The sequence below is a fragment of the Platalea leucorodia genome, assembly GCF_965183815.1.
Source record: "Platalea leucorodia genome assembly, contig: HAP1_HAP1_SCAFFOLD_42, whole genome shotgun sequence".
Taxonomy (NCBI): Eukaryota; Metazoa; Chordata; class Aves; order Pelecaniformes; family Threskiornithidae; genus Platalea; species Platalea leucorodia.
In genome coordinates this window covers 660967-803184 of record NW_028121455.1, presented here as the reverse complement: position 1 = coordinate 803184, position 142218 = coordinate 660967, and the positions used below count along the sequence as shown (strand labels likewise).

At 48.7% G+C, this 142218-nt stretch overlaps 3 protein-coding genes across 3 annotated transcripts; all 3 read right to left on the bottom strand.

The window, feature by feature from the left end:
- Positions 1-41524: 41524 nt before the first annotated feature.
- LOC309603264 (E3 ubiquitin-protein ligase RBBP6-like) lies at positions 41525-64284 on the bottom strand (the record flags this gene model as incomplete). Its single annotated transcript, XM_082338150.1, has 18 exons — positions 41525-43088; positions 44176-45909; positions 46608-46709; positions 47070-47432; positions 48635-48692; positions 48786-48864; positions 48945-49041; positions 50768-51033; positions 51481-51584; positions 52929-53101; positions 54015-54154; positions 54938-55034; positions 55151-55239; positions 57577-57621; positions 59076-59112; positions 59777-59815; positions 61501-61600; positions 64119-64284. 18 exons carry the CDS (start codon positions 64282-64284, stop codon positions 41525-41527), a joined length of 5253 nt encoding a protein of 1750 aa, XP_082194276.1.
- Positions 64285-79375: 15091 nt separating this feature from the next.
- LOC309603266 (E3 ubiquitin-protein ligase RBBP6-like) lies at positions 79376-102136 on the bottom strand (the record flags this gene model as incomplete). The annotated part of the gene is made up of 18 exons (XM_082338152.1): positions 79376-80939; positions 82027-83760; positions 84459-84560; positions 84921-85283; positions 86486-86543; positions 86637-86715; positions 86796-86892; positions 88619-88884; positions 89332-89435; positions 90780-90952; positions 91866-92005; positions 92789-92885; positions 93002-93090; positions 95428-95472; positions 96927-96963; positions 97628-97666; positions 99352-99451; positions 101971-102136. 18 exons carry the CDS (start codon positions 102134-102136, stop codon positions 79376-79378), a joined length of 5253 nt encoding a protein of 1750 aa, XP_082194278.1.
- A 15092-nt stretch (positions 102137-117228) lies between these two features.
- On the bottom strand, positions 117229-139986 carry LOC309603262 (E3 ubiquitin-protein ligase RBBP6-like; the record flags this gene model as incomplete). Its single annotated transcript, XM_082338148.1, has 18 exons — positions 117229-118792; positions 119880-121613; positions 122312-122413; positions 122774-123136; positions 124339-124396; positions 124490-124568; positions 124649-124745; positions 126472-126737; positions 127185-127288; positions 128633-128805; positions 129719-129858; positions 130642-130738; positions 130855-130943; positions 133281-133325; positions 134780-134816; positions 135481-135519; positions 137203-137302; positions 139821-139986. 18 exons carry the CDS (start codon positions 139984-139986, stop codon positions 117229-117231), a joined length of 5253 nt encoding a protein of 1750 aa, XP_082194274.1.
- Positions 139987-142218: the final 2232 nt, after the last annotated feature.

The window sequence follows — 142218 nt, the reverse complement described above, 5'->3', positions numbered from 1 at the left end:
CTCTGTTTCCTCATGCCCTTGGGGCCAGCACCAGCCCTGGGGCTGATGCAGAGCCTTAACCCCCTCCGCTCTGCCCCCCAGGAGCTGCTGTGCCCTTCAGAGGGGATGCGGCTGTGGGGTGAGTGCCCAGAGCTCTGCAGCACCCTGCAGTGGGCACTGCCATGGGGCCAGCCCAGGCTGGGCTGCTCTGCTGGGCTGGGCTGGGGAGAGGTCAGGGGAGGTGAGGAGAGCTGGGGAGGGGCTGGGCTGGGCTGGGAAGTGCCCGGGAGAGGAAAGCACCAGTGTAGAGCTAAGCTGTGTGAGTGTGCAGGGTGGGGGCCCCCAGCAGGGTGCTGACAGTGCAGTGTCAGGCATCATGGTGAAGGAAGCAAGGCCCCAAAGGTGCAGAAGAGAGGGGCCAGGTCTGTGCCATGTTCCCTGGACATCCTGGGGAAGCTGCCCTGGGAGAACTGTCCCAGATCAGTCCCACACACCAGCCATTTCTATGTCTGGCCATACACCCCAGCCCTGAGCAGGGACCTTTGCTGCATGGTCACCCCCATCCTCTTCTGGGCTTCTGAGATAAGACCCTCTGTCAGGGTCATTCTTGTGCTGGGAAGCCCCATACCAGATGCAGCAGTCCTGATGTGGTCCTGTGGTGGGTTAACCTTGGCCAGAAGCCAGACACCACCCAGCTGCTCACTCCCTCACTCCCCTGACTCAACAGGAGAAAGGGAGAAAATCAACCAGCAATCTCATGGGTCAAGATAAAGAAAAGGAGATCAGTTACCAAGTACTGTCCCAGACAAAGACCCGTTCACTTCCTGAGGATCATTTTGATTTATTGCCAGTTAAAAAAGATTTGGATTATGAGGAACAATGACAAAAATATTAAAGATCATTCCCCTCACACTTTCTCCCAGGCTCAAATTACTCTGTTGTTCCCAGTTCTTCTACACAGCCCAGCCCCAAGAGGAGCAGAGGGGATGGTGAAAAGGGGGTTAACAGTCAGTGAAGAACATCTCTGTTGCTCCTTCCTCCTCACACTTCCCCCCTGCCCCACCATGGGTCCTCTCCATGGGATCCCACCATATTTGCAGTCAAGGCTAGGTATTGTTCCTTTCTGTTTTAGTTTTCTCCTTCATACTCACACGATCATGGAAATGTTTAGATTGGAAGGGACCTCTGGAAATCATCTAGCTCAACCCTCCAAGTGAGGCAGGGTCAGCTAGAGCAGGTTGCTTAGGACCTTATCTAGGTGGGTTTGGAATATCTCCCTCGATGGAGATTCCACAACCTCTCTGGGAAACCTATTACAGTGTTTGACCACCCTCACAGTCAAAAAGTGCTTTCTTGGGTTCAGATGGAATTTTATATACATTAGTAAGATCTCTCCATTCATTATCCTCCAGACTGAACAGTCCCACATCTCTCAGCCTTTCCCCCTATGAAACATGCTGCAGTCCTTTAAACCACCTTTCTGGTCCTTTGCTTAAATTCTTGTAGTAAGTCAACAGGTTTCCTTTACTGCAAAGCCCAGCACTGGACACAGCACTCCAGATGGGGCCTCGCCAGTGCTGAGTGGAGGGAAGGGTCACCTCCCTCCATCTGCCAGCAATGCTTTTCCTAATGCAGCCCAGGAGGCTGTTGGCCTTTACTGCAAGGGTGCATTGCTGGCTCATCCTCTGGGATGCCAAGGTCCTTCTCTGCAGAGCTGCTATCATCTGGCCAGTTGGCCCCCAACATGTTGTCCACAGTGTGGCTGGAACACAGGCTGCCCTCCCGCAGCGACTTTCTCAGCAGCACCTTGTCCTTCTTGCAGATCAGCTCCACCTCTGGCACAGGCCCCACAGTGCTGCAGAATCACCTGGGACAGCAAAGCCCTCTCCTGCCAGGCCTGCACAGCCCAGGCCTCTTTCTCGCTGCCCTTGGGGACTGCAGCTTTTGCTCTCCGTGGGGGAACCTCATCCATCATTATGGCACCACCTGCCACCCACTCCAGCATGCCTCTGCTGGGAAGCAAAGCCTTGCCACACATGGGGTCCCATCTCTGGGGACCAGGTTTCCATGTGACAAGTCTGCCCTGGGCCCTGGTGCCACATCTGAGGTGCTGCAGCCCAAATGGGCACCAAAGCCCACAGCCTGGGGCACAGAGAGCAGGAGCCCCGTGTGCTATCACAGAGCTGTGACATCAGTGGAATAAGAGCTGAGGTGGGGAAGGACAGCTTCCACAGCTTTTGTGGTGATGGAGATACAACATCTTTAGGAGAGACGGACAGGGAAGATGAGAAGTGGGGGATGCCTTGTGTGATGTGAGGGCAGCTCAGATATATGGAGGGTCTCTATGGGACATGTTACAGGTTAGATGGTGCCTTGTGTGTTGGTCAGCTTCTAAATGGGCCACCCAGTCTTCTACTCTCCTGAGTCTGGTACTCCCAAAAGAGGAAGAGCTGGTCAGGCATGTGAAGATCTGAAGGCTGTAGAGGCCATGAAATTGTGGTCTCCAGATCCCCAGGGACATGGGGAAGGAGAATAGAAGAGAGCAGACCCTGTACATCAGGGAACGAGAATTTGGCCTGCTGTGGGCACTGGCAGGTGGGATCCCAAGGGGGCATTGTCAGGGCCCTGAGAGCACCCATAGACCTTCGCAGCCCTGACCAGCATTACCTGCACCTTCCCACCCAACCCCTGTCCATTGGCCCTGGAGACCATTTATGCCCAGTTTCACCCAACTTGATCTGTACTGCAGGTGTACGGGTCTCCAGACACAGCCATAGACACAGCCTTGCCTGTCTATGCACCTTGTTGAGTCAGACTTGCAGACTCACTTCCCAGCTTGATTCTTTATGGGCGAACAAGGGAATGACACCATGGCCCTCCAAGTGCCAGACCCCAGCTGATTCACAGAGGCCTACACTCTTTTTGCTGCCTTTCCTCCCATCGCTTGGTCAGGCTTTGGGAGGAGAGGTGGGGAAAGCAGGTGAGGTTTTTGGGTGCCAATGATTGAAATGGGGGAGCAGATTTCTCACATGTGGAATGATCTAAAGGCTATGCTAGTTGAAAACTGCTATCTTCAGCTCCTTTCCTGGAGGTCTTAAATCCTCTACAGGAACCTGGAAGCTCTGAGATCCCTCCATCTCCCTCTCTTTTAGCAATGAAGTTGATAGTAGCCAAGTCTCCTGTTTTCAGCTGCAATAGAGTTAATTTTCTTCCTAGTAGCTGGCACAGTGCCGTGTTTTGGATTTAGGATGAGAATAGTGTTGAGAACACACTGACGTTTTAGCTGTGGCTAAGTAGTCCTTACATTAGTCAAGGACATTCAGTCACCTCTGCCAGGTGCACAAGAAGCTGGGAGGGAGCACAGCCAGGACAGCTGACCCAGCCTGGCCAAAAGCCTGTTCCATACCATATGACATCATGCTCAGTAAATAAACTGGAGGGAGTCTGCTGGGGGGCAGAGATCGCTGCTCAGGGACAGGCTGGGCATCAGTCAGCAGGTGGTGAGCAATTGCATTGTGCATAATTTGTTTTGTATATTATTGTATTATTATTATTATTATTATTATTATTATTATTATTATCATATCTTCCTCTGCTGTCTTATTAAACTGTCTTTGTCTCAACCCATGGTTTTTATTTTTTTTCCCCAATTCTCTCCCCTATCCCGCTGTGGGGTTGGGGAGTGAGCAAACGGCTGCATGGTTTTTAGCTGCCTGCCCAGTTAAACCACAACAGCCCTTCTTCTGAACCGCTTTAGGTATGTACTTTTGGATTGGGTATCATGCCGTGTATTGCAAATACTGATTCAATTGGCATTGCCCAAAGTGGCTACCACAGATGCAGACTGCTCCACTGCAGGTATTTATATTCAGGCAGATCAGTGCTTTTGTTGTTGTTACTGTTATTGTTGTTGCAGATACTGGTATTGTTGGGGAAATCACACAAACACTTGAAGGGTAATGGAAGGATTGCCATCTTAGTGGCCCTCCAGTGAAGTGGCTCCTCTTTGCCCATGTCTCACTGTCATTGCACAGGCTCTAACCTTCACCTTGCTGGTGAAGACAAAGGCCAAGAGTGCCTCGCACCTATCTACACCTACCTAACTAAATTCAGCAGTGGCCACACGTTATCTTCATTTCTTCTTTAACTGTGCCTGAAGTACTAACATTGTGCCCTTGAACTCCCTTGCAAGTGTCAACTCTACAGGAGCTCTGGCTTTCCTAAAACCAACCATATTTCTGATTTCCTCCTTTGTTTCAATCCTTGCATCTACCTCGTGTATGCTGCCTTTTTCCTATGGAGCTTCCCCCATGAGTCTGCTGGTTCCCCACGCTTCTCTCCTGAGATCTCTGCTTGTTTTCCTGACTCTTGGTCTGCACACTCTTGGACTTGAAAGACACTGTCCTTGCAGACCAGCTGTACTGAGCTCTGCTGCTCTTCTGTGCCGCTCTTAGGGGACCCCCCGCTTAAAGTCGCAAGACTAGGCCAAAGTCTGCTGATCTGAGGGCTAGCATCTGCACTCTTCTGTTCTCCTTCCCCTTGGGAGGTGACACCCCACTGTTTCATGGTCACGACAGCCAAGGCTGACACTGGTTTTCACATCCATGGCCAGCTCTGCCTTCTGTGAGACTAACAGATGCAGGTGAGTGTCACCATTTTTGGCCAATCTAGCAGCTGCGCTATGAAGACCTGTGTCCCAAGCTGTGTCCCAAACCCCTCCAGAAGCCTCCAGGACTGTTTGCATGCTGTTGTGGTCTTCTTCCAGTGAATGTCAGGGTAATGAAAGTCCACAGGAAGACCTCAATGAGTTCTTTGTCTCCCACCACAATGTCACCCTTACCAGTCTCCTCTGACCCTCACCCACAAGGGCTCACCCAGTTTGTTCATCCCATAGAGGAGCTTCACACATCTAAGCAGCTCCTTCACACTGGGGACACCTCCCTCCTCATCCTTCTGGCCTGTCTCTCCTGATGATCCTCTACCCACCCATCACAGCACCCCAATCATATCAGCTGTCCCAACACACCTCAGCTGTTATTCCCTCCAAGTGGGATGAAGAGATTGCATGCAGAGCTCCAGCTCCTCCTGCCTGTGCCCCAGGCTGAGGGCATGGGTGCATGGCTGGGCTGCAGCACCTCAGCTGTGGCACCTTTGGGCTGAGAGCAGACTTGCAAGAGGGAAACCTGCTACCAAGTGCCCAAGACCTCAAGTGTGCAAAGGCTTTGCTTCAGAGCAGAGACATGCCGGAGTGGAGAGCAGATGGCAATGTAAAGAAGAAATGAGGTGCCCACAAAGGTGGCAAACCCTGCTCTCTCCAAGGCCAAAGAGAAAGAGAGCTGGGCTGTGCAGTCTGAGCAGGAGAGAGGTTTGCTGTCTGTGGTGTCTCTGCAGCCTCTGAGAGCTTGTGGTTAAGGTGAATCACAGGAAGGAAGAGATGATGTTGAGAGTGCCCTTGGGTGTGGACATGCTGTGATGATGGAGAGAAGAACCAGCAGAGATTGAGAGGGAATGCACACGAGTGGGGACCCTGGTGTGATGTGCTTGGTATTCATGCACTGCCCAGCATCTGCTGGAGAGAGAAGGGACAGACCTCACGTCAGTGCAGTGGTGGGATTCAGTCATGGGCCCAAAGGCACGGAATCTGTCTGAGATGCCCTGGGTGGTGCCTGTCACACAATGAGTCTGAATGGGGAGGGGGTTCCTGTACAGGCCCTGTGCTGTCCATGTCAGCTGCATGCAGTTGGGCTGGAGCATCCTGGCATCTCACATAGCACTACAGGCCTGTATTTGGCTATTAAATTAAGATTCAGCTGCCCTCAATTAGGTCAGACAATTAGAGTGCAAGGGATGCACTTGACAAAACTGCCATTCTACTTGAAGGACATGTAGAAAATACAGCTGATGGAGAACAGGGAGACTTAGCTCTCCCTATGGCACATGGCTCCATTTGGTCAGCTGAAGACTTCTGTAGGCTGCCCAGGACATAAGGAATATCTACAGGTTCAGTTGTCCTACATGTGGGGATCTGCTGTCATTCCACCTGGCACATTTAATTTCCCACCAGCCTCTAAGAAGTGTCCCCCAGATGCTGCCCTGTCTCTCTGCATTGCTCCATTAGAGCTTGCAGTTACCTGCACATATCCTGGACCACCTCCTGAACCTCAAATGTCACCAGGTGTTTGTATCTGAACAGCTCACTCCTGGTCTCCATCTCCAGTAATTAGCATGGGAGCTGAGACAAGAAGCTCACATGCAGGTGCCCGTTTTGCGCACACCTGAACTATGCAAGAGGAATCCCAGCTCCTGGGGGTTGTGGTCTGCAAGGGAGGGAGCTGAGACCCCTTCCAGCCCCAGGACCACAGACCCAGGATGAGATGCCTCAGTTGACTCTGCTGAATCCCTTCCCTCAGCAGGGGTAAAAGAGATCCCTCCCTGTCGCTGTCTGGGTGTCCTGCCTAATGATGGGACAAGAAAACGTGATTATAGGACCTAACTTTGTCTCTGGTAAGAGAAATTACACTGCTGGGAGTAAGCCTCTCTCCCCAGCTGAGGGAGGGAACATCAGTGATTCCTTCAATTGGTTTCACAGCAGGTTCCCCTGGAGCCCCAGGGACACCTGGAGGGAGCCCAGAGGGGCAGAGAAAGTGCTGCCTTGGGCTGGGCCTCTGCTGCTGAGCTGGACCGGGCTCTTGGGATGGAGGGAGCTGCTGGCAAGCGGGCAGCCCTGCAGAGAGACAGCTCTGCCCAGGAGCAGCTCCTCTGCAAAGCGCAGCAGTTCTGGGGGCACTGCCTGCAAGTGCAAGGGGAGCAGAGAGAAGTGTGAGAGATGTTACAGGCACTGTGTAGTGGGAGAATGCTGAGAGTTCACTGGTGGAGAAATCTACAGAGTCCTTGACACAGTAAGTCTCTGGTTTTAGGGTGATACACAAGTGTCCTGGAGGGGTCTTCTAGAGCTGGCACATCCTGCTGCAGCTAGGATCTGGCAGGATGGTGCTCAGGGTTTCTTTATTGTAGAGAAGGACATTCTCCAGAGAAGGGCTTCCCTGCAGCACCGTCAGAGGGACAGGGCATGAAAGCTCCCTTCTCCCAGGGATGTCTGCAAGGGTGGGAAGGTGGGTGTGCAGCCAGGGGTGCCCAGGGCCGTCCTTCAGAGCGGGGTCCCTGCACCCCAGGGGCTGTGTGCTGGGGCAGGGACTCTGTCACCTGCCAGGGTCAGCATTCAGCCTGCCCAGGGAGCTGCCCATGGCGCTGTGGGGAGAAGCTGTGGGTGGAAGGTGTGATAGCTGGCAGGGCAGGGTCCTTCTGCAGTGGAGAGGGTGCTGCATAGGTCAGAGCTGCTCACAGCTCCCGATCACCCCAGGGCATTTGCAGAGGGTCCTTTTGAAGAAGGACATCGAGGCAGCATTTACTTGAAAGGGAAGGAGTCTGTGCTTTGAGTTTTCCACTCTTTGTTGGTTGGGGGGCAGTGGGAGATGGGAATTTATTTCTCCGCTCTGGTGAAGGCGCAAAGACTCCAGTTCTCATGAAGACTTCTCTGAGCTGCTCCTGAGCCTCTGCGCACACAGAGATGCCCCTGGGCAGTGCCCTGCTGCCAGGAGGGGTCTGCAGGGCAGAGCTGAGCATGCAGTGGGCAGGATGGGGTCTGTGAGCACCAAAAGGGAGGAGATGTGGGGACAGAGAAACATCTGCTGGCAGGGACAGCTCCAGGCAGCAGATACGGGCAGGGAGTGAGAGGGAGCTGCTGCCAGAAATGCCGTGGGAGGGGGGGATTAATACACCTCCATGCCATCACCTGCACTGCAGATGCCTTCCCCGGAGCAAGCCCCTGACCTCCTCTGCCACCCAGCAGAGCCTTCACCGTGAAGTCCATGTGGTCCACGGCATGAGTTACCTCTTTGGCAGATGGACCCCTGATGAAACTCCCGAGTATCCATCTGTTTGTCCCTGGACTGCCTCCATGAACAGGAGGATTGGGGAATTTCTCCATTTTTCCTCTCCTCTTCATGTTGCCGCTGTTCCCAGCTAAGGTGGGGGCTCCGGGCAATGCTGGTTGCAGGGCTGAGTGAGCCAACTCTCCATTCAGGTCATAGGATCCTTAGGACATTCAATTATTTCCCGGGGGGGTCCTGCTGGGCTGCAGGCTGCCTTCCAGAACTGCACAGCTCTCCCATTCCATCTCTGTGTTACCTGGCAGCCCCTCAGTACTAAGGCCATAGAAGTGCTGCTGGAAGGCTGTATGCAAGCAGCTGTAATGAGCCCTCTGTGGCCCTGGCTGCAAGGGGAGAGCTGAGAGATTCCTCAGGTAGGATGAGACAGTATGAGGAGTTTGGAGACCTGCACTTGGGAGCTGGATTCACCTGCTCTCACCATTGTCCAGTTTCTTCTCAGGGGAACATCTGGGTACAATCGTCCTCCAGCTCAAAGAATTGACAGCCTAGGGCAGCTGAGACCAGGCTGATGGACAGACTGGCTGTCCTCACTCTGCATGAAGGGATAGACCTTTGGCTTCACAGAACCCACAAGGTTTCTCTTGGAGACAAGCAGAAATGCCAACGATTTCCACCTTAAAAACACCACTCACTGTGATGGGGCAACTAGAAGCAGATAACCAAAACAAAATCCCCACAGCTCTTCTCTGCAGTTCAGTGAATTGGGAGTGACAATGCTGAAAAGCTCTTTAAGACCACGAGTGGATTAAAATCATTCCCAGCTCCTATTTATCTCTTGTTGTAGGGCAAAACTGACTCCTCCAGAGCCCACAGCAGAGCCCCCTGCAACGTGGGGCATCCTCAGCCAGCACCCACCAGAGTTGACAAAAGGGACCAGCCAAAGGTTTTCTGAAAGGGGAGAGGCAATTTGGGAGTTTTCCATGAGAACTGGAATAAGTTTTGCTGTGAGATGTCTACCCTAACTTGTCACTGCCTTTTCCTCCTTGGACAGGTCCCAGTGCCCAGAGGAAGCAAATGTCCAATGGCAGCTCCATCACCCAGTTCCTCCTCCTGGCATTCACAGACATGTGAGAGCTGCAGCTCCTGACCTTCTGCCTCTTCCTGGCCATCTATCTGGCTGCCCTCCTGGGCAACGGCCTCATCATCACTGCCGTAGCCTGCAACCACCGCCTCCACACCCCCGTGTACTTCCTCCTCCTCAACCTCTCCCTCCTCGACCTGGCCTCCATCTCCACCACTCTCCCAAATACATGGCCAGTTCCCTGTGGGACACCAAGGCCATCTCCTACTTGGGATGTGCTGCACAGGTCTTTTTTTTCTTTTTCTGTGTTACAGCAGAATATTCTCTCCTAACCATCATGGCCTACGACCGCTACGTGGCCATCTGCAAACCCCTGCACTACGGGACCCTCCTCGGTAGCAGAGCTTGTGTCCACATGGCAGCAGCTGCCTGGGGCACTGGGTTTCTCAGTGCTGTGCTGCACACTGCCAATACATTTTCCCTACCCCTCTGCCAAGGCAATGTCCTGGACCAGTTCTTCTGTGAAATCCCCCAGATCCTCAAGCTCTCCTGCTCAGATGCCTACCTCAGGGAAGTGGGGCTTCTTGTGGTTAGTGCCTGTTTAACATTTGGGTGTTTTGTTTTCCTTGTGGTGTCCTATGTGCAGATCTTCAGGGCCGTGCTGAGGATCCCGACTGAGCAGGGACGGCACAAAGCCTTTTCCACGTGCCTCCCTCACCTGGCCATGGTCTCCCTGTTTGTCAGCACTGCCTTGTTTGCCTACCTGAAGCCCTGTGCCACCTCCTCCCCATTCCTAGATGTGGTGGTGTCAGTTCTGTACGCGGTGATGCCTCCAGCAGTGAATCCCCTCATCTACAGCATGAGGAACCAGGACCTCAAGGATGCAGTGTGGAAACGGATGACTGGATTATTTTCAAAAGCATTAAACTGTTTGTCTTCTTCTGCAAGTCACTCATAATGTAACTCGTTACAGGCCCAGTCTGCCTTCTGTAATTTTTTTCGGTTTTGGTTTTGAGTTTTGTTTTTTTTTTTTTTGCTTTGTTTTACATTTGATAATCTTGTCCACAAAGAAATGTCATGATTTTTGTTATTTCTAATTATGTATATCTATCCAGATTCTGTGTGACCCACAGACTGTGTACATGAGGAGCCGTGCTCTCTGTTTGTTTAAAGAAAACAAAGGACCTTCCAGTGACTTGTTAGTCTGAGATCCTGCCTCCAAGACTTCTCTGGAGCTGCAGGGGCAGTGCCTTTGTGCAGAGGTGGAGGCAAAAAGAGTCCCGGCACAGCAGCACTGCTAGGGAGCACCAGCGCTTGGTCTTCCCAGAGCTGCTCACTTTCCACTGCAGCGCTCTTCTTCTTAGCTCTTGTGTTGGTGTAAGGCCTGAGTGCTCGTGTAGCTTGCTCACAGTCCTGCTGGGTGGCCGTCCTGTGACTGCAGGCAGGGACAGGCAATGGGCACCTCTGTGACAGAGCTGGCCTCCATAACAGCATTTCCATCATACAGGGTGATCTCCTCAGGGCAGTGCCTGAAGCTTCGGACTTCTTTCCAAGTGTCTCTCAAGAACATGCCCAGGAAAATGCCCAGGAGAGAAAACACCAGTGAACAGCTAAAATGTCTGAGTGTGCGGGGTGGGGGCAAACAGCAGTGTCCTCGCACTGCTGGGCTCCTGGGAGAGACATGAAGAAGCAGCAGAGCAGGGTCTGATCTATTCCCATGTGCGCTGGACACCCCAGGGAAGCTGCCCCAGGACAATCATCACAGCCCTGGCAATAAAAACCACCGCTTCCAGCACTGGCCTCTCCCCCCACCTCCAAGAGGTCCTTTATCCCTCTATGGAGGGACACCAAATGACTCGTTCAGAAGTCCATGTTTGCATTGTAAAGAGGAGACCCAAGCATACACATCGTATGCATGTGGTGAGATGAACCCGAGTGAGCACAAACACAATCATCTGTTCCTGGGGGTGCTGCGAAGGCCTGTGGCACAGCCAGTGTCTTGAGGTCGCTTCACGTTGGGAGTAACATTCCCTGGGAAACCACCTGAATGCAGCACTGGGATGTCCTTCCTTGAACCAAGGTCCCTGTGTCCGTTCCTCATGCTGTGGGGCTTCTCAGATGAGTGCAGAGCCGCGCAACACACCGCAGGTCTGAGGTGCCTGCCAGCCTCTGGGAGTGGCAACAGGAGGCCAGAAAGACACTGTGACCACTGCAATGCACTGCCTCTGCGTGTGCAAGGGAAGGACTCGTGTCTGAACACCCCTGTGAGCATGCAGAGTGCATGAGTCAAGCTCGAATATGGACACGTCAGAGCCCTGACACTTCTGTGTGTGGCTCCAGGAACAGCCCCCACTGTCCCCATGAGATTTCTCTCACCTGCCTTGGAAAGGCTCATTGCAAATGCCTCTGTCTGCTCTATCACTCTTCCTTGGCTTGCTGGCTTGTGCCTTCAAATGCACAGTACAAAAGAAGCACACCTGTGGAGCATCTCAACCGTGCAGTCAGAAGGGGTTCTGCAAGCACGAGCGACTCTGCCCTTTGGAAGGCGGCATTTCTCACCTTTCAGAAGGCACAGAGCCCATCTAGAGAGTACGAATGCACTCAGAGGCACCTTCCTGTTTCACTACTCTGGACTTCCTTCACAATTTCTTTAAGCAATTAATAAAGAAACAAATGTTTCTCCATGTAGGTATGACCTCTGCTCACAGCAGTGTTCTTGCTATTTTTGGCACCTTTTGCACGTACTGAGTGTTTCCTGCTGGTGACCACATCCTACAATCAGTACTGGGCTCTGTGCCACTGGCTTCTCTCTGCAAGACTCCTGAACTGGAAGGTCTGTCTCGAGCAGGCAGCTGCACCTTGGCTCGGGGTATTTATGCCATCTACAGGAATCATTTCATTCTTGTCCCAGATACAGGTCTGTGGTCCCAGTGGAGTGGACCACCTCTTCTGTGATTTCACTGGAGCTCTCCTGCAGTGCCACCGTGACATTCATGCTGTTTGCTTTCATAACCTGCTTTTTAGAGCCAGTCCTCCCCTTCCTGTTCACACGGGCATCCTGTGTGTGCATCAGAGCTGCCAACCTGGAGCAGCTCTCCCACCCAGCGTGGGCAGACAGAAGGTCTTCTCCACCTGCTCCTCTCACCTCACTAGTACCACTTTTTCCTATCACACTGTAGAGAACCGGTACCAAATGAGGTTTTGTCTCGACATTGCCGCTGTAGCGCCATCCAGCGTCGTGCTTCGAAAAGACCATCTTCTCCCCAGTTTTGAGAATAAACAACCTCGTGTGCCTGCGCAGGGACTGAAGGCGCGAAAAGAGCCGAGGCAGGGACAAAAAGGCGCAAGGAGAGCCGAGGTGGGGGCAGCACGTCCGTGGTGAACTGCACGTACACATTTGTGATCCGCGCATGTGTGGGAGCCCCTATATAAGGAGCACACACGCCCCGCGGCGGGGGCGGCGGCGGCACGCGCGAGACCACTCCTTCCATTCCTGCACCCTCAAGGCTGCCCCCCCACTTCGGTCCCCGACGAAGCCTGAGGCCATCGAACACCCTGCGGAAGATCACCGGACTCGAAGTGGTGGTGATAAACTCCTCCTTCTCTTTCTCTCTCTCTCTCCCCTATTCTTTTCCTCTCCTCCCTTGCCCTCCCTCCTCCCTCCATTCTCTTCTCCCCTCAAATAAAAGTGAAAGGTTGTACGACATCTGACTGATTCCAGCGTCTTAATCTTGTCCTTTGGATCGTATCGAAACCTTCCCCAACATTGGATCGGGACATCTAATTGGCGTCACGGACAGGATCCCTTGAGACGAGAGTGTCATACAACCTTACGGTGTGCTCAGCGAGTGTGCGTGAACGAGACGTACAAATAAGTACGAAGCGAGTGTGGAGTTCCAATCCGCGGTTCTGCTCTCCTGCAAGGGAAGCAGCCGGAGACGAACGAAGCGCAAGGAAGGAGTGGGTGTTGAGAGCTTTGCACTGAAACACGTGTAGTAGTTTGTGATTTGAGCTCCTGAGGGCGTATAGGGGAGACTTGAATCTTATAGTGTGACCCCCTCAGGACGATATCCCCTTTGTAGGCTCTCCTCTGTCCCGTAGTTTGTGATTTGAGCTCCTGAGGCTGTATAGGGGAGACTTGAATTTTATAGTGTGACCCCCTCAGGATGATATCCCCTTTGTAGGCTCTGCTCTGTCTCATACTAGTTTATGGTCTGGCCTCCTGGGGGAGTATAGAGGTAGTTTGGATTGTACGGTGTGACCCCCTCAGGACGGTATCCCCTTTGTAGGCTCGTCTTTGTCTTGTAGTAGTGTGCGGATTGGCCTCCTGGGAGCGTACAGGGGAAACTTGTTTTTTCTAAGGTTTGACCCTCCCGGGACGAACTCCCCTTTGTAGGATATGGCCGCCCAAAAGGCAGGCGATTTTTGTGAAGAGACAGAGAAATTATATGAGTTTTTAGAAACTTACCGCTCTCGCCCCTCACCCCCGGGACGAGATTGGGCACGGGACCACTGGTTCCAACTGCAAAGTGTTATGGACCGAATAGTGGTTTTGCATAAAGAAGCTAGAGCGAAGAAGGGAAAAGGGAAGGCTATTGTTTGTGCTGTGTTAGGAGGGTGTCTGGCAGCGGCGGTGGAGGACAAGAAACGAGCACCCTGCCAATCAGAGGCTGTGGCCGCTTCGTTGCAAGCGGCGATAGCGCCGCTGCGAGAGCAACTACTAGAGACCAAACGGGCGCTAGAGGAGGAGAAGCGCCAAAATATGATTTTGAAGGAGGAGCTGAGGGTTCAGCTCCTGAGGGAGGCAGACACCCTCGCTGAGGCGGAGGTAATGCTGGAGGAGAAAGGGGTATGCCAAATCTACCCCCAGAAAGATTTAAAGCGATTAAGGGAGACTGTGGATAACCCCCCCCATATGTGCCCGCTGGTAAAGACGGAATACATATATGAGGACGATAGCGACAACCGTCCCCAAGTTGTAACCAAAGAAATCCCTTTTACCGCCACCGAACTGGCTAAACTCCGAAAGGATTTTGCTAGGAAAGCAAGGGATTCCGAAACCGAATATGTGTGGAGGATATCCCTGTCGCGGGGGGATGGGATCATGCTATCGGAAAAAGAAGCAGAGGGGTATTGGGGCCCCGGCGTCTTCCTCACCACGGGCGATCGCCGGGCCCCATGGTCTCTGACCCAGAGGGCAGCATATTGGGTGGGGGGGCTGAACCCATTAGAAAGGGGGGATCCCCTAGCTATAACTGGTTCAGTTGAGCAACTACTAGAAAACGTACAAAAGGCAGCATGCCTGCAAATGATGTATGACCGGGAACTTAAACCAAATTTAAGCTCTCCAATGTTGTTACCGGTAGACCCCGAGCGGCTGACACCACTAATAAGAGGGCTCCCCGACTCGTTAAAACCTATCGGGATCCAATTACAGGGGAGAATCCAAAATGTGCCTCGCGAAGAGCGAATTGCAGCTGCCCTGGAGGGAACAGTAACCCCCGAACAGCAGCAGCGGGGGAGGAAGGTGTAGACCTGGGGGGAGATAGGTCTGGAATTAATAAACTACAGGAGGAAATATGGGCCAGTAGACAGGACTTACCAAAAGGTAGAAACTAGGGCCGTGCAGGCAGCGAGGCCAGCAAATAAATTGCTGGCTTTTTCGGGGGGAAGCCCCGACCTAACACAAAGGGAGAAACCCCCATTCCGACAAGGATTGTGGCAAATGGGACTGCAAAAGGGGGTGCCCCGAGACTTGATGGATGGGCTCCCCACCAAAAAGTTGAAGCTCTTGGCGCGGAGGTGGTCCGGGCAAGGACCCCCTCCCAAACCGAACCCACCTTCTGCGCCAGCATTGGACAGGGAGGAAGTGTTTAAGAAGGATGAAAAGAGTGGTGGGAAACTAAAACCTCCGCCCCCTCAGGGTGAGGAGGGAGGCAGAGGGCGGATGTTTATTAGACAACTCACCTGCAACAATAAGGGGACCTCCTCATTACCGTCGCAGTAGGGCCGAGGAAGAGGCCCATGACCTTTTTAATTGATACGGGGGCCCAAATTACAGCAATAAAACAAAGCGAGGCAGAACGGTGCGGCATTTCAACTCCTTCTAAGCACCTGATAGTATTAAACGCCCTAGGGAAAACCCAATCTGTGCCCATGACCCCGGTAACCTTATGGCTACCAGGAGATGAGAGTCTGGTGAACACCATGGCGGCCGTAGGACCTTTTCAAATGAACCTCCTGGGGATAGATGTTTTAAAAGGGAAACAGTGGCGGGACACCCAGGGGAACTCGTGGTCCTTCGGTGTCCCCCAGGTCAGAAGATTAGCCAGGAGCCCTAGTGCAGAGGTGCGCCTGCTGCAAGCAGCGCCTCCCCTTCCTCCTTCCCGGTTGACGAATGTGAAACCCTACCCGCTACCCTTGGGAGCAAGGGAAGGCATCATCCCCATACTAGAGGACCTGAAACGGCAAGGAGTTGTAGTTCCCATACAATCCCCTTTTAACTCTCCTGTGTGGCCTGTTAGAAAACCCAATGGTAAATGGAGATTAACCGTAGATTACCGGCGCCTCAATAGCAATACCGGCCCTTTAACAGCTGCCGTGCCAAATATTGCCAAATTAATTGCAACCATTCAGGAGCAAGCCCATCCAGTGATGGCAACCATTGATGTAAAAGACATGTTTTTTATGGTCCCGCTGCAGCCTGGGGACCAGGAGCGCTTTGCCTTCACATGGGAGGGACAGCAATATACGTTCACTCGACTGCCCCAAGGATATAAACACTCCCCTACGTTGGCCCACCATGCACTGGCACAAGAACTTGAAACTATCCCCATACAAGCAGGAGTCAAAATTTATCAATATATAGATGATGTGCTCATAGGAGGGACGAAGGTAGAGTCCGAGGATCTTCCGCAGGGTGTTCGGTGGCCTCAGGCTTTGTCGGGGACCAAAGCGGGGGAGGGAGCCTCGAGGGTGCAGGAACGGAAGGAGTGGTCTCGCGCGTGCCGCCGCCGCCCCTGCTGAGGGGCACGTGTGCTCCTTATATAGGGGCTCCCACGCATGCGCAGATCACAAATGTGTACGTGCAGTTCGCCACGGACGTGCTGCCCCCGCCTCTGCTCTTTTCGCGCCTTTAGTCCCTGCGCAGGCGCATGAGGTTGTTTATTCTCAAAACTGGGGAGAAGATGGTCTTTTCGAAGCACGACGCTGGATGGCGCTACAGCGGCAATGTCGAGACAAAACCGCATTTTTCTATCGGTCCTTTACACCACCCCGTGGCTCGACATTGCAGCTTGGTGGCATAAGACAGAGAGAGAAAGAGAAAACAAAGGAGAAAGAAAGAAAACGCAGAGTTGAAAGGGTTGGGGATAAGGGTGGAGGAAAGTTGTGGGAAGGAAAAAGGGAATAACATTGTCTCAGGTGAAGGAATGTCTTAACACAGATTAACTGAGGTATTGCTCAATGCAAGCTCATTCTTGAACGACTTTAACAATTCTTCAACTTTGAAGGGTAAACATTAGAAATAGGGTTGACAATAACTGGCAACAGTAAACATTAGAAATAGGGTTAACAGTAACTGGCAATACGCAGTTTCTTCCTTTAGAAGGAATTGGGGATGGGTTTAAATGATGGGTACTGAGGTTGGTTGTGGCTGACGGATGGTACAGATTTTCGTTACACCATCAGGTGGGGTGTTAGGAACAAATCGCATATTTGACACAACGTGTCGAATTAATTGAATAAAACATGGAATTATACAGGGTAGGAACAGTAAGGTGGCAGTTGCACATAGCAAATACAATATTAATTGTTTGACCCACGGTGCCCCTGGTAACCAGGACCACAAATTGCCGTTCCAACCACTCCAGGTTTGAACAGGGACATGGGCTATTTTCCTGATGTCTTGGGTCAGTTGGAGAACCACTTCTCCCACATCATCTATTTCTAGGCAGCAGTTAGAGATATTTAATTTTCCACACACTCCTCCCTCCTCAGCCAATAAATAATCTAAAACCATGTGGTGTTGAAGGATTGCCGTGCGCATTTGTTGAGATTGTCGAGTTAATAGGTCTATGGCGTCAGTGGTTTTGTTGGTGATAATTTCTAGGGCCGCTTGTAGTCTGATTATTCGGTTTAGATTATAGATTGGTTCTCTTGCCCCTGCAATGGGCTCGTTCGGATTCCAGGTTGCTGGTCCATAATGTTCAATTATTCGCTCAGGGGGCCATTTGTCATTCCCCCATTTTTGTGTCCCACCTAAATTTACCTTGGTAGATCGCGTCTTACGGGCAATACTTCTATCCCCGAGGTTATCATACACCTTTACACCTAATTGGGGTCCACCAGTTTCTGGCAGGAGGAAGAATAGGGGCCTTATGATCCCTATATAACAAACTCCCGACCACCCCGCGGGTAAGAATTTGTATGCCATGTTTCCACAAATCCAATAATGCCCTTTTTTGGCTTTATTTCCCTGAGCAAATGGCCCATCTTTCCCTGGTGGAAACTGAAAATAAGTTGTGTCTTTGTCACCCAGAGGGCTGAAAAAGGTGGTTGCCCCATCCCTTACTCGGCCGGTACAATACCAAGCCCCATAAGTACTAAACATTCAATATTTACTTTTTGCAAAGAAAACTAAACAATTACATTTTCTAAGCAAGTACAAGATTTCGTGTTACTTGGCTATTAAGTTTTCCCATATACAAGACTATTTAATGATGAAAATAGAGGAAGATCAAAAAAAGTAAGAATTATATATGTAGTAAATCATGGGTTGAAATCCTTGAGATGTCTAACATAAATAGGTATCATTGGAAAGTTATTGGGTATTTTTTCTTAAATAAGCACACACACATATATGTGCTTAAACATGCACCAGACAATTAGATGTCTTTGTACTATTGCATAAAGACTGTAGTGCACTGAAATATCTAACATTTAGCCTGTTTGCCATAAATATTAAATCTTGATTTATTCATAGAGCTGCAATGAAGTACAAACATGTATGCACACATATGTACCACCAGTTATAAAACTGATATACACAGTGGAATATTCTAATGGGTTAGTGTCCCTGAGTTAAAATGATCCAAAGTAGCAGGTGCATCGTGGTCATATCACCGCCCTTAAAAAACAAATAGGAACAAACTCGCTCCTTGGGTTAGAAGGAGGGAATAATCCATTTGGTGTGGATTTTGTAGGTTCTCCCACTGGTATCTTTCGCTTTCCATGTATATTTGTTTAGCGGGGGTATCTAATATGAGAGGCACATCTCCCACGGTGGGAAGCTTGACCAGAACCATCTGGCTGGGGGAGTAAGATAATGCACCAGGGCAATTGGGGTTTCAAGAGACATGTACCACGGTTGGCACCTGTGGACAAAATGCCGCAATTTTCAGACACCTGTTTGTACCCCAGTGACTACTGACATTGGCCACTGCCTCCCCCACCCGCTCGGCCCATGCCGGTTGGTGGGGTTTAGTAGATCTCCCTTATTATTACAGGTGAGTTGTCTGATAAACATGCGCCCTCTGCCTCCCTCCTCACCCTGAGGGGGCGGAGGTTTTAGTTTCCCACCACTCTTTTCATCCTTCTTAAACACTTCCTCCCTGTCCAATGCTGGCGCAGAAGGTGGGTTCGGTTTGGGAGGGGGTCCTTGCCCGGACCACCTCCGCGCCAAGAGCTTCAACTTTTTGGTGGGGAGCCCATCCATCAAGTCTCGGGGCACCCCCTTTTGCAGTCCCATTTGCCACAATCCTTGTCGGAATGGGGGTTTCTCCCTTTGTGTTAGGTCGGGGCTTCCCCCCGAAAAAGCCAGCAATTTATTTGCTGGCCTCGCTGCCTGCACGGCCCTAGTTTCTACCTTTTGGTAAGTCCTGTCTACTGGCCCATATTTCCTCCTGTAGTTTATTAATTCCAGACCTATCTCCCCCCAGGTCTACACCTTCCTCCCCCGCTGCTGCTGTTCGGGGGTTACTGTTCCCTCCAGGGCAGCTGCAATTCGCTCTTCGCGAGGCACATTTTGGATTCTCCCCTGTAATTGGATCCCGATAGGTTTTAACGAGTCGGGGAGCCCTCTTATTAGTGGTGTCAGCCGCTCGGGGTCTACCGGTAACAACATTGGAGAGCTTAAATTTGGTTTAAGTTCCCGGTCATACATCATTTGCAGGCATGCTGCCTTTTGTACGTTTTCTAGTAGTTGCTCAACTGAACCAGTTATAGCTAGGGGATCCCCCCTTTCTAATGGGTTCAGCCCCCCCACCCAATATGCTGCCCTCTGGGTCAGAGACCATGGGGCCCGGCGATCGCCCGTGGTGAGGAAGACGCCGGGGCCCCAATACCCCTCTGCTTCTTTTTCCGATAGCATGATCCCATCCCCCCGCGACAGGGATATCCTCCACACATATTCGGTTTCGGAATCCCTTGCTTTCCTAGCAAAATCCTTTCGGAGTTTAGCCAGTTCGGTGGCGGTAAAAGGGATTTCTTTGGTTACAACTTGGGGACGGTTGTCGCTATCGTCCTCATATATGTATTCCGTCTTTACCAGCGGGCACATATGGGGGGGGTTATCCACAGTCTCCCTTAATCGCTTTAAATCTTTCTGGGGGTAGATTTGGCATACCCCTTTCTCCTCCAGCATTACCTCCGCCTCAGCGAGGGTGTCTGCCTCCCTCAGGAGCTGAACCCTCAGCTCCTCCTTCAAAATCATATTTTGGCGCTTCTCCTCCTCTAGCGCCCGTTTGGTCTCTAGTAGTTGCTCTCGCAGCGGCGCTATCGCCGCTTGCAACGAAGCGGCCACAGCCTCTGATTGGCAGGGTGCTCGTTTCTTGTCCTCCACCGCCGCTGCCAGACACCCTCCTAACACAGCACAAACAATAGCCTTCCCTTTTCCCTTCTTCGCTCTAGCTTCTTTATGCAAAACCACTATTCGGTCCATAACACTTTGCAGTTGGAACCAGTGGTCCCGTGCCCAATCTCGTCCCGGGGGTGAGGGGCGAGAGCGGTAAGTTTCTAAAAACTCATATAATTTCTCTGTCTCTTCACAAAAATCGCCTGCCTTTTGGGCGGCCATATCCTACAAAGGGGAGTTCGTCCCGGGAGGGTCAAACCTTAGAAAAAACAAGTTTCCCCTGTACGCTCCCAGGAGGCCAATCCGCACACTACTACAAGACAAAGACGAGCCTACAAAGGGGATACCGTCCTGAGGGGGTCACACCGTACAATCCAAACTACCTCTATACTCCCCCAGGAGGCCAGACCATAAACTAGTATGAGACAGAGCAGAGCCTACAAAGGGGATATCATCCTGAGGGGGTCACACTATAAAATTCAAGTCTCCCCTATACGCCCTCAGGAGCTCAAATCACAAACTGCTACGCGCGTTTCAGTGCAAAGCTCTCAACACCCACTCCTTCCTTGCGCTTCATTCGTCTCTGGCTGCTTCCCTCGTGGGAGAGCAGAACCGCGGATCGGAACTCCGCACTCGCTTTGTACTTGCTCGTACGTCACGTACACGCACACTTGCTCAGCACACTGTAAGGTTGTATGACACTCTCGTCTCAAGGGATCCTGTCCGTGACGCCAATTAAATGTCCCGATCCAATGTCGGGGGAGGTTTCGATACGATCCCAAGGACGAGATTAAGACGCTGGAATCAGTCAGATGTCGTACAACCTTTCACTTTTATTTGAGGGGAGAAGAGAACGGAGGGAGGAGGGAGGGCAAGGGAGGAGAGGAAAAGAATAGGGGAGAGAGAGAGAGAAAGAGAAGGAGGAGTTTATCACCACCACTTTGAGTCCGGTGATCTTCCACAGGGTCTTCGGTGGCCTCAGGCTTCGTCGGGGACCGAAGCCGGGGGGGAGCCTTGAGGGTGCAGGAATGGAAGGAGTGGTCTCGCGCGTGCCGCCGCCGCCCCCGCCGCGGGGCGTGTGTGCTCCTTATATAGGGGCTCCCACGCATGCGCAGATCACAAATGTGTACGTGCAGTTCGCCACGGACGTGCTGCCCCCGCCTCTGCTCTTTTCACGCCTTTTGTCCCTGCCTCGGCTCTTTTCGCGCCTTTAGTCCCTGCGCAGGCGCACGAGGTTGTTTTTTCTCAAAACTGGGGAGAAGATGGTCTTTTCGAAGCACGACGCTGGATGGCGCTACAGCGGCAATGTCGAGACAAAACCACATTTTTCTATCGGTCCTTTACATGCCATTACATGGATTACCAACTCCATGATGTACAGTGGTCTTCTGGTCAGGATCCCTGAACTGCCTGAGGAAGGCTGGGAAGAGGACGAGGTGTCTTCTAGGCAGCTGGGGGAAGGGACACAATTTTAGGCCCTGGTAGCCACTGGGGATTTTGAAGACCATGGACCTCTGCTAGAAGGCCTTCCTTAGAGGGAAGGTGATCCCTGACCCAACATGGGGGGATGCTCTCCTGGACTTGTTTTTCACAAAAAGATGAGGCAGGTCTGGTGGAAGATGTGGAGGGCAGCTTTGGCTGCAGTGCGAGTGAGGTGGTAGGGTAGAAAACCCTGAGGGAAGTCAGCAAGACAAATTGTAGCAGTGCTGAGTAGAGAGGAAGGATCACCTCCACCAACCCTTTGGCAGTGCTCTTCCCAACGCAGCCCAGGATGCCACTGTCAGCCTTTGCTGCAAAGGTGCAAAGCCAGGAGAAGAGAAGAGAAAGCTTTGGGGAGACCTAATAACAGCCTTCCCACATCTTCTTGGGTACCAGCAAGAAAATGGAGCCAGGCTCTTCACTGTTGTGCATGATGGGAGGATGAGGGCCAATGAGCATCAGCTGAAACAAGGGAGGAAAATCCTTCTCCCCATCAAGACACTCAAGCACTGAAGCAGATTTCCCAGAGAGCTTGTGTCATCTCCATCCTTGCAGCTTTTCAAGCCCCAAATGAATAAGCTCCTGAGCAACCTGCTCTGAGCCCATCGCTGACCCTGCTGAGAGCAGGAGGTTGGCCTAGAGATCTCTTGAGGTCCCTTCCAGCAGGAATGATTCTGTGGTTCCATCCACAACAGGTCTTTCCTTTATGATGGGAGGGAAAGCACTCAGGTTCCCAGTGACCATTGAAGTCAGCAATAAAGAGGCTTGGTCAGATGATCTGTGGCTTTCTTGTCCCACTCCAGGCACTATTGCCCAGATGCGGGGCTGCTTGGCAGGTACCGCTCAAAGACCCTGCTTATTTCCTGTGCTTCAACTTTTCTTTCCTTTTCCCCTCTTTTCCCACTCACAATTTCTTCCCCTTGACTATCCCAGTACCCTCCCATGCAAACAGCACATCTCTCTTTACCTTTTCCTCCCTGGCCCTACTTTGGCTTCCTGTGTACCCTCGCTTGGTGATTCTGAGCTTGTCATCATGGGAATTCCTGCCTTGGTCAGCAATTCCATTAAACTAGTACCTCCTTCTATTAGCTGTGGTGTCCTGCAATTCCTCATGCTGTTATCTTGTCAGAGGCACCACTAAGCTGGTGGGCCATCTGTACGTACACATTAACAGCTGTGCCAACAGAGCTTCACTCCAGAGGCACCTTGAGAAACTCTGGAATACGGCAACAGAAACCTCAGGAAGTTTTACAAGGAGAAGTTGCGCGTGTTTTTTTTGGGGGGTTAGAATAAGCCCAAACATGAGGGCAGGCTGGGACCTGAGCAGCTCCGGAGTGACCCTGAGAAGAAGGGCCTGGGCACTAAGAGGAATGCCATAGGAGGCAGTGGTACCTGCTCACCATGAAGAAAGCCAGCTGCATAGAGGGCTGCATTAGTTGGAGCATGGGCACCCAGAGAAGGGAGTTATCATCCCCCTTCACTCAGCACTGGTGTGGCCACAACTGGACTAGTGTGTCTGGGTGTGGGGCTCCCCGGTCTGGAGGAATGGGGAGGAACTGGAGGGGTTCTAGAGGAGATCTGACAGGATGGGGTTTGGGGCCTGTGTGGAGAGGCTGAGGGACCTGGGCTTTTTTAGCCTGGTGAAGTGGAGGCTCAGGGCACTACAGTAGTAGCCTGTAACTGCTGGAAGGATGTTTTCAGAGATGATGGAGCTTTTGCTTGGTAGTGGGAAGAGAAGGAAACCTCCACAAAGAGCAGCTTGGAAGGTTCAGACTGGATGTGAGAGAAAAGAAATCTCACTCAAAGTATAACCTTGTGGTACAAGAGGATACCTAGAGGGAGTCTGGATCAGCCCATGGCTTTGTGTTTCAAGGAATGGCCTGTGAAAGAGCCATCAGTGAAGGTATAGAAATATCAGGGTGAGAGGTAGGTGGGAAAGCAAGATGGATGTCAGCAGCCTGAAGGGAAAGAGTTGCAGGCATGGGACAGTGTAGGACAGCCTGCAGCAGAGATGGCCAAGGGCTCTAGCAAGGCTGAAAGGCCCAACAGGACTGCGGTCTTTGTCGTCTTGCCTATAGCAGTTGCCTCTGCCATGAAGGCTGGTGAGATGGAACTTTAACTTGAGGGTCTTGGGATCTGCCTTCCCAGGGCCTGGGGGTCAGGGTTTGGCCTTTCTGCTTCATAAAACAAACCAAAGGGTTTGCTCAGCGTTACAGGCACCTGCACAGTGCCTTTGCCTACCTGCAATCATGGCCTCCAATTATCTGCTCTAACAAGTCCGTGGGAAGGCTTTGTCAGTAATGGTCCTCAGTGGGGCCCATTAATACTTCAAGGTACTTTGGGTTTAGTTTCTGACTTTGACTTCTTGAGCAGTTTGTTCAGTCTTCTCTCAGTATCTGAGGTTCATGGAATGAGCCCCAAATGCTCTAACGAGCTATTTATCTTTCTATATTTTTCTTCAAGTCTTCAAGACTTGTATCGCTAATCGGAGCTGTTTCATAGTGTAGTTAAGGAGGAAGATTTCGAAGTGCACCTAATAAGAATTATTTTTTCTTTTAAAAGGAATACTGTATTACCTTTTAGTTTAGAGAAGAGGTTATAGCAGCATTCTCCAGGTGATAATGATCCTGAGTGTCTCCTCAGGAGGTTTGGACAGGTAGCAGAATCAGTTCCTTGAGGTCTGACACTGTATGGACAGCCTTGCTCCTTCCCTCCCAAACCTCACCATTTCTGACATTGGCCACCTGGGACTTGCATCACTGTTCCTTACATCAGACTTCTGCCCTGAAGTCTGCAGCTGGATGCTGCAGGTCCTTTGCACCATCTCCCACCTGCTCTCCTTAGAGAACTGGCTGCACACAGGCACAGAAGAATTTTTCCTATTTGCAAGCAAAGAAAAGAAAAGCATGATTAGGTTTCATAAACAATAAAACACACTCTGCAACCATATGCTCAGTTCAAGTTACCTCTAATGAGGTTGCCTTTCTACCAGGGATAATCTTATGAGAAATGTTTTAGATAGGTAGATACAAAAAGAGATATAACTAAAAAGTTGGCTAAAGAGACAATTAGACTACTGAAAGACAGGCCAAATTTACTCCCTGAAGCTCAAAGCAGCAGCATAAGGTATGTAGGTAGATACAAAAAGATAGACATAAACACAATTAAAGAGCTGGCTAAGGAGACAATTAGACTGTTGAAAGAGAAGTAAGCTTTTACTCCCTGAAGCTCAAAGCAGCTGCATAGGTGAGAGGTATCTGAATGAATAAAGAACAAGGGGAGGAGAAAACTGAAGAAAAATGGCAAGGGCCTATGCCTAGGCAGTCTGCATCTGCAAAGGTGACTTCAGAAATGGCCATTGTATCAGGACAGGTGCAAATATATGAAAGATTAGAGACACTGAACAGAGTGTGTAACAGGCAAAATGGTGGTAATGAAGTTACAGGGGAAGAGCGATATTCCTTTTGAATCTCCCTTTTGACTTGGGATGGGCAGAGGTCTCTTGTGAGTGAGGACAAGGCAATGTTGCACCCATCTTTGAAAGGGGCCCAAGGTGCGACCCTAGGAACCCCAGGCTGTACAAGCTCACTGTGGTGAGGAGTCTGCCATCAATTAGAGTCCTCTTGGGTGACTTCTCTGGGCACCTAAAAGAGATGAGGGTGCCCAAAAGCAGTCAGCATGGACTTACCAACGGTAAATCCTACTTCAGTAAGGCAGTGGTGACGGTAAGGAAAGCTCTCAGGTTTCCTGTGACCATGGAAGAAAGTCACATGTCAGTACAGTCAGAGCAGCTGTAGCTTTCTTGTCCTGCTCCAGGCTGTGTGGCTCAGATGCAGGGCTACTTGACAGGTATCCCCAAACAGCCCTGGTCAGTTCCTTTGCTTCACCATTCATTTCCTTTTCATTAATTTCCCACGTCTCAAGTGCTACTCTTGAACCAGCCTTAGCCCCTCCCCTGCAAAAAGTCAACCCCTTTTCACCATTTCCCCACTGGCGCTGCCTTTCCTCACTTTGTACCCACCTTTGCTGTTTCTGAGATGGTTATCACAATGCTTTCTACCTTGATTAGCAACTCCATTACACTAGTACTCTTTTCTTATCAGTAGTGTCCTGCAGCTGCTTAAGTTATGGTCTTGTTAAAGGCACCATGACTCAGGATGGACATCAGCACATGTACTTTCAGTGCTTGACTACTGGAGGTTCAGTCCAGAGGGATCTCAACACATCTGGGGATCTGGCCGACAGAAACCTGAAGGTTTGGAAGGAAAAGCTGGAGAACAACTCCGTGCAGCAGCATGGGCAGTGACCATACCAGCTAAGGAGTGCCCTGAGGAGAAGGCCCTGCGAGTCATCATGGCTGCCATAGGAGCCCATGGGCTTTACATTTCAAAAGGAAAGTGGAGAGACTGGAGGGGGTCCAGAGGAGGTCTGCCAAGATGGAGTGAGGAGCCTAAAGCAGGAGGTGTGAGGAGAGTCTGAGGGAGCTGGGCCTCTCTAGCCTGCTGAAGTGGAGGCATGGGGCAACCTAGTAAGAGGCTAAACCTACCTGGAGAGGTGATAGATCCAAGCTCTCTTTTTGCAGTAGCCAGTGAAAGAGGCAACGGCCACAAACTGCCTCTTGGCAGGAAAATAGAAAAAATAAAATGGACTAGGATGAGCGTTTCTGTGATCTCCACCTTTGGAACTCTCCTTTGCTCCACAAAGTCACAGCCAGCCTGGAGGCTGGACTAGAGTTGCCCTGCAGTCTCTTTCCCACCAACTCTTCCAGGAGCCTGGGCCTTGACCATGTGCCCCAGGAGAAAAGCTTAAGGTGGAGGTGAGGGTCTCTATATCATATGCTCACAGGACAATTCAGGGTGGAAGGGCGCTCAGGTGATCTGTAGTCCAATGCCCAGCTCCAAGCAGGGCCAGCTCTGAGGTCAGACCAAGTTCCTCAGTAAATGTCAGCATCCAGAGAGAGAGTTTAGACATGAAGCAGGCATCTAGGCCACCATTACAGAAATGGAGACGATGTGTTTGACCAGCTCCCTGAACACAGCTATGGGTATGCCATGCCTCCTGAGATTCCTGGGAACATCCACCTTCTTGTCCAGAGGAGAGGGTTCCTTAGGCAAGTGTCCTGGCATATCTCCAGACCTTGGGGTGCTTTAGGCTGGAAACAGAATTGAAAGCCTCTGACATGGGTACTATCAACTACGTTGCTAAAGGAGAGGGAGATGGAGGGATCTCAGAGCTTCCAAATTCCTGCTGAAGATTTAAGGCCTCTGAGAAAGGAGGTGAAGACAACAGTTTTGAACTAGCATAGCCATTAGATCATCTAACTTGTGCAGGCTCTGTTGAATCATTGGCACCCAGAAATCTCACCTGCTTTGCCTTTCTCTCCTCCCAAAACCTGACCAAACGACAGGAGGAAAGGCAGCAGAAAGGCCCTTAGGCCTCTGTGAATCAGCTGGCATCTGGCACTTGGAGGGCCATGGTGTCATTCCATTGCACACCCCATAAAGAATCAAACTGGGAAGTCAGTCTGCAATTCTGTATCAGTAAGGTCCATGGACAGGCAAGGCTGTGTCTATGGCTGTAGCTGGAGACCCGTACACCTCCAGCATAGATCCAGCTGGGGCTGAAACTCAGGCCTGGATTCAATGGTCTCCTGGGCCCATGGACAGAGATGCAGGTGGTGGCCCCAGGTGAGGCTGGTCATGGCCATGAAGGCCTATGGATGCTCTCAGGGCCCTGACATGGGATCCCATGGGATCCCACCTGCCAGTGCCCTCAACAGAGCAACTTCTCACTCTCTGATATGCAAGGTCTGCTCTCTGCTCCTCTCCTTCCCCATGTCCCTGGGGATGTGGGAGACAACCTTTTCTTCATCACTACAGCCAAGGCTGGCACTGCTCTTCACATTCCTGATAAGCCCTTCCTCTTTTGGGAGTATCAGGTCCAGGTTAGCAGAAGACTGGGTGGCTCAGTTAGAAGCTGACCCACACACAAGCTGCCGTCTAACCTGTTGCCTGTCCCATAGAGAACCTCCATTTATCTTAGCTACCTTGAAATCACACAGGGCATCTTCCACTTCTTATCATCCCTGTAGGTCTCTCCTGAAGATGCTGTATCTCCATCCACTACAAAAGCCATGGGAGTTGTCCTTCCCCACCTCAGCTCTTATTCCACTGATGTCACAGCTCTGTGATAGCACACGGGGCTCCTGTTCTCTGTGCCCCAGGCTGTGGGCTTTGGTGCCCATTTGGGCTGCAGCACCTCAGATGTGGCACCAGGGCCCAGGGCAGACTTGTCACATGGAAACCTGGTCCCCAGAGATGGGACCCCATGTGTGGCAAGGCTTTGCTTCCCAGCAGAGGCATGCTGGAGTGGGTGGCAGGTGGTGCCATAATGATGGATGAGGTTCCCCCACGGAGAGCAAAAGCTGCAGTCCCCAAGGGCAGCGAGAAAGAGGCCTGGGCTGTGCAGGCCTGGCAGGAGAGGGCTTTGCTGTCCCAGGTGACTCTGCAGCACCGTGGGGCCTGTGCCAGAGATGGAGCTGATCTGCAAGGAGGACAAGGTGCTGCTGAGAAAGTCACTGTGGGAGGGCAGCCTGTGATCAAACCACACTGTGGACATCATGCTGAGGGCCGACTGGACAGAAAGCAGCTCTGCAGAGAAGGACCTTGGCATCCCAGAGGAGAAGCAGCTGTGTAGGATCTGAATTGCACCCTTACGGCAAAGGCCACCAGCTTCCTGGGCTGCATTAGGAAAAGCATTGCTGGCAGATGGAGGGAGGTGACCCTTGCCCTCCACTCAGTATTGGTGAGGCCCCATCGGGAGTGCTGTGTCCAGTGCTGGGCTCCTCACTACAATAAAGTTGTTGACCTACGAAAGCAAGTCCAGCAAAGGCCATAAAGCTGTTTTAAGGGACTGCAGCATCTTTCATAGGAGGAAATTCTGAGAGATGTGCAACTGTTCAGTCTGGAGAAGAAAAGGCTTGGAGGGATCTTGTTAATGTGCATAAACACCTGATGGGAGGGCATGAAGAACAGGGAGCCAAGCTCTTCTCAGTAGTTCCCAGTGACAAGACAAGGGGCAATGGACACAGCTAAAAACACATGAAATGCCATCTGAACCCAAGAAAGCACTTTTTGACTGTGAGGGTGGTCAAACACTGTAATAGGTTTCCCAGAGAGGTTGTGGAGTCTCCATCCATGGAGATATTCCAAACCCAGCCAGACAAGGTGCTCAGCAACCTGCTCTAGCTGAACCTGCCTCAGCTGAGGGGGTTGACCAGATGATTTTCAGAGGTCCCTTCCAATCTCAGCATTTTTCATGATTCTGTGAGTATGAAGGAGAAAAGTAAGAGAGAGAGAAAGGAACAACACCTAGCCTCGACAACAAAAACAGTGGGATCCCATGGAGAGGACCCAAGCTGGAGCATGGGAGAAGTGTGAGGAGGAAGGAGCAGCAGAGATGTTCTGTAGTGACTGTTAACCCCCTCTTCACCATCCCCCCTGCTCCTGGTGGTGTTGAGGTAGGTAGAAGAACTGGGAACAATGGAGTAATTTGAGCCTGGGAGAAAGTGTGAGGGGAATGATCTTTAATATTTCTGTCATTGCTTCTCACAGTCTGAATCTTTTTATAATTGGCAACAAATGAATTTGATCTTCCCCAAGTCAACGGGTCTTTACCCATGATGGTATTTGGTAACTGATCTCCTTTACTTTATCTTGACCCATGAGTTATTCCATCTTATTTTCTCCCCTTGTCCTGTTGAGGCAGGGGAGTGAGTGAGCAGCTGGGTGGGTGTCTGGCTGCTGGCCAAGGCTAACCCACTACAGGACCACCACATCAGGACTGCTGAGTCCAGTATGCAGCTTCCTAGTACAAGAAAGACTTTGACAGACTGGAGCAAGTCCTGCAGAGGCCAGAAGGGTGGCTGGGACCTGGAGCACATTATGGACAAGGAGAGGCTGAGAGAGCTGAATTCTTGAAAAATCATTCAGAGCGAAACACTGGAGCAACAATCCAGGCCACCTGATGGGAAGTCACTCAATGGAGATATTCAGTATTTGTTGAGACAAGGCCACGAGCACCTGTTAAAGGTGGAGCTGACTGAGAACAGGCTTGGCTGAGAGAGGCCAGCTGTGACAAGAGCTATGGGGCTTGTGTGCAGTAAATGTCAGTAGGAAACTGATTCCCTTTCTGTTAATAATGGCAGTGGAATTGGGTATCACCGTGCCCTGGAGGAGGACAGAGTTTACCATGCAGCAAAGGTCCCTTCTCAGAGCTGGGATATACAAACAGAGATGGAAATGACCACCATGCGGGACTGATCTGGGACAGTTTTCCCAGGAAAGCTTCCTCAGGATGTCCAGGGAACATGGCACAGACTGACCACTCTCTTCTGCACCTTTGGTGCCTTTCTTCCTTCACCATGACACCTGACTCTGCACTGTGAGCACCCTAATGGGTGCCCCCGCCCTGCGCACTCACACAGCTTAGCTCTACACTGGTGCTTTCCTCTCCCAGGCACTTCCCAGCCCAGCCCCTCCCCATCTCTCCCCACCTCCCCTGCCCTCTCCCAATCCCAGCAGATCAGCCCAGTTTGGGCTGGCCCCATGGCAGTGCCCACCACAGGGTGCTGCAGAGCTCTGGGCACTCACCCCACAGCCCCAGCCCCTCTGAAGAGCACAGCAGCTCCTGGAGGGCAGAGAGGGGGTTCAGGCTCTGCATCAGCGCCATGGCTGGTGCTGGCCCCAAGGGCACGAGGAAACAGAGGTGAGGCATGTCTCATGATGGGCCAAGGAAGGGTGACTGTGTCTCTGAGAGGAGAAAGGGACTGCTGCAAAGAAACATCTCTGCAGAGGTGAGACAGGCAACATCGGTGATTCCTTCAGTCTCTTCCCAAGCAGGTTCCTGGAGGGCCCCAGGGACACCTGGAGGGAGCACAGAGTGGGGCGGGGGGCAGAGAAAGTGACGTCTTGGGCAGGTCCCCTCCTCCGGGGCTGAGACAGGCTCCTGGGATGGAGGGAGCTCCTGGTAAGCAGGCAGCAGGGCAGAGAGACAGCTCTGCCAAGGAGCAACTCCTCTGCCAAGCGCGGCAGGGCTCTGGGCAAAGGAGTAGGGCAGAGCGAGATTAAAGGCAGCCTGGAGTGGGAGGAGAGAGGAGAGCTGCAAGGGAAGAAACCTTTGCAGCCCTTGACACGGTAAGTCTCTTGGTGCAGGGCAATGCAGCTGCCGTTGCGGGAAGGGTCTCCGAAAGCGTTCATAGGCTCCAGCCTGCAGGGTCTGTCAGGAGGCCTCCCAGCCCAGGGGCTCATGTTAGACCAGGGGGAAGAGGTGAAGGCAGGGTGTGCAGCCAGAGCTGCCCAGGGCATTTCAGAGGGGACTTTTGCAGAGGAAGAGCAAGGCAGGGGATACCTTACAGCTAAAGAGCTTTCCTGAGGCTGTACTTTCAGTTTCCTGCTGTTTCAGGAAAAGGGGAAAAGGCGCTGCTGCGTTTGGAGAGGGAGCCTGAGAGTCCTGAGCTGCCACCCTGAGAGATCAGTAGGTCTGGTAGGAGCCAAGGCAACTGCTTGCATCCACTCCTCTACCTCCAGAGAGCACCAGCATCTCCTTTGCTGGCCTCAGCAGGGTTTGTCTGACCTGCTCCTTCCTGCCTGCAAACGGGGAGTACCTCTAGAGAGTGCCTGGAACTGGGAGGTTTCTTCAGGTCAGAGCTGAGCAGACAGGAGTGGGTGATGGGGTCTGTGATCCCTGACAGGGAAAAACTGGAGGGCAGAGAAACAGCTCCCGGCAGCAGAGACATGGGCCGAGAGCTCTAGGAACCTCCAACCCCAAATGGCATGGGAGGGAGAAGCTGGGAAGCTCCCTGTCATCCCCTCCAATGCAGACACCTTCCTCTGTGCAAGACCCCTGCTCTCGTCTCCGACCCAGCACAGCCTCTGCCCTCAAGGCTGTGTGGTCCAGGGCAGGAGTTGCCTCCTCTGCAGCCAGAGCTCTGGCACAGCAGAGGGGCATCTCTCCTGACACGTGGCCGCTTCCCTCTGCAGGGCAAAGGGGCTGAGAGCGACTGCCCTGGGCTTTTGCTGACTGGGAGGTGCTGTGCTCTGCTGGGTAAGGAGAAGGCTTTCCTGAGTGCCCGGCCGCCTCTCCTCTCCTTGCTTCCCTTAGGAGGAGAGTCACAGAGTTCTTCTTTGTTCCTCCACCTGCTTGTGCTGCTCTTCTTCCTGCTCCTGGGGTCCCTGGCAGTAACGGTGGTGGTGTGGGGCAAGGGGTGGGGGTGTGGAGTGCCTGCTCTGGCCCTGACCTGGAGGGCGTTGCCCTGGAGGGCGTTGCCCTGGAGGTGTTTCCATGGGACCAAAGTGCCCAAGGACTCTCTTCATTTTCCAGGCTCGAGACACTGCACTCAGTGCTTGGGCAATGAGACACTGCTTCCCTTAGCAGACCTCACCTTAAGACACCAGATTCTGCTGGACACGGAGTCCTGCGGGGCTGTCAGCATCCCTCCAGAAGGGCACAGCTCTCCTGTAGGACCTTGGAGATGTCTGAGAGCACCCGATCTGCCCATGCCAATCAGCATCCTTGCCCTGTCCCCTTCCTCATACTCTGCAGAGCTGTGCTGGAAAGGAGAGGTGTTTTGAACTCTGCACCTGGAACAGGACTCCTCTGCTCCCAGGACAGTCCAGTGTCTTTTCCAGAGCAACCTGTGGGGAAGAAAGCGTCCTTCTGGGCTTTTTGCCCTCCGCTCCAGTGCAGCACAAGGAACTCCTCCCCAGGAAGCCTCCCTCCAAACACACTGGGCTGTTGCTGCCTCCATGAGTCATTGCTGGAAAGCAGGGCTGACCCTTCAGGAGCCCCTGGGGAGAGGGCACGGCTCTGCACAGCACACTCAGCCAGCACAAACCAGAGCTGAAGCCTCCGAGCTGCATAACAGTCCCCCGGGAAAGACCTTTAGATAGTTCACAGTGAATGAATCAAATTTGGCTAAGAGAAGCTTCTCTGAATGTTTCTGTTTTATCTCCTTTGGCAGTTTCCATGCCCAGAAGCAGCAGATGTCCAATGGCAGCTCCATGACTGAGTTCCTCCCCCTGGCATTCGCAGACACGTGGGAGCTGCAGCTCTTGCACTTCTGGCTCTTCCTGGCCATCTACCTGGCTGCCCTCCTGGGCAACGGCCTCATCATCACTGCCGTAGCCTGCGACCACCGCCTCCAAACCCCCATGTACTTCTTCCTCCTCAACCTCTCCCTCCTCGACCTGGCCTCCATCTCCACCACTCTCCCCAAGGCCATGGCCAATGTCCCGTGTGACACCAAGGCCATCTCCTACTTGGGATGTGCTGCACAGCTCTTTTTCTTTCTCTTCTTCATCACAGTGGAGTATTTTCTTCTCACTGTGATGGCCTACGACCGCTACGTGGCCATCTGCAAACCCCTGCACTACGGGACCCTCCTGGGCAGCAGAGCTTGTGTCCACATGGCAGCACCAGCCTCGGGCAGTGGGTTTCTCAATGCTGTGCTGCACACTGCCAATACATTTTCCCTACCCCTCTGCCAAGGCAATGTCCTGGACCAGTTCTTCTGTGAAATCCCCCAGATCCTCAAGCTCTCCTGCTCAGATGCCTACCTCAGGGAAATTGAGGTCCTTGTGTTTACTGCTTGTTTAGCCTTTGGGTGTTTTGTTTTCCTTGTGGTGTCCTATGTGCAGATCTTCAGGGCCGTGCTGAGGATCCCCTCTGAGCAGGGACGGCACAAAGCCTTTTCCACGTGCCTCCCTCACCTGGCCGTGGTCTCCCTTTTCCTCAGCACTGGTATGTTTGCCTCCCTCAAGCCCCCCTCCATCTCCTCCCCAGTTCTATATCTGGTGGTATCATTTCTGTACTCAGTGTTTCCTCCAGCAGTGAACCCCATCATCTACAGCATGAGGAACAGGGAGCTGAAGCGTTCCGTGAAGAAACTTGTGATGGGATGCTGTTAAACTGCAAGAAACTGCCCATCTTCTTCTGCAAATCTCATTGCACTCATAATGGAACTCCTTACAGGCTGAGACTTTCTTTGGTACTTTGTTTTTAGCTTTTCTTAGTTGTAATAATGCTGTCCACAAAAAAGTGCCTTTCTTCCTCGTGCTTCTGTTTCAATATCCACCTGGTTTTTGTGATCCACGGACTGTGTAAATGAGGAACCATGCTCTCTGTGTCTTTAAACAAAATAAACGACCCTGCAGCGACTTGTTTTCTAAGATCCTTCTCCTCAGACCTTTGTAAAGCTGCAGGTGGAGTACCTTGGTGCAGAGGTGGAGAGGAAAAACAGCCCTGGCACAGCAGCACTGCCAGGGAGTACCAGTTCTTGGTCTTTTCCAAGCTGCTCTCTTTCCACTTCCACACTCTCCTTCTTAGCCCTTGTGTTGGTGCACGGTTGGAGTGCTCTGGCAGCTTGGTCACAGTCCTGTGGTGCGGCAGTCCTGTGCCCGCAGGCAGGGAGGGGCAATGGGCACCTCTGTGACAGAGCTGGCCTCCATAATAGCATTTTAGATTAGCTATTAGTAAAAACGTCTTCACGGACAGAGTGGGTAGGCATTGGAACAGACTGCCCAGGGAAATGGTACAATCACAATCCCTCAAAATATTCAGAAAATGTGTGGATATGGATATGGTGCCTAGGGACATGGTTTAGAGGCGGACCAGGCAGTTAGGTTAAGATGTTGGACTCAAGGATCTCAGTGTTCCTTTCCAACCTTAACAATTCTATGATTCTATGATTCTGTGAGAAAGGATCTTCTCAGGGCAGTGCCTGAAGGCTTAGGTCTTCTTTCAAAGTGGCTCTAGAGAACATGCCCAGAGAAGTGCCCAGGAGAGGAAAACCCTTGTGAGCAGCTCAAGTGTGTGAGTGTGCAGGTCTGGGGCACACAGCAGTGTCATGGACGCTCATGGGAGAATTCAGTCCTTGGCACCCAAGAACGTCTCCTCGCACAGCCAGGCCTCCTGGGAGAGACGTGAAGGACCAGCACAGCAGGGTCTGGTTTGTTTCCCTTAGACGTAAACCGTTGTGCAAGTCTGAGACTAAAATTGCACCTAGCCGCACCTGGGCTCCATCGGGAGTTTAGAAAGGAAGGGGGTCTACTCTCAACCTTGTGACTCATTGGGAGGGTCTTCCTGACTCTTTGCATCTCTGGTCTCTCTGTGAATCAGTTTAACTCGCGTGTAACTCAATTTCCCTTTGTATGGTTCTTCCATGCAGTAATTAATGGAGCGAACCTTGCCATCACACTTTTTTAAGTCGCACTTTTCTATATTTTATCCTGAGTCTAATTCAAGCATTTCAGAAATGTGATGATGGTGAAATGAAAGAGCGTCCTCTGAGTACTCCGGCGCCATTGCACGCTCCAAGACAGAGCGATAACCCTTTCCTCCCCCTTAGGGATGAACAGCAAAACATGAGGTCAAAAACCAGGTAATGCCAGGACAGCAACTGGGCCTCCTGTCTGGCAAGTGGAATCCTTTCAATGGATAAATAATAATAATGGGCCATATATTTTGATTCCAGTTGGTCCTCGATGACGACTGGTGAAATTTCTAATAGATACAGGAGCACAAATTTCAATGTTAACACAACCGGATGCCGAGATGCTGGGTGTACAACCTGGACGGCAAAGAGATAAAATTACTGGAGGTAACGGAGCAAGTCCTATTTGCCAAACCGTGAAAGTGAATTTAAGGCTCCCAGGCGAGAAGCGCATGCTACCTACTCACTTTGCAATCAAAGATCACAATGAAAATATTTTGGGTTTCGATGTTTTGAATGGCCGAACCTGGCGCCTGCGGGATGGCAGCGTGTGGTCCTTCGGTTCAAATATTAACCCTAACCCTGATAAAAATGGGGAGACTACAGTGTGTGTACTCCACGCTGCCCCTGCACTCCCTGATGCGTAGGTTACTAATGTACTGCTACACCCGATTGCTGCTGTGGCACAAAACCGGATTTCTGAAGTAATAGCAGACTTAGAAAAATGGCACATTATTTCCAGAACCCATACAATTCACCAGTCTGGCCAGTCCGAATGGGAGATGGCGCCTGACAATTGATTATCGGTGCCTAAATGCTAACACAGCTCTGCTAACGGCTGCAGTACCTAATACTGCAACTTTAACAGCCACGCTACAAGCAGCTGCACACCCATGGATGGCAGTGCTAGATGTGAAAGATATGTTCTTTATGGTCCCCTTGCAGGAGGGAGATAAAGAAAAATTTGCTTTTACTGGGGAAGGTATGCAATAAACCTTTAACAGACTCCCACAGGGGTATAGACATTCACCCACAATTGCTCATGCTGCACTTGCTGAACTGTTACAAACAGTCTCACTCCCTCAAGATGTGAAACTGTACCACTATATAGATGATATTCTGACTGAAGGAACTTTCCCTGAAAAAGTGGGGGAAGTGGCAGCAGCAGTGTGGCAAGCACTAGATAAAGCAGAAGTTGACATTCCCCTTGAAAAATGTCAGGGTCCAAGGAGAGAAGTAAAATTTTTAGGTACTTGGTGGATTGCAGAAAAATTGCAGATACCCCAGTCTAGTAAAGAATTGCAACAACTTATGGGTACGTTAGCATACTGGAGGAAACATGTACTTGGATTTTCTGTCATTGCTCACCCCCTGTACTCACTTTTATGAAAGGGAAACTCAATATCCCTTTGTATGATTCTTCCACACGGTGATTTATAGAGTGAACCTTGCCATCAAACTTTCTTAAGTCGCACTTTTACAACATCATATTAAAACCACTTTTGCTGACACCGTGGATGGTGATTCCTTATGTGTTCTAGGTTATCCATTTGCGACACATTCTGAGGGACATCAGCAGGCTGGAGGAATGGGTAGAGAGGAACCTCATGAAACTTCAACAAAGGGAAATGCCCAGGCAGGGAAAACACTGTCCACCAGGACATGCTGAGGGCCAACCGGCTAGAAATCAGCTTTTCAGAGAAGGACCCTGGTTTTCCGGTGGACAACAAGCTGAACAGGAGCCCTCCATGTGCCCCTGCAGCAAAGGCGGCCACCAGTATCCTGGGCTGAGATAGACTGATACATAGGTGGAGAGATAGATTTTTTTTTCTTTTCTTTCTTTGTCTTAATCTGAAATTTCCCCTCCTGCTTCTTGTCCTTCTTGTCCCTTGTCCCTTCTTTCCCTTCATGGTGCCCACCCAGATCATCACAACTACCCAGACCAAGGACAGTCACAACCTCCTGTCTAAGCTCAGCCTCACTGGGACCCTTTGGGACCATGCAGGCAGGCTGTGGTGTCCAGCTCCAAGCAGAGAGATGGAACTGCAGAAGGACCGTGGTCGTGATTGTGAGCTATTGCTGGGACAGAGCCATGGGACATGGGGGTCAGCAGAGAAGACCTCCAGCAGGTCCCCTTCACACCCAGGCAGGCAGTAATGCAGCTGGTGGTGCTCTTGAGAGAGGACAGTGGCACAGGAAGGGAGGCACGGCGAGCTGCAGCGCAGGGAACCAACACTCACCGTGTGCCTTGGGGCTCCTGACAGGTGGTGCCAGTGGCTGCAGCCTCCAAGACACCCCTGAGCCCATGAGCAGCAGCGAGTCCTGTCGCGGCTGTGGGGAGCTGCTCTGTCTTCAGAGGGGCTGCTGGCAGAGCTGGCGCTGGAAGTGTCCACCCCAGACCTCCCACCCTTGTTGTCTCCTGGGTTCCCAGAGTCATCGCAGTGACCGAGGCAACAGCCCTGCCTGGCTGTGGGTTGGCAGTCATTTTTATGTCCTAGCAGTGCAGGAGCTTCAAGGAGCATCATGTCTCCTGTTTGCATTCCCATCCTTGCACCAGCCCCACTGCCCCACGTGCAGCCGCACAGCCCAACTGTGCAGGCACCACACAGGGCAAGGTGCATTCAGGGTGGGGAATCATTTCCCTGGCGTGGTCTGCACAACAGACCTCAATGCCCCATCTCCCTGCCCCCCTCCTGCTTTGGCAGCCCTCCCCAGCACCCAGCCCCTACCCAGGCTCGACTGTGTCCCACACAGAGGTTCACAGACAGCTCTGCTCTGGGGTCTGCCAGGCGCTGGGCATGTGTGAGCCTGGGAAGGGCTTGGTGGTTCCCCCATGTAGTTGGATTTCAAATATGAGCCCAAACCTGTCCAGGTCCAGACTGCCCTCTGTAAAGACACCATCGACCAGTTCACGTGCAGGACAGCCTTGGGTATGTACCATTCGCCAGCTTTGGAAGAAGAGCCCAGCTTTCAGGCAGTGGACCAGAGAAATCGGATTTTATTACAGAGATGATATGAGAGAGTCAGCTCTGACGAGATCATGCTAATCATGCTCACGATAATTAAAAAAAAAACAACACAAAGTACAGGCCTGGAACAAGACAGCCTGGGATTCATGTGTGGGGAGTGTTGGGAAGTTTCTCGCTATTGAAAAACAGCCATGAAATCACTTTCCTAACGGACTCCTTGAGCTCCTGGTTCCTCAGGCTGTAGATGAGGGGGTTCACTGCTGGAGGCACCACAGAGTACAGGACTGCCACCACTAGATTCAGGGATGGAGAGGAGATGGAGAGGGGCTTCAGGTAGGCAAACATGGCAGTGATGATAAACAGGGAGGCACGTGGAAAAGGCTTTGTGGCATCCCTGCTCAGAGGGGAGCATTAGCACAGCCCTGAAGATCTGCACATAGGAGAAAAGAATGAAAACAAAACACCCAAATGCAAAACAGACACAAAACACAAGAGGCCCCACTTCCCTGAGGTAGGCATCTGAGAAGCTCAGACTTCTAAACTTCTCCCTCTTTTTCTGAGGGTGGCCTCCACACTTCCCTTCTAGGCAAGGACACACTGGGCATCTTTCACCTGCCCACATAGAGCTGCTCGACACCATTTCCATAGCCTTAGCACCTCTCAGCCCCTGTGCTCTGCAGAGGGAAATGGGTGCGTGGCTGGAGAGAGGCACCTCTCCTCTGCTGGAGCTCTGGCTGCAGAGGGGGTGGCCGATGCCTTGTGCCCCACAGCCACGAGGGCAGAGACTTTGCTGGGTCAGAGAGGATGCAAGGGGGCTTGCTCAGAGGAAGGTGTCTGCGCTGGAAGGGGTGAGAGGGAGTTTTCCCAATTCTCCTTCCCCTGAAATTGCCATTTTTAGTTTGTTCTTCTTCCCTGCCCACCCCTCTGCTTCCCGGACCTTTTCCACCTGCTTCCCTGCCCCACATTGTTTTCCTCACAGCAAATTCTGAGAGACCCCATCCCAGCATTTGTGTGCTCGGTTCTGCCTCACACAAAACTCCTCGTGGGAGGGCACTGTCTAGGCACATCTCCCTGGTTGCAGGTGATAAAGAGCAGGTCAGACAAACCGTGATGTTGCCAGCAAAGGTGATGGTGGTGCTGCCTGTAGGCTGAGGGGTAGGTGAAGGCAGTTTATGAGGTTCCTAGCAGACCTTCTGATCATGCCATGTAACGGGTCAAGAATCCCAGCTGCTTCTCAAAAGTGGCAGCTCCTTTTCCCTGTACACCCCCACAGCATGAAATTGAAGACTAAGGGAAGCACCTTCCTTTCCAGGTAGCCCCTGCCTGCACCTTCCTCTTGAAACATCCCCTTGGAAATGCCCTGGGGGTGTTCTGGACCTGTGAGGAGCCTCTGAGCCACACAGCACCCTCTTGAGAGCAGAAGGACCCTGCTCTGCCCTGCCAGGGGTCACTCCTTCCACCCACAGCTTCTCCCCACAGCACCATGGGGAGATCCCCAGGCAGGCTGAGTGCTGACCCTGGCAGGCAGCAGAGTCCTTGTCATGGCACACAACCCCCTGGCGTGCAGGGACCCTGCTCGGAGCCCAGGACACCCCTGCATGCACACCCAGCTTGGCACCCCTGCAGCCATCCCTGGGAGGAGGGAGCCATCATGCCCTGTCCCTCTGATGGTGCAGCAGGCAGTCCCTGCTCTGGAGCACGTCCTCCTCCTCCACACCAGAAAAGCCAGGAGAGCCACCCCGACAGGTCCTGTCAGCTGTGGCATGTGCCAGATCTAGGAGACACTTCCAGGAGCTCATCTGCATTGCCCTGCAGCCTAACACTTACCATGTCAAAGGCTGTGAAGATTTCTCCCTTAGCGAGCTCTCACTTGTCCTCTCACCCCAGACTGCCTTTAACCTCTCACTCCTCTTGTCTGTCCTCAGTGCCTGCAGGCAGTGCCCTCAGCCCTGCTGCCCTTTGCAGAGGAGCTGCTCCTGCGCAGAGCTGTCTCTCTGCAGTGCTGCCCACTTGCCAGCAGCTCCCTCCATCCCAGGAGCCCGGCCCAGCTCAGCAGCAGAGGCCCAGCCCAAGGCAGCACTTTCTCTGCCCCTCTGGGCTCCCTCCAGGTGTCCCTGGGGCTCCAGAGGAACCTGCTGTGAAACAGGCTGAAGCAACCACTGATGTTCCATCCCTCGGCTGGGGAGAAACACTTCTTTCCAGAAGTGTAATTTCTCCTCTCAGAGTCAGTGTTACATCTAAATGTCACCTTTTTTGGTGTTATTATTACACAGGATACCCAGGCAGGGACAGGCAGGGATCTCCTTTACCCCTGCTGAGGGAAGGGATTCAGCTGAGTCAACTGAGGCATCTTATCCTGCATTTCTGCATCAAAGGTAATAGCAAAAGTGGTTTTCATATGATGTTGTAAAACTTTGACTTAACAAAGTTCGATGGTGAGGTTCACTCTATTAATTACTGCGTGGAAGAATCCTACAAAGGAAAACTGAGTTACACTCGAGTTAGACTGATTCACAGAGAGACCGGGGACACAAAAGGGTAAGGAGGACCCTCCTGTAGAGTCACGAGGTTCAGAGTGGACCCCCTTGCTTTCTAAACTCCTTCCTCAGAGAGGAGACTAGGTGCAGATGGGTCCAAACCTAGTCTCAGACTTGGTCAACAGTTTGTGTCTAAAGGATTGTACATGCAAAGTTTATGTAATGTTTGATTAGCATCAATTCAGCCTGCAATTAAAGTTACCAAGACAAAATCAAAGTTACCGTACTACAAGGTTATGCACGATATCAGTCACTTACCAAAGATCTGTCGTTGGTAAAAGTGGTTGAGTCTCCATCCCTGGAGGTATTTAAAAGACGGGTAGACGTGGTGCTCGAGGGCATGGTTTAGTGGTGGACTTGGCAGTGACAGGTTAATGGTTGGACTCGATGATCAGATTGAAACGAGAGGAGTTCACAGCCTGGCCATGGCTCAGGCCCTTCCCTCTTCCAGAGCCTGCCCCAAACCACGGGCAGTCTGGTCAAGGGGCTGAGCACACCCATCACGGACGGGCAGGATTTGCCTGGGCTGCAGGCCGCATCGATCCCCTTGCCAGGATCGGAGCAGCCCAGGCTTCACAGCCTGGTCCAGCCCCATTGCTCTCCTTGAGGTCTGCAGACTCTTGGTGACACCTCGGGGTCAGGGGTGGGTTGGAGCTGGACACCCAGCTTGAAGCTGGACCCCTAACTTGAAGGCACCCTTGAGTGGTTCATTCGGTTAATTCAGTCTTGGCTGGTTTAGCTCTCTGTTTCTGGTTGCATTTCAGAAAACTTGGCTGGGGTTTTCCTCTTGGAAGGAAAGTGTTTTGCATACAAATATGTAAATACCTTCCAATTCTTTTCCCCTTTGCTGGCTTTCCTCTCGGCAGCGCCTCCCCACATGGCATCCGTTCAGAAAACTGAAAGTCCTACCGCTCTTTGCAAAATTAAACCTGTGGACGTTATTTTTCATACATGTCAGCTACCAGCAAGCTTTTACTGGCGGCTTTTTTCTGTCACTAGGCTTTGCTCTGCTGATGTTCAGCTATCACTGAAAAGCTCATCACACCGGGTAGTTTACTGAAAACGTTTTATTGTAATCAAGAAGTGACATAACAAGGCTGCAATGTATTCTGCAAATCATTCTGCTGCTATTTTATAACAGATACCAGCTGCTTCTGCCAGGCAATTAAAAGAAAATTCAACTGTGAAAATTTTCAGGACAGAAAACTCCAGCCAGACTAATTAACGGTGGTTAAAAATAAGAGGCCCCAGCAACGCCTTTCATGTTGCGTGGTCACAACTCACAATTCTGTACAAAATGTTCGCTTTTTAAAGCTCCGATGTAAAAATCAAACAATCCAGCGGCAATTTTTTAAGTGCAACGCAGGGTCTTTCATGTCATCATTTGCAATGCTTGAACTCGTTCACATTTCAACAAAGTTTAATACAGATGACTTGGGAATTAAGTCTTTTTTCATTATCTGTCATTCTATGTAGGGACAGATTTCACTTTTTGGTCATCTTGCTCCTTGTCTTTGCTCTTCTTCCATTTGTTCTTCTTGTGCTTGTGTTTGTGGCTCTTTTCCAATTCCATTTCATTTCCAATGTGTTTCTTCTGCTGCTTCTGTTTCTTCTGCTTCTTGTCCTTCTTCTTCTTTTTTTTCTTGTTCTTTTTCTTGCTGTCTTGCCTCTCTCCTGAGCTGGCACTGCTCCTGTGGCCTCCAGTCTGACTCTCAGAAGGGCTTTGGCTACGGCTGCGCCTAACACTGGGACTGCTTTGCCTTTGACTTCGCCTTGCTTCAGGCCGGTCACCTGCAGCAGGTGCTGCTGTATCCTCTTTCACCTTATCAACAGCCTTTTCCTTTGGGTCGTCATGAGTTTTCCCTGCCGCTTCCTCACCTTTTGCAGATACCTTACTGTCACTTTCATTGCAGTCTGGTACAAATGCAGCCTCATCAGTGTCTCGCGTTCGATCAGAAGAGAGCGGCGAGGAGCTGCTTACCTGAGGCTTAGGCTGGGCAACACTTTTATTGTTTTGTCCAGTCACGTTCTCTTTCTCATGTTTTACATCTGGCGATTCCTCTCTCCAAGGTGCTTTATTACCACCTGGCTCTTTCTCTTCATTGCTCTTTACTTCTGGTACGTGCTTCTCTTTCTCTTCTCCTGCGTTTATATCTAGAGGTTTGGGTTCCTCCAATGTGCGCTTGGAATCGTGAGCAGCTTTGTGATCAGACTGCTGCTGCTCAGGCGGAGGGCTGCAGCTGCTCCTGTTGGCGTCTCCAGTGCACTTTTCGGACAGCTCTGCTTGTTCGTCTCTCGGCTTACTCTCCTGGACTGACGTAGATTCTCTGTTTTGAGAAGGGGACTCTCTTCCCCTTGCTAATTCACTCTTTTCATCTCTACGCTTGGAACTAGAATAATCTCTGTTGCCATCACGGTCAGAATTTTTGTCTTGCTTAGGAGTAAAGTCTTTAGCAGCGGATCCATGGCCAGTATCAGGCTTCTCTGAAAATCTGCGGTCTTTGGAAGATTGGGAAATACTTTTTCCATCTCCTTGCTCGGTTGCACGTTCTGAGGGGTCGTCTTCTTGCTGAACACTGCTCTTTCTCTTCTCAGAGGTGTCTTTGTCTGACAAAGAATGATCCCGGTCTTTGGTTTTTCCTTTTTCATTTGACATCGAACTTTTTGAACTTTTTGCGTCATGCTGGGAGCTTTCATAACTCACCTCTTTTGTAGTTTTCTGTCTTTCCTTCAAAGGCTCCGTCTCTTTCTCACTCTGTTTTACAGGGTTTGGTGGCTTAGCACTCGCATTTTGTATAACATTAGCAGGTTTTCCTACGGTTGCGGGCACCTGGGTAGATCGAATGTCTTCCTCTTCAGACTCAAAGTCATCCTTCTCCCACTTTGACTGAGGGACCTGGATCATAATAAGGATGTCTTTCTCAGGGGCTGTGATATCATTATTATACTCCTCCATGGTCTTAATGACAGTTTGTTTTGTGTCTGGCTTTTCTTCAGTCTTTCTAATGGGGCTTCCTCCAGTAGAACTAGTGCTAAGAGGGAAAAAGCTGACATTAATCATGGGTGAGATATACGCACCGCCATCTTTCGTAACAGTTTAGAAAACGGCTTGTGTTTCCATTCTAAATCTTGCGTATTTGTTCAAAAGATGTTCAATTAAGGGAACAGACGAGAGAAAGGATGAGTCCACTAGCTAAGACTACGAGCAATCAATTAATTTAGTACCTTCCTACTCTACATTTAATTAACAAAGACACGAGATTATCAGATTGGGGACTGTCTGACCTGGTAATTCCTTCATGTCCTGCTTCTACCAATGGTAGATAAATTAGCTATACATTCTTGTTTCGACATCTAAGCAAGCAATTAGGGAGAGGTATACACAACCACAGTTTTATTCTCATGTCCCAGTGTTCTTCTTCAGAAAAAATGTACGTTTTAAAAACTGTTTAGAATATCAAGACACTATCTTAAGTCTCCAGTGACGTCTTAAATGGTTTGAGTTTGCGCTGTCCTGCTTCTTTAGATGCTGAAATGTACGTAATAACAGCTTCACACTAGATTCACTCTTTCAAAGAAGTTGGCACTGAGCTGGAAGCAGTGTAGCTGTGTCAACACGGCACTGTGCTCAAAGCTCAAATCAGTACAAGATATTGGCAACCAAGCTGCTATTTCTGCAAGGTATCGTTTCATCTCATACTGACAAAAGTAGATCATTACAGCACCTTGCAATTTTTCAAAGGCAACATATTGCATGGTAGAGACATGTCTGTTATCCTTGCCTTTAGCAGTAAGCTGGATCTGAAGGAAAACCTCGAGGGGACTCCTCAGAGAGTCAACATATAATGAATAAGAAGGGGGGAAAAAAGTCCCAGAAGTAAGGGTGAAAGACGTCATCAATGAATTAACCTTATGAGCTGTCTGGGCAGTACAGACTGCTTGTTTTCTTTCACAAAATTTGATTCTGACCCAAGTACAGCTTAGCAGGAAAGATCACAGATTATTCACTCATTTAGCACAGATTTAGCTGTTCCTTTCATTAGTCACCATAAAGACTTTTACATTTGTTTGCAGGGGGGAGGGAGGAAAGAAAGAATAGGAAAAGAAAAGATGAGGTACCTGGTGCAATGTACCAGAGTTGCACTAGATCCATCAGCTGCCGTTCCTTTGCTTCTTACTTTTCCCTTTGCTTTTTCTTGCTTAACTTTGCTGCTGTTCGGCTCAGCTTTCTCACCAGGTTCTTCTGCAGGTAGCACATTTTCTCCACTCACAACCTTTTTGCCAGTTTCTTGGTTAAGTTTAATCTTTTTGGCGGGGTTGTTAAGAAAAGCAGGTTTATCCTCTTCTGGAGTTTGCTCTCCTTTTTCACCATCAGGCTCAGTCTTCCCCTTTGGTGGTCTTTTCGAGTCAGCAGCTTCTGGTTTAGAGGCCTTTAGGGAAGTCGCTTCATGTTCTTCAGCAACCTTTTCATCTACTTTTCGTTTTCTTTGTTCAGGTTTTGCATCAGAGGGGTTGCTTTTTTCAGCAGGTGTTTTTGACTTGCCCTCTTTGTTGGAGGGCTTCTCCGACTTGGTTTCTTTTCGATGGTCTTTCTTTGCCGTTTCCTCGTTGGCTGCTCTGGTTTCTGGGTGATCTTTTGTAACTTTGGGGTGAGCTTTCCGTGGGGAACCAAGAGCCTTCTCAGCCTTTTGAGAGGAAGAGGTTTTAACACTGTCTGTCTTTGGCAACTCTTCCTTCACTTTTTTCACAGCAGGTTCCATTCGAGGAGATTCTTCACGATCGCTGTCCACCTCCTCTTGGGAAGCTTTAGCTGGTTTTATTATGCTGTCGTTCTTAGGCAGAACAGCCACTTCTGCTTTCCGCTTTGTCTTGTCAATTTTTGCTTTTGGCTTCTCCTTCTCTTTTTTCACCTTTGCAGATACTGGTTTGAAAGCAAGAGAATCTGCTTCCATAGGCTCATCTCTCACAGGGGTGGCATCGTCTCTTCTTGGGAGCATGAACAGAGAGTCCATTTTAACATCTGCTGCTGGAACTGGCTCTTTGGCTTTCCTCGCACCTTCTAACAACTCAGCTTTGGGAAAGCCTTCATTCTCATCCCCTTTTCTTCTCTTCTGGGGGTTTTTATCTTTATTTCCTTTGCCATCTCCCAGTGGATGTTCCACCTCCTTCTCTTTGGATTTTGTAGCATCTCGGATGTCATGGCTCTCTCTTCCAGAAGGTTTTTCAGGGTAATTTCCAGCTGTATTACGATTTCTGTGGCTCTGCCCACCAGGATAATCCTCCCTACGTCCCCAAGCCTGTGGCAAATTCTCTCGTCTGGTCCCAGGCGGACCAAACCTATCTGGAGAAAAGTTGCCCCTGTTTACTGGAGGCGGAGGTTGAGGGCCAACAGCAAAGCTCTTGTGAAACTTTTTGTACCATTCTCTAGAGTTCCTTTCCCATTCTCTGTATCTTTCCTTTTCAAATGGATCTCTCAAGTCAACAGATCTGCCATAGCACGCTTTCATATCATGTGGAGGAACTTCTCTGTATCTGTTAAAATACTCCCTTCCTCCTTCCCCTCGAGGTACGGTCCGTGTAGTGGGAGAGTGGCCTCTAAACACTGGAGACCTTGATCGTGAACGGTATCTTCTTAGCCTTGAATGGTGATAACCCCGTGACCTTGACCTAGAACGATATTTATGACTCTTCCCTTTGCCTCTTCTTGAATACCGTGGGGATCGTGAGCAGGAACGAGAATGGGAACGACTAAAGGATCGAGAGTAGGAGCGAGAGCGGGAAGAACCTGATCTTGACTTGGAGTAGGTGTATGAACTTCTCGAGTAAGATGAAGCACTATAGGGAGACTTGGACCTTAAAAAAAACACAAAACACAAAAAAAGTGAAGTTAACTCAAAACAGTCGCTCTCCCCAGTTTTTTTCCTCCCACATTTGGTTTGGGTTTCTTTTCCTCTCCACAGGCTAATGCCAAAGCTTCTTTCAGCTGCTGACATACTGCTACTGCAAACTGAAGAACTTGATCGTATGTAAAAGTTTCTGCTTAGGAGACAGAACAGCTGCTGCATTGTTAGTGTACCAACATACAGGAAGGGGAAGCGTATTTCCACCCACTTCTATGACATTAACTACCATAGCTATTGATTGATCTAAGGCGGGGTATACTGGCCTCTACTGGTACATGAACGCACACATTTTTCACTACTCAACAACTACCTGCAGTGCAAATCATTTTTGTTGCAGTAAGATGCAAAAAGTGCAAGTCTTAATGGCTAGAGTGCAGTATCAAACACCAAGAAAACACGATTTAGCCTGAAGACGGCAAAGCTCCATTTTAAAATGCCAGCTGAGTCTCTTCATCTTCACTACTGGTTTGGCAATTTGTACAGGATGCAAAAGACTTGTACTGCAATCTTACACCCAGGACTATTTACTCCTGTCGCTGCTGATCCCTTGACTCATCCAATCCATCTGACGATGGAGAGGTGGAGGCGAACTCCTCCTGATTCTTCTAGACAACCCGCTTCTCCATTACGGACGTGTAAAGCAGTTACCTGGAAAACAAACGCCTACGCTCCTTTTGAATCTTTTTATATTCCATCGGTTCTTTACCAAAATCCTTTGTAAACTCATCACATTTGGACTTTTTCTTCTCCCTGTTAAAAGAAGTTTGACCTTTCTTACAAGGATAGTTTGACCTTTCTTACAAAAAGACATCAAGAAACAAACCCTGGCCGATAGGAGAAAATGTCTACGGCACGCAAATGCAAAAGGTGAACATCCTAGTTAAGCAAAGCCAGTTTAGAATGCCTAGAAGTTTCAGGGAAAGCTTTAGAATGACATTTGTCTGGGTTTACTTTTGCATGGTTTCACCTGCAATGAAAAAGAATATTGCAAAAACCACTAGGTCATCTTTGCTTATGTCAGACGCACTTTAGTGTAACTGCAGTCCGATATACTATCGCAAGAGATACAAAAATGAAAACCAACGCAACTTCATTGAGCCAAATACTTACTCCTCTTTAGGTCTCTGTTGTTCTCTGTAAAACTCCTCCCTAGGTAAAGGAGGTGCTTGTGTCGTTGGGATGGTATTTGAAGGAGCCGTTGGTCCTGCTGTTGGTACCCAAGCTGGCGACCTGTTGGCAGGAGCTGGGGGATATCCTGGAGGGGGGGCAGTGCACCCAGCAGCTGGAGGCTGACCAGGGGGAAACTGAGGAGGCAACTGGGGCGGTGGTACCCGCGGTGGGAGAGGAAGGGCATGGGGTGGTGGAGGATGCAAGGGAGGTGGAGGCACAGGCACAAAGATGGCTATTGATGGTGGCAGTGCTGGGGCCTGAGTCCTTTGGGTACGTTCACTAGGCGGGCGTCCTCGATTTGAACTTCTAAAGAAACCCAAAAACATGTGTCACTGTTTGTTACGCTCTGCCCCAATTTTAAAGAGGAAGGCGAAGGAAGCGGGAGCACGGTGGCGAGCACTTCTTGTTCTCAACTTAAGCATTTCTCTCCCTGCTGTCTGTTCATTAGAGACTGCCCTCATTTCTTGATCCTCAGACTCGCCTTCCACATCCCCAGCCCCAGCGGTTCCCTCAGTCTTCTCTCCTTATACTCAGCTTTGCGCCTGTGGATGGAGGCTGCCCGTGCTTGAAAGACACTCCCATCTCCCCTGTGCCAAGTGCCCACCGCTCCTCTGCCACTCCTTGATATGGTCAATACTTCACACTTCTGATCTTCAAAGCACTGCACAAATACTAACTCATCTTCTCTCAAACTTCTTTTAACTTCTTCCACATAAGCCTCCTATGTTGTTGCCTCATGAGGATGTGTTTGGCCTGGTTTTGTCCCCAAATTGTTATTTTCGGGCTTACTGAATTTGAGATTTTAGACAATCTGTGGGATGGATCCTGGGGTTTGTTTTTATTTATCTTTAGCATAGTATGAACACAATGCCCCCTTACAATCTATCTATAACAAATATGTACCAAAAGGAAGGACTAACTTGACACTGCAATAATAGAGAAAACAGACTCCTCTCTCTCTCTCCAACTGAGAGAAAGCAGCTTGGCTATTTCAGAGGACTGAATTGAAGACATTCAAAATTTTTATAAAATAACACAACACAGTGTTGACTATCCAATGCTTTGCTCAATCAGTATCAACTAAGTTGGTAAAAAAGAATGTTGGAGGCTGATTTCTATGGGGAAATCAATTTCTCCAGCCCTATTCAGCCAGTGATCAGAAGGGTGGCTTTCCACCTCACCCTTTAATGATATTTCATTTTTGTATGTAATTATGCTTTCTTCAAACAGTGTTCATTTTTCAGAGTCCTCTTCTCAATCATGTGCTGCAGTTTTCTTTTAAATACTCTTACTGCAAGCATAGATCCCCTTCGTTAAAGCCAATTCAAACGAAGCCATTTAAAAACGAATTACCACTTGTATTCTCCACAACTATCTGTGCACACTTATTTCATTCTAAATCAGCTTTAAGTTATTACATTATTATTTACTGTATAAGCTACGTGTTATGGTCTCGTTTAACAGGTTACAAGTAGGAATATATTGAATTTCTGTAGCATACTTACAGCTCCCAGCCTGGTCTGCCAGCTGCTGAGCGAACTGCGCTGGCTCTCCTGGGATGGCCTTTTGGCGTGGAGAGAGGAAAAAGAAAAAAATCCCATTCAGTTGATCTGAAGATAAGTTTTGAAAAGAACTTCTCAAGTTATAGTTGCTTACCAGTTGTGTGTATTGAGTGTCCTTGGGGGCCCAGAAGACTTGGTAACGCTGGTTGTCTTACTACAGGAACCCGACAGCCCTTGTGAATAAATGCAAACAGTTGGAAAAGAAGCTCTGCTAAAATACAAGCAGCACTGCATATGTTGAAATAAAATTTACCTTCTCTTCCACCAAACTGCCGATTGACTGAAAGGAAGATTTAGAAAGCCCAGCAGCACTCACCAGCGCAGCAGGAGGCAGAACAGTACCGGCATCACTACAAAAAAACCCAAATTTTTATTATTCAAACAGTGTTTTGAAGTGCTACTTGAAATACAAAGTCCCAAGTGAGAAAAGGCTGACTATAGTAAATGGGGAAAAAAATGAAAAAATAATCTTCTCCAGATGTACAAATGGGAAGTTGGCCGATTCCAAATGAAGCACTGACGAGAAGTCTGTTTGGACTAGTGGCATTTAACGAGAAATAGAACAGAATAGACTAGACTATTTCAGTTGGAAGGGACCCACAACGATCATCTGCTCTGACTGCCTGACCAATTCAGGGCTGACCAAGTTAAAGCATGGGATTAAGGGCATTGTCCAAATCCCTCTCCAACACTGACAGGCTTGGGGCATCGACCACCTCTCCAGGAAGCCCGTTCCAGGGTTTGAACAACCTCTCGGTAAAGAAATGCTTCCTCATGTCCAGTCTAAGCCTCCCCTGGCACAGCTTGGAACCATTCCCACGTGTCCTATCACTGCATCCCACCGAGAAGAGATCAGCACCTCCCTCTCCACGTCCCCTCCGCAGGAAGCTGCAGAGGGCAATGAGGTGGCCCCTCCGCCTCCTCTTCTCCAAACTGGACAAAGGCAGAGTCCTCAGCCGCTCCTCAGAGGACATTCCTCCCAGCCCTTTCACCAGCTCTGTTGCCCTCCTCTCGACGCACTCAAGGACCTTCACCTCCTTCTTCAATTGTGGGGCCCAGAACTGCACACCGTGTTCAAGGGGAGGCCGCAGCAACGCTGAATACAGCAGGATAATGACCTCTTTTCACTGGCTGCTTCCCCTGCCTTTGATGCATCCCAGGATGCAGTTTGCCCTCTTGGCTGCCAGGGCTCACCGGAAAAATATTTTAGTAAGCTGGCTGCACATAAAAGGATTGGAGTACGTATAGCCCAGACACTGACTCTCAGTTGTGGAAGATGCAAGAACTGAAATTCTCTTGGGAAACGTTTATGTGCTGGCTCAGTGGCTGCCTTAGAGGTTCTTTTGACTTGTGACCTTTGTAGTCAACGGTACAGCTGCGCCTGACAGTCTTCTGGACAGAGTGGCTCTTTGCATTCCAGGCATAAAATCGAAAGGACAGAAGCCCTCAACAACAGTACAGATTTTCCATGTATTTTCATACCGCTTCACTGGGTTGCCAACTAGGACTTTGTTGGTAAATGTTTGTAAAGACTTCAAATTTACAGTGTTTCAATGTTTATTATCCAAATCTGCGTGCGGCGCTGACTACACGGCATTACTGAGAATGACTCTGACTTATAATACTGATGATAGAAATACTGTAGAAAAAAGTGATGTGAAACACCTGGTCAGTTTTACCTCTCATTGGGCTTTTTCACTTTTCAGGAAACGATTATTTCCTCAGTACTAAAGAGAAATGAATGCACTCCAGAAGCTCTGACATAACCAAATGCTTACTTTAGGAATTGCTAGCCACTTAAACTCAAAGGGCTCCTGGGGGAAAAAAGTTCCTCTTTCAGGGTCAACGCGTACTGAATGACTTGTAAGAGAAGCAAACCAAAATACTTTGGAGAAAATTCTTGCATGAGGCACGCTTCCAAATTATTAAAGTGTCCTCATTCAAAGTAAAACCCAAACCCAGAACGGCCACAGTTCTCTGGAACTGTCACTAATGCTATAGAAATCGCTAGCTGAGAAGCTCAGGAGAAACAATCTAACTTCTTTTATATTCGTGTTGATCTACAGATTTCCTTACCAAAAAGGTCCACCTGGCTTTTCAGCAGGGGCCAACGATGACAGAGCAGCAACAGAAGGAGAAGCCAGACAAGCCAGTGGACTCATGAGTGGATCCCGCTGGCTGGAAATTGTTGGCCAGAGCAGAGGCTGCAGGTTGCGGGCTGTTGTTTGCCTCAGGAGTGGTGGTGGAGGTGGTGGCGGTGGCGGCTGCTGCTGCTGTTGCTGCTGAACCTGCTTATGGAGCCCTTTTGCGTAGCCAGTCCCATTTCTGAAGTTGTTCACAGCCTAGAGGCAGGAAAGCATTTACAAAAAGTTAATACGAAACTTCAGTAGACAGACGAAGAAAAGCCTGCACGGAGTAAAACTCCTTGTGTATCCTGTAAATGCTATCAGTCCTAAAATGAATCAACATACAGATGTATGGATACATCACACTGAACACTGATATTCATGACTTGCAACTCAGAGTAGCTGTATTTAAAGTACTCCAGCGTTAGCACTGAGTTTGAAAGTGAGACAAGCCTGTTAAACAAAAGGGTGACCTGAATTTGCCAGATTGTCTCTAAAGAGTTGTAAGCTTCTGTAACAACAGATAACGTATTTGAAAAGTAAATTGAGCCTTACTCCATTTAGCCTTGCTTAAGGAGAGGTAAATGAATATCTTCTTCCCTTTCAGCTTTTGAAAAATAGACTTTTCCTTGCCAACAGTTTACGTGAAAGTCATCGTGTTACCTGGCGTAGGGACTTGTTGGCGACTAAAGCGTCAGGAGAAACGTCTGTTTGATGACATGTGGGGCATCTGTGTTCCTCAGAGTCCAGTAACGCTGTTCTAATACCTGTGAATCATCAGAATCATCAAAACAGCTTTTAGCCAAACTAAGGAGTATTTTTGGGCTCTAATCAATTCTAAACACAAGTGTGTGGTTAATGGGTGAATATGGTCTTGAATTGAGAGCACGGAGCGATCAATGTTCAACAGTGTAAAAAATTTCCAGTCTGCAGCAAATAACTATACGGTTTGATATTGCACTCATGCAACACCTGAAGATGTAGAGGAGGCTGTGCCTTGATGTTCCGACTGATCTTCTTTCCGCTGGCTAGTACAGTGAGAAGTCACTAACCTCAAGGTTAATGAAGAAAACACATTTCAACACATTAGGAGGTTTGAGTTCTGAAGGTTTTAACCAACCCTCCGGTGGAGAAGAAGGCGGATTAAATGCCTGACTATCCGTTTGTTGCAGACCACACCAAATCACCAGAGCTGGCTATATAATTTTGTATGAGAGAAAGGGCTGTGGACAAATAAATGCAGTCACTATCTAATTCTGGAATCTCCTGCACAATTACGCACTCTTCTCATACTCGTCCTTCCGTATTGTGCTGGTCTGGGCGGGGACAGAGTTAATTTTCTTCATAGTAGCTAGTGGGGGGCTATGGTTTGGATTTGTGCTGGAAACAGGGTTGGTAACACGGGGATGGTTTCCTTATGGCTGAGCAGTGCTTACACAGAGTCAAGGCCTTTTCTGCTTCTCACACCGCCCCACCAGCAAGGAGGCCGGGGGGGCAGAAGAAGTGTGAAGGAGACACAGCCGGGACAGCTGACCCCAGCTGAGCCAAGGGCTATCCCACACCGTATGGCGTCATGCGCAGCATATAGAGCTGGGGGAAGAAGAAGGAAGGGGGGGATGTTGGGAGTGATGGCGTTTGTCTTCCCAGGTAACGGTTACGCGTGATGGAGCCCTGCTGTCCTGGGGATGGCTGAACTCCTCCCTGCCCATGGGAAGGACGGAATGAATTCCTTGTGTTGCTTTGCTTGTGCGCGCGGCTTTTGCTTCACCTGTTAAACTGTCTTTATCTCAACCCACCAGCTTTCTCGCTTTTACCCTTCCGATTCTCTCCCCATCCCACTGCGGGGGAGCGAGCGAGCGGCTGGGTGGTGCTTAGTTGCCGGCTGGAGTTAAACCACGACACGCGTGTAAAGAGATTTAACGAGATACATAAAAAGGGGAAAAAGCTTTCTGCCTTTTTTTTTTCCTTTCTACAAGGAGAGTCCTTTCCTAGTCAGGCTATACTTCAGTCTTAAATCGAACTGGTGACAAAGTAATGCCGTTATCTCCTATGTCTGCTTTCAGAAGATCAGTTTGATGTTGGGGATTAACAAACCTGGGAGTAACACTTACATTCGTCACAGTAACTGTTTCTACAGCAGGGAATAACCACGGCATCAGTCATTGTATCTTTACAAAGGAGACACAGCAGCTCCTCTGGAACGGGATCATGGGAGGAGGAGGGGGAGGACGGCTCCTCGGGTAAAAAGGGTGGCTTTTCCTTCTTGCCTCTGGCATAAGCTTCCCTGGAGGGGGGGGAGGGGAGGAAAAAGAAAAAAGTGAAAGACGAGGAAAGGAAAACTTTTCCAAGCGTAGGATTTTATCAAAGGAAGACAAGAGATGGAATTCTCCTCGCTCCACACTAGCCTTCGAAGACGCAGGCATCTCGTTTAAACTGCTTTTCTATAGCCACAAGACCAGAAGAGGGAGGGGGGAACAATTTTCCTTCTGCAGAACTCTCCCATTCATTGGATCAACTAAGAAATTGGCTCCAACTACAACAATAATGTTTTGACAGCTAGAAATTGGGTGCAAGGAATCCCACCTCTCCTTTGCCAGGGGGTAAAGGTAAATTGCAGGCTCAGGATGAAGTGAGTCTCCGAGTAATTCCATTTTATAAATAAGGGCAGTCTATGTTCCAGCTTCTACAAAAGGAGATCCACGACAGAAAAGCAGAAGTGCTACCAAGTGCATTTCGTAACAGCCCCTCTTGTCAGCCCACTGCTGGATTTTCTGAGTTTAGAGCAACAGGGAAACTTCAGCCTGTTTCACACGTGAGCTTGGATAAAAGTCAGAGGGGGAGGAAATCTCAGTCCAACGGCGATGGGTTACATTTTGCAAGAAGCCTTTGAAACATAAACCAGCAGCAAAACGAGCTTTCAGAGAGAACAACTCCCACTGTCAACACTACTGAAATATTTTGCAGAAATACAGATTCTTAGCACAGCACTAGTTTAACCAGCTTCCAGGGCCATGAGCAGTAGGGCCACCCTATTTTAATCTTAGAAAGTATCACAGATTTTAAGGTTCAGATACAACGACAATGCTTCCTCCCCTGCAATTACAGAGGCTGGCCGATTTGGTCGCCTGGCCACTCAGACATTTACGCACAGTTTCTCTCATTCGCTTTTGGGTCGGTCCAATGAATTCCCTACTTACGCATTAATAGCTGGTATGGCATACTTCCCAGTGTTGGTTAGCATAGCACCCTTTGTATTGGGATCTTTCACCTCTATCAGGAAACTCCGTGGAATTCCCGTGCTCCTTTTAATTCTGGGAACAGACTCAACATTTTTGCCCTGTTAAGAGAAGAAAGGCAAACATAGCTCATCTTAAGACCCACACTTAAAATGACATGTCCATGATTATTCTAAGCAGCAAAAGCCTTTAATCCTCTCCTTTTCCTTAACAGAAGGGTTGCTTGACTAAAATACTTATTTTCCTAAATGAATATAGCCAGGGTGTTCCAAGGCTTGAGCAGTGTTTTGAACGCCGTCGACACTCTTGGGCTTAACTTCAGGTTCCTTAAGGGTGAAATATCCCTTAGCCTGCCCTCCGCTCAGAAAAGACACCAACCCGCTCCTCCTCCAAAGCGCAATTCCCAGGGCAAGCTCAGTTCAGTGCTCTGAACCAGGCACTGAGGAACTGTATATGAAGGTTCAGTTCATACCTCACGCATATACAACGGTAAATGGCATGCATACTCACCCAGAGGCTTGTGTCATTAAAACAGGCAAATATTCAGCGGGTGGGGTCAACAGAAAGGAGCTTGGGTTTATACGAAATACTAAAAACTGTGAACTGTTGTTAAAAAGAGTTAAAACCAGAAACATTTCCAATGATATTGGAATATCTAAAAATATGCATGAAAGTTCACAGAGAAAGATCTATGGACATATTGAATGTCTATGACCTGGAAAAAATAAAAGTTTACATTTACAACTCCAGGTTTCCCTTGAATTTTGAAGGGCTTCACCCCCAGAGAAACAATTCCAAAGATGAGCAGTCATGTAGTTGTTAGGTAACTGCCAAGGTAAAAAAATGAACCCCCAAGTAACACCAGAAGTCCCCCTCAATCTTACCCCATTTGTTGGGCAGTTCTTTATATAGTGGCCAGGTTGTCCGCAACGGAAGCAGGTATATGATGGTGGAAGCAGACCCAAGGGTTTCTTCATGTAACTAAAAGGTTTTTGGGAAAAAGAAAAAGCTATGCGTGCGTCTCTCTTGTTAAAACAAACATCTCTACGATTTTTCCATCATCTTCAAAGAACAGATTGGACGTTATCAACACTTACTTGATTGGATGATACTCATGGCAGGACTGTGTCATCATAGCCTTGATTTTATCTTCTTCAGAAGCATTGGCCTCAGCCAGATTGGCAGTCTGTTCAACAGGCAATACACACATTAGAAACACATTTCAGCCCACACGGCCAAAGACACCACCACTCCCCCGATCCTGCAAAGAGCAGCACAACGCGGGCTGAGGTTGCATGAAAACAGCCGCTGACAGAAAACAGAGCCGTGCTGAAGATGCGCTGGGGAGTCCTTAGGCCACTGCAGGGGGTTTATGGGCCTGGGAACCTACTTGAAAAGAGCCTTCTTGGGCACTCCAAACCTTGGGCTCTCTTTGTACCTCACACAAAGACTCCTGTAACCAATCCAATGTGCTTCCAAGTGGACTGAAGCTCTGTGTAGGAAAAATTATACTATCCAGCACTTTTAAACGGATTTTTAAGCCCCAGACTATTTGAAGCAGAAGATAGCCCCTGGACATTTAATTGAAAAAGATGCAGGCAAGTACCATTATTTACATTTCGCAGCAGTAAAAGGACACACAAGAGTCGGGGAAGTGGGTCTTGCTGGCTGAAATTCAGCTTCAGACACAGAAGCATTAAAAGGAATCAAGCTTTTTATAATCCCTCAGCAAGACAAAAGATTCTTGTCAGTGGACCACGATGTGCTGTAGGCAGTCCCAGCTGCACGTTCCCCCCCGCTACCCTCTTCATATTCAGCGATTTAACTGCAGCAAGCAAAACCTGCCGGTTTTTCCAGTTTACTGTGTCCTTTTAACATACAAATCGTAATAGAAACCTTATCCAGAATTACTGAAGGTAGCTGATTTTTCTTTTAAGTCGTGTTTGTTCCAATGTTTTTATTACACACCAGCCCAGATACAAGCAGGGCCTGAGGGAGTGACTGTAAATGATCTGGACCTTCAGGCACTGATCATGCAGGTCAACCACTCCTGCTTTTGTTTTTAGATGCATTCACTCCCAAAAGCAACCAACCAGGTTCAACATTCTCTGAAATGGTTGTTTCATATACACAGTTTTTTCTCCACAGTCACATAATGCAGATCGACATCTATGAAATCATTAATGTTTATAGAAAACTTTACAGATACTTGACTCGTTTGTTTGAACCCAAACGGTTTACAAAACACACCCAAAACCCACAAAACCTTACTAGGAATAGACCAAAATTCAAACATAGCGTTTCATACATAGGAATAATAAAACAGAAACCTGCTAACACATTGCCTCCATGCTAAGCCAGTCTGCACTGAAGAGGTCAGAGCAAGTAACAGTTTTGAGCTGCTTTATGCTATGTTCCTGTATTTTTCTGAAATACTTAAATTTTCTCAAAAGCTTCAATGTGTGCCCTACTTGGACAGGTTTTCACATTTCAGAGTAAAACTTCACAGGAGTTTACAGAACCAAGGACACGTTCAGAGACAGCACCAATGGAGACCAATTTCTTTTGGTGGCTGCCTTCCAAACAAATTTATGTTTCCTTCCCCCCAGTGTACACAATTTAATTTCTGCAGGAAGAGAGGGAAGAAGTTACCCGTGGGGAGAGATTTCTCTTTCTCGGCAATGAACTCCAGCCTTTATTTTCAGAAGAAAGAACCAGCTCCTCTGCATTAAGCCCTGCCTTCTCTAATCTTTGTAACTTTGCAGACTAGGAATTCAGTTGGCTAGCACTACGCCTGTCACAAAGGGCCATCACTAGTGCTTTCCCCGACAAAGTGACACCTGGCTGAGCAAAACCAGCAAGCAGCTCCATAGCAAAACAGGGCATTACAACCGTTTCAGAAGGGCACATCTGCTAAAATGCCACACATGCGCATCGGCATGTTCCTCTCGACAGTTAGGTACACTGACACAATTTACACAGTCTGCATTCAAACAAATTAGATCGTGGTGTCCACTGTAGATACGCTACAATTGATGAAATTGTGCAGCATCCGCAGAATGCATCTAGAACTATAAGGACTAGAAATTCAAAAATAGCCATGCAATTGTCCGTGTTCCAGAAGCGCTTCTATTTTGGCTGTTGCAAACCCCCTTGAAATGGCCATAACTTACAGCCAATTAAATTCTTCTGTAAAAAGTGTGTTAGTTTCCAACGCAAAATTAACAAAACATAGGAAAAACGGTAAACGGCTTCCGAAGTGCTGCTGCTTTGTGTCTTGCAGATGAGTAATACTGCAACATTATGTTGAGGCTGAGTTCCCATACTGGTAACTCCTCTTTACAGGATAGTACCAAAATATACACACGTTTTAAAGTTAAAATAAAAACTTTAAATTGCTAAGAATTAAATTAAAGTTGTGTTCACATTACAACAGTCATCCAGCTACAGATCACGGTATAGGACTTAAAAATATGAAGCTAACACAGTTTTTTTAAAGTATTTGACAAGAATACGTACATACCTTAGCAAGCTGGCCCAGAGAAATAGATGCAGAAGAGTCATCAATCTGTTCACAAAAAATGAAACACAGATTCAAGTTCTACAATCAAAACACAGCAATAGTTAACCTCTGCTGTAGCCTGAGAGCCTGCGCTATGTCCTCTGAGTGTCACTCAAAGAGGCATTTCTAACCTAGTGCAATCTGTATCTGCTCAAAACAAAGTCCAAGCCTATGACAGCTTAAGAGTGCCTATGTGGTTCATGAGAAGAAACTAAAAGAACCAAACCCGCTTGCGATCAACTCACTGCTCCAGAATATCGCAGAGAAGGACCCCTGTCCAATGTTCACAACTGCTTAAAAGCTGAAAGGGTAAGGAAGCTGTCAATTTTCAGCTCAAAAGGACTTAAAAAAATACTTGAGTTTGTTTGAGAAGGAAGCATCACGACAGGAGACTTCTTTTCAGTGTAGTTTGTAAATTAAGCAGTTAACGTCTCATCATTTAGAAATGCACACGGTTTGGGTTTATGAACGCAGTACAGTTGCCCGTCAAAATAAAGCACAGGCGTATATGCCCTGAAACATGAACTCTGCCCCTCCTGTCCACCAGTTTAAGAATATTCACCGTCCCCCACCAAACCCAAATAAGAACACCAATCCATCACCAACACATCAGCCATACAAGTAACCACCACTTTGTCTAGACAAAAATCAACTGCTCAAATTATTGAAATAAAGGTGACCGAGAGTTTGGCCAAACTAAAAATTCAGCCAGGAAGGACCACAGTTGTGCCTGACGGTGCTAAAACAACGGCCATGACTCTCTGCATTTCTGCAGCCTCGAAGGACAAACACCAACTAGAGATCCTTGCTGTTACTGAAATAGTAATCGAAGTCAAAAAGGATCCACTTTCCTGCTTTGGGCGTAGTAACATTAGGGCAAGAGCGCAAATGTGGAAGTGGAGAATGATAGCTAACACAAGACAAGACAACGAAGAAATATTCAAAGTGTAAGCTTTTGTGCATGCTTTTTAAAAAACTCTTAACTCATTTCAATTTTGCTGCTTTACTCTTCAACAACAATTGGCAAGCTTTCCAGTGCTTTATTCCTGAAAGAAACAAAAAGCACACGACAAGCTGTACAAACATACATCTTGCCAGCTCTAGGCAGCCAGATGGAGAACACGGCACCACGTTCAGCTGTGCAAACCCTGAACCTACATGATCTAAAACCGATCACGCGTCCTCTGTACAACACAAAGTCATTCAGGACATGTTCTAGCAGACTCAGTACGAAATACAACGCATTACTGGGCACAAATACCAACGTTCACATCAGAGCTGTGCAAATAATGGCATTACTCAGTTTTTACTATGCCCAATCAAAGACATTGTATTTACAACATATGCTATGTTTCACTGGAAAAGATATTAAGTTAATGTTTGGAAAACTACTACAAAGCTGCATTGTTTAGAATTAAGGGCAGTGTGTAGAAAAAAGTGTGAGATTGTGTTTTACATACTGCTCTTGATGTGCCACTCGCTGGCTCAGTTCGACTTCTTCTAGAAGAAGAAATAAAGGTGATCAGAACTTCAAATAAAGCACTTGTACCCAACGTAAAGTAGTGAAAACCGATTATAAAACCTGAATATCAAAACATTATGTCCCGATAGTCTCGTACATGTGGAAATTTATTCATATACACAAACTGTTCTCCCTTGGTACATGCAGTGCAACTAAAAAAAAATCCCCAAATCACGTTTCTACTTTGTCACAAATTACTCTAAGGCTTACAGCTATAGAACACAGCAGTGCAAGAGCAAGCCCTCAGGTATTTTGTCTCTGCTATGGAAGTATCAAAAATACAAAGTCTGTACTACAGGTCTGTGTTCTTCCATAATCAGCCACCAAAACACGAAGGTCACTTTAGCCAATGTGGGTGCCCCCAGCGTTACAAATAGGCACCAGATACAGCACTTTAGTTTCTAAGAAAGAACAGGGACAGTCTAGACACTTTGAAGTGCAAGTGCACTTATGTTAAAAAAATCAGCCGTCGGACAAAGAAATACCAAACCCGTCAGCAGCAGAGTCTTTAGAACAGGGTTGCTTTGTGGAAGCCCAAGCCCTGTGCTCAGGTATCTGCCATATTTAGCTATGAAAGTGCCAAAATATTAAATGTGTTACGTATGCTATATTGACTCAAAATAGTAATAGAAAGGTCACCTGAAAGCAGTTCCTGGGGCTTTGTGCGATTTAGGAGTCCTGCGACAAAAGAAAAAGGTCTTGATTGCCAGAATTTGCATTAAGATAATCTTGAAAATGTTACAATAGTTTAGGAAATATTTATTACATTTGAACACTCGCTGAGATTCCACACACTCATGGATCTGTACCTGCATGCTACTCATCATGGATCAGACATGCAACCGCTGATAGCGTTAGCAAACAATTCATACATCCTCCAAAGTGTGCCATGAGCAGAGGCAATTCAAAGGCTGCAGTGGAATTTAGGTACAAATAGAGAGAGTGCCATTCTTTCCTCATCCCCACATGCAGGCATTTATTTGGTCTTTGATGCTAGCAGCATCTCTCCTCTCCTTTCAGGGCAGCATTACAATACCAGGAGAGGGTGCCATCCAACCCGAAACGGAGGATGCATTGACAAGACGGCGCTAAGCATACGCGTTGAAATTAACCCCCAACACAAGGCCCTGTTTATAAGCACAACGCTGTGGCGTCCAGAATTACCAGGCAGCGCCTGAAAGCACTGTAACAACCACGGCAGTAATACGCCCAAAGTTTACATGCAGAGCCACATTAATCCAGGGGTTTTTGCTTGCAAAGGCTTCCTGGGTCCCAGGATGCTCCTGTACTGTTGGTTCAAGACACGCTGTAACTCATCAGTTTATTTACTGAGAACCAACATTAGAAAGACGTGGCAGAACCCCAAGCTAATAATATCAACTAATTGTGGTGGAGAGGTGTATCTTTAAGTAGGCTGGCAAACAGGACCCTCCAAACAATGCCAGTGGAGCTAATATAGAACTGGACTGCATGAATACATAAATGACAGCAATAATCCTGTAGTCGGGATTGCATTTGAAGGGCTGTCATTTTAATCAATATGCCCGGTTCTCTGTCCTCCGTGAATCTTAGGAATACAGAACTAAAACCTGGGGCACCGGTATCACCTCAGGGTAAAAACAGACTTAGAAGGATAACTAGTAACATTTGGTACCGTGCTAAACGGCTTACTGAGTTTCAAGTTTGGAAAGGATTAACCATTCCTTCATCGTACTTGCACAAAAGGCAATATACTTTAGGATATTGTTGTTTTTCTCTTGCCTGAAACGGACATTGTCTTTAGGAAACTACTAAGAATCACTTCTGAATGGAACTTCTTGTTTGCATGGTTCGCCAGCCGGCAACTCTTGGTCTGTCCTCTAGAGCTAGCGTGCAAAAGCCCCAGATTTGGGGGGTAAGAAGAGCTGCCATATCCCTCCCCCCCCCTCCCCCAAATGCAAGGAAGAGTCAAACCCCGAGAAGCAGACTCTTCGGAGATGGGAACAAATTACAAGTTTACACTACAATGCCTATCTGTCTGTACTATAAAAGCCATCAAAGCAAACACATATAATAAGGAATCTCTCCATGTAGAGGAAACAGGATCCACAACTTGGCTCTCAGAAGAATCAACCCCAAGAACAAACCCAATGAAACCATCTTAAAAGTTACCACTGTTGGAGGTTGAACCCCATGGCCCAGCAGGTCTGAAAAGGTAAGTCTGCTTTGGGACAGATACATTAAAATTTACCCCATTACAACAAAAACTAACAGCAGCTTTCACAAGAAAGATCCAATCGGAATGCCTCTGTAAACTAAGAGCAATAAAAAAGTTAACACACTGAAACCCCCAACAAAGAATGCAATGCTTTACGGATACTTACATCACGTAGGGTTTGCTGGCAGCTTTAACTCCTGCAACAGGGATTCTTCGAACGATGACCGAGGAGTTCTTAGGAATGAGGGCGTTATCATCGGTGTATTCTGCAAACAACACAAATACAGACAAAAACATTAGTCGCTTCCGAAGAATGTGTATTAATAGCTAATTACACAGCACTTCAGAGAACCCCCTCACAGATGTCAAAGCAAAATTTGATGTGTAACATCGCGCTTTTATCATCTCAACACACTAACAGTACAGTTCAAGAAATCTTCAGGTCTGATAATCAAACACAAGCAGCACCATCTTGTTCTTTTTTTTAAAATAGTTGGAATGCCAACAGCAAAATGGTCCCAAGGGTCACTAAAGGAGGCTCTGCTAATGCATGAGGTTCTTTCCTGACCTAGCTGAAGTGGCTTTTGCTGCTGTTGGGCTCCAAACCCAGGAGGTCTTTGAAGAAAAACAAACAGCAGCAAAGTCTCACCTGCATAAACCAGATTCTGAAGCCTGACCAGCTTGCCCTGCAGCAAAACAGGCACTGCGCTAAAGCCTGGAAACTCTGCGCCATTGCTTCAGTAGCCGTTCACTAAAAACGCTTCAGCTACGCTGCTGGTGCTCAGGACGGACAGAACACGGAAGAGAGCCTGCCCTCGCTGCCTATTTCTTGGAGCTTCATCCATCAACAGCCACACTTCTCAGCTGCTCGTTACACTGAAATGGAAACGGGGCTGGCAGTTCTAGAATTTGGATCACAGAAATGTTGGGCGGTTTTTGAGCTTGCTTTCACAAGCAGGGCAGAATGGGCTCCAACGCGGTATCTCCCCTCTTCAGCTGCTCATCTCGTTTGAACGAACCAAAGGAACGTGAATACTTTCCATTCACTTTTTGCAGAGCAGAGAGACTCAAAGGAAATTCCTTAGGAAGGCAGCCTCGGAAAGCCTCTCGAAAACAGCGTGTGCCTGAAGCTACCCATGCTCTGCCTTGGCTCACACCATGTCAGTCTGCTGAAGAGGAGGAAAGCCGCCTGACCTTTACACAAGGCCCCAACAAAAAACCACCTGCCTGAGACACTTGGACTGAGACAGCTTAAAATGCAAAGATCTCTCCATGAGAATGGTTTTGATATTGCACTTCCACAAGCTGGATATGACTAAATATGTTAAAGCACTCTCAGCAGCCATTCCCTGTAATCTGCCTACAGTTTGCAATATCGAAAGCCCTTACCTTCACAGACTAAATCAGAACGATGGTCTGAAAACCAAAGATGCTGCATACCCAGCCAAGCTCTGTCAGGGTGGTTTTGCTCAGTGATCACATACAAAATAGCAATATTTCACAATTTACGCTCCATTTTTCAGTGTCTTAGTCCTAGAAAGGACTACCATTGACAAAACCAGAAGCTTTTCCAGAAGGCCCATATCCTGAAACCAACCCCTAGAGCTCTTCTCAAAAGGAAAATCTAACCATTGCACAGCCCCCTGTCAAGAAAGGCCTGCCCTGGGACGTTTTGATGGAGCAGGAGCTCCGACAGTACTGAGGCCCAGACAAAGAACGGGGAGCTCATGCCAGCTGCACTTCTCGAAGCCCCAAGCTTCAAGGTTTTGAGCTGCTGAACGAAGCCGTGCAGAATATTCTTCCTGCTCCAGATCACAAACCACCGGATTTCGATTTCAGAGATACGCGATAAGCAACAGTGGCTCCACAAAAAGGCAGGGGTTTGCTACGCCTGTGCCCAACTGAGGATTGCGGGGGTTCTGCAGAAGATTGCAAGCGGCAGCACCTCTCCTAGAAAGAGACTGTATATATGAGGACAGCAACCAATGCTTTGATTCACAAATCATGCAAGCCTGCAGCGGTCAATTTGAACACGCACAGCGGGTGTACGACGCAGAAAGAGGAATAAGACCTCTTTTAGTGTCTTGTGACAATTCATTGACCGTTAGAGGAGAAGCATTGACATCTGCCTTCTGAAGCGACTATCCGTGCATGTATCTGGAGAGAGACAGGTACGTGCTTGTTTTCAATCCACTTGTTAAGTGCACACTGAAGAGAGCTCCAGCCATCTAATGACAGACTGCTATAAAAATGAATTCACCTTCCAAGTCAATCAGTCCACATTTAAATGGATCACCTGAGGAGTGACAATAGCTTGGTGAAGTAACGGCTTTATTTGTGTAGGACACTCATCATGGCCCATATTGGTATTTGGTGCTTGAAGGATCCTACTGGCTCAGCCAGCAGTCAGAGAATTTGTGGAAGAGTGTTTGCATACAGCAGAGGACATTGCTGAGCTCGTTGTGGGAAGGGACCTGGGGCCAGTTGGCTTTCATACATTTATTTTTCCTTTGCCTCAATTAATTGAATGCATTTTGGTGAGGAAATTTTGTTAAAGGTGAAGTCAAACCATGTAGACTAAAAAGTTAATTTTTTTTTTTTTTTTTTTTTTAATCGGAAAGGACTAAAGCTAAAAAACGTGTCTAAAACACAGCCCTGAAGGTAGCTGTCAGGACAGCGACGACAAAACAACAGCTCTGTCGGGCCCCCAGCACAAGTCACAGCTACCGACTGTGGCCGAATCCCGTTATCGCGTCCCACCCCGTGCCCACCACCCCCACCCACCTTCTTGGGTCTGGGCGTTGGAGATCTGCAGGTCACAGTTGGCCGCCTTCAGCTTCTCGCGGCCCATGATCTGGCGCTTCAGGTCGCACAGGGAGATGTGGAGCCCATTGAAGGTGACTGTATCGTAGTTCAGCTTGGAAAAGAACTTATAGTGGATGCACGACATGGTCGGTGCCTGCTCCGCGACGACGTCTACCGCAGCAGACGGCGTCGCAGCCTCCGCGCCAGGACAGGGCCTGCGGCAGCTCGGGGAAGGGCCCACGGAGGGGGCCAGGCAAGCAGCACGGGCTGGGCTCAAGGCCGCTCAGAGGCCACAGCGCTCCACCACGGCCAGGCCCCCTGGCCTCAGGCAGACTCGGCTGATGGAGGCCGAGTGGTGGACTCCATCCCGGCGGTGCTGCAAGGCCCCGGCCCTCGCCCCTGCAACGCCCCTGCCCACAGCCCTCGGCGATGGAGCTGGGCCGCGGCGGCAGCTCCTGCCCGCTCCTCCTCGCAGTCCAAGCGGGCGAGTGGACGACGGGGAGAGGCCCCCACGGCCCCGGCTCAGCCTCCGCTCCCTCTCCGCACGCAGCGCACCTCGGCCCAACCGCTCACTATGGCAACTCGGGTGCCCCTGCCCCAACGTTCCGCCGAGGGGTTTCCTGGCCAACAACCGCAGGGGCTGCCGTCAGCGTGTCACCGCGCACACATAATGGCGCACGCACAACGGCACACCGCACCCACCGCCCTGCGCCTCACGTGGCCGCTGGTGTCCCTGCTGTCCCCCCAGCCTGTCACCGCCCGCTGTCCTGCCCCACTTTGGGCCTGCGGTGTCCCCCTGTCACCCCCTGGGCCTTCACCACCCAGCGTCACCTCCCGCCAGCCCCTGGCCTGTGGTGCCTCTCCCAACAGCCCTGGGCCTGCGGTGTCCCTCCTGTCACCCCCAGGCTGTCACCACCCGCTGTCCCCTCCTGTCAGCAGCCAGCCAGGGCAAGACAGCTGGGGGGAGATGCAGCGGCCTTTGCCGGCTGGCGCTCGGCTGCCCGCGCCGCAGGGCCAGCGAAGGGAGGGGACATCTCAGGGTGTCGGAGTGTATTTGGGTGCATTTATGGGAAGTTCAGTCAAAGAAGCCCACGACCATTTCTATTTCTTGCCATCAACCAAGGTACTTCCCCACTGTGGCACGTCCACGGCTGCCTGAACTCTGGGGAGGAGGACTAAAAAGCAAAGAAGGAACCATGAGCGATAGGAGCTGCCCCAGGACAATATTTCTTGCTTTCTCAGTCCTCACCGCTGCTGCTGCAACAGCCCTAGCGCATGACATCATGCCTTGCCTTACCAGGTCTCGTTCTGCTGACTAATATGCTACAGCTTGCAGACGGTTCTGGCCCAACTGGCTATTCCTTTCTCTTCATGTAAATATAATATAAAAGACCTGTTAGAGTCTGGCGGGGCTAACGAGGGAGCTTCCACCACGGCTTGGTTTAGATCTCTAAATGCCTTTTGGTTTTCTGGAGTCAGGAAACCCTTTTGATTTCAGTGCTGTCCTCTATAGCCAAGGGATGCTTAGTTTTGCTACTTGTGTCTCTTTGTTTTTCCTGTCACTAGTGATTTGGAAGCCTAGGCTTTAATATGGTAGCCTTGCTTATAAGCCTGGGGTGGAATATGGATTATACGCATTCATTCCATAATTGGGCCATCGCCACACTCCAAACGACAGCAGCAGAGGCAAATAAGCCCGACTGTTGGATAGGCACTAAAAGCCTATCCTCTACCCCAAATCTACTCTCCTGGGTACCCGTCCCATTGAATTCTCAGTGGTACAAGGACAGGCCCCTACGTTACGAATTTTCACTGAAGAAAGGAAGCACAGCACCCTTCCGCCAAGAAGGGTTTGTCACCGGTCTGAAAGGAGACCCCTGGGTATGCTTGGAGAGCAAACCTATGGACAAGCTTACTCACTCTGTAGGGGCTGGGAACTGGGAATGCCAATAAGCCGTAAAATTCATAGAATGGAGGGACATGGACAATTCAGATCTTATGACCATACAGACAAAAAGGGGAGGCTTATGCCTGGAGTGTTCCGTAGATCTGTTCCTAGGCCTAAAGGGAATTGGTATCACTCCACAAATCCTTCCAAAACCTTGTTGTATACCACATCCACCGAGCATGGGAGGCAGATTCTCCAGAAGCCCTTACATAAAACCTATTGCAATAAGCCTTCACGCTGCAGATTTCTTCCTGGATGGAGCTTATCAGGCCCTGCAGACTCCAAGACAATGTGGATATTTGCAGATAGATTAACTCGCTATTCTGCAGGAAGCCATAACCAGATTGAAGATAATCAATCACCATCGAGCTCCTGGGGAATATCAAGAACACTTGTCAGGCAGCAGCTGCATCCTCTTGCGCAGGCTTTGAACTAGCCCTGGCGAAAAAGCTGACCAGCAGACTGGGGTACGTAAGAAAAAGCTCCTATGTAAAGATGGCTTCGAAGGATGCGCAAGAGAGCTTGACTGGCAGTGACCTCGCCTATACAAGTGGGTCTATTGTTAGAAGAAACCAGACAGAAACCAGCTGAAAGCAGCAAAGTTGCAACAAAATATGCAAACTCAGCTAATAAATGTGCATTAAGCGAGCTTGCACGGGGTTTGTGCGTACAAATCCTCAAAAGTGAATGGTAACAGGCGATCTCACGGCCAAAGCCAACAGGTTTTTTAGACTGTAAAAAAGCACATGTGAGTAGCCTTAAGATTGCCTGTAAGGAATCAAGAATTGTACCACGGGGTCCTTCTCAGGCTCCCAGCCAAGAGGCACCTTTATGGCCGGCAATAAAAAGGGGTTTCAGCTAGAGTGCACCTCTGCTGCCTTCTTTCCTGTACCCATGCGAGAACTAGAAGAGAAGTGCAAGCAAATCCATTTCAGTAAAAGTTCAGGCCAACATTTAAACAGCCCAAACTCTCAGTACTTACACTGACCCTTACTTAGAGATTTATTTTATCTTCCTTTGGTATGGAACTAAGCACATTCCCTCCTACCCACAGTCTTTCCTCCCAGCCTCACAGCTCTCCTACATAAGAAACGTAAAGCTACATAAGCGACAAAAGACAAAAAACCTGCTTTGGTGAACACCAAAACACCCATGACTTGCTCAAACTCTTCATCGCCCCACCTGAGAGTCAAGGGACAGGATCTCCTAAAGGCTCTTTCGCAGGCACTGCCCTGAAACCCCCTCGCTGCTTCTCTGCTAGTGCACAGCGATCAGGAAGAGTTTCATTTTTAACTCTCTGTAGACAATTTCTGAAATTAGACAAGTAATTGTTAACGAGGATAAGCCCTTTGCCTTGCATCTGGCAACCAACGCGGATGCGGACCCAGCAGCACAGACCACTGCCACGCACAAACCACCACCCCACGCCCAGGGAAAGCACGACCCGTCAGAGGTGGTACCCGATCCCGCTCCTCACATCAGGTCTCTGTATGAGCAGGTTAGTTCTTTTAGTCAGACACAGAAATCAGAAGTGATTTCTCCTGCTGCTGCTGCCGAAGCAGACTTTTAAGTAGATATTGCCAAAGAATGCAAAAACAGCCACAAAAAGTTAAAGCAGGTACTTTCATCCTCACTAGATGCACACCATTGAAGTGTTGCTCACATTCTCTTCTCTAAAGGGTCCCCACTTCAGATGCATTTGAGTGACATTGCCATTGAGCATACTCCCCTACAAGACATTTCTCCGGACTGAAGGCTGGCAGCAGTGGACAAGGACAGTCCTTTGTGGTCACCTCACTCCGGCGTAGAAATACCTGAGACTTCCTTTAAGGACAGAAATCTGAAGAGCTACAAGCAGCTTTTTAAATCAAGCACGGCAAATAAAAAGCAAACAAACAAGCAATGACAGGTAAACGTCTGAGGCACTAAAGAGGAACAAAAGGTCTCCCGTTAAGCCCGCTGCCCCTCACAAAACAGACAAGAGGCTTAAAGAGATGCCCGCAAAGAAACCGCGGATGGAAGATAACCCTGATAACTCCAGTACAAGTGACCAACGTTGAAACAGGAGTGCTGACCCTTCTGCTCCTCCTACGAGCTCTTCACCAGCCACGTGAAGAGGCAAAACCAAGGTTGATCGACCCAGGTCTGACAAGAAATTGGCCCCCCCCAAATCCAAAATGATCAAGAAATCTATCTGAAATACAGATTCACATCCACTACCATGGATGATGAACCTCGTCCTAAGCACACGTTGTGCCTTCAGACAGGAGCTAAGGACTGCATGAAGTCACCGCCACGAGCAGATGTTCAAACCCAATGCCTCCAGAACACGCAGGCAAACACCCACCATTTTTTTCAGCAACGTTTCAAGTCACACGATACTCAGTCCACGACTTTACAAAATGTCACAAAATGATAGCAGCCTCTCTGCAGTTTTCTTACTCAAAAGCAAAAACCAAAAAGCCACATACCCTCGGGGAAACCATTGTCCTTCCGTGTGGCTGGTGTCTTCCCATGGGTCATTTTTTCTTGCAGGTTGAATTTAGAGCTTCAATAGTATTTTTTTAAAAGCAAAATCAACAAGCAAACAAACAAAAAAACCGCTGGGCGATATTTTTCCTTCCAGCTGGGCTCTTCTCCCCCAGCCCTGGCCACCCTGCAAGGTGATGACTGTCACCAATATGAGGGCGCAGGACTGGGCCCAGGTCAGGGCTGTTGCAGGCAGCACGTGTCTTGCGGCTCCCGGGAATGCAGGTCCTGGGGAGTGCGCAAGAAATGGGGCAGCTGCCCATCACTCCTATTTTTGCTCTCTCCCCATGGCTCTCTCTCTGGCTCCCGCTCCCCCTTTTTTAATTCCTCCCTGTCTGTCTTTAGCCCGTCACCATTTTTTCCTTTCTCTTACTCCCTGTCTGTCTTGTCTAATTCCTCCCTCTCTCTCCTATAGCCTGCTGCTATTTTTTCCTTTCTCTACATCTCTCTCTCCCACTCCCTCTCCCTCTCTTCTTTCTGTCACCAGCTCCTGCTTCCTGCCCTTAATTGCTCCTCCCTGTCCTGCAGCCTGTGCCCTCTTTCCTGACTGCATCCCCTGCTCCACTGCCTCTGCTTCTCTCTGGCCTCCGTCCCGCTCCCCATCCCCTTTTGCTCTTCCTCCCTCTCCACCCTGGAGGCCATCGCTGTTCTCTCCTCCTCCGCCTCCTTCTCCCCATCCGCCTCCCTCTGTGTCTCGTCCCTCTGGATTGTGTCCCGCCCTCCCCTCGCTCTGTGTCCCACTCTCCGTCCCTGCCTCTCCCTTTCTCCCTCCCCTTCCTTTCCCCTCTCACCCTTTCCCCTCGCTCCCTCTCTCCCGCTCCCTCTCCCATTTCTCTCTCACTCCGCTCTCCTGCTGCCTTTCCTGTCCCTCTGCCCCCCTCTCCCGCTCCCTCACCCTGACTCTGTCTCTCTGTCCCTCTGTCCTCCTCCCTGCCCTGCTGCTTCTCTCCCTGGCCCTCTGTCCTGCTGCTTAGCGCTACTTTTCTTCCTGCACCCCACTCTCCCCTTCCCCTCCACCTCTTTCCCGCTCTATCCCTAGGCCAGCTCCTCACCAGGATTCTTCCTTCCTCTACTCCCTGCCCACCTCCCCCCGTTCTCGTCCCTCTGTCCGTCTCCCGTCCCTCTCCTGCCGCCCCACCGCCCTGTCCCACCCCTCTCTCCCGCTCTGTCCCTCTCTCCTCCTCCTCCTCCCTCCTCCACCGGGGCTCCGGGGCCTGGGCCTGGGCCAGCGCAGCCCCGGGGAGGCGGCCATGGGGCTGCAGGGGGGTGAGGCCCAGCCGGGGCGGGGGACGGTGGCCGCGCAGGGTCAGGCAGCAGGAGGGGGCGCCCCGCGGCATGCCGGGAGCTGTAGTGCTGGGCACGGGGCTGCAGGGCGGCCATGTTGGTTCCCGGGGCATGCCGGGAGCTGTAGTGCTGGGCACGGGGCTGCCGGGCGGCCATGTTGGTTCCCGGGGCATGCCGGGAGCTGTAGTGCTGGGCACGGGGCTGCCGGGCGGCCATGTCGCTCTTGCGAGGCGCCGACTCTGCTCCGGCTGCGGCCCAGCTGAGGTGAGGGCCGGGCCCTCTCGCACTGGCTCTGCCTCTGGCTCTCTGGCCTTGCTCTCCTGGCGACGTGGGCGACAAGGGGCAGGTGGACGCTTACTGGCCTTGGAGAGGGGCCGGTGCAGCTGGAGCTGAAGAGACCAGAAGAAGGTGAAGCAGCTGGAGGATGAAAGGAAGGGGATGCAGCCAGCTGCTGCCTCCAGCTGCAGCCAAGAGACAGCCAGCCTCTCCGGGTGAGGAGGGACCCCTCTGAGCAGGCCTCAGCAGACCAGATTGCCCACGGGCACCGCAGGGCCTGTGGAAGTAAGGAAAATTGCAGCATGGCCCTGTAGTGTGTGCGTGTGCGTGTGCGTGTGCATGGCTGTGTACCTGGGAAGCCTCATGTTGTAAGAGCTGTAAGACACCCAGGCGTTCTCTTCCCTGGAGGACAGTCAAGTACCTGGAGCTAGAGAAGAGGAAGGGAGGCAAGGACAGACAGACAGAGAGAGAAGTGCCTGAACTCTCAAATTTGCCTGGCAGTGCAGAGAGCAGGAACTGCAGGGAGTCCTGGGCCCCTGGGGTCATGTCACCCCTCTTCTGCGTCCCGGTCCCTCCCTGCCCCCTCCCCTTTCCCTCGGTGTCATTTTTTTCGCTTCCCCCTGCCTCCCTTCATCTCTGTTATTGTGCTCTGCTCCCTGTCCCCCCATCTCTTCAAGTCTCTCTTTCTCTGCCATCCTCCTTCTCCCTTTACTTTCCTTGTCGCCCCTCTTTCCTTCTCCCCGAGCCTCTTTCTTTCGGTCTCTCTCTGTCCTGCAGGCCATCGCGGTTTTTCCCTTCTCCATCTCTTTGTCTTGATCTGCATCCCTCTCTTTTGCCCCATCATCTCTCTGGCCTGTTCCCTGTCTTTCGTCTCTTTCTGCCTGTAGCTTCTGCTCCCTGTCCTTGTCTTCCCCTCTCCCTCATTCCTTCTGCTTCTCTTTCTTTCTCTCTCTCTCTTGCTCTCTCCTGTTCACTGTCACTGTGTTTTTGCAGTCTGGATCCCACTGTCCCTCTCCTTCTTCCTGTTCATCTCCTCTCTCTGTCCCTCTCTGCTGCTCCCTGACCATCTCTCCCCACCACCCCCACCTCTCTGCAGGGCTCCTGATAACCTCCCTCTCTTTCTCCACCCCTCTGTGCTGCTCACCAGCCCTGGTTTTCTCTTTCTCTTTGCCGTTATTCTTGTCTGTCGCTCTGTCCTGCTCCCTGTCCCGTCATTTCTCACTACATCCCTCTGGCCTGCTCCCTGCCCCTGTCCCTGCCCCTGTTCTTTTCTACTTCCTCTCCGTCTTGCTGCCCACCCTAGGCTTTTTTTGCAATCTCTCTCCTGCCCCCAGCCCTTCTTTTTCTTTCTCTCTCCTGCTCCCTCTCCCTCTTTCTGCCTCCCTTCCTCTCTCCCTGCTGCTTCTTTCTCCATCTCTGTCAAGATCCCCGTCCCTTTTTTCCTCTTGCTGTCCTTCTGTCCTTTTCCTCTTGCTGCCTTTCTCTCTCTGTCCCGTTCCCTGTCCCCTCCTTTCTCACTGTATCCCCCTGTCCAGCTGGCTGCCCCTTCTGTCCACTTTCTCTCGCTCTGTTTTGTTCTCTCTCCATCTCTCTGTCCTGCTGCCCTTCGCAGGTGGTTTTTGCCTCCAGTGCTGCCCTGCCCCCTCTTCCTTTTCTCTTTCTCCGTCACTCTCTCCTGCTCCCTGTGTCTTTTTTTAAATTCTTCTCAGTCCTGCAGCCCGTCACTATTTTGTTCTTCTTCCATCCCTTTGTCCTGATCCCTGCCCCCATCCTTGTCTCTCCATCCCTTTGTTCTGCTGCCCATCTCTTTTCCCTCCTTGCTCCCTCTCTCTGTCCTGCTCCCTGCCCCTCTCATTCCCTCTCTGTTTCTCTGCCCTGCTCCCTGTCTCTCCCCCACCCTCTTTTTCTTTCCTGCTCCCTCTTCACTTTCTCCGCTCTGTCACTCTGTCCTGCTCCCTGTCGCTGTTATTTCTCACTCATCTTCCTCCTGCAGTCCAATGCTGGTTTTTTGGTCTTCATCTCTCTGTCCTGCTGCCCAACCCAGGCTTTTTTACCTCCATCTGTGCCCTGCTCTCTCTGTCTTATTTTTGCCTGTCTTTCCCTTTGTCCTGCCTCCCTCACCCTTTTTTCTCTCTCTGTATCGCCCTGTCCTTCTCCCTCTCCTTGTGTTTCTCTGACAATCTGTGTCCTGCTCCCTTTCCTTGTCTTTCTCTCTCTGTCCCATGTCCTTCTTCCCGTCTTTCTGTTCTCTCTATCCCTTTGTTCCTGCTGCTTCTTTCTCCACTTCTGTCACACTCCCTGACCTTTTTCTCCTCTCGCTCTCCCTCTGTCCTGCTTCCTATCCCCGTTTTTTCTGTCTTTAGTTCTCTGTCCTGCTGCCTGTCCCACTCTTTCTTGCTATCCACCCCTGTCCAGCTGGCTCTCCCTTTTATTTGTCCTCTCTTCCTCTTTCCTGCTTCTCAGCTCTCTTTTCCTCTTCTTCTAGCTCATTGCTGGGTTTTTTTCCCATTCTCGGTCTCTTCATCCAGATCTTACCCTCTCTTTATTTCTCAGTCTCTTTCTTCTGTTCCCTGTCCTCCTCCTTCTCCCTCCATCTCTACATCCTGCTCCCTGTCTTTCTTCATCCCCCCTTCTTTCTTCTCCTCCCTCCCGCCCGTCCCTCTGCCCTGCTCCTCAAGGCTCCTTTTTCTTCCTCCATGTCTCACCAGGGCTCCCCATCCCGATCTGTCTTCATTTCTCCACCTCTTTAGCATTTTCCCTGGGAGTTTCTTCCTCTCTCGGCTCCTCTGTCTTCTGTCTTGTTTGATTGGTCTCTTTCTAGTCCTCTGTCCTTTTCCCCATCAGCTTAAACTGAATGCGCAGGGGCGCCTGTGCTCTGCTGTTTCCTTTAGCATTGCCCTAGGGAAGATCGGTGGGTTTAGGGCTAGGGGTCATTTAGGAGCTGGTCTCCTTACGGAGACGGCAGAGCTGGGTTCTTCTCAGCGGCTGCTCTCTGCATCTTGTGGAAAGAGCAGGCTGTGGGCCTCATTTTGAAGGAAGGTTTCTTGTTCTGTGCTTATTGCTCCTCGGGAGGCTGCCCAAGAGCGGTGTTGGGGACTGGAGGGACAGATGGGACCTGCTGTGGTTCCTCGGAAATGTGAACTGAACCTGTCCTAATGTACTCGGATGAGAGCAGACTGACTTCATAGGGTTTTCTTCCCAGCTCCAGTTCCAGCCCACGTGCTCAGCACTAGTGACCAAGAGACCATGTGCTCTCTTCCAGACGGCCGTGGCTGCGGATTAGCTGAGAACATCACTTACTTGGGTAACGGGGCGGTGGCCTGTGATAAGGGATATGCACTCGCATGATGGTGCTTTCATGAATGTCTTCTGATCTTGCCACTCCAAAGCCCTTCCTTTTCGTGGAGATTTTAGGAAGGCATTTCTTATTCTGGGGTTCAGACTGGAGTTGGACTTTATGTTGAACAGCCGATACAATGGACTGCATAAAAGGCGAATAAGAACCCCGCGCTTTTGTTGTTGTTTTCAAACACTGCCTGAACTTTGGTAAGCCAGAGTGGCTGAAAGTCTGTTTGTTGAGAGTAACGTATTCCCATAGCGTGCCCATCTCTGTGTGGTGAAGGTTTCCTACCTGCAGTGGGATTTTGCTGGGCTATGAGGCTGTATTGGAGCAGCAGAGGTAAGAAGTGGTGTCTTTAAAGGTAATGAAGCTGTAGCAAAACTAGTGGGAAAAGCTAGTTTCTTGCTAGAACGCTGCCTGACAAAAATAGGAGCAAGTTAAGGCACTTGAAATTGGCTTTTTTATGCAGTCTTCGTACGGAGCTTTTGATCTTGATTGGTTTCTGGGAAGCAAGTGCTGAGTGCCTGTGCACTCCCATAAGCCATGTTGCCTCCCAAAATGGGTCCACCCTTCTCCACTCCTGCTCCTTCCACACTCGTGTAGAAGAGGGAAATGCAGCAGTGTGCAGGTTCAGTAATTCCCTGGCAACGGGTGCACGCTGGGAAGGCCTGGCGGAGGGCATGGCCCGATGGGGCTGTGAGGTTATAGAGCAGCAGCGTGGTGCGAGCGTGGGGGGCCGTGGTTCTCCCCTGCCTCCTCCTCCTCCTGGTGGCCCTGCAAGCCCAGAACACCCAGGCTGCTCACAGACGAGCGCAGGGAGCAGGTAGGCGGGCGGGGGCAGCACCCAGCCCCGAGCAGCGTGTCATGGCATCCACCGCACCTCAGCGGGGCGGCAGCGGGGCCAGGGCTGGGGCTGGCTGCAGGAGAGCAGCTGGGCTGGGCTGGGCCGGGCGAGCCAGGCAGGCACCATGGTGCGGGCAGGGGGCAGACGCCCTGCGGGGAGGCATAGAGGGGCTGCAGCTGCTTCGGGGGCATTTTCTGGGTGAGCAGGGGAGCTCAGAGCGGCGACATGGGGTAGGAAGCCCGACGCTGAGTCCCCGTGGGGCTCTCCCTGCTGCCTGGCCCCGTGCCACACTGCCCTGCCCCGGAGCAGCCTGTCCCCAGTGTGCACGTCGGGCCGGGGGTGGTGAGCGAGCAGCGCCGCAGGAGCCAGGCAGCAGCCCACGGCAGCATTTCTCCCCAGGCTGGTTGCAGCCGTGCCCAGGGCCATGACTCTGCTGCTGCCCAGCTGGATCCTGGCTTCCAGCCTCAGGGAGGTCCCGGAGCGGCACGCTCGGGAGGTGTCCGCTCGGGAAAACAGGAGCGTTTCTGCTCTCACCCTGCTTCCCTTGAATGAACTGCAGGTCCCCAGCCCGCAGGAACACGCAGGGGTAGCGCTGGTGCAGCCTTTCCCAGGCTCTTGTCCACAAGCAGCACAGACAACCGCTTTTTCCTCCAGTTTCCTCCTTCCTCTGTGTGCATGGAAACTCCTCTGCTCTGTGCTTGATTCCAGGGGATGGCATTGGCAGTGCTCATCGAGCTTCTCAGCTGGGTCCTGGTTATGAGCCTTGGGGGGGTGGCAGAGGTAAGTTGTCCATGTCTGTCTGCTTGAGGGAACACTTCTGTTTGAATAGGTTATTCATGGGCAGCTTTACCTAAGATCCTCTTGAGGCCTTCCAGGAGCTGTTTGTGCCTCGGGGGCGTTGCACAGATGAGTCCTGAATATTTATTTCCCTGAAGAGCTGCTAGGTCTCGGCAAACAAGTCACCCGTGTTCCTTTTCAGCTGTGGAACCTACACCTCTGTCTGTGTCCCGTGTCATTACCTCACCCCCTTCCAGCCCCTGCAGGTGACTAAGGAAGCAGTAGATCACAACATGCAATGGAAACTCTCCTCACCTGTGTTCGATTACCTGTTTGGTTCCTGCAGTCCATGTTGATCACGACCCTCGGTGGAATCCTGTTCCTGGGCCTGGGGGGAATCCCAGAGGTAAGGATTCAGTCTTCCTTTGTTATTGGCGTTTTGTGTTTGTTAATCGTTGGTTTGTTATTTGTTAATATCTTGTCGTGATAGTTCAGCCTCCCAGTGGCCAGCAGGCTCTTCTCTACAAGAATTGTGAATGATCGTTTTTTCCTGTGGTGCTACCTGCTCCCACTTTTGCCTGGGCTTCCTTTTGTGTGTGTGAGAGGTCTCCTGGTAAGAGGGCCCTGAGAGGCCCTATGTTTGTCCGTCTGGTCCTTGCGGGGTGTCGCACGTGGCCTGGAGACAGTAGTTTGAAAGCCGCCGGGCCCCAGCCAAGAGGTCACCAGGCCCCTCTGCAGCTTTGGGAATCTCAGCCTGCGCCTGCGTCCCATGTTGTTGCCTGGCTCCCTTCCGGCCACTGCACGTCACCAAGGAAGAGGCAGATCACAACGTGCAACGGAAACATTTTTCATCTCAGCTTGATTACAGCTGTCCCTGTAGGCAGCGGCTACTTGAATTCCCGACTTGAGCCTGTCCGTGAGCCTCAGGGCGATCCCACAGGTGAGGCCCTTGAACGAATGAGCGTTTACATTTTAATTTTCTGTTCATGTGAAAATTAGCTTACTGCTTTCTTGGCTGCTGCTTGGGCATGCAGAAGAGCAGAGAGGGAATGGGTGCGGCTCAGTGATGTACCCCGGGGCGCTCTGCCTTGCAAAGCTGTCTTTGCCAGCTGCTCCGCCCCTGCACTGGTTCCAGTGCCCGCTGCAAAGCCAGCAGGTGCCTTGGGGTTGAGTTGAGAGCTGGCGTGAGCTCCAGGGAGTCCTTTCTCCGACAGCTCCATGCCTGGTTAGTGGCCACTGCAGGCACCCAGGAAATGTTTGCAAGATGCTCCCGAGTGGAAGGGAGAGAGGATTGCTCTCGAGTAGCCCTGTGTTTGAATTGCATTCACTGTCATTCCAATCTGAAGAAGTATATTGAAATATTTCAGGGGCGCTGCTCTGTCCTGTGCTCGTTTCCAGACGTGGCTGCAGGCAGTGGTTATCCAGCTTCCCGGCTGGGTGCCAGGGCTGACCCGCAGGCAGGTCGCGTGGGTACGTCGTGGCTTTTTACTGCCTTTGAGAGCTGCCAGCTGGAAGTCCAAAGTCAGCCAGGCGCCTCTGCAGGTGTGAGAATACAGAGCTGCGCGTGTGTGCCGTGTCATTCCGTGATCCCCTTGTATGTTCTGCTATTCAGTTATGACGGTACAGATCAGGGCATGTGATGGTAACTTCTCGTGGGTGTTTGGTTGTAGACATGGCCACAGGATGGGCTTTTCCAGCTCCTCGGATGGATCCAGGGCTGGATCCCAGCTGGCATCCCAAGGGTGAGTAGTCCGTCTTTATTGATTTTACCGAGTAAGCACTCCTTTTCAATAGTTTATTAATGTGAAATTGACCTTCATACTTTCTGTTAACGTCCTCAAAGAGGAAAGCCTAAAGCTCAAATAGGGAAGTATTCCCAAAAGATACCGGAAGGTGCAAAGGAAATCCTGAAAGACTTGGAGCAAGCAGCACCTGGTTGGTGTATTTCCCTCTGACCTTATGACTTGGGCAGCTGAGGTTTTAGATTCGTGTATGGACGTGCTGTAGCCTGCACAGCAGGAAGGGATCAATCAGAGCCTCACCGCAGTGACGCTCGATTTCACGCCTTGCGTGGGGTGGTGAGCCACAGAGATGGTCCAGCACAGCATCTGCTACCAGCTGTGGTTCAAGCTGAGTCCCAGGGGCAGCTGCTGCCCCCGTTGTACCATTACTGGTCAGAGCTGCTTTGTGCAGACGCTGGTATGCAGGTGTCAGGAACCGGCGTGTGCTGAATTTGTGTTCAAGGCAGGCATGATGTCCCAAGAGATCTTGGCTGCCCTTTCCTCATGTTGGAAGTCAGGTGCAGATGCTGATTCTGCTTGTGATTGACTTTCAGCCTGCAGACTGATAGTGGTGGTAGGACGAGCGTGAGTGGTGGTGGTGCTCCTGGAGCGCGTGCGGGACTTGCGGAGGAGCGCATTGCTCATGAGCCGTGAGAGGGCCAGCACCCTGGCAGTCGCTGGAGGGGAGAGGGCCCTTGGGCAGCGGGGAGGATGGGTAGGCAGATTTGGGTGGCTGGGACCGTGTCGCGAATCCTGATTTAGGATCCTGCCAACTACGCCAGTTTGTCGCAAAAGAGTGATTTAGATCGCTTAAGGAATCACCATCAAAGGTAATAGCAAAAGTGGTTTTCATATGATGTTGTAAAACTTTGACTTAACAAAGTTCGATGGCGAGGTTCACTCTTAATTACTGCATGGAAGAATCCTACAAAGGAAAACTGAGTTACACTCGAGTTAGACTGATTCACAGAGAGACCGGGGACACAAAAGGGTAAGGAGGACCCTCCCGTAGAGTCACGAGGTTCAGAGTGGACCCCCTTGCTTTCTAAACTCCTTCCTCAGAGAGGAGACTAGGTGCAGATGGGTCCAAACCTAGTCTCAGACTTGGTCAACAGTTTGTGTCTAAAGGATTGTACATGCCAAGTTTATGTAATGTTTGATTAGCATCAATTCAGCCTGCAATTAAAGTTACCAAGACAAAATCAAAGTTACCGTACTACAAGGTTATGCACGATATCAGTCACTTACCAAAGATCTGTCGTTGGTAAAAGTGGTTGAGTCCCCACCCCTGGAGGTATTTAAAAGACGGGTAGATGTGGTGCTCAGGGCATGGTTTAGTGGTGGACTTGGCAGTGACAGGTTAATGGTTGGACTCGATGATCAGATTGAAACGAGAGGAGTTCACAGCCTGGCCATGGCTCAGGCCTTTCCCTCTTCCAGAGCCTGCCCCAAACCACGGGCAGTCTGGTCAAGGGGCTGAGCACACCCATCACGGACGGGCAGGATTTGCCTGGGCTGCAGGCCGCATCGATCCCCTTGCCAGGATCGGAGCAGCCCAGGCTTCACAGCCTGGTCCAGCCCCATTGCTCTCCTTGAGGTCTGCAGACTCTTGGTGACACCTCGGGGTCAGGGGTGGGTTGGAGCTGGACACCCAGCTTGAAGCTGGACCCCTAACTTGAAGGCACCCTTGAGTGGTTCATTCGGTTAATTCAGTCTTGGCTGGTTTAGCTCTCCGTTTCTGGTTGCATTTCAGAAAACTTGGCTGGGGTTTTCCTCTTGGAAGGAAAGTGTTTTGCATACAAATATGTAAATACCTTCCAATTCTTTTCCCCTTTGCTGGCTTTCCTCTCGGCAGCGCCTCCCCACATGGCATCCGTTCAGAAGACTGAAAGTCCTACCGCTCTTTGCAAAATTAAACCCGTGGACGTTATTTTTCATACATGTCAGCTACCAGCAAGCTTTTACTGGCGGCTTTTTTCTGTCACTAGGCTTTGCTCTGCTGATGTTCAGCTATCACTGAAAAGCTCATCACACCGGGTAGTTTACTGAAAACATTTTATTGTAATCAAGAAGTGACATAACAAGGCTGCAATGTGTTCTGCAAATCATTCTGCTGCTATTTTATAACTGATACCAGCTGCTTCTGCCAGGCAATTAAAAGAAAATTCAACTGTGAAAATTTTCAGGACAGAAAACTCCAGCCAGACTAATTAACGGTGGTTAAAAGTAAGAGGCCCCAGCAACGCCTTTCATGTTGCGTGGTCACAACTCACAATTCTGTACAAAATGTTCGCTTTTTAAAGCTCCGATGTAAAAATCAAACAATCCAGCGGCAATTTTTTAAGTGCAACACAGGGTCTTTCATGTCATCATTTGCAATGCTTGAACTCGTTCACATTTCAACAAAGTTTAATACAGATGACTTGGGAATTAAGTCTTTTTTCATTATCTGTCATTCTATGTAGGGACAGATTTCACTTTTTGGTCATCTTGCTCCTTGTCTTTGCTCTTCTTCCATTTGTTCTTCTTGTGCTTGTGTTTGTGGCTCTTTTCCAATTCCATTTCATTTCCAATGTGTTTCTTCTGCTGCTTCTGTTTCTTCTGCTTCTTGTCCTTCTTCTTCTTTTTTTTCTTGTTCTTTTTCTTGCTGTCTTGCCTCTCTCCTGAGCTGGCTCTGCTCCTGTGGCCTCCAGTCTGACTCTCAGAAGGGCTTTGGCTACGGCTGCGCCTAACACTGGGACTGCTTTGCCTTTGACTTCGCCTTGCTTCAGGCCGGTCACCTGCAGCAGGTGCTGCTGTATCCTCTTTCACCTTATCAACAGCCTTTTCCTTTGGGTCGTCATGAGTTTTCCCTGCCGCTTCCTCACCTTTTGCAGATACCTTACTGTCACTTTCATTGCAGTCTGGTACAAATGCAGCCTCATCAGTGTCTCGCGTTCGATCAGAAGAGAGCGGCGAGGAGCTGCTTACCTGAGGCTTAGGCTGGGCAACACTTTTATTGTTTTGTCCAGTCACGTTCTCTTTCTCATGTTTTACATCTGGCGATTCCTCTCTCCAAGGTGCTTTATTACCACCTGGCTCTTTCTCTTCATTGCTCTTTACTTCTGGTACGTGCTTCTCTTTCTCTTCTCCTGCGTTTATATCTAGAGGTTTGGGTTCCTCCAATGTGCGCTTGGAATCGTGAGCAGCTTTGTGATCAGACTGCTGCTGCTCAGGCGGAGGGCTGCAGCTGCTCCTGTTGGCGTCTCCAGTGCACTTTTCGGACAGCTCTGCTTGTTCGTCTCTCGGCTTACTCTCCTGGACTGACGTAGATTCTCTGTTTTGAGAAGGGGACTCTCTTCCCCTTGCTAATTCACTCTTTTCATCTCTACGCTTGGAACTAGAATAATCTCTGTTGCCATCACGGTCAGAATTTTTGTCTTGCTTAGGAGTAAAGTCTTTAGCAGCGGATCCATGGCCAGTATCAGGCTTCTCTGAAAATCTGCGGTCTTTGGAAGATTGGGAAATACTTTTTCCATCTCCTTGCTCGGTTGCACGTTCTGAGGGGTCGTCTTCTTGCTGAACACTGCTCTTTCTCTTCTCAGAGGTGTCTTTGTCTGACAAAGAATGATCCCGGTCTTTGGTTTTTCCTTTTTCATTTGACATCGAACTTTTTGAACTTTTTGCGTCATGCTGGGAGCTTTCATAACTCACCTCTTTTGTAGTTTTCTGTCTTTCCTTCAAAGGCTCCGTCTCTTTCTCACTCTGTTTTACAGGGTTTGGTGGCTTAGCACTCGCATTTTGTATAACATTAGCAGGTTTTCCTACGGTTGCGGGCACCTGGGTAGATCGAATGTCTTCCTCTTCAGACTCAAAGTCATCCTTCTCCCACTTTGACTGAGGGACCTGGATCATAATAAGGATGTCTTTCTCAGGGGCTGTGATATCATTATTATACTCCTCCATGGTCTTAATGACAGTTTGTTTTGTGTCTGGCTTTTCTTCAGTCTTTCTAATGGGGCTTCCTCCAGTAGAACTAGTGCTAAGAGGGAAAAAGCTGACATTAATCATGGGTGAGATATACGCACCGCCATCTTTCGTAACAGTTTAGAAAACGGCTTGTGTTTCCATTCTAAATCTTGCGTATTTGTTCAAAAGATGTTCAATTAAGGGAACAGACGAGAGAAAGGATGAGTCCACTAGCTAAGACTACGAGCAATCAATTAATTTAGTACCTTCCTACTCTACATTTAATTAACAAAGACACGAGATTATCAGATTGGGGACTGTCTGACCTGGTAATTCCTTCATGTCCTGCTTCTACCAATGGTAGATAAATTAGCTATACATTCTTGTTTCGACATCTAAGCAAGCAATTAGGGAGAGGTATACACAACCACAGTTTTATTCTCATGTCCCAGTGTTCTTCTTCAGAAAAAATGTACGTTTTAAAAACTGTTTAGAATATCAAGACACTATCTTAAGTCTCCAGTGACGTCTTAAATGGTTTGAGTTTGCGCTGTCCTGCTTCTTTAGATGCTGAAATGTACGTAATAACAGCTTCACACTAGATTCACTCTTTCAAAGAAGTTGGCACTGAGCTGGAAGCAGTGTAGCTGTGTCAACACGGCACTGTGCTCAAAGCTCAAATCAGTACAAGATATTGGCAACCAAGCTGCTATTTCTGCAAGGTATCGTTTCATCTCATACTGACAAAAGTAGATCATTACAGCACCTTGCAATTTTTCAAAGGCAACATATTGCATGGTAGAGACATGTCTGTTATCCTTGCCTTTAGCAGTAAGCTGGATCTGAAGGAAAACCTCGAGGGGACTCCTCAGAGAGTCAACATATAATGAATAAGAAGGGGGGAAAAAAGTCCCAGAAGTAAGGGTGAAAGACGTCATCAATGAATTAACCTTATGAGCTGTCTGGGCAGTACAGACTGCTTGTTTTCTTTCACAAAATTTGATTCTGACCCAAGTACAGCTTAGCAGGAAAGATCACAGATTATTCACTCATTTAGCACAGATTTAGCTGTTCCTTTCATTAGTCACCATAAAGACTTTTACATTTGTTTGCAGGGGGGAGGGAGGAAAGAAAGAATAGGAAAAGAAAAGATGAGGTACCTGGTGCAATGTACCAGAGTTGCACTAGATCCATCAGCTGCCGTTCCTTTGCTTCTTACTTTTCCCTTTGCTTTTTCTTGCTTAACTTTGCTGCTGTTCGGCTCAGCTTTCTCACCAGGTTCTTCTGCAGGTAGCACATTTTCTCCACTCACAACCTTTTTGCCAGTTTCTTGGTTAAGTTTAATCTTTTTGGCGGGGTTGTTAAGAAAAGCAGGTTTATCCTCTTCTGGAGTTTGCTCTCCTTTTTCACCATCAGGCTCAGTCTTCCCCTTTGGTGGTCTTTTCGAGTCAGCAGCTTCTGGTTTAGAGGCCTTTAGGGAAGTCGCTTCATGTTCTTCAGCAACCTTTTCATCTACTTTTCGTTTTCTTTGTTCAGGTTTTGCATCAGAGGGGTTGCTTTTTTCAGCAGGTGTTTTTGACTTGCCCTCTTTGTTGGAGGGCTTCTCCGACTTGGTTTCTTTTCGATGGTCTTTCTTTGCCGTTTCCTCGTTGGCTGCTCTGGTTTCTGGGTGATCTTTTGTAACTTTGGGGTGAGCTTTCCGTGGGGAACCAAGAGCCTTCTCAGCCTTTTGAGAGGAAGAGGTTTTAACACTGTCTGTCTTTGGCAACTCTTCCTTCACTTTTTTCACAGCAGGTTCCATTCGAGGAGATTCTTCACGATCGCTGTCCACCTCCTCTTGGGAAGCTTTAGCTGGTTTTATTATGCTGTCGTTCTTAGGCAGAACAGCCACTTCTGCTTTCCGCTTTGTCTTGTCAATTTTTGCTTTTGGCTTCTCCTTCTCTTTTTTCACCTTTGCAGATACTGGTTTGAAAGCAAGAGAATCTGCTTCCATAGGCTCATCTCTCACAGGGGTGGCATCGTCTCTTCTTGGGAGCATGAACAGAGAGTCCATTTTAACATCTGCTGCTGGAACTGGCTCTTTGGCTTTCCTCGCACCTTCTAACAACTCAGCTTTGGGAAAGCCTTCATTCTCATCCCCTTTTCTTCTCTTCTGGGGGTTTTTATCTTTATTTCCTTTGCCATCTCCCAGTGGATGTTCCACCTCCTTCTCTTTGGATTTTGTAGCATCTCGGATGTCATGGCTCTCTCTTCCAGAAGGTTTTTCAGGGTAATTTCCAGCTGTATTACGATTTCTGTGGCTCTGCCCACCAGGATAATCCTCCCTACGTCCCCAAGCCTGTGGCAAATTCTCTCGTCTGGTCCCAGGCGGACCAAACCTATCTGGAGAAAAGTTGCCCCTGTTTACTGGAGGCGGAGGTTGAGGGCCAACAGCAAAGCTCTTGTGAAACTTTTTGTACCATTCTCTAGAGTTCCTTTCCCATTCTCTGTATCTTTCCTTTTCAAATGGATCTCTCAAGTCAACAGATCTGCCATAGCACGCTTTCATATCATGTGGAGGAACTTCTCTGTATCTGTTAAAATACTCCCTTCCTCCTTCCCCTCGAGGTACGGTCCGTGTAGTGGGAGAGTGGCCTCTAAACACTGGAGACCTTGATCGTGAACGGTATCTTCTTAGCCTTGAATGGTGATAACCCCGTGACCTTGACCTAGAACGATATTTATGACTCTTCCCTTTGCCTCTTCTTGAATACCGTGGGGATCGTGAGCAGGAACGAGAATGGGAACGACTAAAGGATCGAGAGTAGGAGCGAGAGCGGGAAGAACCTGATCTTGACTTGGAGTAGGTGTATGAACTTCTCGAGTAAGATGAAGCACTATAGGGAGACTTGGACCTTAAAAAAAACACAAAACACAAAAAAAGTGAAGTTAACTCAAAACAGTCGCTCTCCCCAGTTTTTTTCCTCCCACATTTGGTTTGGGTTTCTTTTCCTCTCCACAGGCTAATGCCAAAGCTTCTTTCAGCTGCTGACATACTGCTACTGCAAACTGAAGAACTTGATCGTATGTAAAAGTTTCTGCTTAGGAGACAGAACAGCTGCTGCATTGTTAGTGTACCAACATACAGGAAGGGGAAGCGTATTTCCACCCACTTCTATGACATTAACTACCATAGCTATTGATTGATCTAAGGCGGGGTATACTGGCCTCTACTGGTACATGAACGCACACATTTTTCACTACTCAACAACTACCTGCAGTGCAAATCATTTTTGTTGCAGTAAGATGCAAAAAGTGCAAGTCTTAATGGCTAGAGTGCAGTATCAAACACCAAGAAAACACGATTTAGCCTGAAGACGGCAAAGCTCCATTTTAAAATGCCAGCTGAGTCTCTTCATCTTCACTACTGGTTTGGCAATTTGTACAGGATGCAAAAGACTTGTACTGCAATCTTACACCCAGGACTATTTACTCCTGTCGCTGCTGATCCCTTGACTCATCCAATCCATCTGACGATGGAGAGGTGGAGGCGAACTCCTCCTGATTCTTCTAGACAACCCGCTTCTCCATTACGGACGTGTAAAGCAGTTACCTGGAAAACAAACGCCTACGCTCCTTTTGAATCTTTTTATATTCCATCGGTTCTTTACCAAAATCCTTTGTAAACTCATCACATTTGGACTTTTTCTTCTCCCTGTTAAAAGAAGTTTGACCTTTCTTACAAGGATAGTTTGACCTTTCTTACAAAAAGACATCAAGAAACAAACCCTGGCCGATAGGAGAAAATGTCTACGGCACGCAAATGCAAAAGGTGAACATCCTAGTTAAGCAAAGCCAGTTTAGAATGCCTAGAAGTTTCAGGGAAAGCTTTAGAATGACATTTGTCTGGGTTTACTTTTGCATGGTTTCACCTGCAATGAAAAAGAATATTGCAAAAACCACTAGGTCATCTTTGCTTATGTCAGACGCACTTTAGTGTAACTGCAGTCCGATATACTATCGCAAGAGATACAAAAATGAAAACCAACGCAACTTCATTGAGCCAAATACTTACTCCTCTTTAGGTCTCTGTTGTTCTCTGTAAAACTCCTCCCTAGGTAAAGGAGGTGCTTGTGTCGTTGGGATGGTATTTGAAGGAGCCGTTGGTCCTGCTGTTGGTACCCAAGCTGGCGACCTGTTGGCAGGAGCTGGGGGATATCCTGGAGGGGGGGCAGTGCACCCAGCAGCTGGAGGCTGACCAGGGGGAAACTGAGGAGGCAACTGGGGCGGTGGTACCCGCGGTGGGAGAGGAAGGGCATGGGGTGGTGGAGGATGCAAGGGAGGTGGAGGCACAGGCACAAAGATGGCTATTGATGGTGGCAGTGCTGGGGCCTGAGTCCTTTGGGTACGTTCACTAGGCGGGCGTCCTCGATTTGAACTTCTAAAGAAACCCAAAAACATGTGTCACTGTTTGTTACGCTCTGCCCCAATTTTAAAGAGGAAGGCGAAGGAAGCGGGAGCACGGTGGCGAGCACTTCTTGTTCTCAACTTAAGCATTTCTCTCCCTGCTGTCTGTTCATTAGAGACTGCCCTCATTTCTTGATCCTCAGACTCGCCTTCCACATCCCCAGCCCCAGCGGTTCCCTCAGTCTTCTCTCCTTATACTCAGCTTTGCGCCTGTGGATGGAGGCTGCCCGTGCTTGAAAGACACTCCCATCTCCCCTGTGCCAAGTGCCCACCGCTCCTCTGCCACTCCTTGATATGGTCAATACTTCACACTTCTGATCTTCAAAGCACTGCACAAATACTAACTCATCTTCTCTCAAACTTCTTTTAACTTCTTCCACATAAGCCTCCTATGTTGTTGCCTCATGAGGATGTGTTTGGCCTGGTTTTGTCCCCAAATTGTTATTTTCGGGCTTACTGAATTTGAGATTTTAGACAATCTGTGGGATGGATCCTGGGGTTTGTTTTTATTTATCTTTAGCATAGTATGAACACAATGCCCCCTTACAATCTATCTATAACAAATATGTACCAAAAGGAAGGACTAACTTGACACTGCAATAATAGAGAAAACAGACTCCTCTCTCTCTCTCCAACTGAGAGAAAGCAGCTTGGCTATTTCAGAGGACTGAATTGAAGACATTCAAAATTTTTATAAAATAACACAACACAGTGTTGACTATCCAATGCTTTGCTCAATCAGTATCAACTAAGTTGGTAAAAAAGAATGTTGGAGGCTGATTTCTATGGGGAAATCAATTTCTCCAGCCCTATTCAGCCAGTGATCAGAAGGGTGGCTTTCCACCTCACCCTTTAATGATATTTCATTTTTGTATGTAATTATGCTTTCTTCAAACAGTGTTCATTTTTCAGAGTCCTCTTCTCAATCATGTGCTGCAGTTTTCTTTTAAATACTCTTACTGCAAGCATAGATCCCCTTCGTTAAAGCCAATTCAAACGAAGCCATTTAAAAACGAATTACCACTTGTATTCTCCACAACTATCTGTGCACACTTATTTCATTCTAAATCAGCTTTAAGTTATTACATTATTATTTACTGTATAAGCTACGTGTTATGGTCTCGTTTAACAGGTTACAAGTAGGAATATATTGAATTTCTGTAGCATACTTACAGCTCCCAGCCTGGTCTGCCAGCTGCTGAGCGAACTGCGCTGGCTCTCCTGGGATGGCCTTTTGGCGTGGAGAGAGGAAAAAGAAAAAAATCCCATTCAGTTGATCTGAAGATAAGTTTTGAAAAGAACTTCTCAAGTTATAGTTGCTTACCAGTTGTGTGTATTGAGTGTCCTTGGGGGCCCAGAAGACTTGGTAACGCTGGTTGTCTTACTACAGGAACCCGACAGCCCTTGTGAATAAATGCAAACAGTTGGAAAAGAAGCTCTGCTAAAATACAAGCAGCACTGCATATGTTGAAATAAAATTTACCTTCTCTTCCACCAAACTGCCGATTGACTGAAAGGAAGATTTAGAAAGCCCAGCAGCACTCACCAGCGCAGCAGGAGGCAGAACAGTACCGGCATCACTACAAAAAAACCCAAATTTTTATTATTCAAACAGTGTTTTGAAGTGCTACTTGAAATACAAAGTCCCAAGTGAGAAAAGGCTGACTATAGTAAATGGGGAAAAAAATGAAAAAATAATCTTCTCCAGATGTACAAATGGGAAGTTGGCCGATTCCAAATGAAGCACTGACGAGAAGTCTGTTTGGACTAGTGGCATTTAACGAGAAATAGAACAGAATAGACTAGACTATTTCAGTTGGAAGGGACCCACAACGATCATCTGCTCTGACTGCCTGACCAATTCAGGGCTGACCAAGTTAAAGCATGGGATTAAGGGCATTGTCCAAATCCCTCTCCAACACTGACAGGCTTGGGGCATCGACCACCTCTCCAGGAAGCCCGTTCCAGGGTTTGAACAACCTCTCGGTAAAGAAATGCTTCCTCATGTCCAGTCTAAGCCTCCCCTGGCACAGCTTGGAACCATTCCCACGTGTCCTATCACTGCATCCCACCGAGAAGAGATCAGCACCTCCCTCTCCACGTCCCCTCCGCAGGAAGCTGCAGAGGGCAATGAGGTGGCCCCTCCGCCTCCTCTTCTCCAAACTGGACAAAGGCAGAGTCCTCAGCCGCTCCTCAGAGGACATTCCTCCCAGCCCTTTCACCAGCTCTGTTGCCCTCCTCTCGACGCACTCAAGGACCTTCACCTCCTTCTTCAATTGTGGGGCCCAGAACTGCACACCGTGTTCAAGGGGAGGCCGCAGCAACGCTGAATACAGCAGGATAATGACCTCTTTTCACTGGCTGCTTCCCCTGCCTTTGATGCATCCCAGGATGCAGTTTGCCCTCTTGGCTGCCAGGGCTCACCGGAAAAATATTTTAGTAAGCTGGCTGCACATAAAAGGATTGGAGTACGTATAGCCCAGACACTGACTCTCAGTTGTGGAAGATGCAAGAACTGAAATTCTCTTGGGAAACGTTTATGTGCTGGCTCAGTGGCTGCCTTAGAGGTTCTTTTGACTTGTGACCTTTGTAGTCAACGGTACAGCTGCGCCTGACAGTCTTCTGGACAGAGTGGCTCTTTGCATTCCAGGCATAAAAGTGAAAGGACAGAAGCCCTCAACAACAGTACAGATTTTCCATGTATTTTCATACCGCTTCACTGGGTTGCCAACTAGGACTTTGTTGGTAAATGTTTGTAAAGACTTCAAATTTACAGTGTTTCAATGTTTATTATCCAAATCTGCGTGCGGCGCTGACTACACGGCATTACTGAGAATGACTCTGACTTATAATACTGATGATAGAAATACTGTAGAAAAAAGTGATGTGAAACACCTGGTCAGTTTTACCTCTCATTGGGCTTTTTCACTTTTCAGGAAACGATTATTTCCTCAGTACTAAAGAGAAATGAATGCACTCCAGAAGCTCTGACATAACCAAATGCTTACTTTAGGAATTGCTAGCCACTTAAACTCAAAGGGCTCCTGGGGGAAAAAAGTTCCTCTTTCAGGGTCAACGCGTACTGAATGACTTGTAAGAGAAGCAAACCAAAATACTTTGGAGAAAATTCTTGCATGAGGCACGCTTCCAAATTATTAAAGTGTCCTCATTCAAAGTAAAACCCAAACCCAGAACGGCCACAGTTCTCTGGAACTGTCACTAATGCTATAGAAATCGCTAGCTGAGAAGCTCAGGAGAAACAATCTAACTTCTTTTATATTCGTGTTGATCTACAGATTTCCTTACCAAAAAGGTCCACCTGGCTTTTCAGCAGGGGCCAACGATGACAGAGCAGCAACAGAAGAAGAAGCCAGACAAGCCAGTGGACTCATGAGTGGATCCCGCTGGCTGGAAATTGTTGGCCAGAGCAGAGGCTGCAGGTTGCGGACTGTTGTTTGCCTCAGGAGTGGTGGTGGAGGTGGTGGCGGTGGCGGCTGCTGCTGCTGTTGCTGCTGAACCTGCTTATGGAGCCCTTTTGCGTAGCCAGTCCCATTTCTGAAGTTGTTCACAGCCTAGAGGCAGGAAAGCATTTACAAAAAGTTAATACGAAACTTCAGTAGACAGACGAAGAAAAGCCTGCACGGAGTAAAACTCCTTGTGTATCCTGTAAATGCTATCAGTCCTAAAATGAATCAACATACAGATGTATGGATACATCACACTGAACACTGATATTCATGACTTGCAACTCAGAGTAGCTGTATTTAAAGTACTCCAGCGTTAGCACTGAGTTTGAAAGTGAGACAAGCCTGTTAAACAAAAGGGTGACCTGAATTTGCCAGATTGTCTCTAAAGAGTTGTAAGCTTCTGTAACAACAGATAACGTATTTGAAAAGTAAATTGAGCCTTACTCCATTTAGCCTTGCTTAAGGAGAGGTAAATGAATATCTTCTTCCCTTTCAGCTTTTGAAAAATAGACTTTTCCTTGCCAACAGTTTACGTGAAAGTCATCGTGTTACCTGGCGTAGGGACTTGTTGGCGACTAAAGCGTCAGGAGAAACGTCTGTTTGATGACATGTGGGGCATCTGTGTTCCTCAGAGTCCAGTAACGCTGTTCTAATACCTGTGAATCATCAGAATCATCAAAACAGCTTTTAGCCAAACTAAGGAGTATTTTTGGGGTCTAATCAATTCTAAACACAAGTGTGTGGTTAATGGGTGAATATGGTCTTGAATTGAGAGCACGGAGCGATCAATGTTCAACAGTGTAAAAAATTTCCAGTCTGCAGCAAATAACTATACGGTTTGATATTGCACTCATGCAACACCTGAAGATGTAGAGGAGGCTGTGCCTTGATGTTCCGACTGATCTTCTTTCCGCTGGCTAGTACAGTGAGAAGTCACTAACCTCAAGGTTAATGAAGAAAACACATTTCAACACATTAGGAGGTTTGAGTTCTGAAGGTTTTAACCAACCCTCCGGTGGAGAAGGCGGCGGATTAAATGCCTGACTATCCGTTTGTTGCAGACCACACCAAATCACCAGAGCTGGCTATATAATTTTGTATGAGAGAAAGGGCTGTGGACAAATAAATGCAGTCACTATCTAATTCTGGAATCTCCTGCACAATTACGCACTCTTCTCATACTCGTCCTTCCGTATTGTGCTGGTCTGGGCGGGGACAGAGTTAATCTTCTTCATAGTAGCTAGTGGGGGGCTATGGTTTGGATTTGTGCTGGAAACAGGGTTGGTAACACGGGGATGGTTTCCTTATGGCTGAGCAGTGCTTACACAGAGTCAAGGCCTTTTCTGCTTCTCACACCGCCCCACCAGCAAGGAGGCCGGGGGGGCAGAAGAAGTGTGAAGGAGACACAGCCGGGACAGCTGACCCCAGCTGAGCCAAGGGCTATCCCACACCGTATGGCGTCATGCGCAGCATATAGAGCTGGGGGAAGAAGAAGGAAGGGGGGGATGTTGGGAGTGATGGCGTTTGTCTTCCCAGGTAACGGTTACGCGTGATGGAGCCCTGCTGTCCTGGGGATGGCTGAACTCCTCCCTGCCCATGGGAAGGACGGAATGAATTCCTTGTGTTGCTTTGCTTGTGCGCGCGGCTTTTGCTTCACCTGTTAAACTGTCTTTATCTCAACCCACCAGCTTTCTCGCTTTTACCCTTCCGATTCTCTCCCCATCCCACTGCGGGGGAGCGAGCGAGCGGCTGGGTGGTGCTTAGTTGCCGGCTGGAGTTAAACCACGACACGCGTGTAAAGAGATTTAACGAGATACATAAAAAGGGGAAAAAGCTTTCTGCCTTTTTTTTTTCCTTTCTACAAGGAGAGTCCTTTCCTAGTCAGGCTATACTTCAGTCTTAAATCGAACTGGTGACAAAGTAATGCCGTTATCTCCTATGTCTGCTTTCAGAAGATCAGTTTGATGTTGGGGATTAACAAACCTGGGAGTAACACTTACATTCGTCACAGTAACTGTTTCTACAGCAGGGAATAACCACGGCATCAGTCATTGTATCTTTACAAAGGAGACACAGCAGCTCCTCTGGAACGGGATCATGGGAGGAGGAGGGGGAGGACGGCTCCTCGGGTAAAAAGGGTGGCTTTTCCTTCTTGCCTCTGGCATAAGCTTCCCTGGAGGGGGGGGAGGGGAGGAAAAAGAAAAAAGTGAAAGACGAGGAAAGGAAAACTTTTCCAAGCGTAGGATTTTATCAAAGGAAGACAAGAGATGGAATTCTCCTCGCTCCACACTAGCCTTCGAAGACGCAGGCATCTCGTTTAAACTGCTTTTCTATAGCCACAAGACCAGAAGAGGGAGGGGGGAACAATTTTCCTTCTGCAGAACTCTCCCATTCATTGGATCAACTAAGAAATTGGCTCCAACTACAACAATAATGTTTTGACAGCTAGAAATTGGGTGCAAGGAATCCCACCTCTCCTTTGCCAGGGGGTAAAGGTAAATTGCAGGCTCAGGATGAAGTGAGTCTCCGAGTAATTCCATTTTATAAATAAGGGCAGTCTATGTTCCAGCTTCTACAAAAGGAGATCCACGACAGAAAAGCAGAAGTGCTACCAAGTGCATTTCGTAACAGCCCCTCTTGTCAGCCCACTGCTGGATTTTCTGAGTTTAGAGCAACAGGGAAACTTCAGCCTGTTTCACACGTGAGCTTGGATAAAAGTCAGAGGGGGAGGAAATCTCAGTCCAACGGCGATGGGTTACATTTTGCAAGAAGCCTTTGAAACATAAACCAGCAGCAAAACGAGCTTTCAGAGAGAACAACTCCCACTGTCAACACTACTGAAATATTTTGCAGAAATACAGATTCTTAGCACAGCACTAGTTTAACCAGCTTCCAGGGCCATGAGCAGTAGGGCCACCCTATTTTAATCTTAGAAAGTATCACAGATTTTAAGGTTCAGATACAACGACAATGCTTCCTCCCCTGCAATTACAGAGGCTGGCCGATTTGGTCGCCTGGCCACTCAGACATTTACGCACAGTTTCTCTCATTCGCTTTTGGGTCGGTCCAATGAATTCCCTACTTACGCATTAATAGCTGGTATGGCATACTTCCCAGTGTTGGTTAGCATAGCACCCTTTGTATTGGGATCTTTCACCTCTATCAGGAAACTCCGTGGAATTCCCGTGCTCCTTTTAATTCTGGGAACAGACTCAACATTTTTGCCCTGTTAAGAGAAGAAAGGCAAACATAGCTCATCTTAAGACCCACACTTAAAATGACATGTCCATGATTATTCTAAGCAGCAAAAGCCTTTAATCCTCTCCTTTTCCTTAACAGAAGGGTTGCTTGACTAAAATACTTATTTTCCTAAATGAATATAGCCAGGGTGTTCCAAGGCTTGAGCAGTGTTTTGAACGCCGTCGACACTCTTGGGCTTAACTTCAGGTTCCTTAAGGGTGAAATATCCCTTAGCCTGCCCTCCGCTCAGAAAAGACACCAACCCGCTCCTCCTCCAAAGCGCAATTCCCAGGGCAAGCTCAGTTCAGTGCTCTGAACCAGGCACTGAGGAACTGTATATGAAGGTTCAGTTCATACCTCACGCATATACAACGGTAAATGGCATGCATGCTCACCCAGAGGCTTGTGTCATTAAAACAGGCAAATATTCAGCGGGTGGGGTCAACAGAAAGGAGCTTGGGTTTATACGAAATACTAAAAACTGTGAACTGTTGTTAAAAAGAGTTAAAACCAGAAACATTTCCAATGATATTGGAATATCTAAAAATATGCATGAAAGTTCACAGAGAAAGATCTATGGACATATTGAATGTCTATGACCTGGAAAAAATAAAAGTTTACATTTACAACTCCAGGTTTCCCTTGAATTTTGAAGGGCTTCACCCCCAGAGAAACAATTCCAAAGATGAGCAGTCATGTAGTTGTTAGGTAACTGCCAAGGTAAAAAAATGAACCCCCAAGTAACACCAGAAGTCCCCCTCAACCTTACCCCATTTGTTGGGCAGTTCTTTATATAGTGGCCAGGTTGTCCGCAACGGAAGCAGGTATATGATGGTGGAAGCAGACCCAAGGGTTTCTTCGTGTAACTAAAAGGTTTTTGGGAAAAAGAAAAAGCTATGCGTGCGTCTCTCTTGTTAAAACAAACATCTCTACGATTTTTCCATCATCTTCAAAGAACAGATTGGACGTTATCAACACTTACTTGATTGGATGATACTCATGGCAGGACTGTGTCATCATAGCCTTGATTTTATCTTCTTCAGAAGCATTGGCCTCAGCCAGATTGGCAGTCTGTTCAACAGGCAATACACACATTAGAAACACATTTCAGCCCACACGGCCAAAGACACCACCACTCCCCCGATCCTGCAAAGAGCAGCACAACGCGGGCTGAGGTTGCATGAAAACAGCCGCTGACAGAAAACAGAGCCGTGCTGAAGATGCGCTGGGGAGTCCTTAGGCCACTGCAGGGGGTTTATGGGCCTGGGAACCTACTTGAAAAGAGCCTTCTTGGGCACTCCAAACCTTGGGCTCTCTTTGTACCTCACACAAAGACTCCTGTAACCAATCCAATGTGCTTCCAAGTGGACTGAAGCTCTGTGTAGGAAAAATTATACTATCCAGCACTTTTAAACGGATTTTTAAGCCCCAGACTATTTGAAGCAGAAGATAGCCCCTGGACATTTAATTGAAAAAGATGCAGGCAAGTACCATTATTTACATTTCGCAGCAGTAAAAGGACACACAAGAGTCGGGGAAGTGGGTCTTGCTGGCTGAAATTCAGCTTCAGACACAGAAGCATTAAAAGGAATCAAGCTTTTTATAATCCCTCAGCAAGACAAAAGATTCTTGTCAGTGGACCACGATGTGCTGTAGGCAGTCCCAGCTGCACGTTCCCCCCCGCTACCCTCTTCATATTCAGCGATTTAACTGCAGCAAGCAAAACCTGCCGGTTTTTCCAGTTTACTGTGTCCTTTTAACATACAAATCGTAATAGAAACCTTATCCAGAATTACTGAAGGTAGCTGATTTTTCTTTTAAGTCGTGTTTGTTCCAATGTTTTTATTACACACCAGCCCAGATACAAGCAGGGCCTGAGGGAGTGACTGTAAATGATCTGGACCTTCAGGCACTGATCATGCAGGTCAACCACTCCTGCTTTTGTTTTTAGATGCATTCACTCCCAAAAGCAACCAACCAGGTTCAACATTCTCTGAAATGGTTGTTTCATATACACAGTTTTTTCTCCACAGTCACATAATGCAGATCGACATCTATGAAATCATTAATGTTTATAGAAAACTTTACAGATACTTGACTCGTTTGTTTGAACCCAAACGGTTTACAAAACACACCCAAAACCCACAAAACCTTACTAGGAATAGACCAAAATTCAAACATAGCGTTTCATACATAGGAATAATAAAACAGAAACCTGCTAACACATTGCCTCCATGCTAAGCCAGTCTGCACTGAAGAGGTCAGAGCAAGTAACAGTTTTGAGCTGCTTTATGCTATGTTCCTGTATTTTTCTGAAATACTTAAATTTTCTCAAAAGCTTCAATGTGTGCCCTACTTGGACAGGTTTTCACATTTCAGAGTAAAACTTCACAGGAGTTTACAGAACCAAGGACACGTTCAGAGACAGCACCAATGGAGACCAATTTCTTTTGGTGGCTGCCTTCCAAACAAATTTATGTTTCCTTCCCCCCAGTGTACACAATTTAATTTCTGCAGGAAGAGAGGGAAGAAGTTACCCGTGGGGAGAGATTTCTCTTTCTCGGCAATGAACTCCAGCCTTTATTTTCAGAAGAAAGAACCAGCTCCTCTGCATTAAGCCCTGCCTTCTCTAATCTTTGTAACTTTGCAGACTAGGAATTCAGTTGGCTAGCACTACGCCTGTCACAAAGGGCCATCACTAGTGCTTTCCCCGACAAAGTGACACCTGGCTGAGCAAAACCAGCAAGCAGCTCCATAGCAAAACAGGGCATTACAACCGTTTCAGAAGGGCACATCTGCTAAAATGCCACACATGCGCATCGGCATGTTCCTCTCGACAGTTAGGTACACTGACACAATTTACACAGTCTGCATTCAAACAAATTAGATCGTGGTGTCCACTGTAGATACGCTACAATTGATGAAATTGTGCAGCATCCGCAGAATGCATCTAGAACTATAAGGACTAGAAATTCAAAAATAGCCATGCAATTGTCCGTGTTCCAGAAGCGCTTCTATTTTGGCTGTTGCAAACCCCCTTGAAATGGCCATAACTTACAGCCAATTAAATTCTTCTGTAAAAAGTGTGTTAGTTTCCAACGCAAAATTAACAAAACATAGGAAAAACGGTAAACGGCTTCCGAAGTGCTGCTGCTTTGTGTCTTGCAGATGAGTAATACTGCAACATTATGTTGAGGCTGAGTTCCCATACTGGTAACTCCTCTTTACAGGATAGTACCAAAATATACACACGTTTTAAAGTTAAAATAAAAACTTTAAATTGCTAAGAATTAAATTAAAGTTGTGTTCACATTACAACAGTCATCCAGCTACAGATCACGGTATAGGACTTAAAAATATGAAGCTAACACAGTTTTTTTAAAGTATTTGACAAGAATACGTACATACCTTAGCAAGCTGGCCCAGAGAAATAGATGCAGAAGAGTCATCAATCTGTTCACAAAAAATGAAACACAGATTCAAGTTCTACAATCAAAACACAGCAATAGTTAACCTCTGCTGTAGCCTGAGAGCCTGCGCTATGTCCTCTGAGTGTCACTCAAAGAGGCATTTCTAACCTAGTGCAATCTGTATCTGCTCAAAACAAAGTCCAAGCCTATGACAGCTTAAGAGTGCCTATGTGGTTCATGAGAAGAAACTAAAAGAACCAAACCCGCTTGCGATCAACTCACTGCTCCAGAATATCGCAGAGAAGGACCCCTGTCCAATGTTCACAACTGCTTAAAAGCTGAAAGGGTAAGGAAGCTGTCAATTTTCAGCTCAAAAGGACTTAAAAAAATACTTGAGTTTGTTTGAGAAGGAAGCATCACGACAGGAGACTTCTTTTCAGTGTAGTTTGTAAATTAAGCAGTTAACGTCTCATCATTTAGAAATGCACACGGTTTGGGTTTATGAACGCAGTACAGTTGCCCGTCAAAATAAAGCACAGGCGTATATGCCCTGAAACATGAACTCTGCCCCTCCTGTCCACCAGTTTAAGAATATTCACCGTCCCCCACCAAACCCAAATAAGAACACCAATCCATCACCAACACATCAGCCATACAAGTAACCACCACTTTGTCTAGACAAAAATCAACTGCTCAAATTATTGAAATAAAGGTGACCGAGAGTTTGGCCAAACTAAAAATTCAGCCAGGAAGGACCACAGTTGTGCCTGACGGTGCTAAAACAACGGCCATGACTCTCTGCATTTCTGCAGCCTCGAAGGACAAACACCAACTAGAGATCCTTGCTGTTACTGAAATAGTAATCGAAGTCAAAAAGGATCCACTTTCCTGCTTTGGGCGTAGTAACATTAGGGCAAGAGCGCAAATGTGGAAGTGGAGAATGATAGCTAACACAAGACAAGACAACGAAGAAATATTCAAAGTGTAAGCTTTTGTGCATGCTTTTTAAAAAACTCTTAACTCATTTCAATTTTGCTGCTTTACTCTTCAACAACAATTGGCAAGCTTTCCAGTGCTTTATTCCTGAAAGAAACAAAAAGCACACGACAAGCTGTACAAACATACATCTTGCCAGCTCTAGGCAGCCAGATGGAGAACACGGCACCACGTTCAGCTGTGCAAACCCTGAACCTACATGATCTAAAACCGATCACGCGTCCTCTGTACAACACAAAGTCATTCAGGACATGTTCTAGCAGACTCAGTACGAAATACAACGCATTACTGGGCACAAATACCAACGTTCACATCAGAGCTGTGCAAATAATGGCATTACTCAGTTTTTACTATGCCCAATCAAAGACATTGTATTTACAACATATGCTATGTTTCACTGGAAAAGATATTAAGTTAATGTTTGGAAAACTACTACAAAGCTGCATTGTTTAGAATTAAGGGCAGTGTGTAGAAAAAAGTGTGAGATTGTGTTTTACATACTGCTCTTGATGTGCCACTCGCTGGCTCAGTTCGACTTCTTCTAGAAGAAGAAATAAAGGTGATCAGAACTTCAAATAAAGCACTTGTACCCAACGTAAAGTAGTGAAAACCGATTATAAAACCTGAATATCAAAACATTATGTCCCGATAGTCTCGTACATGTGGAAATTTATTCATATACACAAACTGTTCTCCCTTGGTACATGCAGTGCAACTAAAAAAAAATCCCCAAATCACGTTTCTACTTTGTCACAAATTACTCTAAGGCTTACAGCTATAGAACACAGCAGTGCAAGAGCAAGCCCTCAGGTATTTTGTCTCTGCTATGGAAGTATCAAAAATACAAAGTCTGTACTACAGGTCTGTGTTCTTCCATAATCAGCCACCAAAACACGAAGGTCACTTTAGCCAATGTGGGTGCCCCCAGCGTTACAAATAGGCACCAGATACAGCACTTTAGTTTCTAAGAAAGAACAGGGACAGTCTAGACACTTTGAAGTGCAAGTGCACTTATGTTAAAAAAATCAGCCGTCGGACAAAGAAATACCAAACCCGTCAGCAGCAGAGTCTTTAGAACAGGGTTGCTTTGTGGAAGCCCAAGCCCTGTGCTCAGGTATCTGCCATATTTAGCTATGAAAGTGCCAAAATATTAAATGTGTTACGTATGCTATATTGACTCAAAATAGTAATAGAAAGGTCACCTGAAAGCAGTTCCTGGGGCTTTGTGCGATTTAGGAGTCCTGCGACAAAAGAAAAAGGTCTTGATTGCCAGAATTTGCATTAAGATAATCTTGAAAATGTTACAATAGTTTAGGAAATATTTATTACATTTGAACACTCGCTGAGATTCCACACACTCATGGATCTGTACCTGCATGCTACTCATCATGGATCAGACATGCAACCGCTGATAGCGTTAGCAAACAATTCATACATCCTCCAAAGTGTGCCATGAGCAGAGGCAATTCAAAGGCTGCAGTGGAATTTAGGTACAAATAGAGAGAGTGCCATTCTTTCCTCATCCCCACATGCAGGCATTTATTTGGTCTTTGATGCTAGCAGCATCTCTCCTCTCCTTTCAGGGCAGCATTACAATACCAGGAGAGGGTGCCATCCAACCCGAAACGGAGGATGCATTGACAAGACGGCGCTAAGCATACGCGTTGAAATTAACCCCCAACACAAGGCCCTGTTTATAAGCACAACGCTGTGGCGTCCAGAATTACCAGGCAGCGCCTGAAAGCACTGTAACAACCACGGCAGTAATACGCCCAAAGTTTACATGCAGAGCCACATTAATCCAGGGGTTTTTGCTTGCAAAGGCTTCCTGGGTCCCAGGATGCTCCTGTACTGTTGGTTCAAGACACGCTGTAACTCATCAGTTTATTTACTGAGAACCAACATTAGAAAGACGTGGCAGAACCCCAAGCTAATAATATCAACTAATTGTGGTGGAGAGGTGTATCTTTAAGTAGGCTGGCAAACAGGACCCTCCAAACAATGCCAGTGGAGCTAATATAGAACTGGACTGCATGAATACATAAATGACAGCAATAATCCTGTAGTCGGGATTGCATTTGAAGGGCTGTCATTTTAATCAATATGCCCGGTTCTCTGTCCTCCGTGAATCTTAGGAATACAGAACTAAAACCTGGGGCACCGGTATCACCTCAGGGTAAAAACAGACTTAGAAGGATAACTAGTAACATTTGGTACCGTGCTAAACGGCTTACTGAGTTTCAAGTTTGGAAAGGATTAACCATTCCTTCATCGTACTTGCACAAAAGGCAATATACTTTAGGATATTGTTGTTTTTCTCTTGCCTGAAACGGACATTGTCTTTAGGAAACTACTAAGAATCACTTCTGAATGGAACTTCTTGTTTGCATGGTTCGCCAGCCGGCAACTCTTGGTCTGTCCTCTAGAGCTAGCGTGCAAAAGCCCCAGATTTGGGGGGTAAGAAGAGCTGCCATATCCCTCCCCCCCCCTCCCCCAAATGCAAGGAAGAGTCAAACCCCGAGAAGCAGACTCTTCGGAGATGGGAACAAATTACAAGTTTACACTACAATGCCTATCTGTCTGTACTATAAAAGCCATCAAAGCAAACACATATAATAAGGAATCTCTCCATGTAGAGGAAACAGGATCCACAACTTGGCTCTCAGAAGAATCAACCCCAAGAACAAACCCAATGAAACCATCTTAAAAGTTACCACTGTTGGAGGTTGAACCCCATGGCCCAGCAGGTCTGAAAAGGTAAGTCTGCTTTGGGACAGATACATTAAAATTTACCCCATTACAACAAAAACTAACAGCAGCTTTCACAAGAAAGATCCAATCGGAATGCCTCTGTAAACTAAGAGCAATAAAAAAGTTAACACACTGAAACCCCCAACAAAGAATGCAATGCTTTACGGATACTTACATCACGTAGGGTTTGCTGGCAGCTTTAACTCCTGCAACAGGGATTCTTCGAACGATGACCGAGGAGTTCTTAGGAATGAGGGCGTTATCATCGGTGTATTCTGCAAACAACACAAATACAGACAAAAACATTAGTCGCTTCCGAAGAATGTGTATTAATAGCTAATTACACAGCACTTCAGAGAACCCCCTCACAGATGTCAAAGCAAAATTTGATGTGTAACATCGCGCTTTTATCATCTCAACACACTAACAGTACAGTTCAAGAAATCTTCAGGTCTGATAATCAAACACAAGCAGCACCATCTTGTTCATTTTTTTAAAATAGTTGGAATGCCAACAGCAAAATGGTCCCAAGGGTCACTAAAGGAGGCTCTGCTAATGCATGAGGTTCTTTCCTGACCTAGCTGAAGTGGCTTTTGCTGCTGTTGGGCTCCAAACCCAGGAGGTCTTTGAAGAAAAACAAACAGCAGCAAAGTCTCACCTGCATAAACCAGATTCTGAAGCCTGACCAGCTTGCCCTGCAGCAAAACAGGCACTGCGCTAAAGCCTGGAAACTCTGCGCCATTGCTTCAGTAGCCGTTCACTAAAAACGCTTCAGCTACGCTGCTGGTGCTCAGGACGGACAGAACACGGAAGAGAGCCTGCCCTCGCTGCCTATTTCTTGGAGCTTCATCCATCAACAGCCACACTTCTCAGCTGCTCGTTACACTGAAATGGAAACGGGGCTGGCAGTTCTAGAATTTGGATCACAGAAATGTTGGGCGGTTTTTGAGCTTGCTTTCACAAGCAGGGCAGAATGGGCTCCAACGCGGTATCTCCCCTCTTCAGCTGCTCATCTCGTTTGAACGAACCAAAGGAACGTGAATACTTTCCATTCACTTTTTGCAGAGCAGAGAGACTCAAAGGAAATTCCTTAGGAAGGCAGCCTCGGAAAGCCTCTCGAAAACAGCGTGTGCCTGAAGCTACCCATGCTCTGCCTTGGCTCACACCATGTCAGTCTGCTGAAGAGGAGGAAAGCCGCCTGACCTTTACACAAGGCCCCAACAAAAAACCACCTGCCTGAGACACTTGGACTGAGACAGCTTAAAATGCAAAGATCTCTCCATGAGAATGGTTTTGATATTGCACTTCCACAAGCTGGATATGACTAAATATGTTAAAGCACTCTCAGCAGCCATTCCCTGTAATCTGCCTACAGTTTGCAATATCGAAAGCCCTTACCTTCACAGACTAAATCAGAACGATGGTCTGAAAACCAAAGATGCTGCATACCCAGCCAAGCTCTGTCAGGGTGGTTTTGCTCAGTGATCACATACAAAATAGCAATATTTCACAATTTACGCTCCATTTTTCAGTGTCTTAGTCCTAGAAAGGACTACCATTGACAAAACCAGAAGCTTTTCCAGAAGGCCCATATCCTGAAACCAACCCCTAGAGCTCTTCTCAAAAGGAAAATCTAACCATTGCACAGCCCCCTGTCAAGAAAGGCCTGCCCTGGGACGTTTTGATGGAGCAGGAGCTCCGACAGTACTGAGGCCCAGACAAAGAACGGGGAGCTCATGCCAGCTGCACTTCTCGAAGCCCCAAGCTTCAAGGTTTTGAGCTGCTGAACGAAGCCGTGCAGAATATTCTTCCTGCTCCAGATCACAAACCACCGGATTTCGATTTCAGAGATACGCGATAAGCAACAGTGGCTCCACAAAAAGGCAGGGGTTTGCTACGCCTGTGCCCAACTGAGGATTGCGGGGGTTCTGCAGAAGATTGCAAGCGGCAGCACCTCTCCTAGAAAGAGACTGTATATATGAGGACAGCAACCAATGCTTTGATTCACAAATCATGCAAGCCTGCAGCGGTCAATTTGAACACGCACAGCGGGTGTACGACGCAGAAAGAGGAATAAGACCTCTTTTAGTGTCTTGTGACAATTCATTGACCGTTAGAGGAGAAGCATTGACATCTGCCTTCTGAAGCGACTATCCGTGCATGTATCTGGAGAGAGACAGGTACGTGCTTGTTTTCAATCCACTTGTTAAGTGCACACTGAAGAGAGCTCCAGCCATCTAATGACAGACTGCTATAAAAATGAATTCACCTTCCAAGTCAATCAGTCCACATTTAAATGGATCACCTGAGGAGTGACAATAGCTTGGTGAAGTAACGGCTTTATTTGTGTAGGACACTCATCATGGCCCATATTGGTATTTGGTGCTTGAAGGATCCTACTGGCTCAGCCAGCAGTCAGAGAATTTGTGGAAGAGTGTTTGCATACAGCAGAGGACATTGCTGAGCTCGTTGTGGGAAGGGACCTGGGGCCAGTTGGCTTTCATACATTTATTTTTCCTTTGCCTCAATTAATTGAATGCATTTTGGTGAGGAAATTTTGTTAAAGGTGAAGTCAAACCATGTAGACTAAAAAGTTAATTTTTTTTTTTTTTTTTTTTTTTAATCGGAAAGGACTAAAGCTAAAAAACGTGTCTAAAACACAGCCCTGAAGGTAGCTGTCAGGACAGCGACGACAAAACAACAGCTCTGTCGGGCCCCCAGCACAAGTCACAGCTACCGACTGTGGCCGAATCCCGTTATCGCGTCCCACCCCGTGCCCACCACCCCCACCCACCTTCTTGGGTCTGGGCGTTGGAGATCTGCAGGTCACAGTTGGCCGCCTTCAGCTTCTCGCGGCCCATGATCTGGCGCTTCAGGTCGCACAGGGAGATGTGGAGCCCATTGAAGGTGACTGTATCGTAGTTCAGCTTGGAAAAGAACTTATAGTGGATGCACGACATGGTCGGTGCCTGCTCCGCGACGACGTCTACCGCAGCAGACGGCGTCGCAGCCTCCGCGCCAGGACAGGGCCTGCGGCAGCTCGGTGAAGGGCCCACGGAGGGGGCCAGGCAAGCAGCACGGGCTGGGCTCAAGGCCGCTCAGAGGCCACAGCGCTCCACCACGGCCAGGCCCCCTGGCCTCAGGCAGACTCGGCTGATGGAGGCCGAGTGGTGGACTCCATCCCGGCGGTGCTGCAAGGCCCCGGCCCTCGCCCCTGCAACGCCCCTGCCCACAGCCCTCGGCGATGGAGCTGGGCTGCGGCGGCGGCTCCCGCCCGCTCCTCCTCGCAGTCCAAGCGGGCGAGTGGACGACGGGGAGAGGCCCCCACGGCCCCGGCTCAGCCTCCGCTCCCTCTCCGCACGCAGCGCACCTCGGCCCAACCGCTCACTATGGCAACTCGGGTGCCCCTGCCCCAACGTTCCGCCGAGGGGTTTCCCGGCCAACAACCGCAGGGGCTGCCGTCAGCGTGTCACCGCGCACACATAATGGCGCACGCACAACGGCACACCGCACCCACCGCCCTGCGCCTCACGTGGCCGCTGGTGTCCCTGCTGTCCCCCCAGCCTGTCACCGCCCGCTGTCCTGCCCCACTTTGGGCCTGCGGTGTCCCCCTGTCACCCCCTGGGCCTTCACCACCCAGCGTCACCTCCCGCCAGCCCCTGGCCTGTGGTGCCTCTCCCAACAGCCCTGGGCCTGCGGTGTCCCTCCTGTCACCCCCAGGCTGTCACCACCCGCTGTCCCCTCCTGTCAGCAGCCAGCCAGGGCAAGACAGCTGGGGGGAGATGCAGCGGCCTTTGCCGGCTGGCGCTCGGCTGCCCGCGCCGCAGGGCCAGCGAAGGGAGGGGACATCTCAGGGTGTCGGAGTGTATTTGGGTGCATTTATGGGAAGTTCAGTCAAAGAAGCCCACGACCATTTCTATTTCTTGCCATCAACCAAGGTACTTCCCCACTGTGGCACGTCCACGGCTGCCTGAACTCTGGGGAGGAGGACTAAAAAGCAAAGAAGGAACCATGAGCGATAGGAGCTGCCCCAGGACAATATTTCTTGCTTTCTCAGTCCTCACCGCTGCTGCTGCAACAGCCCTAGCGCATGACATCATGCCTTGCCTTACCAGGTCTCGTTCTGCTGACTAATATGCTACAGCTTGCAGACGGTTCTGGCCCAACTGGCTATTCCTTTCTCTTCATGTAAATATAATATAAAAGACCTGTTAGAGTCTGGCGGGGCTAACGAGGGAGCTTCCACCACGGCTTGGTTTAGATCTCTAAATGCCTTTTGGTTTTCTGGAGTCAGGAAACCCTTTTGATTTCAGTGCTGTCCTCTATAGCCAAGGGATGCTTAGTTTTGCTACTTGTGTCTCTTTGTTTTTCCTGTCACTAGTGATTTGGAAGCCTAGGCTTTAATATGGTAGCCTTGCTTATAAGCCTGGGGTGGAATATGGATTATACGCATTCATTCCATAATTGGGCCATCGCCACACTCCAAACGACAGCAGCAGAGGCAAATAAGCCCGACTGTTGGATAGGCACTAAAAGCCTATCCTCTACCCCAAATCTACTCTCCTGGGTACCCGTCCCATTGAATTCTCAGTGGTACAAGGACAGGCCCCTACGTTACGAATTTTCACTGAAGAAAGGAAGCACAGCACCCTTCCGCCAAGAAGGGTTTGTCACCGGTCTGAAAGGAGACCCCTGGGTATGCTTGGAGAGCAAACCTATGGACAAGCTTACTCACTCTGTAGGGGCTGGGAACTGGGAATGCCAATAAGCCGTAAAATTCATAGAATGGAGGGACATGGACAATTCAGATCTTATGACCATACAGACAAAAAGGGGAGGCTTATGCCTGGAGTGTTCCGTAGATCTGTTCCTAGGCCTAAAGGGAATTGGTATCACTCCACAAATCCTTCCAAAACCTTGTTGTATACCACATCCACCGAGCATGGGAGGCAGATTCTCCAGAAGCCCTTACATAAAACCTATTGCAATAAGCCTTCACGCTGCAGATTTCTTCCTGGATGGAGCTTATCAGGCCCTGCAGACTCCAAGACAATGTGGATATTTGCAGATAGATTAACTCGCTATTCTGCAGGAAGCCATAACCAGATTGAAGATAATCAATCACCATCGAGCTCCTGGGGGATATCAAGAACACTTGTCAGGCAGCAGCTGCATCCTCTTGCGCAGGCTTTGAACTAGCCCTGGCGAAAAAGCTGACCAGCAGACTGGGGTACGTAAGAAAAAGCTCCTATGTAAAGATGGCTTCGAAGGATGCGCAAGAGAGCTTGACTGGCAGTGACCTCGCCTATACAAGTGGGTCTATTGTTAGAAGAAACCAGACAGAAACCAGCTGAAAGCAGCAAAGTTGCAACAAAATATGCAAACTCAGCTAATAAATGTGCATTAAGCGAGCTTGCACGGGGTTTGTGCGTACAAATCCTCAAAAGTGAATGGTAACAGGCGATCTCACGGCCAAAGCCAACAGGTTTTTTAGACTGTAAAAAAGCACATGTGAGTAGCCTTAAGATTGCCTGTAAGGAATCAAGAATTGTACCACGGGGTCCTTCTCAGGCTCCCAGCCAAGAGGCACCTTTATGGCCGGCAATAAAAAGGGGTTTCAGCTAGAGTGCACCTCTGCTGCCTTCTTTCCTGTACCCATGCGAGAACTAGAAGAGAAGTGCAAGCAAATCCATTTCAGTAAAAGTTCAGGCCAACATTTAAACAGCCCAAACTCTCAGTACTTACACTGACCCTTACTTAGAGATTTATTTTATCTTCCTTTGGTATGGAACTAAGCACATTCCCTCCTACCCACAGTCTTTCCTCCCAGCCTCACAGCTCTCCTACATAAGAAACGTAAAGCTACATAAGCGACAAAAGACAAAAAACCTGCTTTGGTGAACACCAAAACACCCATGACTTGCTCAAACTCTTCATCGCCCCACCTGAGAGTCAAGGGACAGGATCTCCTAAAGGCTCTTTCGCAGGCACTGCCCTGAAACCCCCTCGCTGCTTCTCTGCTAGTGCACAGCGATCAGGAAGAGTTTCATTTTTAACTCTCTGTAGACAATTTCTGAAATTAGACAAGTAATTGTTAACGAGGATAAGCCCTTTGCCTTGCATCTGGCAACCAACGCGGATGCGGACCCAGCAGCACAGACCACTGCCACGCACAAACCACCACCCCACGCCCAGGGAAAGCACGACCCGTCAGAGGTGGTACCCGATCCCGCTCCTCACATCAGGTCTCTGTATGAGCAGGTTAGTTCTTTTAGTCAGACACAGAAATCAGAAGTGATTTCTCCTGCTGCTGCTGCCGAAGCAGACTTTTAAGTAGATATTGCCAAAGAATGCAAAAACAGCCACAAAAAGTTAAAGCAGGTACTTTCATCCTCACTAGATGCACACCATTGAAGTGTTGCTCACATTCTCTTCTCTAAAGGGTCCCCACTTCAGATGCATTTGAGTGACATTGCCATTGAGCATACTCCCCTACAAGACATTTCTCCGGACTGAAGGCTGGCAGCAGTGGACAAGGACAGTCCTTTGTGGTCACCTCACTCCGGCGTAGAAATACCTGAGACTTCCTTTAAGGACAGAAATCTGAAGAGCTACAAGCAGCTTTTTAAATCAAGCACGGCAAATAAAAAGCAAACAAACAAGCAATGACAGGTAAACGTCTGAGGCACTAAAGAGGAACAAAAGGTCTCCCGTTAAGCCCGCTGCCCCTCACAAAACAGACAAGAGGCTTAAAGAGATGCCCGCAAAGAAACCGCGGATGGAAGATAACCCTGATAACTCCAGTACAAGTGACCAACGTTGAAACAGGAGTGCTGACCCTTCTGCTCCTCCTACGAGCTCTTCACCAGCCACGTGAAGAGGCAAAACCAAGGTTGATCGACCCAGGTCTGACAAGAAATTGGCCCCCCCCAAATCCAAAATGATCAAGAAATCTATCTGAAATACAGATTCACATCCACTACCATGGATGATGAACCTCGTCCTAAGCACACGTTGTGCCTTCAGACAGGAGCTAAGGACTGCATGAAGTCACCACCACGAGCAGATGTTCAAACCCGATGCCTCCAGAACACGCAGGCAAACACCCACCATTTTTTTCAGCAACGTTTCAAGTCACGCGATACTCAGTCCACGACTTTACAAAATGTCACAAAATGATAGCAGCCTCTCTGCAGTTTTCTTACTCAAAAGCAAAAACCAAAAAGCCACATACCCTCGGGGAAACCATTGTCCTTCCGTGTGGCTGGTGTCTTCCCATGGGTCATTTTTTCTTGCAGGTTGAATTTAGAGCTTCAATAGTATTTTTTTAAAAGCAAAATCAACAAGCAAACAAACAAAAAAACCGCTGGGCGATATTTTTCCTTCCAGCTGGGCTCTTCTCCCCCAGCCCTGGCCACCCTGCAAGGTGATGACTGTCACCAATATGAGGGCGCAGGACTGGGCCCAGGTCAGGGCTGTTGCAGGCAGCACGTGTCTTGCGGCTCCCGGGAATGCAGGTCCTGGGGAGTGCGCAAGAAATGGGGCAGCTGCCCATCACTCCTATTTTTGCTCTCTCCCCATGGCTCTCTCTCTGGCTCCCACTCCCCCTTTTTTAATTTCTCCCTGTCTGTCTTTAGCCCGTCACCATTTTTTCCTTTCTCTTACTCCCTGTCTGTCTTGTCTAATTCCTCCCTCTCTCTCCTATAGCCTGCTGCTATTTTTTCCTTTCTCTACATCTCTCTCTCCCACTCCCTCTCCCTCTCTTCTTTCTGTCACCAGCTCCTGCTTCCTGCCCTTAATTGCTCCTCCCTGTCCTGCAGCCTGTGCCCTCTTTCCTGACTGCATCCCCTGCTCCACTGCCTCTGCTTCTCTCTGGCCTCCGTCCCGCTCCCCATCCCCTTTTGCTCTTCCTCCCTCTCCACCCTGGAGGCCATCGCTGTTCTCTCCTCCTCCGCCTCCTTCTCCCCATCCGCCTCCCTCTGTGTCTCGTCCCTCTGGATTGTGTCCCGCCCTCCCCTCGCTCTGTGTCCCACTCTCCGTCCCTGCCTCTCCCTTTCTCCCTCCCCTTCCTTTCCCCTCTCACCCTTTCCCCTCGCTCCCTCTCTCCCGCTCCCTCTCCCATTTCTCTCTCACTCCGCTCTCCTGCTGCCTTTCCTGTCCCTCTGCCCCCCTCTCCCGCTCCCTCACCCTGACTCTGTCTCTCTGTCCCTCTGTCCTCCTCCCTGCCCTGCTGCTTCTCTCCCTGGCCCTCTGTCCTGCTGCTTAGCGCTACTTTTCTTCCTGCACCCCACTCTCCCCTTCCCCTCCACCTCTTTCCCGCTCTATCCCTAGGCCAGCTCCTCACCAGGATTCTTCCTTCCTCTACTCCCTGCCCACCTCCCCCCGTTCTCGTCCCTCTGTCCGTCTCCCGTCCCTCTCCTGCCGCCCCACCGCCCTGTCCCACCCCTCTCTCCCGCTCTGTCCCTCTCTCCTCCTCCTCCTCCCTCCTCCACCGGGGCTCCGGGGCCTGGGCCTGGGCCAGCGCAGCCCCGGGGAGGCGGCCATGGGGCTGCAGGGGGGTGAGGCCCAGCCGGGGCGGGGGACGGTGGCCGCGCAGGGTCAGGCAGCAGGAGGGGGCGCCCCGCGGCATGCCGGGAGCTGTAGTGCTGGGCACGGGGCTGCAGGGCGGCCATGTTGGTTCCCGGGGCATGCCGGGAGCTGTAGTGCTGGGCACGGGGCTGCCGGGCGGCCATGTTGGTTCCCGGGGCATGCCGGGAGCTGTAGTGCTGGGCACGGGGCTGCCGGGCGGCCATGTCGCTCTTGCGAGGCGCCGACTCTGCTCCGGCTGCGGCCCAGCTGAGGTGAGGGCCGGGCCCTCTCGCACTGGCTCTGCCTCTGGCTCTCTGGCCTTGCTCTCCTGGCGACGTGGGCGACAAGGGGCAGGTGGACGCTTACTGGCCTTGGAGAGGGGCCGGTGCAGCTGGAGCTGAAGAGACCAGAAGAAGGTGAAGCAGCTGGAGGATGAAAGGAAGGGGATGCAGCCAGCTGCTGCCTCCAGCTGCAGCCAAGAGACAGCCAGCCTCTCCGGGTGAGGAGGGACCCCTCTGAGCAGGCCTCAGCAGACCAGATTGCCCACGGGCACCGCAGGGCCTGTGGAAGTAAGGAAAATTGCAGCATGGCCCTGTAGTGTGTGCGTGTGCGTGTGCGTGTGCATGGCTGTGTACCTGGGAAGCCTCATGTTGTAAGAGCTGTAAGACACCCAGGCGTTCTCTTCCCTGGAGGACAGTCAAGTACCTGGAGCTAGAGAAGAGGAAGGGAGGCAAGGACAGACAGACAGAGAGAGAAGTGCCTGAACTCTCAAATTTGCCTGGCAGTGCAGAGAGCAGGAACTGCAGGGAGTCCTGGGCCCCTGGGGTCATGTCACCCCTCTTCTGCGTCCCGGTCCCTCCCTGCCCCCTCCCCTTTCCCTCGGTGTCATTTTTTTCGCTTCCCCCTGCCTCCCTTCATCTCTGTTATTGTGCTCTGCTCCCTGTCCCCCCATCTCTTCAAGTCTCTCTTTCTCTGCCATCCTCCTTCTCCCTTTACTTTCCTTGTCGCCCCTCTTTCCTTCTCCCCGAGCCTCTTTCTTTCGGTCTCTCTCTGTCCTGCAGGCCATCGCGGTTTTTCCCTTCTCCATCTCTTTGTCTTGATCTGCATCCCTCTCTTTTGCCCCATCATCTCTCTGGCCTGTTCCCTGTCTTTCGTCTCTTTCTGCCTGTAGCTTCTGCTCCCTGTCCTTGTCTTCCCCTCTCCCTCATTCCTTCTGCTTCTCTTTCTTTCTCTCTCTCTCTTGCTCTCTCCTGTTCACTGTCACTGTGTTTTTGCAGTCTGGATCCCACTGTCCCTCTCCTTCTTCCTGTTCATCTCCTCTCTCTGTCCCTCTCTGCTGCTCCCTGACCATCTCTCCCCACCACCCCCACCTCTCTGCAGGGCTCCTGATAACCTCCCTCTCTTTCTCCACCCCTCTGTGCTGCTCACCAGCCCTGGTTTTCTCTTTCTCTTTGCCGTTATTCTTGTCTGTCGCTCTGTCCTGCTCCCTGTCCCGTCATTTCTCACTACATCCCTCTGGCCTGCTCCCTGCCCCTGTCCCTGCCCCTGTTCTTTTCTACTTCCTCTCCGTCTTGCTGCCCACCCTAGGCTTTTTTTGCAATCTCTCTCCTGCCCCCAGCCCTTCTTTTTCTTTCTCTCTCCTGCTCCCTCTCCCTCTTTCTGCCTCCCTTCCTCTCTCCCTGCTGCTTCTTTCTCCATCTCTGTCAAGATCCCCGTCCCTTTTTTCCTCTTGCTGTCCTTCTGTCCTTTTCCTCTTGCTGCCTTTCTCTCTCTGTCCCGTTCCCTGTCCCCTCCTTTCTCACTGTATCCCCCTGTCCAGCTGGCTGCCCCTTCTGTCCACTTTCTCTCGCTCTGTTTTGTTCTCTCTCCATCTCTCTGTCCTGCTGCCCTTCGCAGGTGGTTTTTGCCTCCAGTGCTGCCCTGCCCCCTCTTCCTTTTCTCTTTCTCCGTCACTCTCTCCTGCTCCCTGTGTCTTTTTTTAAATTCTTCTCAGTCCTGCAGCCCGTCACTATTTTGTTCTTCTTCCATCCCTTTGTCCTGATCCCTGCCCCCATCCTTGTCTCTCCATCCCTTTGTTCTGCTGCCCATCTCTTTTCCCTCCTTGCTCCCTCTCTCTGTCCTGCTCCCTGCCCCTCTCATTCCCTCTCTGTTTCTCTGCCCTGCTCCCTGTCTCTCCCCCACCCTCTTTTTCTTTCCTGCTCCCTCTTCACTTTCTCCGCTCTGTCACTCTGTCCTGCTCCCTGTCGCTGTTATTTCTCACTCATCTTCCTCCTGCAGTCCAATGCTGGTTTTTTGGTCTTCATCTCTCTGTCCTGCTGCCCAACCCAGGCTTTTTTACCTCCATCTGTGCCCTGCTCTCTCTGTCTTATTTTTGCCTGTCTTTCCCTTTGTCCTGCCTCCCTCACCCTTTTTTCTCTCTCTGTATCGCCCTGTCCTTCTCCCTCTCCTTGTGTTTCTCTGACAATCTGTGTCCTGCTCCCTTTCCTTGTCTTTCTCTCTCTGTCCCATGTCCTTCTTCCCGTCTTTCTGTTCTCTCTATCCCTTTGTTCCTGCTGCTTCTTTCTCCACTTCTGTCACACTCCCTGACCTTTTTCTCCTCTCGCTCTCCCTCTGTCCTGCTTCCTATCCCCGTTTTTTCTGTCTTTAGTTCTCTGTCCTGCTGCCTGTCCCACTCTTTCTTGCTATCCACCCCTGTCCAGCTGGCTCTCCCTTTTATTTGTCCTCTCTTCCTCTTTCCTGCTTCTCAGCTCTCTTTTCCTCTTCTTCTAGCTCATTGCTGGTTTTTTTTCCCATTCTCGGTCTCTTCATCCAGATCTTACCCTCTCTTTATTTCTCAGTCTCTTTCTTCTGTTCCCTGTCCTCCTCCTTCTCCCTCCATCTCTACATCCTGCTCCCTGTCTTTCTTCATCCCCCCTTCTTTCTTCTCCTCCCTCCCGCCCGTCCCTCTGCCCTGCTCCTCAAGGCTCCTTTTTCTTCCTCCATGTCTCACCAGGGCTCCCCATCCCGATCTGTCTTCATTTCTCCACCTCTTTAGCATTTTCCCTGGGAGTTTCTTCCTCTCTCGGCTCCTCTGTCTTCTGTCTTGTTTGATTGGTCTCTTTCTAGTCCTCTGTCCTTTTCCCCATCAGCTTAAACTGAATGCGCAGGGGCGCCTGTGCTCTGCTGTTTCCTTTAGCATTGCCCTAGGGAAGGGCTAGGTGGGTTTAGGGCTAGGGGTCATTTAGGAGCTGGTCTCCTTACGGAGACGGCAGAGCTGGGTTCTTCTCAGCGGCTGCTCTCTGCATCTTGTGGAAAGAGCAGGCTGTGGGCCTCATTTTGAAGGAAGGTTTCTTGTTCTGTGCTTATTGCTCCTCGGGAGGCTGCCCAAGAGCGGTGTTGGGGACTGGAGGGACAGATGGGACCTGCTGTGGTTCCTCGGAAATGTGAACTGAACCTGTCCTAATGTACTCGGATGAGAGCAGACTGACTTCATAGGGTTTTCTTCCCAGCTCCAGTTCCAGCCCACGTGCTCAGCACTAGTGACCAAGAGACCATGTGCTCTCTTCCAGACGGCCGTGGCTGCGGATTAGCTGAGAACATCACTACTTGGGTAACGGGGCGGTGGCCTGTGATAAGGGATATGCACTCGCATGATGGTGCTTTCATGAATGTCTTCTGATCTTGCCACTCCAAAGCCCTTCCTTTTCGTGGAGATTTTAGGAAGGCATTTCTTATTCTGGGGTTCAGACTGGAGTTGGACTTTATGTTGAACAGCCGATACAATGGACTGCATAAAAGGCGAATAAGAACCCCGCGCTTTTGTTGTTGTTTTCAAACACTGCCTGAACTTTGGTAAGCCAGAGTGGCTGAAAGTCTGTTTGTTGAGAGTAACGTATTCCCATAGCGTGCCCATCTCTGTGTGGTGAAGGTTTCCTACCTGCAGTGGGATTTTGCTGGGCTATGAGGCTGTGTTGGAGCAGCAGAGGTAAGAAGTGGTGTCTTTAAAGGTAATGAAGCTGTAGCAAAACTAGTGGGAAAAGCTAGTTTCTTGCTAGAACGCTGCCTGACAAAAATAGGAGCAAGTTAAGGCACTTGAAATTGGCTTTTTTATGCAGTCTTCGTACGGAGCTTTTGATCTTGATTGGTTTCTGGGAAGCAAGTGCTGAGTGCCTGTGCACTCCCATAAGCCATGTTGCCTCCCAAAATGGGTCCACCCTTCTCCACTCCTGCTCCTTCCACACTCGTGTAGAAGAGGGAAATGCAGCAGTGTGCAGGTTCAGTAATTCCCTGGCAACGGGTGCACGCTGGGAAGGCCTGGCGGAGGGCATGGCCCGATGGGGCTGTGAGGTTATAGAGCAGCAGCGTGGTGCGAGCGTGGGGGGCCGTGGTTCTCCCCTGCCTCCTCCTCCTCCTGGTGGCCCTGCAAGCCCAGAACACCCAGGCTGCTCACAGACGAGCGCAGGGAGCAGGTAGGCGGGCGGGGGCAGCACCCAGCCCCGAGCAGCGTGTCATGGCATCCACCGCACCTCAGCGGGGCGGCAGCGGGGCCAGGGCTGGGGCTGGCTGCAGGAGAGCAGCTGGGCTGGGCTGGGCCGGGCGAGCCAGGCAGGCACCATGGTGCGGGCAGGGGGCAGACGCCCTGCGGGGAGGCATAGAGGGGCTGCAGCTGCTTCGGGGGCATTTTCTGGGTGAGCAGGGGAGCTCAGAGCGGCGACATGGGGTAGGAAGCCCGACGCTGAGTCCCCGTGGGGCTCTCCCTGCTGCCTGGCCCCGTGCCACACTGCCCTGCCCCGGAGCAGCCTGTCCCCAGTGTGCACGTCGGGCCGGGGGTGGTGAGCGAGCAGCGCCGCAGGAGCCAGGCAGCAGCCCACGGCAGCATTTCTCCCCAGGCTGGTTGCAGCCGTGCCCAGGGCCATGACTCTGCTGCTGCCCAGCTGGATCCTGGCTTCCAGCCTCAGGGAGGTCCCGGAGCGGCACGCTCGGGAGGTGTCCGCTCGGGAAAACAGGAGCGTTTCTGCTCTCGCCCTGCTTCCCTTGAATGAACTGCAGGTCCCCAGCCCGCAGGAACACGCAGGGGTAGCGCTGGTGCAGCCTTTCCCAGGCTCTTGTCCACAAGCAGCACAGACAACCGCTTTTTCCTCCAGTTTCCTCCTTCCTCTGTGTGCATGGAAACTCCTCTGCTCTGTGCTTGATTCCAGGGGATGGCATTGGCAGTGCTCATCGAGCTTCTCAGCTGGGTCCTGGTTATGAGCCTTGGGGGCGTCGCAGAGGCAAGTTGTCCATGTCTGTCTGCTTGAGGGAACACTTCTGTTTGAATAGGTTATTCATGGGCAGCTTTACCTAAGATCCTCTTGAGGCCTTCCAGGAGCTGTTTGTGCCTCGGGGGCGTTGCACAGATGAGTCCTGAATATTTATTTCCCTGAAGAGCTGCTAGGTCTCGGCAAACAAGTCACCCGTGTTCCTTTTCAGCTGTGGAACCTACACCTCTGTCTGTGTCCCGTGTCATTACCTCACCCCCTTCCAGCCCCTGCAGGTGACTAAGGAAGCAGTAGATCACAACATGCAATGGAAACTCTCCTCACCTGTGTTCGATTACCTGTTTGGTTCCTGCAGTCCATGTTGATCACGACCCTTGGTGGAATCCTGTTCCTGGGCCTGGGGGGAATCCCAGAGGTAAGGATTCAGTCTTCCTTTGTTATTGGCGTTTTGTGTTTGTTAATCGTTGGTTTGTTATTTGTTAATATCTTGTCGTGATAGTTCAGCCTCCCAGTGGCCAGCAGGCTCTTCTCTACAAGAATTGTGAATGATCGTTTTTTCCTCTGGTGCTACCTGCTCCCACTTTTGCCTGGGCTTCCTTTTGTGTGTGTGAGAGGTCTCCTGGTAAGAGGGCCCTGAGAGGCCCTATGTTTGTCCGTCTGGTCCTTGCGGGGTGTCGCACGTGGCCTGGAGACAGTAGTTTGAAAGCCGCCGGGCCCCAGCCAAGAGGTCACCAGGCCCCTCTGCAGCTTTGGGAATCTCAGCCTGCGCCTGCGTCCCATGTTGTTGCCTGGCTCCCTTCCGGCCACTGCACGTCACCAAGGAAGAGGCAGATCACAACGTGCAACGGAAACATTTTTCATCTCAGCTTGATTACAGCTGTCCCTGTAGGCAGCGGCTACTTGAATTCCCGACTTGAGCCTGTCCGTGAGCCTCAGGGCGATCCCACAGGTGAGGCCCTTGAACGAATGAGCGTTTACATTTTAATTTTCTGTTCATGTGAAAATTAGCTTACTGCTTTCTTGGCTGCTGCTTGGGCATGCAGAAGAGCAGAGAGGGAATGGGTGCGGCTCAGTGATGTACCCCGGGGCGCTCTGCCTTGCAAAGCTGTCTTTGCCAGCTGCTCCGCCCCTGCACTGGTTCCAGTGCCCGCTGCAAAGCCAGCAGGTGCCTTGGGGTTGAGTTGAGAGCTGGCGTGAGCTCCAGGGAGTCCTTTCTCCGACAGCTCCATGCCTGGTTAGTGGCCACTGCAGGCACCCAGGAAATGTTTGCAAGATGCTCCCGAGTGGAAGGGAGAGAGGATTGCTCTCGAGTAGCCCTGTGTTTGAATTGCATTCACTGTCATTCCAATCTGAAGAAGTATATTGAAATATTTCAGGGGCGCTGCTCTGTCCTGTGCTCGTTTCCAGACGTGGCTGCAGGCAGTGGTTATCCAGCTTCCCGGCTGGGTGCCAGGGCTGACCCGCAGGCAGGTCGCGTGGGTACGTCGTGGCTTTTTACTGCCTTTGAGAGCTGCCAGCTGGAAGTCCAAAGTCAGCCAGGCGCCTCTGCAGGTGTGAGAATACAGAGCTGCGCGTGTGTGCCGTGTCATTCCGTGATCCCCTTGTATGTTCTGCTATTCAGTTATGACGGTACAGATCAGGGCATGTGATGGTAACTTCTCGTGGGTGTTTGGTTGTAGACATGGCCACAGGATGGGCTTTTCCAGCTCCTCGGATGGATCCAGGGCTGGATCCCAGCTGGCATCCCAAGGGTGAGTAGTCCGTCTTTATTGATTTTACCAAGTAAGCACTCCTTTTCAATAGTTTATTAATGTGAAATTGGCCTTCATACTTTCTGTTAACGTCCTCAAAGAGGAAAGCCTAAAGCTCAAATAGGGAAGTATTCCCAAAAGATACCGGAAGGTGCAAAGGAAATCCTGAAAGACTTGGAGCAAGCAGCACCTGGTTGGTGTATTTCCCTCTGACCTTATGACTTGGGCAGCTGAGGTTTTAGATTCGTGTATGGACGTGCTGTAGCCTGCACAGCAGGAAGGGATCAATCAGAGCCTCACCGCAGTGACGCTCGATTTCACGCCTTGCGTGGGGTGGTGAGCCACAGAGATGGTCCAGCACAGCATCTGCTACCAGCTGTGGTTCAAGCTGAGTCCCAGGGGCAGCTGCTGCCCCCGTTGTACCATTACTGGTCAGAGCTGCTTTGTGCAGACGCTGGTATGCAGGTGTCAGGAACCGGCGTGTGCTGAATTTGTGTTCAAGGCAGGCATGATGTCCCAAGAGATCTTGGCTGCCCTTTCCTCATGTTGGAAGTCAGGTGCAGATGCTGATTCTGCTTGTGATTGACTTTCAGCCTGCAGACTGATAGTGGTGGTAGGACGAGCGTGAGTGGTGGTGGTGCTCCTGGAGCGCGTGCGGGACTTGCGGAGGAGCGCATTGCTCATGAGCCGTGAGAGGGCCAGCACCCTGGCAGTCGCTGGAGGGGAGAGGGCCCTTGGGCAGCGGGGAGGATGGGTAGGCAGATTTGGGTGGCTGGGACCGTGTCGCGAATCCTGATTTAGGATCCTGCCAACTACGCCAGTTTGTCGCAAAAGAGTGATTTAGATCGCTTAAGGAATCACCATCAAAGGTAATAGCAAAAGTGGTTTTCATATGATGTTGTAAAACTTTGACTTAACAAAGTTCGATGGCGAGGTTCACTCTTAATTACTGCATGGAAGAATCCTACAAAGGAAAACTGAGTTACACTCGAGTTAGACTGATTCACAGAGAGACCGGGGACACAAAAGGGTAAGGAGGACCCTCCCGTAGAGTCACGAGGTTCAGAGTGGACCCCCTTGCTTTCTAAACTCCTTCCTCAGAGAGGAGACTAGGTGCAGATGGGTCCAAACCTAGTCTCAGACTTGGTCAACAGTTTGTGTCTAAAGGATTGTACATGCCAAGTTTATGTAATGTTTGATTAGCATCAATTCAGCCTGCAATTAAAGTTACCAAGACAAAATCAAAGTTACCGTACTACAAGGTTATGCACGATATCAGTCACTTACCAAAGATCTGTCGTTGGTAAAAGTGGTTGAGTCCCCACCCCTGGAGGTATTTAAAAGACGGGTAGATGTGGTGCTCAGGGCATGGTTTAGTGGTGGACTTGGCAGTGACAGGTTAATGGTTGGACTCGATGATCAGATTGAAACGAGAGGAGTTCACAGCCTGGCCATGGCTCAGGCCTTTCCCTCTTCCAGAGCCTGCCCCAAACCACGGGCAGTCTGGTCAAGGGGCTGAGCACACCCATCACGGACGGGCAGGATTTGCCTGGGCTGCAGGCCGCATCGATCCCCTTGCCAGGATCGGAGCAGCCCAGGCTTCACAGCCTGGTCCAGCCCCATTGCTCTCCTTGAGGTCTGCAGACTCTTGGTGACACCTCGGGGTCAGGGGTGGGTTGGAGCTGGACACCCAGCTTGAAGCTGGACCCCTAACTTGAAGGCACCCTTGAGTGGTTCATTCGGTTAATTCAGTCTTGGCTGGTTTAGCTCTCCGTTTCTGGTTGCATTTCAGAAAACTTGGCTGGGGTTTTCCTCTTGGAAGGAAAGTGTTTTGCATACAAATATGTAAATACCTTCCAATTCTTTTCCCCTTTGCTGGCTTTCCTCTCGGCAGCGCCTCCCCACATGGCATCCGTTCAGAAGACTGAAAGTCCTACCGCTCTTTGCAAAATTAAACCCGTGGACGTTATTTTTCATACATGTCAGCTACCAGCAAGCTTTTACTGGCGGCTTTTTTCTGTCACTAGGCTTTGCTCTGCTGATGTTCAGCTATCACTGAAAAGCTCATCACACCGGGTAGTTTACTGAAAACATTTTATTGTAATCAAGAAGTGACATAACAAGGCTGCAATGTGTTCTGCAAATCATTCTGCTGCTATTTTATAACTGATACCAGCTGCTTCTGCCAGGCAATTAAAAGAAAATTCAACTGTGAAAATTTTCAGGACAGAAAACTCCAGCCAGACTAATTAACGGTGGTTAAAAGTAAGAGGCCCCAGCAACGCCTTTCATGTTGCGTGGTCACAACTCACAATTCTGTACAAAATGTTCGCTTTTTAAAGCTCCGATGTAAAAATCAAACAATCCAGCGGCAATTTTTTAAGTGCAACACAGGGTCTTTCATGTCATCATTTGCAATGCTTGAACTCGTTCACATTTCAACAAAGTTTAATACAGATGACTTGGGAATTAAGTCTTTTTTCATTATCTGTCATTCTATGTAGGGACAGATTTCACTTTTTGGTCATCTTGCTCCTTGTCTTTGCTCTTCTTCCATTTGTTCTTCTTGTGCTTGTGTTTGTGGCTCTTTTCCAATTCCATTTCATTTCCAATGTGTTTCTTCTGCTGCTTCTGTTTCTTCTGCTTCTTGTCCTTCTTCTTCTTTTTTTTCTTGTTCTTTTTCTTGCTGTCTTGCCTCTCTCCTGAGCTGGCTCTGCTCCTGTGGCCTCCAGTCTGACTCTCAGAAGGGCTTTGGCTACGGCTGCGCCTAACACTGGGACTGCTTTGCCTTTGACTTCGCCTTGCTTCAGGCCGGTCACCTGCAGCAGGTGCTGCTGTATCCTCTTTCACCTTATCAACAGCCTTTTCCTTTGGGTCGTCATGAGTTTTCCCTGCCGCTTCCTCACCTTTTGCAGATACCTTACTGTCACTTTCATTGCAGTCTGGTACAAATGCAGCCTCATCAGTGTCTCGCGTTCGATCAGAAGAGAGCGGCGAGGAGCTGCTTACCTGAGGCTTAGGCTGGGCAACACTTTTATTGTTTTGTCCAGTCACGTTCTCTTTCTCATGTTTTACATCTGGCGATTCCTCTCTCCAAGGTGCCTTATTACCACCTGGCTCTTTCTCTTCATTGCTCTTTACTTCTGGTACGTGCTTCTCTTTCTCTTCTCCTGCGTTTATATCTAGAGGTTTGGGTTCCTCCAATGTGCGCTTGGAATCGTGAGCAGCTTTGTGATCAGACTGCTGCTGCTCAGGCGGAGGGCTGCAGCTGCTCCTGTTGGCGTCTCCAGTGCACTTTTCGGACAGCTCTGCTTGTTCGTCTCTCGGCTTACTCTCCTGGACTGACGTAGATTCTCTGTTTTGAGAAGGGGACTCTCTTCCCCTTGCTAATTCACTCTTTTCATCTCTACGCTTGGAACTAGAATAATCTCTGTTGCCATCACGGTCAGAATTTTTGTCTTGCTTAGGAGTAAAGTCTTTAGCAGCGGATCCATGGCCAGTATCAGGCTTCTCTGAAAATCTGCGGTCTTTGGAAGATTGGGAAATACTTTTTCCATCTCCTTGCTCGGTTGCACGTTCTGAGGGGTCGTCTTCTTGCTGAACACTGCTCTTTCTCTTCTCAGAGGTGTCTTTGTCTGACAAAGAATGATCCCGGTCTTTGGTTTTTCCTTTTTCATTTGACATCGAACTTTTTGAACTTTTTGCGTCATGCTGGGAGCTTTCATAACTCACCTCTTTTGTAGTTTTCTGTCTTTCCTTCAAAGGCTCCGTCTCTTTCTCACTCTGTTTTACAGGGTTTGGTGGCTTAGCACTCGCATTTTGTATAACATTAGCAGGTTTTCCTACGGTTGCGGGCACCTGGGTAGATCGAATGTCTTCCTCTTCAGACTCAAAGTCATCCTTCTCCCACTTTGACTGAGGGACCTGGATCATAATAAGGATGTCTTTCTCAGGGGCTGTGATATCATTATTATACTCCTCCATGGTCTTAATGACAGTTTGTTTTGTGTCTGGCTTTTCTTCAGTCTTTCTAATGGGGCTTCCTCCAGTAGAACTAGTGCTAAGAGGGAAAAAGCTGACATTAATCATGGGTGAGATATACGCACCGCCATCTTTCGTAACAGTTTAGAAAACGGCTTGTGTTTCCATTCTAAATCTTGCGTATTTGTTCAAAAGATGTTCAATTAAGGGAACAGACGAGAGAAAGGATGAGTCCACTAGCTAAGACTACGAGCAATCAATTAATTTAGTACCTTCCTACTCTACATTTAATTAACAAAGACACGAGATTATCAGATTGGGGACTGTCTGACCTGGTAATTCCTTCATGTCCTGCTTCTACCAATGGTAGATAAATTAGCTATACATTCTTGTTTCGACATCTAAGCAAGCAATTAGGGAGAGGTATACACAACCACAGTTTTATTCTCATGTCCCAGTGTTCTTCTTCAGAAAAAATGTACGTTTTAAAAACTGTTTAGAATATCAAGACACTATCTTAAGTCTCCAGTGACGTCTTAAATGGTTTGAGTTTGCGCTGTCCTGCTTCTTTAGATGCTGAAATGTACGTAATAACAGCTTCACACTAGATTCACTCTTTCAAAGAAGTTGGCACTGAGCTGGAAGCAGTGTAGCTGTGTCAACACGGCACTGTGCTCAAAGCTCAAATCAGTACAAGATATTGGCAACCAAGCTGCTATTTCTGCAAGGTATCGTTTCATCTCATACTGACAAAAGTAGATCATTACAGCACCTTGCAATTTTTCAAAGGCAACATATTGCATGGTAGAGACATGTCTGTTATCCTTGCCTTTAGCAGTAAGCTGGATCTGAAGGAAAACCTCGAGGGGACTCCTCAGAGAGTCAACATATAATGAATAAGAAGGGGGGAAAAAAGTCCCAGAAGTAAGGGTGAAAGACGTCATCAATGAATTAACCTTATGAGCTGTCTGGGCAGTACAGACTGCTTGTTTTCTTTCACAAAATTTGATTCTGACCCAAGTACAGCTTAGCAGGAAAGATCACAGATTATTCACTCATTTAGCACAGATTTAGCTGTTCCTTTCATTAGTCACCATAAAGACTTTTACATTTGTTTGCAGGGGGGAGGGAGGAAAGAAAGAATAGGAAAAGAAAAGATGAGGTACCTGGTGCAATGTACCAGAGTTGCACTAGATCCATCAGCTGCCGTTCCTTTGCTTCTTACTTTTCCCTTTGCTTTTTCTTGCTTAACTTTGCTGCTGTTCGGCTCAGCTTTCTCACCAGGTTCTTCTGCAGGTAGCACATTTTCTCCACTCACAACCTTTTTGCCAGTTTCTTGGTTAAGTTTAATCTTTTTGGCGGGGTTGTTAAGAAAAGCAGGTTTATCCTCTTCTGGAGTTTGCTCTCCTTTTTCACCATCAGGCTCAGTCTTCCCCTTTGGTGGTCTTTTCGAGTCAGCAGCTTCTGGTTTAGAGGCCTTTAGGGAAGTCGCTTCATGTTCTTCAGCAACCTTTTCATCTACTTTTCGTTTTCTTTGTTCAGGTTTTGCATCAGAGGGGTTGCTTTTTTCAGCAGGTGTTTTTGACTTGCCCTCTTTGTTGGAGGGCTTCTCCGACTTGGTTTCTTTTCGATGGTCTTTCTTTGCCGTTTCCTCGTTGGCTGCTCTGGTTTCTGGGTGATCTTTTGTAACTTTGGGGTGAGCTTTCCGTGGGGAACCAAGAGCCTTCTCAGCCTTTTGAGAGGAAGAGGTTTTAACACTGTCTGTCTTTGGCAACTCTTCCTTCACTTTTTTCACAGCAGGTTCCATTCGAGGAGATTCTTCACGATCGCTGTCCACCTCCTCTTGGGAAGCTTTAGCTGGTTTTATTATGCTGTCGTTCTTAGGCAGAACAGCCACTTCTGCTTTCCGCTTTGTCTTGTCAATTTTTGCTTTTGGCTTCTCCTTCTCTTTTTTCACCTTTGCAGATACTGGTTTGAAAGCAAGAGAATCTGCTTCCATAGGCTCATCTCTCACAGGGGTGGCATCGTCTCTTCTTGGGAGCATGAACAGAGAGTCCATTTTAACATCTGCTGCTGGAACTGGCTCTTTGGCTTTCCTCGCACCTTCTAACAACTCAGCTTTGGGAAAGCCTTCATTCTCATCCCCTTTTCTTCTCTTCTGGGGGTTTTTATCTTTATTTCCTTTGCCATCTCCCAGTGGATGTTCCACCTCCTTCTCTTTGGATTTTGTAGCATCTCGGATGTCATGGCTCTCTCTTCCAGAAGGTTTTTCAGGGTAATTTCCAGCTGTATTACGATTTCTGTGGCTCTGCCCACCAGGATAATCCTCCCTACGTCCCCAAGCCTGTGGCAAATTCTCTCGTCTGGTCCCAGGCGGACCAAACCTATCTGGAGAAAAGTTGCCCCTGTTTACTGGAGGCGGAGGTTGAGGGCCAACAGCAAAGCTCTTGTGAAACTTTTTGTACCATTCTCTAGAGTTCCTTTCCCATTCTCTGTATCTTTCCTTTTCAAATGGATCTCTCAAGTCAACAGATCTGCCATAGCACGCTTTCATATCATGTGGAGGAACTTCTCTGTATCTGTTAAAATACTCCCTTCCTCCTTCCCCTCGAGGTACGGTCCGTGTAGTGGGAGAGTGGCCTCTAAACACTGGAGACCTTGATCGTGAACGGTATCTTCTTAGCCTTGAATGGTGATAACCCCGTGACCTTGACCTAGAACGATATTTATGACTCTTCCCTTTGCCTCTTCTTGAATACCGTGGGGATCGTGAGCAGGAACGAGAATGGGAACGACTAAAGGATCGAGAGTAGGAGCGAGAGCGGGAAGAACCTGATCTTGACTTGGAGTAGGTGTATGAACTTCTCGAGTAAGATGAAGCACTATAGGGAGACTTGGACCTTAAAAAAAACACAAAACACAAAAAAAGTGAAGTTAACTCAAAACAGTCGCTCTCCCCAGTTTTTTTCCTCCCACATTTGGTTTGGGTTTCTTTTCCTCTCCACAGGCTAATGCCAAAGCTTCTTTCAGCTGCTGACATACTGCTACTGCAAACTGAAGAACTTGATCGTATGTAAAAGTTTCTGCTTAGGAGACAGAACAGCTGCTGCATTGTTAGTGTACCAACATACAGGAAGGGGAAGCGTATTTCCACCCACTTCTATGACATTAACTACCATAGCTATTGATTGATCTAAGGCGGGGTATACTGGCCTCTACTGGTACATGAACGCACACATTTTTCACTACTCAACAACTACCTGCAGTGCAAATCATTTTTGTTGCAGTAAGATGCAAAAAGTGCAAGTCTTAATGGCTAGAGTGCAGTATCAAACACCAAGAAAACACGATTTAGCCTGAAGACGGCAAAGCTCCATTTTAAAATGCCAGCTGAGTCTCTTCATCTTCACTACTGGTTTGGCAATTTGTACAGGATGCAAAAGACTTGTACTGCAATCTTACACCCAGGACTATTTACTCCTGTCGCTGCTGATCCCTTGACTCATCCAATCCATCTGACGATGGAGAGGTGGAGGCGAACTCCTCCTGATTCTTCTAGACAACCCGCTTCTCCATTACGGACGTGTAAAGCAGTTACCTGGAAAACAAACGCCTACGCTCCTTTTGAATCTTTTTATATTCCATCGGTTCTTTACCAAAATCCTTTGTAAACTCATCACATTTGGACTTTTTCTTCTCCCTGTTAAAAGAAGTTTGACCTTTCTTACAAGGATAGTTTGACCTTTCTTACAAAAAGACATCAAGAAACAAACCCTGGCCGATAGGAGAAAATGTCTACGGCACGCAAATGCAAAAGGTGAACATCCTAGTTAAGCAAAGCCAGTTTAGAGTGCCTAGAAGTTTCAGGGAAAGCTTTAGAATGACATTTGTCTGGGTTTACTTTTGCATGGTTTCACCTGCAATGAAAAAGAATATTGCAAAAACCACTAGGTCATCTTTGCTTCTGTCAGACGCACTTTAGTGTAACTGCAGTCCGATATACTATCGCAAGAGATACAAAAATGAAAACCAACGCAACTTCATTGAGCCAAATACTTACTCCTCTTTAGGTCTCTGTTGTTCTCTGTAAAACTCCTCCCTAGGTAAAGGAGGTGCTTGTGTCGTTGGGATGGTATTTGAAGGAGCCGTTGGTCCTGCTGTTGGTACCCAAGCTGGCGACCTGTTGGCAGGAGCTGGGGGATATCCTGGAGGGGGGGCAGTGCACCCAGCAGCTGGAGGCTGACCAGGGGGAAACTGAGGAGGCAACTGGGGCGGTGGTACCCGCGGTGGGAGAGGAAGGGCATGGGGTGGTGGAGGATGCAAGGGAGGTGGAGGCACAGGCACAAAGATGGCTATTGATGGTGGCAGTGCTGGGGCCTGAGTCCTTTGGGTACGTTCACTAGGCGGGCGTCCTCGATTTGAACTTCTAAAGAAACCCAAAAACATGTGTCACTGTTTGTTACACTCTGCCCCAATTTTAAAGAGGAAGGCGAAGGAAGCGGGAGCACGGTGGCGAGCACTTCTTGTTCTCAACTTAAGCATTTCTCTCCCTGCTGTCTGTTCATTAGAGACTGCCCTCATTTCTTGATCCTCAGACTCGCCTTCCACATCCCCAGCCCCAGCGGTTCCCTCAGTCTTCTCTCCTTATACTCAGCTTTGCGCCTGTGGATGGAGGCTGCCCGTGCTTGAAAGACACTCCCATCTCCCCTGTGCCAAGTGCCCACCGCTCCTCTGCCACTCCTTGATATGGTCAATACTTCACACTTCTGATCTTCAAAGCACTGCACAAATACTAACTCATCTTCTCTCAAACTTCTTTTAACTTCTTCCACATAAGCCTCCTATGTTGTTGCCTCATGAGGATGTGTTTGGCCTGGTTTTGTCCCCAAATTGTTATTTTCTCGCTTACTGAATTTGAGATTTTAGACAATCTGTGGGATGGATCCTGGGGTTTGGTTTTATTTATCTTTAGCATAGTATGAACACAATGCCCCCTTACAATCTATCTATAACAAATACGTACCAAAAGGAAGGACTAACTTGACACTGCAATAATAGAGAAAACAGACTCCTCTCTCTCTCTCCAACTGAGAGAAAGCAGCTTGGCTATTTCAGAGGACTGAATTGAAGACATTCAAAATTTTTATAAAATAACACAACACAGTGTTGACTATCCAATGCTTTGCTCAATCAGTATCAACTAAGTTGGTAAAAAAGAATGTTGGAGGCTGATTTCTATGGGGAAATCAATTTCTCCAGCCCTATTCAGCCAGTGATCAGAAGGGTGGCTTTCCACCTCACCCTTTAATGATATTTCATTTTTGTATGTAATTATGCTTTCTTCAAACAGTGTTCATTTTTCAGAGTCCTCTTCTCAATCATGTGCTGCAGTTTTCTTTTAAATACTCTTACTGCAAGCATAGATCCCCTTCGTTAAAGCCAATTCAAACGAAGCCATTTAAAAACGAATTACCACTTGTATTCTCCACAACTATCTGTGCACACTTATTTCATTCTAAATCAGCTTTAAGTTATTACATTATTATTTACTGTATAAGCTACGTGTTATGGTCTCGTTTAACAGGTTACAAGTAGGAATATATTGAATTTCTGTAGCATACTTACAGCTCCCAGCCTGGTCTGCCAGCTGCTGAGCGAACTGCGCTGGCTCTCCTGGGATGGCCTTTTGGCGTGGAGAGAGGAAAAAGAAAAAAATCCCATTCAGTTGATCTGAAGATAAGTTTTGAAAAGAACTTCTCAAGTTATAGTTGCTTACCAGTTGTGTGTATTGAGTGTCCTTGGGGGCCCAGAAGACTTGGTAACGCTGGTTGTCTTACTACAGGAACCCGACAGCCCTTGTGAATAAATGCAAACAGTTGGAAAAGAAGCTCTGCTAAAATACAAGCAGCACTGCATATGTTGAAATAAAATTTACCTTCTCTTCCACCAAACTGCCGATTGACTGAAAGGAAGATTTAGAAAGCCCAGCAGCACTCACCAGCGCAGCAGGAGGCAGAACAGTACCGGCATCACTACAAAAAAACCCAAATTTTTATTATTCAAACAGTGTTTTGAAGTGCTACTTGAAATACAAAGTCCCAAGTGAGAAAAGGCTGACTATAGTAAATGGGGAAAAAAATGAAAAAATAATCTTCTCCAGATGTACAAATGGGAAGTTGGCCGATTCCAAATGAAGCACTGACGAGAAGTCTGTTTGGACTAGTGGCATTTAACGAGAAATAGAACAGAATAGACTAGACTATTTCAGTTGGAAGGGACCCACAACGATCATCTGCTCTGACTGCCTGACCAATTCAGGGCTGACCAAGTTAAAGCATGGGATTAAGGGCATTGTCCAAATCCCTCTCCAACACTGACAGGCTTGGGGCATCGACCACCTCTCCAGGAAGCCCGTTCCAGGGTTTGAACAACCTCTCGGTAAAGAAATGCTTCCTCATGTCCAGTCTAAGCCTCCCCTGGCACAGCTTGGAACCATTCCCACGTGTCCTATCACTGCATCCCACCGAGAAGAGATCAGCACCTCCCTCTCCACGTCCCCTCCGCAGGAAGCTGCAGAGGGCAATGAGGTGGCCCCTCCGCCTCCTCTTCTCCAAACTGGACAAAGGCAGAGTCCTCAGCCGCTCCTCAGAGGACATTCCTCCCAGCCCTTTCACCAGCTCTGTTGCCCTCCTCTCGACGCACTCAAGGACCTTCACCTCCTTCTTCAATTGTGGGGCCCAGAACTGCACACCGTGTTCAAGGGGAGGCCGCAGCAACGCTGAATACAGCAGGATAATGACCTCTTTTCACTGGCTGCTTCCCCTGCCTTTGATGCATCCCAGGATGCAGTTTGCCCTCTTGGCTGCCAGGGCTCACCGGAAAAATATTTTAGTAAGCTGGCTGCACATAAAAGGATTGGAGTACGTATAGCCCAGACACTGACTCTCAGTTGTGGAAGATGCAAGAACTGAAATTCTCTTGGGAAACGTTTATGTGCTGGCTCAGTGGCTGCCTTAGAGGTTCTTTTGACTTGTGACCTTTGTAGTCAACGGTACAGCTGCGCCTGACAGTCTTCTGGACAGAGTGGCTCTTTGCATTCCAGGCATAAAAGTGAAAGGACAGAAGCCCTCAACAACAGTACAGATTTTCCATGTATTTTCATACCGCTTCACTGGGTTGCCAACTAGGACTTTGTTGGTAAATGTTTGTAAAGACTTCAAATTTACAGTGTTTCAATGTTTATTATCCAAATCTGCGTGCGGTGCTGACTACACGGCATTACTGAGAATGACTCTGGCTTATAATACTGATGATAGAAATACTGTAGAAAAAAGTGATGTGAAACACCTGGTCAGTTTTACCTCTCATTGGGCTTTTTCGCTTTTCAGGAAACGATTATTTCCTCAGTACTAAAGAGAAATGAATGCACTCCAGAAGCTCTGACATAACCAAATGCTTACTTTAGGAATTGCTAGCCACTTAAACTCAAAGGGCTCCTGGGGGAAAAAAGTTCCTCTTTCAGGGTCAACGCGTACTGAATGACTTGTAAGAGAAGCAAACCAAAATACTTTGGAGAAAATTCTTGCATGAGGCACGCTTCCAAATTATTAAAGTGTCCTCATTCAAAGTAAAACCCAAACCCAGAACGGCCACAGTTCTCTGGAACTGTCACTAATGCTATAGAAATCGCTAGCTGAGAAGCTCAGGAGAAACAATCTAACTTCTTTTATATTCGTGTTGATCTACAGATTTCCTTACCAAAAAGGTCCACCTGGCTTTTCAGCAGGGGCCAACGATGACAGAGCAGCAACAGAAGAAGAAGCCAGACAAGCCAGTGGACTCATGAGTGGATCCCGCTGGCTGGAAATTGTTGGCCAGAGCAGAGGCTGCAGGTTGCGGGCTGTTGTTTGCCTCAGGAGTGGTGGTGGAGGTGGTGGCGGTGGCGGCTGCTGCTGCTGTTGCTGCTGAACCTGCTTATGGAGCCCTTTTGCGTAGCCAGTCCCATTTCTGAAGTTGTTCACAGCCTAGAGGCAGGAAAGCATTTACAAAAAGTTAATACGAAACTTCAGTAGACAGACGAAGAAAAGCCTGCACGGAGTAAAACTCCTTGTGTATCCTGTAAATGCTATCAGTCCTAAAATGAATCAACATACAGATGTATGGATACATCACACTGAACACTGATATTCATGACTTGCAACTCAGAGTAGCTGTATTTAAAGTACTCCAGCGTTAGCACTGAGTTTGAAAGTGAGACAAGCCTGTTAAACAAAAGGGTGACCTGAATTTGCCAGATTGTCTCTAAAGAGTTGTAAGCTTCTGTAACAACAGATAACGTATTTGAAAAGTAAATTGAGCCTTACTCCATTTAGCCTTGCTTAAGGAGAGGTAAATGAATATCTTCTTCCCTTTCAGCTTTTGAAAAATAGACTTTTCCTTGCCAACAGTTTACGTGAAAGTCATCGTGTTACCTGGCGTAGGGACTTGTTGGCGACTAAAGCGTCAGGAGAAACGTCTGTTTGATGACATGTGGGGCATCTGTGTTCCTCAGAGTCCAGTAACGCTGTTCTAATACCTGTGAATCATCAGAATCATCAAAACAGCTTTTAGCCAAACTAAGGAGTATTTTTGGGGTCTAATCAATTCTAAACACAAGTGTGTGGTTAATGGGTGAATATGGTCTTGAATTGAGAGCACGGAGCGATCAATGTTCAACAGTGTAAAAAATTTCCAGTCTGCAGCAAATAACTATACGGTTTGATATTGCACTCATGCAACACCTGAAGATGTAGAGGAGGCTGTGCCTTGATGTTCCGACTGATCTTCTTTCCGCTGGCTAGTACAGTGAGAAGTCACTAACCTCAAGGTTAATGAAGAAAACACATTTCAACACATTAGGAGGTTTGAGTTCTGAAGGTTTTAACCAACCCTCCGGTGGAGAAGAAGGCGGATTAAATGCCTGACTATCCGTTTGTTGCAGACCACACCAAATCACCAGAGCTGGCTATATAATTTTGTATGAGAGAAAGGGCTGTGGACAAATAAATGCAGTCACTATCTAATTCTGGAATCTCCTGCACAATTACGCACTCTTCTCATACTCGTCCTTCCGTATTGTGCTGGTCTGGGCGGGGACAGAGTTAATTTTCTTCATAGTAGCTAGTGGGGGGCTATGGTTTGGATTTGTGCTGGAAACAGGGTTGGTAACACGGGGATGGTTTCCTTATGGCTGAGCAGTGCTTACACAGAGTCAAGGCCTTTTCTGCTTCTCACACCGCCCCACCAGCAAGGAGGCCGGGGGGGCAGAAGAAGTGTGAAGGAGACACAGCCGGGACAGCTGACCCCAGCTGAGCCAAGGGCTATCCCACACCGTATGGCGTCATGCGCAGCATATAGAGCTGGGGGAAGAAGAAGGAAGGGGGGGATGTTGGGAGTGATGGCGTTTGTCTTCCCAGGTAACGGTTACGCGTGATGGAGCCCTGCTGTCCTGGGGATGGCTGAACTCCTCCCTGCCCATGGGAAGGACGGAATGAATTCCTTGTGTTGCTTTGCTTGTGCGCGCGGCTTTTGCTTCACCTGTTAAACTGTCTTTATCTCAACCCACCAGCTTTCTCGCTTTTACCCTTCCGATTCTCTCCCCATCCCACTGCGGGGGAGCGAGCGAGCGGCTGGGTGGTGCTTAGTTGCCGGCTGGAGTTAAACCACGACACGCGTGTAAAGAGATTTAACGAGATACATAAAAAGGGGAAAAAGCTTTCTGCCTTTTTTTTTTCCTTTCTACAAGGAGAGTCCTTTCCTAGTCAGGCTATACTTCAGTCTTAAATCGAACTGGTGACAAAGTAATGCCGTTATCTCCTATGTCTGCTTTCAGAAGATCAGTTTGATGTTGGGGATTAACAAACCTGGGAGTAACACTTACATTCGTCACAGTAACTGTTTCTACAGCAGGGAATAACCACGGCATCAGTCATTGTATCTTTACAAAGGAGACACAGCAGCTCCTCTGGAACGGGATCATGGGAGGAGGAGGGGGAGGACGGCTCCTCGGGTAAAAAGGGTGGCTTTTCCTTCTTGCCTCTGGCATAAGCTTCCCTGGAGGGGGGGGAGGGGAGGAAAAAGAAAAAAGTGAAAGACGAGGAAAGGAAAACTTTTCCAAGCGTAGGATTTTATCAAAGGAAGACAAGAGATGGAATTCTCCTCGCTCCACACTAGCCTTCGAAGACGCAGGCATCTCGTTTAAACTGCTTTTCTATAGCCACAAGACCAGAAGAGGGAGGGGGGAACAATTTTCCTTCTGCAGAACTCTCCCATTCATTGGATCAACTAAGAAATTGGCTCCAACTACAACAATAATGTTTTGACAGCTAGAAATTGGGTGCAAGGAATCCCACCTCTCCTTTGCCAGGGGGTAAAGGTAAATTGCAGGCTCAGGATGAAGTGAGTCTCCGAGTAATTCCATTTTATAAATAAGGGCAGTCTATGTTCCAGCTTCTACAAAAGGAGATCCACGACAGAAAAGCAGAAGTGCTACCAAGTGCATTTCGTAACAGCCCCTCTTGTCAGCCCACTGCTGGATTTTCTGAGTTTAGAGCAACAGGGAAACTTCAGCCTGTTTCACACGTGAGCTTGGATAAAAGTCAGAGGGGGAGGAAATCTCAGTCCAACGGCGATGGGTTACATTTTGCAAGAAGCCTTTGAAACATAAACCAGCAGCAAAACGAGCTTTCAGAGAGAACAACTCCCACTGTCAACACTACTGAAATATTTTGCAGAAATACAGATTCTTAGCACAGCACTAGTTTAACCAGCTTCCAGGGCCATGAGCAGTAGGGCCACCCTATTTTAATCTTAGAAAGTATCACAGATTTTAAGGTTCAGATACAACGACAATGCTTCCTCCCCTGCAATTACAGAGGCTGGCCGATTTGGTCGCCTGGCCACTCAGACATTTACGCACAGTTTCTCTCATTCGCTTTTGGGTCGGTCCAATGAATTCCCTACTTACGCATTAATAGCTGGTATGGCATACTTCCCAGTGTTGGTTAGCATAGCACCCTTTGTATTGGGATCTTTCACCTCTATCAGGAAACTCCGTGGAATTCCCGTGCTCCTTTTAATTCTGGGAACAGACTCAACATTTTTGCCCTGTTAAGAGAAGAAAGGCAAACATAGCTCATCTTAAGACCCACACTTAAAATGACATGTCCATGATTATTCTAAGCAGCAAAAGCCTTTAATCCTCTCCTTTTCCTTAACAGAAGGGTTGCTTGACTAAAATACTTATTTTCCTAAATGAATATAGCCAGGGTGTTCCAAGGCTTGAGCAGTGTTTTGAACGCCGTCGACACTCTTGGGCTTAACTTCAGGTTCCTTAAGGGTGAAATATCCCTTAGCCTGCCCTCCGCTCAGAAAAGACACCAACCCGCTCCTCCTCCAAAGCGCAATTCCCAGGGCAAGCTCAGTTCAGTGCTCTGAACCAGGCACTGAGGAACTGTATATGAAGGTTCAGTTCATACCTCACGCATATACAACGGTAAATGGCATGCATGCTCACCCAGAGGCTTGTGTCATTAAAACAGGCAAATATTCAGCGGGTGGGGTCAACAGAAAGGAGCTTGGGTTTATACGAAATACTAAAAACTGTGAACTGTTGTTAAAAAGAGTTAAAACCAGAAACATTTCCAATGATATTGGAATATCTAAAAATATGCATGAAAGTTCACAGAGAAAGATCTATGGACATATTGAATGTCTATGACCTGGAAAAAATAAAAGTTTACATTTACAACTCCAGGTTTCCCTTGAATTTTGAAGGGCTTCACCCCCAGAGAAACAATTCCAAAGATGAGCAGTCATGTAGTTGTTAGGTAACTGCCAAGGTAAAAAAATGAACCCCCAAGTAACACCAGAAGTCCCCCTCAACCTTACCCCATTTGTTGGGCAGTTCTTTATATAGTGGCCAGGTTGTCCGCAACGGAAGCAGGTATATGATGGTGGAAGCAGACCCAAGGGTTTCTTCGTGTAACTAAAAGGTTTTTGGGAAAAAGAAAAAGCTATGCGTGCGTCTCTCTTGTTAAAACAAACATCTCTACGATTTTTCCATCATCTTCAAAGAACAGATTGGACGTTATCAACACTTACTTGATTGGATGATACTCATGGCAGGACTGTGTCATCATAGCCTTGATTTTATCTTCTTCAGAAGCATTGGCCTCAGCCAGATTGGCAGTCTGTTCAACAGGCAATACACACATTAGAAACACATTTCAGCCCACACGGCCAAAGACACCACCACTCCCCCGATCCTGCAAAGAGCAGCACAACGCGGGCTGAGGTTGCATGAAAACAGCCGCTGACAGAAAACAGAGCCGTGCTGAAGATGCGCTGGGGAGTCCTTAGGCCACTGCAGGGGGTTTATGGGCCTGGGAACCTACTTGAAAAGAGCCTTCTTGGGCACTCCAAACCTTGGGCTCTCTTTGTACCTCACACAAAGACTCCTGTAACCAATCCAATGTGCTTCCAAGTGGACTGAAGCTCTGTGTAGGAAAAATTATACTATCCAGCACTTTTAAACGGATTTTTAAGCCCCAGACTATTTGAAGCAGAAGATAGCCCCTGGACATTTAATTGAAAAAGATGCAGGCAAGTACCATTATTTACATTTCGCAGCAGTAAAAGGACACACAAGAGTCGGGGAAGTGGGTCTTGCTGGCTGAAATTCAGCTTCAGACACAGAAGCATTAAAAGGAATCAAGCTTTTTATAATCCCTCAGCAAGACAAAAGATTCTTGTCAGTGGACCACGATGTGCTGTAGGCAGTCCCAGCTGCACGTTCCCCCCCGCTACCCTCTTCATATTCAGCGATTTAACTGCAGCAAGCAAAACCTGCCGGTTTTTCCAGTTTACTGTGTCCTTTTAACATACAAATCGTAATAGAAACCTTATCCAGAATTACTGAAGGTAGCTGATTTTTCTTTTAAGTCGTGTTTGTTCCAATGTTTTTATTACACACCAGCCCAGATACAAGCAGGGCCTGAGGGAGTGACTGTAAATGATCTGGACCTTCAGGCACTGATCATGCAGGTCAACCACTCCTGCTTTTGTTTTTAGATGCATTCACTCCCAAAAGCAACCAACCAGGTTCAACATTCTCTGAAATGGTTGTTTCATATACACAGTTTTTTCTCCACAGTCACATAATGCAGATCGACATCTATGAAATCATTAATGTTTATAGAAAACTTTACAGATACTTGACTCGTTTGTTTGAACCCAAACGGTTTACAAAACACACCCAAAACCCACAAAACCTTACTAGGAATAGACCAAAATTCAAACATAGCGTTTCATACATAGGAATAATAAAACAGAAACCTGCTAACACATTGCCTCCATGCTAAGCCAGTCTGCACTGAAGAGGTCAGAGCAAGTAACAGTTTTGAGCTGCTTTATGCTATGTTCCTGTATTTTTCTGAAATACTTAAATTTTCTCAAAAGCTTCAATGTGTGCCCTACTTGGACAGGTTTTCACATTTCAGAGTAAAACTTCACAGGAGTTTACAGAACCAAGGACACGTTCAGAGACAGCACCAATGGAGACCAATTTCTTTTGGTGGCTGCCTTCCAAACAAATTTATGTTTCCTTCCCCCCAGTGTACACAATTTAATTTCTGCAGGAAGAGAGGGAAGAAGTTACCCGTGGGGAGAGATTTCTCTTTCTCGGCAATGAACTCCAGCCTTTATTTTCAGAAGAAAGAACCAGCTCCTCTGCATTAAGCCCTGCCTTCTCTAATCTTTGTAACTTTGCAGACTAGGAATTCAGTTGGCTAGCACTACGCCTGTCACAAAGGGCCATCACTAGTGCTTTCCCCGACAAAGTGACACCTGGCTGAGCAAAACCAGCAAGCAGCTCCATAGCAAAACAGGGCATTACAACCGTTTCAGAAGGGCACATCTGCTAAAATGCCACACATGCGCATCGGCATGTTCCTCTCGACAGTTAGGTACACTGACACAATTTACACAGTCTGCATTCAAACAAATTAGATCGTGGTGTCCACTGTAGATACGCTACAATTGATGAAATTGTGCAGCATCCGCAGAATGCATCTAGAACTATAAGGACTAGAAATTCAAAAATAGCCATGCAATTGTCCGTGTTCCAGAAGCGCTTCTATTTTGGCTGTTGCAAACCCCCTTGAAATGGCCATAACTTACAGCCAATTAAATTCTTCTGTAAAAAGTGTGTTAGTTTCCAACGCAAAATTAACAAAACATAGGAAAAACGGTAAACGGCTTCCGAAGTGCTGCTGCTTTGTGTCTTGCAGATGAGTAATACTGCAACATTATGTTGAGGCTGAGTTCCCATACTGGTAACTCCTCTTTACAGGATAGTACCAAAATATACACACGTTTTAAAGTTAAAATAAAAACTTTAAATTGCTAAGAATTAAATTAAAGTTGTGTTCACATTACAACAGTCATCCAGCTACAGATCACGGTATAGGACTTAAAAATATGAAGCTAACACAGTTTTTTTAAAGTATTTGACAAGAATACGTACATACCTTAGCAAGCTGGCCCAGAGAAATAGATGCAGAAGAGTCATCAATCTGTTCACAAAAAATGAAACACAGATTCAAGTTCTACAATCAAAACACAGCAATAGTTAACCTCTGCTGTAGCCTGAGAGCCTGCGCTATGTCCTCTGAGTGTCACTCAAAGAGGCATTTCTAACCTAGTGCAATCTGTATCTGCTCAAAACAAAGTCCAAGCCTATGACAGCTTAAGAGTGCCTATGTGGTTCATGAGAAGAAACTAAAAGAACCAAACCCGCTTGCGATCAACTCACTGCTCCAGAATATCGCAGAGAAGGACCCCTGTCCAATGTTCACAACTGCTTAAAAGCTGAAAGGGTAAGGAAGCTGTCAATTTTCAGCTCAAAAGGACTTAAAAAAATACTTGAGTTTGTTTGAGAAGGAAGCATCACGACAGGAGACTTCTTTTCAGTGTAGTTTGTAAATTAAGCAGTTAACGTCTCATCATTTAGAAATGCACACGGTTTGGGTTTATGAACGCAGTACAGTTGCCCGTCAAAATAAAGCACAGGCGTATATGCCCTGAAACATGAACTCTGCCCCTCCTGTCCACCAGTTTAAGAATATTCACCGTCCCCCACCAAACCCAAATAAGAACACCAATCCATCACCAACACATCAGCCATACAAGTAACCACCACTTTGTCTAGACAAAAATCAACTGCTCAAATTATTGAAATAAAGGTGACCGAGAGTTTGGCCAAACTAAAAATTCAGCCAGGAAGGACCACAGTTGTGCCTGACGGTGCTAAAACAACGGCCATGACTCTCTGCATTTCTGCAGCCTCGAAGGACAAACACCAACTAGAGATCCTTGCTGTTACTGAAATAGTAATCGAAGTCAAAAAGGATCCACTTTCCTGCTTTGGGCGTAGTAACATTAGGGCAAGAGCGCAAATGTGGAAGTGGAGAATGATAGCTAACACAAGACAAGACAACGAAGAAATATTCAAAGTGTAAGCTTTTGTGCATGCTTTTTAAAAAACTCTTAACTCATTTCAATTTTGCTGCTTTACTCTTCAACAACAATTGGCAAGCTTTCCAGTGCTTTATTCCTGAAAGAAACAAAAAGCACACGACAAGCTGTACAAACATACATCTTGCCAGCTCTAGGCAGCCAGATGGAGAACACGGCACCACGTTCAGCTGTGCAAACCCTGAACCTACATGATCTAAAACCGATCACGCGTCCTCTGTACAACACAAAGTCATTCAGGACATGTTCTAGCAGACTCAGTACGAAATACAACGCATTACTGGGCACAAATACCAACGTTCACATCAGAGCTGTGCAAATAATGGCATTACTCAGTTTTTACTATGCCCAATCAAAGACATTGTATTTACAACATATGCTATGTTTCACTGGAAAAGATATTAAGTTAATGTTTGGAAAACTACTACAAAGCTGCATTGTTTAGAATTAAGGGCAGTGTGTAGAAAAAAGCGTGAGATTGTGTTTTACATACTGCTCTTGATGTGCCACTCGCTGGCTCAGTTCGACTTCTTCTAGAAGAAGAAATAAAGGTGATCAGAACTTCAAATAAAGCACTTGTACCCAACGTAAAGTAGTGAAAACCGATTATAAAACCTGAATATCAAAACATTATGTCCCGATAGTCTCGTACATGTGGAAATTTATTCATATACACAAACTGTTCTCCCTTGGTACATGCAGTGCAACTAAAAAAAAATCCCCAAATCACGTTTCTACTTTGTCACAAATTACTCTAAGGCTTACAGCTATAGAACACAGCAGTGCAAGAGCAAGCCCTCAGGTATTTTGTCTCTGCTATGGAAATATCAAAAATACAAAGTCTGTACTACAGGTCTGTGTTCTTCCATAATCAGCCACCAAAACACGAAGGTTACTTTAGCCAATGTGGGTGCCCCCAGCGTTACAAATAGGCACCAGATACAGCACTTTAGTTTCTAAGAAAGAACAGGGACAGTCTAGACACTTTGAAGTGCAAGTGCACTTATGTTAAAAAAATCAGCCGTCGGACAAAGAAATACCAAACCCGTCAGCAGCAGAGTCTTTAGAACAGGGTTGCTTTGTGGAAGCCCAAGCCCTGTGCTCAGGTATCTGCCATATTTAGCTATGAAAGTGCCAAAATATTAAATGTGTTACGTATGCTATATTGACTCAAAATAGTAATAGAAAGGTCACCTGAAAGCAGTTCCTGGGGCTTTGTGCGATTTAGGAGTCCTGCGACAAAAGAAAAAGGTCTTGATTGCCAGAATTTGCATTAAGATAATCTTGAAAATGTTACAATAGTTTAGGAAATATTTATTACATTTGAACACTCGCTGAGATTCCACACACTCATGGATCTGTACCTGCATGCTACTCATCATGGATCAGACATGCAACCGCTGATAGCGTTAGCAAACAATTCATACATCCTCCAAAGTGTGCCATGAGCAGAGGCAATTCAAAGGCTGCAGTGGAATTTAGGTACAAATAGAGAGTGCCATTCTTTCCTCATCCCCACATGCAGGCATTTATTTGGTCTTTGATGCTAGCAGCATCTCTCCTCTCCTTTCAGGGCAGCATTACAATACCAGGAGAGGGTGCCATCCAACCCGAAACGGAGGATGCATTGACAAGACGGCGCTAAGCATACGCGTTGAAATTAACCCCCAACACAAGGCCCTGTTTATAAGCACAACGCTGTGGCGTCCAGAATTACCAGGCAGCGCCTGAAAGCACTGTAACAACCACGGCAGTAATACGCCCAAAGTTTACATGCAGAGCCACATTAATTCAGGGGTTTTTGCTTGCAAAGGCTTCCTGGGTCCCAGGATGCTCCTGTACTGTTGGTTCAAGACACGCTGTAACTCATCAGTTTATTTATTGAGAACCAACATTAGAAAGACGTGGCAGAACCCCAAGCTAATAATATCAACTAATTGTGGTGGAGAGGTGTATCTTTAAGTAGGCTGGCAAACAGGACCCTCCAAACAATGCCAGTGGAGCTAATATAGAACTGGACTGCATGAATACATAAATGACAGCAATAATCCTGTAGTCGGGATTGCATTTGAAGGGCTGTCATTTTAATCAATATGCCCGGTTCTCTGTCCTCCGTGAATCTTAGGAATACAGAACTAAAACCTGGGGCACCGGTATCACCTCAGGGTAAAAACAGACTTAGAAGGATAACTAGTAACATTTGGTACCGTGCTAAACGGCTTACTGAGTTTCAAGTTTGGAAAGGATTAACCATTCCTTCATCGTACTTGCACAAAAGGCAATATACTTTAGGATATTGTTGTTTTTCTCTTGCCTGAAACGGACATTGTCTTTAGGAAACTACTAAGAATCACTTCTGAATGGAACTTCTTGTTTGCATGGTTCGCCAGCTGGCAACCCTTGGTCTGTCCTCTAGAGCTAGCGTGCAAAAGCCCCAGATTTGGGGGGTAAGAAGAGCTGCCATATCCCTCCCCCCCCCTCCCCCAAATGCAAGGAAGAGTCAAACCCCGAGAAGCAGACTCTTCGGAGATGGGAACAAATTACAAGTTTACACTACAATGCCTATCTGTCTGTACTATAAAAGCCATCAAAGCAAACACATATAATAAGGAATCTCTCCATGTAGAGGAAACAGGATCCACAACTTGGCTCTCAGAAGAATCAACCCCAAGAACAAACCCAATGAAACCATCTTAAAAGTTACCACTGTTGGAGGTTGAACCCCATGGCCCAGCAGGTCTGAAAAGGTAAGTCTGCTTTGGGACAGATACATTAAAATTTACCCCATTACAACAAAAACTAACAGCAGCTTTCACAAGAAAGATCCAATCGGAATGCCTCTGTAAACTAAGAGCAATAAAAAAGTTAACACACTGAAACCCCCAACAAAGAATGCAATGCTTTACGGATACTTACATCACGTAGGGTTTGCTGGCAGCTTTAACTCCTGCAACAGGGATTCTTCGAACGATGACCGAGGAGTTCTTAGGAATGAGGGCGTTATCATCGGTGTATTCTGCAAACAACACAAATACAGACAAAAACATTAGTCGCTTCCGAAGAATGTGTATTAATAGCTAATTACACAGCACTTCAGAGAACCCCCTCACAGATGTCAAAGCAAAATTTGATGTGTAACATCGCGCTTTTATCATCTCAACACACTAACAGTACAGTTCAAGAAATCTTCAGGTCTGATAATCAAACACAAGCAGCACCATCTTGTTCTTTTTTTTAAAATAGTTGGAATGCCAACAGCAAAATGGTCCCAAGGGTCACTAAAGGAGGCTCTGCTAATGCATGAGGTTCTTTCCTGACCTAGCTGAAGTGGCTTTTGCTGCTGTTGGGCTCCAAACCCAGGAGGTCTTTGAAGAAAAACAAACAGCAGCAAAGTCTCACCTGCATAAACCAGATTCTGAAGCCTGACCAGCTTGCCCTGCAGCAAAACAGGCACTGCGCTAAAGCCTGGAAACTCTGCGCCATTGCTTCAGTAGCCGTTCACTAAAAACGCTTCAGCTACGCTGCTGGTGCTCAGGACGGACAGAACACGGAAGAGAGCCTGCCCTCGCTGCCTATTTCTTGGAGCTTCATCCATCAACAGCCACACTTCTCAGCTGCTCGTTACACTGAAATGGAAACGGGGCTGGCAGTTCTAGAATTTGGATCACAGAAATGTTGGGCGGTTTTTGAGCTTGCTTTCACAAGCAGGGCAGAATGGGCTCCAACGCGGTATCTCCCCTCTTCAGCTGCTCATCTCGTTTGAACGAACCAAAGGAACGTGAATACTTTCCATTCACTTTTTGCAGAGCAGAGAGACTCAAAGGAAATTCCTTAGGAAGGCAGCCTCGGAAAGCCTCTCGAAAACAGCGTGTGCCTGAAGCTACCCATGCTCTGCCTTGGCTCACACCATGTCAGTCTGCTGAAGAGGAGGAAAGCCGCCTGACCTTTACACAAGGCCCCAACAAAAAACCACCTGCCTGAGACACTTGGACTGAGACAGCTTAAAATGCAAAGATCTCTCCATGAGAATGGTTTTGATATTGCACTTCCACAAGCTGGATATGACTAAATATGTTAAAGCACTCTCAGCAGCCATTCCCTGTAATCTGCCTACAGTTTTCAATATCAAAAGCCCTTACCTTCACAGACTAAATCAGAACGATGGTCTGAAAACCAAAGATGCTGCATACCCAGCCAAGCTCTGTCAGGGTGGTTTTGCTCAGTGATCACATACAAAATAGCAATATTTCACAATTTACGCTCCATTTTTCAGTGTCTTAGTCCTAGAAAGGACTACCATTGACAAAACCAGAAGCTTTTCCAGAAGGCCCATATCCTGAAACCAACCCCTAGAGCTCTTCTCAAAAGGAAAATCTAACCATTGCACAGCCCCCTGTCAAGAAAGGCCTGCCCTGGGACGTTTTGATGGAGCAGGAGCTCCGACAGTACTGAGGCCCAGACAAAGAACGGGGAGCTCATGCCAGCTGCACTTCTCGAAGCCCCAAGCTTCAAGGTTTTGAGCTGCTGAACGAAGCCGTGCAGAATATTCTTCCTGCTCCAGATCACAAACCACCGGATTTCGATTTCAGAGATACGCGATAAGCAACAGTGGCTCCACAAAAAGGCAGGGGTTTGCTACGCCTGTGCCCAACTGAGGATTGCGGGGGTTCTGCAGAAGATTGCAAGCGGCAGCACCTCTCCTAGAAAGAGACTGTATATATGAGGACAGCAACCAATGCTTTGATTCACAAATCATGCAAGCCTGCAGCGGTCAATTTGAACACGCACAGCGGGTGTACGACGCAGAAAGAGGAATAAGACCTCTTTTAGTGTCTTGTGACAATTCATTGACCGTTAGAGGAGAAGCATTGACATCTGCCTTCTGAAGCGACTATCCGTGCATGTATCTGGAGAGAGACAGGTACGTGCTTGTTTTCAATCCACTTGTTAAGTGCACACTGAAGAGAGCTCCAGCCATCTAATGACAGACTGCTATAAAAATGAATTCACCTTCCAAGTCAATCAGTCCACATTTAAATGGATCACCTGAGGAGTGACAATAGCTTGGTGAAGTAACGGCTTTATTTGTGTAGGACACTCATCATGGCCCATATTGGTATTTGGTGCTTGAAGGATCCTACTGGCTCAGCCAGCAGTCAGAGAATTTGTGGAAGAGTGTTTGCATACAGCAGAGGACATTGCTGAGCTCGTTGTGGGAAGGGACCTGGGGCCAGTTGGCTTTCATACATTTATTTTTCCTTTGCCTCAATTAATTGAATGCATTTTGGTGAGGAAATTTTGTTAAAGGTGAAGTCAAACCATGTAGACTAAAAAGTTAATTTTTTTTTTTTTTTTTTTTTTAATCGGAAAGGACTAAAGCTAAAAAACGTGTCTAAAACACAGCCCTGAAGGTAGCTGTCAGGACAGCGACGACAAAACAACAGCTCTGTCGGGCCCCCAGCACAAGTCACAGCTACCGACTGTGGCCGAATCCCGTTATCGCGTCCCACCCCGTGCCCACCACCCCCACCCACCTTCTTGGGTCTGGGCGTTGGAGATCTGCAGGTCACAGTTGGCCGCCTTCAGCTTCTCGCGGCCCATGATCTGGCGCTTCAGGTCGCACAGGGAGATGTGGAGCCCATTGAAGGTGACTGTATCGTAGTTCAGCTTGGAAAAGAACTTATAGTGGATGCACGACATGGTCGGTGCCTGCTCCGCGACGACGTCTACCGCAGCAGACGGCGTCGCAGCCTCCGCGCCAGGACAGGGCCTGCGGCAGCTCGGGGAAGGGCCCACGGAGGGGGCCAGGCAAGCAGCACGGGCTGGGCTCAAGGCCGCTCAGAGGCCACAGCGCTCCACCACGGCCAGGCCCCCTGGCCTCAGGCAGACTCGGCTGATGGAGGCCGAGTGGTGGACTTCATCCCGGCGGTGCTGCAAGGCCCCGGCCCTCGCCCCTGCAACGCCCCTGCCCACAGCCCTCGGCGATGGAGCTGGGCCGCGGCGGCAGCTCCTGCCCGCTCCTCCTCGCAGTCCAAGCGGGCGAGTGGACGACGGGGAGAGGCCCCCACGGCCCCGGCTCAGCCTCCGCTCCCTCTCCGCACGCAGCGCACCTCGGCCCAACCGCTCACTATGGCAACTCGGGTGCCCCTGCCCCAACGTTCCGCCGAGGGGTTTCCCGGCCAACAACCGCAGGGGCTGCCGTCAGCGTGTCACCGCGCACACATAATGGCGCACGCACAACGGCACACCGCACCCACCGCCCTGCGCCTCACGTGGCCGCTGGTGTCCCTGCTGTCCCCCCAGCCTGTCACCGCCCGCTGTCCTGCCCCACTTTGGGCCTGCGGTGTCCCCCTGTCACCCCCTGGGCCTTCACCACCCAGCGTCACCTCCCGCCAGCCCCTGGCCTGTGGTGCCTCTCCCAACAGCCCTGGGCCTGCGGTGTCCCTCCTGTCACCCCCAGGCTGTCACCACCCGCTGTCCCCTCCTGTCAGCAGCCAGCCAGGGCAAGACAGCTGGGGGGAGATGCAGCGGCCTTTGCCGGCTGGCGCTCGGCTGCCCGCGCCGCAGGGCCAGCGAAGGGAGGGGACATCTCAGGGTGTCGGAGTGTATTTGGGTGCATTTATGGGAAGTTCAGTCAAAGAAGCCCACGACCATTTCTATTTCTTGCCATCAACCAAGGTACTTCCCCACTGTGGCACGTCCACGGCTGCCTGAACTCTGGGGAGGAGGACTAAAAAGCAAAGAAGGAACCATGAGCGATAGGAGCTGCCCCAGGACAATATTTCTTGCTTTCTCAGTCCTCACCGCTGCTGCTGCAACAGCCCTAGCGCATGACATCATGCCTTGCCTTACCAGGTCTCGTTCTGCTGACTAATATGCTACAGCTTGCAGACGGTTCTGGCCCAACTGGCTATTCCTTTCTCTTCATGTAAATATAATATAAAAGACCTGTTAGAGTCTGGCGGGGCTAACGAGGGAGCTTCCACCACGGCTTGGTTTAGATCTCTAAATGCCTTTTGGTTTTCTGGAGTCAGGAAACCCTTTTGATTTCAGTGCTGTCCTCTATAGCCAAGGGATGCTTAGTTTTGCTACTTGTGTCTCTTTGTTTTTCCTGTCACTAGTGATTTGGAAGCCTAGGCTTTAATATGGTAGCCTTGCTTATAAGCCTGGGGTGGAATATGGATTATACGCATTCATTCCATAATTGGGCCATCGCCACACTCCAAACGACAGCAGCAGAGGCAAATAAGCCCGACTGTTGGATAGGCACTAAAAGCCTATCCTCTACCACAAATCTACTCTCCTGGGTACCCGTCCCATTGAATTCTCAGTGGTACAAGGACAGGCCCCTACGTTACGAATTTTCACTGAAGAAAGGAAGCACAGCACCCTTCCGCCAAGAAGGGTTTGTCACCGGTCTGAAAGGAGACCCCTGGGTATGCTTGGAGAGCAAACCTATGGACAAGCTTACTCACTCTGTAGGGGCTGGGAACTGGGAATGCCAATAAGCCGTAAAATTCATAGAATGGAGGGACATGGACAATTCAGATCTTATGACCATACAGACAAAAAGGGGAGGCTTATGCCTGGAGTGTTCCGTAGATCTGTTCCTAGGCCTAAAGGGAATTGGTATCACTCCACAAATCCTTCCAAAACCTTGTTGTATACCACATCCACCGAGCATGGGAGGCAGATTCTCCAGAAGCCCTTACATAAAACCTATTGCAATAAGCCTTCACGCTGCAGATTTCTTCCTGGATGGAGCTTATCAGGCCCTGCAGACTCCAAGACAATGTGGATATTTGCAGATAGATTAACTCGCTATTCTGCAGGAAGCCATAACCAGATTGAAGATAATCAATCACCATCGAGCTCCTGGGGGATATCAAGAACACTTGTCAGGCAGCAGCTGCATCCTCTTGCGCAGGCTTT